Genomic DNA, 144,179 nt, shown 5'->3' on the forward strand with positions numbered 1-144,179 from the left:
CTGCTCTCTATTGGCCGATAAGACAAAACTTTGGGGTTTGTCAGCTACAATGCAATTTTTTCAAATTATTATTTTCTTATTTCGCGAAATACACAAACATTGTAATTACATAATGCAGACAATACAGAGAAGGAAAAGCACAAGGACGCACAAAAAAGCCAAACCATCAAAACGAGCAGGCCTTCTGAAATACAGCATCAGAGTAAGAGAGGTGAGATCTCAGAGGAAGAGAGGTATAAAGGTGGGTAATCCAGATCCAAAAAGTAAAAAGCCTCTCCAGGGTTTTGTTCCAGCTGTTTGACTTCCCTAATTTGCTCAAACCAGCAGCAAAGGTGTTCAGGCAGTTGGAACAAAATCCTGGTGAGGGTTTTTTACTTTTCGGACTTGGATGATTACCCACAGCCATATACACATTATATATATATATATATATATATATAAAAAATAATCTCAAAAAAATAAAGGGAACACTCAAATAACACATCCTAGATCTGAATGAATGAAATACTCATTCAATACTTTGTTCTGTACCAAGTTGAATGTGCTGACAACAAAATCACACAAAAATCATCAATGGAAATCAAATTTATTAACCAATGGAGGCCTGGATTTGTAGTCACACACAAAATTAAAGTGGAAAAACACTACAGGCTGATCCAACTTTGATGTGATGCCCATAAAACAAGTCAAAATGAGGCTCTGTATTGTGTGTGGCCTCCACGTGCCTGTATGACCTCCCTACAAAGCCTGGGCATGCTCCTGATGAGGTGGCGCATGGTCTCCTGAGGGATCTCCTCCTAGACCTGGACTAAAGCATCCGCCAACTCCTGGACAGTCTGTGGTGCAACGTGGCGTTGGTGGATGGAGCGAGACATGATGTCCCAGATGTGCTCAATCGGATTCAGGTCTGGCAAACGGGCGGGCCAGTCCATAGCTCCAATACCTTCATCTTGCAGGAACTGCTGACACTCCAGCCACATGAGGTCTAGCATTGTCCTGCATTAGGAGGAACCCAGGGCCAACTGCACCAGCATATGGTCTCACAAGGGGTCTGAGGATTTCATCTCGGTACTTGATGGCAGTCAGGCTACCTCTGGCGAGCACATGGAGGGCTGTGCGGCCCTCCAAAGAAATGCCACCCCACACCATTACTGACCCACTGCCAAACTGGTCATGCTGAAGGATGTTGCAGGCAGCAGATCGCTCTCCATGGCGTCTCCAGACTCGGTCACGTCTGTCACATGTGCTCAGTGTGAACCTGCTTTCATCTGTGAAGAGCACAGGGCGCAAGTGCCAATCCTGGTGTTCTCTGGCAAATGCCAAGCATCCTGCACGGTGTTGTGCTGTGAACACAACCCCCATCTGTGGACGTCGGGCCCTCATACCGTCCTCATGGAGTCGGTTTCTAACCGTTTGTGCAGACACATGCACATTTGTGGCCTGCTGGAGGTCATTTTGCAGGGCTCTGGCAGTGCTCCTCCTGTTCTGTCCTGCTGCTGGGTTGTTGCCCTCCTACGGCCTCCTCCACGTCTCCTGGTGTACTGGCCTGTCTCCTGGTAGTGCCTCCAGCCTCTGGACACTACGCTGACAGACACAGCAAACCTTCTTGCCACAGCTCGCATTGATGCGCCATCCTGGATGAGCTGCACTACCTGAGCCACTTGTGTGGGTTGTAGAGTCCGTCTCATGCTACCACGAGTGTGAAAGCACCACCAACATTCAAAAGTGACCAAAACATCAGCCAGAAAGCAGAAAGGTACTGAGAAGTGGTCTGTGGTCCCCACCTGTAGAACCACTCCTTTATTGAGTGTGTCTTGCTAATTGCCAATAATTTCCACCTGTTGTCTATTCAATTTGCACAACAGCTGTGAAATTGATTATCAATCAGTGTTGCTTCCTAAGTGGACAGTTTGATTTCACAGTAGTTTGATTTACTTGGAGTTATATTGTGTTGTTTAAGTGTTCCCTTTATTTTTTTGAGCAGTGTATATATATATATATAAACAACAAACAACGTGCTGTATATATAAATAACAAAAACAAAAGAGGAGCCAGACTGGTTTATGTCTTCTGAGAAAGTTTCTGGCTGAGTTGAACCGGTGAATCAATTCAAATGCAGCATTTTTTCTTGCTTTGTTGGTCAGAAGAGACTAAACTGAATTTTCATTCAATCACATTTAGTTTCTACATCTTTCAATGATTGAATATCTAAGATGTAAACAGAGTCAGTCCATGTGGTTTGATGTGAAAGGGTAAGTTGTAGAGAAATGTGTGACTCTTTTTAATGGTGGTGGTAAGAACCTGGAGTCACAATGTCTACAACACAAACACAGCTATTTTATTTACTGTCCAAAACCTCCAGCTTTTAAATGTATTGTTGATAGTGGTACAATAGCAGCAAATAGTGGCCAAAAAAATATTCCTTGAGATGTATTTTGCCTCACAAAGCCCTGCATGAACATGAAAGTATTTGAAATACATTTTAGGCCTAATTCTTGCTTCAAAACTATCATAAAACACTGTCACGAGACACTGTGTTTTTAATTGTTTCTTGCCATAGCTGTCTGTAAGGGAATTAATTGAGGCACAGTTTGGAATTCTGGTTCCTATCACCACCACTGTGATCAATTATGAATCAGAAAGTTTCACTCCAGTGGAGCATTTCACATCAAACACAACTTTATCTACATCTGAACCTTTTAATTATGTAGAAATTTTGGAACATTCCTTTAAATGATGGGTGAAACACGAGTCATGTGAGCTTTGCAGTTATTCCCTATGTAGAGTTTCACATTTGGTTCAAACCAAAGCAAGACTACATTTAGTCTGAGCACAGCTTGTCTTTCAGCCCATGAGGGGCCAAACATTTTCAAATCAAATCAAATCAGATTTATTTGTATAGTGCTTTTTTACAACTGATGTTGTCACAAAGCAGCTTTACCGAAATCCAGTAAAGACAAAGTTTTAAAATTAATGTAAAACCTCCAGGTGAGCAAGCCAGGGATGACAGTGGGAGAAACTCCCTCAGAGCTGAGGAAGAAACCTTGGGAGGAACCAAGGCTCACAAGGGGGGACCCATCCTGCTCTGGTCAAACTACCTACAAAGTTATTATACTACTAATATTAATAGCAGTAGTATTAGTAGTAGTAATAGCTAGGAGTCCATGAAAACTTCAGTGTAGGGTGGGGAGCTAGTCCAAGGTAGGTAGCGGTAGCTGGGGCGTGGGCAGCTGGTCTGAAGTGGGCAGCAGGAGAGCTCAACAGTCAGTGTCTGGCTGGACAGGTGGGCTGTCGTTTACTTGGTGAGCAATGTTGTGGTGGGCATGAGAGCCAGAACAACAAATAAAGCAGGACGGATTACAGTTTGGAAAGGAAAATAAGAATTTAATAAGTTGTGTATAGTTTAAATACATGTTTGTGTGTGGAGTTAGGTTAGCTTTCTAGTGGGCCAGTTCAAGTATTCTCACAGGCCTGCTTTGTCATATAGGCCACACTTTAGGCAGCCCTGCCTAAGCTAACTTGGTAATGAAGGAACTGAGGGAGAACTTTAAATGTGAGGAGAAAAATGTCTGCCAAAATATAGTCAGTCCAGCAGGATGAGAGAGTTTTATATGACTAGAATTACATTCCAGCAGTGGTGGACAGTAACTAAGTAAATGTAATTCGTTACTGTACTTAAGTATTTGTATTCTGGGCGACTTTTTACTTTTCACTCCACTACATTTCAAAGTCTAATATCTGACTTTTTCCTCCGCTACATTTTGAGAAATCTGTCGTTCCTTTTGGTTTCTGTGTGTATAAAAACGTAACATGTCAGAATAAAAGAAGCGCAAAGCAAGAGCACCAATCAGGGCACAGCGGTCACTTTGTTTTGAGCTTGTTTTGACCTGTTGGTCATACCGACCCAGTGCAGCACACGGTTCAACATCAGCGCAGCAGCGTAAAATTTTGGGAGCACATGCGTCACCTAAATGATGAACTAACCTAACTTTGTGTAAATAGACCACAATATAGAAATATGTCCACATATGCAGTCGTGACTGGCGTGTTTCTTTTTTTCTGAATTTATACAAACACCATTTCATTTTATAGTAAATTAGTTTGGGCTGGTTTATGTTTATGAACAGAGACCTACAGATCAACATAGTAAAGGAGCTCATTTGTGATCCTGAGTTTAAAGCCAGTTTTTATTAAACTTGTAACTAATTTACAAAGTAATCTGAAACTGAAACTTTGCTTGTGTGTAAAAAGTGATTTCAGAGCCACTCGGTTCTCCCTGATGGAAACTGTTTACCTTCAGTGTTTTGTGCTTATGATCATTTTAATAGACGTCAGCGTCACTAATTAATGACCTTCTATTAAAAGACTGGTTTACCAAGAGAGACACTGGAGGACTTTCACCTAAAATGAGTTCATGAAGCGAGTCTTGTTATAAAACTGATAACAGGACATCAGAGCCATAATTACTCTTTCAGTACTTTTACTTTTGATACTTCAGTACATTTGAAGACAAATACTTTCGTACTTTTACTCAAGTTGAGGTCTAGAGTAAGGACTTCTGCTTTTACTGGAGTAATATTTTACCTTGGGTGTCTCTACTTTAACTCAAGTACATGATTTGTGTACTTCATCCACCACTGCATTCCAGCTGGTGAACAAACATCTATTACTCACATCTTTACCTGTTTTGGAGTCTGTGCCTCTCAGGTTTGGCAGGTTATCCATGGCCAATATCAATAATATTCACAGTCAAGTCAATACAGATAAGATTTTGCCGATATATAAGCTTTAAATCACTGGCTATTTTTGTCAAACTGTTTCTCACTTTGTGACATAATCTGAAAATGCCTGTTGCTCCTTACGTTGTGTGTAAATTTCATGATGAATGGACCGAATAAAACGTCCTAAAACGACTTGATAAAATTCTGGTACCATTGACTTACATTGAAGGTAAAGTAGGAGATACAAGATTTTCTTCTGACAACAGCGCTATAAAACCAAACATGTAGAAACAAACTTTTGTATTAGCAGCAGCAGTAACAGCAGTAATGATAGTAGTAGTAATAAAGAAGTGTCCTTTAAAGTGACCCACAGATATTACCCAGTGACTGTATTCTTACAAAAGTCATATAAAAAATGATATGAATAAATTCTGGCAAGATTTTTTAAGAGACTCTTTTTAAGAGACTCTGTGTCGCGAGCTCGCTTCACTTCTTTTAGTTTTTTGTTAATTGTGTGTTTGTCTCGTACTACTTTTGCACTAAATGTTGCCAGCACTTTTGTTTACGACAGACAAACACTGTTGAATATATTGGAAATAGTGCAATAATGGTGCATATGAATGTGTATATTGTGTTTATATGTGTATATTTATAGACTAATGTGCATATTTTTTGTATTTGAGTTCTATAACAGGGCTACATTTTTAATTGATTTCTATGGATTTTGGATTCCACAGTGCCTGAAATCAAAACAACAATTATATTCAAATTTAATATACCATACCAGCCCCGTTGGTGACATCCTGTATAAATAAAAATAATGCATGGACGCGACTTAGTAAGGTGTGGGAGTGAGGTGATTAAGTCGTGGCCATGCATTCATATCTTGTTCCCACGCGTTAATAAGGCGTGGCCACGCATTATTTTTATTTATACAGGATGTCATCAGCGGGGCTCCGTGCACCATTTGAAAACAAAAAGGCTGTAAAAACTATTTCTATCCGCAAAACATGCAGCACACAAACATTCATTCAGCGAACGCCACCTCTCCACTCCTCCCGGCGAACAGCTTCTCTCTGTCCTTCTGTCGGCAGGCGGCGCTATAGCACCGCTGAGTCCGCCGTCCGTCAGTGAACTGTGCGAAGAAGACGCCGAGTCCAGTTCCAGGTTGCAGTAGCTGTGTGGAGGTGGAGGTCGCGGTCGGCGGCGCTGTGTGTCTGTAGTGAGTTTAATGGTGAACCCGTGTAAACCGAGTTTCACACGGCTTTGTTTCGAGGACATAGTGCTTGTTTTATGAATTAGTAGAGTCAGCAATGTCGCAAGCGTCTTCGGGTTTTAACCCGACTTCCCATGAGGCACATCGGACCCCGCAGGCAAGTGGCCAGAAACAACAACACCACAAACACCACCAAGAACACCACCACCACCACCAAAAACAACAACAACAACACCAAGAACAACAACAACACCAAAAACACCTGTCCATCTGTCTGTTTATCTTCCTGTCTTTCTGTGTCTATCTGTCTGTCTCTCTGTTTATCTACCTGTCTGTCTACCTGTTTATCTGTCTGTTTATTTACCTTCTGTCTACCTGTCTATCTGTCTGTTTATTTACCTGTCTGTCTACCTGTCTATCTGTTTATCTACCTGTTTATCTGTCTGTCTACCTGTCTGTCTACCTGTCTGCCTACCTGTTTAACTGTCTGTTTATCTGTCTGTTTATCTGTCTGTTTATCTGTCTGTTTATCTGTCTGTCCATCTGTCTGTCCATCTGTCTGTTTATTTACCTGTCTGTTTATTTACCTGTCTGTCTACCTGTCTATCTATATGTCTATCTGTCTGTTTATCTACCTGTCTGTCTGTCTGTCTGTCTGTCTATCTGTTTATCTCTCTGTCCATCTCGCTGTCCATCTCTTGTTTCCAGTATTTCTCATTTTCAAAAGGCAGTAATGAATCCTTGCTGATCACTGTAATGATTCACAGAGCACATTTCTTCACCTCCAGTTCAGCTACCTGCTCTGGTAGAGGCTGGTTTAATCTACCCTGCCTGTGTGTGTGTAGAGTTAATCCAGTTTATTAATGAGCCTTACCCAAAAAACCCTCTAGCTCCCCTGCTTCTCCTCTTAATCCAAACCAAAACATCACATTTGTTTGTACTGAATTTCTGTTTCACACAGAGACTCTGGTTACTAAAGCAGTGTATGTATAGACTTAATAAGTTGAAAGTTACTGTAATTACTGTTACAGTGTGGATTGTGTTCAGCTTTCTGTTGTGTCCTGTTCTGCTATTTTGTATCTAGGGTCCTCTAGGATCAGCCTACATTCCCACTGAGGATGAGAAGCGTGTCTTCAGAGAGTGTAATCGCGAGAGCTTCTACTACCGATGTGAGTTATTTGCAGCTTTAATGGTGATTTACGCTCATTTGTGCTTCACCTTATAATCTGCTGTCTGTTTCACTCTGTAATAATAAGGTCTTTGCATTCTGTTCTAGCGCTGCCATTGTCAGCCATAGCAATCGCAGTCACTCAGGTGATGGTGTCTAGAGGTGAGCGCATGTCCTTTTCTCCAGTTCTCTTGTATTGGTGTGTTACCTTGTGCTGGTCTTATTGCAATAGTTCTTCACTGCTGCTGTCCCTTTTTTAGGAGTGTTATCACCATCTCCGAGATTTGGGTCCCTACCAAAAGTTGCAAGTAAGTAACAAGGGCTGCATTTCACATCAGTGGTTCCTAACCAGTCATGCTTATTTTAGTGCTATGCTCCTCAATCAATAATCAAATATATGCTATTTTCCACTTACCCGAGTAGTAAGTGGTCACTCAGACATTTAGAGTCCAAATTTTACTTCTTTAGTTTAGAACTCGAAGAGTGAGGCTACCAAATCATAGAAAACACCCAAGTAGTGGGTTCTAAATGGTTTCTGTAAAAACAACACCAAAACATTTCAACCTGCTCAGTGTGAACTATAAAAGCTAACTGTTGCTGAACACTGCGAGCAGCCCCTTTAGACAACAGGGTCTTTATTCACAAAGCATCTTAAGATTTCCAGTTCTCATCTAAAATCAGTTTTTGTGACCGTCGCCATCATAAATACAAAGGATCTGATCCAAGACTAGTCCTGTCTTGTGAATACGAGCCTTGGTTTTGTCCGAAATGGCTTTCTATAGTCGTGACGTTTTGCTCATTTGTGTAGTTCAGTCATACTGTGTCCTAAACCACATTTGGGTGTTTGGGTGACTAGTGAGTTCTAGAGTTTGTTAGCAATATTATCCTCTTAGCTCCAGTGGTAAAGTAAGGAAGCAGAATTTGGACACTCAACATGTCTTGGCTGATCCACTACATCTATGTTAAGTGGAATATTGTATAATAATATTTTTTCTGCCACACTATTTCTTTAAGAAATGGCCTGTGCATGAGATTACTACTTGAACCAGGTATTGTCTGTCTAATGTGACATGGCAGTCCGCTGTATGTGCTGTCTGATGTCGATTCTTTTATCCTGTGGGTTTTGAATAATTTTTCAGTTGAGGGTTTTTTTTTTTTGTTTCTAACATTTCAAATTCATGATGTACCACAGTGTTTTGCCTCTTGCTGCAGTAGTTGCACTGTACTGATAGTGTCTGGTGGCAGCTGTTATGATGATCTAAATGTGGAAAACGTTAAATTGAAAAAAGATTTTTGCACAGATTTGTTTGTGTGGATGCTTTTTCACATTTTAGATTCTCATCGCAGCCATGTCTAATAGTGGATAAGTGGAGTTTTCTCCTGTTATGATGAAAACAAGCCTTCCACCTGACCCAAAACATGGGGCAACACTTGATTATGGCACAGATCTACAGTGATGTTTTAAGTATGTTGTAAAACTATATATTTAGAAAATATCAGCGGATAAAAGAACTGAATCTGACCTCAAGGAACCACCGCTTTACACCAAACATGATTTCTTGTTTTCAGTACTAGGTCTACAAGACGTCCTCAGTGTATGTATTTGTGTGCAGTTGCTGGCCTGTTTGGCTATATGGGAGGAAAGGTGTCTTACATGAAGACTTGTCAAGAGAAGTTTAAAAAACTAGAGAACTCTCCACTCGGAGAGGCACTTCGGCAAGGACACCTGCGCCATGTACCCCCTGAGTAAGGACTGCATTCCATTCTTTTTCATATGCCAACAGTAATTTAACTTTTCAATAAATGATTGTGGTCATTTCATTTTGTTAAATCTGGTTATTAGTTTTATATGAGCTCCTCCCATAAAGAACCAAAGCTGACATAGTTATCATAGTACCTCATTTTTGCTTATTCTTCTGGTGAACCAGGCTGAACCAGTCGGAATTTGCAGATCCAAATCAAGCAGCTCCTCAGCAATCGGGGTTTGAGACGGCATTCCAGCCCACAGAGGAGGCCAACTCTCAGCCAAATCCCTACAGCAGTTACTCTAGTGACTATCCCTATAGCAGCCCATCTTCGTCTTATGACCCCGCGCCTTTCAGCTCTGGACTAAGTGAGCCTGCACTGTATAGTTCAAGGGATGATGTCGCCCTTCAAGGTAAAACTACTATTAATTTGCATGTTATTGTGGTGATTTCCCTTAAAATTATAATTTGGCAAGCACTGGCCATGTTGTCAGAAGATTGCGTGTTCTATCCCTACGAATGCCACAGTCATCCGGGAAGTCTAAGAGACCATAATTTGCCTCACGCTCTCTGGATTGGTATGATGTCCCTCCTTCAACCCGTATCACTCAGCATGATGATAGCCAACATGGGCATTTGCTAGGTGACGTAACAGGACTCACACTTGGCATTCTTGTCCAACTGTGTTCAGCTGTGCAGTGATGTCCAATTAACAGCAGTTTGAAATGATAACTAGGAGGAACCACATGCTTCCCAGTCTTGGTATAATCATGCAGTGGGGGAGACAAGCTAGCAATTGGGATTGAACATGCCTGAATTGAGGACAAAACTAGGTAGAAGTCCTATAATAAAAAAAAGTCAGTAGATTTTCCCAATGTATCACTTTTAATCAACAGGACAGTCTTTTGAAAAACCAAAGAAATTATTAAAGGATGTTTATATTATGTCTGTTGCAATTTTCGTTGCTCTTTCCAGAATTTGAAGTTATCTAGCTGATTCAGATTGATATTCAAATTGCTGTTTACATCTGCCGTCCTGTAGGTCCACCTTACCAGGAAGATGATGCTCCTAAGAAAAGAACAGTACTGTACGAGGAGCTGCGCAATAAAAACAGGGAGAACTATGAGGTCACCCTCACGCAGAAGGCTGAAACTCAACTGAAACCACAGGCTGAGGTGACGACACCAAAGGCAGAAGGTGAGCTGGTGTTTAATGGAAATAATCATCAAATTTCTCACTTTTAAAAGATTTTTGGCGTCCGTGTTTGGCTTTGGTTTCAGTCGTGCACCACTTTTCTAGGGAAAGTCACATTCCACAGGTAATGGGAAAACTCTTTGCTACATCAATGCAACTGTTGTGTTTTAGGTGTTTTTCACCTAAACGTAAACTATTTTGTCTGGAGGTTTTTAAAGGTGATCACAGATCAGCACTTCTAAGCCCCATTTTGTTTCTTTCTTTATTTCTTTTTTTTTTTTTTTTTATAAATAAAAACTTGCCCTCGCCCACTTTAACTCGCCACTCATTTGTGCATCACTCCTACATTTGCCCCGGTATGTTCGCCTCAGTGAGCTAAACAGCAAGCCATGCAAACTTTCCAATACAAAACGTTTTTTAAGAAGTTTGAGTACAATGTTCATAACGTGTGTGAGTAATTGATTTGTCTGGCTATAATCTTGGAGTAGAAAAGTGGTGTAAGGCCTTTTTTTTATGTTTTCTGTTGTCTCATCAGTTAAAAAGAACAAGTATGGTGACGCTTGGGAGGAGTAAGTCAGCCACGGAGCTCCAACTTCCCTACAAATCCTGTGGGGTGAGAGCAAGTCAGCGATTTATCCAGTGCAGTACAATGCAGCTGTTTTAGAAGGAAACCCAGAGCAGCATTTGGGGTCTGCTTCTGAAATGAAAATAAATAGCAATATTAATGGGTTTTAAACATTTGGCATTTGGGGTTATGTGTGTGTGTGTGTGTATATATATATATATATATATATATATATATAAATATAAATATAAATATATATATATATATATATATATATATATATATATATATATATATATATATATATATATATATATATATAATATAAGATTTGCTTTATCAAATAGTTTCAGAAGTTAGGATCTTTGTGCTTTTTGTCAGTATGGGGCAGTTTCCTTGGTAAGTGGTGGGCACGATATACATTTCACTACTAGTGGTAATTTTATTGGAAATCATTGTCATGAATTGTTTGCCTGTGGAATTAGCCATAAAAGTATTATCAGGGATTTTCCAGAGTACAAGTGATTATTGTTTTAAGTCTAAATTGGTAGTGTTCAAACAAACTGAAGAAATACACCCAGTGGTTTTCATAGTAGATTTCATGCTCTTTTTACTGAGTAAGGGCAAAATTGAAAGTGTTTTGAACCGAAAGTAATGATTAAAGCTTGAGCCAGAGTGGATGTGCTTTTGGCCTTAAAGCTGTATGAATGATTGTCAATGTAGTCTCTGTACAGTCTTCATAATCGTTATCAGTGTATAATTTTACTTTATGATGGATGACTGCTCCAGCACCAGCAATGTTTCTAAAATTGGGAATGAGTGTGTTTATGAATGGGGAAAGATTTTGAAATACATTGCTCATGTATAACAACCACACACTGATTATTCCAGCAAGCAACATCATTAAACTTCACGGGTTTCTGGAATCTATTGATGGTTTGCTTTCTTTGTTTGAAGTATTTGTATAAGACACAAAAACATTGTCACTGTCATGACAAAAATTGGAAAATGTTACCTGTTCTTGGCAATGTGTGAACATTTCATGATGAATAGACCATAGAAATGGTTTTTAAAAATTATGCAGACTAAAGCTTTGTTACATAAACTTCCATTATAAGTTAAGACCAGTTTTATGGTTTTGTAGGTACGTGGTTTTTGCTTCAAGTGACATGTTATGCACCTGGCCAGGTGACAGAATTTGATGATTTTTGAAGTGAAAAGAAATAACAACCTCTGCAGCAAATGATAAAAATAATTATGGTATATTTCATGTGTACTATTACTCACTTCTACTGCGTACTGAATTATTTAATGCCTGTAGTCTGTCACTAAATCACACTCAATGTCTTTGAATCATTGATTCTTGATGCATCACAACTCTCTTCTGCATCAATGCATATGATGTCATAAACTGACTTTCCCATGAGCTTCTTTAATGTACGAGCATCGTGTGTCTCCCATGTAGGTTACATTCAAATTCATATTAGCTAATGCTGCCTGTGAAGATGGGTGGACATGGAGAAAGATCATAATGCAGGCCACAGAAAGAAACCCTACATGTATAAAGAGTATTTTGTTATATTTGATTTTTGGTCCCCTGAATTGAAAGAAAATCCAGCTGAAAGGTTTCAGATTCCCACCTATAATAATCAGATAATCAGACAAAAGAAAGAAAATGATATTGCTCGTTTTCTGCCGTTTACTTGCCCTAAGCTTGTATTTGATAGAAGCAGGTATGTTGACACAAGTTAATCCCAGTTTGTGTTTCTGTGTCTAAAGAAGAATAAAGCTGACTGTGTGTTTAAACGGGGTTGTTTAGCGCCCCCCAGAGGCGAGTCGAGTTAAACGTCTCTGCCTTCTCAGAGCCGCAGTGAAGAGAAGTTAGTGAAATTTGTGAGAAGCGGCCTCTCCGTTATTACGGGTGAGAGGTTGTCAGTGTGTTTGCTGCCAATGGAAAACTTGTGTGTTTTAATGGGTAAAGAAGAGAAAAGAGCTGCAAGTCTCCCCGTCGGGGAATCGAACCCCGGTCTTCCGCGTGACAGGCGGAGATACTGTCCACTATACTAACGAGGAGGAGGCGGTGAAGAGTCTCCAGAACAGTCCCACAAACTGCTGCTGTCCACCTCAGAGCAGACAGAGCTGAGTGTATAAAGAAAGCACATCCCCAGTCAAACACGAGGACCGCGGGACAATCCTATCCTATAATCCTCACTTTGCGCTGCACTACAATCCCCAGCATGCACTGCAACGCAATGTGCCAGAGACCAGCATCAAACGTGCGGAGCAGCGGTTACAGCTCCACACCAGTCATATCACCGAACACACTAGACTGCATTTCAGCCAATATAAATATACAGTAATAATATAGATAAATAATGTAGTCACGCCAGCGTGTCCTGGGTCTTCCCCGGGGTCTCCTCCCTGGTGGACTTGCCTGTGACACCTCACGAGGGAGGCGTCCAGGAGGCATCCTAACCATATGCCCGAACCACCTCAGCTGGCTCCTCTCGACGGAGAACTGGTGTTGCACGTTAGTTTAAAGTTTATTCTATTTTTGACCAGAGTAGGAAGCCCCGCACTGAAGCAGGGCATCAAAAAATTAGTTGATACTCATGATGTTCCTCCCCACGGAAATCTTTAGTAAAAGGCGAAAGATTTATACGATCTGAAGAGAAACAAGAGTGAACTGAAGCTGAGAGCGGCGGCTCAGCGCCTCACTGACAGCAGCACAGCTCACAGTGACGGCAGACACACGGCAGAGCCCGCCAGCGCACTACACCTCACCCACAACACCGAAATAACTCTATAACCGACAATAACCACATTTAATAAACCAGGTAAACAGATATAACATTGATATAGAGTCAAAATAGTATGCCCGGTGCATTATGGGAGACGTACACTGAGTCTTCCACTTCCTGGTTTCCCACGTGGTTACTCCTGAGCGAGAGAGAGAGAGAGAGAGAGAGAGAGAGAGAGAGAGAGAGAGAGAGAGAGAAACAGGGAAAGGTGGGGGCAGAGAGAGAGAGAGAGAGAGAGGGAAAGAGAAAGAGACGAGGGGGGGGGGGGGCAAAGAGAGAGAGAAAGAGAGAGAGGGAAAGAGACAGGGAGAGAGGGGGGCCAGAGAGAGAGAGAGAGAGAGAGAGAGAGAGAGACCAGCCTGTAATACATACAATCAGACCAAACCAAATGATAACGCTCCAAAAACAAAACTACATAACCCGTTGGAAAACAGAGACACACACAGAGCAGAGTGCAGTGCTGTCTGACCCTAAAACGCCAGTACACTGCAGCAGATTACCTGAACACAGTGACGGATACTAAACACAGAACCTGACAAAGTACAGACTCAGTGACCACAGCCTGGTCAGGCAGACCAGCCGCTATAAGAGATCCTGGCTGCCTAAAGAGCTGAGACTCTGCCAGCAGTGCGACAGTAACACTGCAGAGACGGAGCTGCACTTCCTCACTGAGTGTAACAAATACAACACACTACAGGAAATGTACATTAGTAAATTTGAGAAGATTCACCCCCAATTTAGCCGCCTCAGTGATAACGAGAAGCTGCCCATCCTGCTAGGAGAGAGGAGAGAGAGCTCGGTTTGAGGCACAGAACAGCACGACGGTGAGAAAAATCACACCTCCTCCAAGTGAACAGGTACTGTGTCTGTCCACTGCTGATGTGCGGAGAACTCTACACAGAGTCAACTCATGAAAAGCACCAGAATCCGACAGCATACCAGGCAGAGTGCTCAGAGAATGCGCCGAACAGCTGGCTGATGTTCTCACGGACATATTCAACATCTCTCTGAGCACTGCAGTCGTTCCAACGTGCTTCAAGTCCACCATCATCATCTCTGTGCCGAAGAAGTCTCCAGTGTCCTGCCTCAATGACTACCGTCCCATTGCACTCACTCCCATCATCATGAAGTGCTTCAAGAGGCTTGTCATGAGGCACATTAAAGACTAGCTTCCTCCTTCACTGGACCCAGTGCAATTTGCATATCGCCCCAACCACTCAACAGACGACGCCATCTCCACCTGGCTCTCTCCCACCTGGACAATAAAGACACCTACGTCAGAAGGCTGTTCATAGACTTCAGTTCAGCATTAAACACTATCATTCCTCAGCAGCTTATTGGAAAACTGAGCCTGCTGGGCCTGAACACTTCCCTCAGTTAGTCAGGATAGGAAATAACATCTCCAGCGCCACCACACTGAGCACTGGTGCCCCTCAGTCCACTGCTGTTGACTCTACTGACTCACAAAAGTACTGCAAAGTACAGCTCAAACCACATCATCAAGACTGTGGTGGGTCTGATCAGCAAGAACGACGAGTCAGCATACAGAGAGGAAGTGCAGCGGCTAACAGACTGGTGCAGAGCCAACAACCTGTCTCTGAATGTCGACAAAACTAAGGAGATAGTTGTTGACTTCCAAAGAGTGCGAGGTGACCACCCCCCACTGAACATCACTGGCTCTGCTGTGGAAATCGTCAGGAGCACCAAGTTCCTCTGTGTCCAAGTCACAGAGAACCTCACCTGGACCCTCAACACCAACTCCACAGTCAAGAGAGCCCAGCAGCGCCTCTACTTCCTGCGGAGACTGAAGAAGGCTCATCTCCCCCTCCCATCCTCACCATGTTCTACAGGGGGATTTTGGAGAGCATCCTGAGCAGCTGCATCATCGCCTGGTTTGGGAATTGCACCGAATCAGACCGCAAGACTTTTATAAAAGCAGTAAGCCACTTGAGACTGTGCGTTACTGCATTCTTATCACGGGGAAGGCAGTTTTTGCCACTCGGCTTCATATCATGCCTAAATATACTCTTCCCACAAATCACAGTAACACATGGCCTCAAATAGCTTATTGCTTTAATCTACTATATTAACCCCATTAACAGAAATTAGCTGTGTACAGAAAAATCTTCTGTAACCTTGTAGTTACCCTTAAGTAATATCAAGACCATCAGGGATAGAGCTGCATTCTCTCTCTTCATTTCAGTGTTTGAACTAACACTACCCATTTTTTTTTTTTTTACGAAAGTCAGAGTAGGTCATAAAATGATGATTATCATCAAGTAACTGGAGAATCAACAAAATGTTTTTACTAAACCATAAATGTGAGAACATTGACCTTCCCTTATTGCTAATGTGCTCATTGTTCCAGGAAGACTGATGAGGTGAAAAACTATGTAAACTAATAACCAATCCACCAACTTTCTCAGACGAGAAGATTAGCTATAAGATCACACATACTAGCAGGATTTTGAGGAGGCGTCTAATCCAGCTCATTTTAATAGTTTAGTTGAGTGGGATAATGTCCAGGACAATAATACACCATCTGCTATTCTATTTTTTGGGCACACTCTTCCTTACTTTGTGAGAATTGCTTCTCTAAATGAAACTGAACGTCATTTGTGTTGGTCATCCTCTTATCCTTCATCAGTGGTCACAGGATGCTGTTGGCTGGATGTTTTTGGTTGGTGGACTATTCTCTTAGGGCCTAAATGTAACTAAAGCCCAGAAGCGAGGTCACTGAACTTTTCCCTTCTCTTCTATCACTGAAGACGAGCCGGGTCGCCTACAGAGCAGCGCTAGTAGCTGTTAATGAAGCAATGCTTTATCTGAGGGTCCCATTTCATAGGGCAAGACTCAGTTCCAAAGGGTTAGGGTGACACTTGAAAACAAGGGATAGGGGTAAAAAGAAGAAATGGGATTGGGCCCAAGTGGTTACAGAGTGACAATAACTACTTACCTGTCAGGTTTTTACCTGGTTGCTTGTTAGCTAGCTAGTTAATGTTTCAGTTAGAGGAAAAGAGGACAGGCCATAAAGCACAAGCGTTAGCTACCTGAAAAAATGAAGAACTTCATATATTAATTGTTTTCATAGTTCTATTAAATATTTCAAAACAGTCACACCATTATGAGCTGTATATTGTTCTATTCCTGAATTCTAAACGCTAGTCTAGAGAATTTAGAGGTGGCAGCTCTGTAGAAGGCCAGTCAGACGAGAAGACTTTTGCCAGTTCAAACAAACAAAATCAACTCATTGATACTTGAGTTCTTGTAAATATGAGTTACATAATTAAACCTTACTAAACACAGAAAAGGAGACGGAGGTAAAGAAGCTGAAGGAGACTGACAGAGCTGAAGAAGCATGCCTGATAAAGGTTAGTGATCTAGAAGAAAGTGAGCGAGTGCTGTTTAGGCTTTTGCTTTAAATTAATTGTGTGATGCTGTGCAGAAGACGAGTCAGGAGAGGCCAGAATTGAGAAGATATCATTTTTGTGCTGTCAGATGTTTCGATGACCAAGCCACCTAGGTCATGGGTTCTCAACATTTTCCAGCCCACCTGTGTGTATCTACAAAGCATAGCAGCCCACAGGAAAACAAACAAACAAACAAACAAAAAAACATGGCTGTAGTGATGTCAAAAAGGAGGGAAAAAGAAAAAAAAAGAATAGAAATGTACAAGGTAGATGTGATTTGGAGTCCATCGCGTTTTCACTGAAAATACTTTCCAAAACAGTGACGGTTTGGTTTCTCTAGTTTTGAGGGGTTTTGTGATTCATTTGAAATATTAAGTGAATCATTTTTCCACTTAAGTTTTATGACTTACAGTGATGTTACCGGCCCAAATCACCGCCTCCTTCTGAGTACAGGCCCCTGGACCACTTCAGGATGCTTCATGGTCCACTGGTGGCCTGCAGGTTAAGTAACCCTGACCTAGACTATTAAACATGTTAGTGCAATTACAGGAAACATAGTCACACTTTATCTGGTTGCAGAAACTGAGACTGCACCAATTTGTAGTCTGTGTATTTGAATAACACATGTCCGCTATGAAGAGGCAGATCTTCTGTGAGACAACCTGAGCGAATAGAGGTTTTGTGATCAATTTTCCACCTCACTGAACATACATGTTTGGGCCATTAAAAGTATTTCTCTTCAAGCAACTTAAATGTCCCCAAACCCACTTAGACTTAGCCCCTCTATCCATAAATCTCTAGTGACATCATAACATAATTCATATTAGCTAATGCTGCCTGTGAAGATGGGTGGACATGGAGAAAGATCATAATGCAGGCCACAGAAAGAAACCCTACATGTATAAAGAGTATTTTGTTATATTTGATTTTTGGTCCCCTGAATTGAAAGAAAATCCAGCTGAAAGGTTTCAGATTCCCACCTATAATAATCAGATAATCAGACAAAAGAAAGAAAATGATATTGCTCGTTTTCTGCCGTTTACTTGCCCTGAGCTTGTATTTGATAGAAGCAGGTATGTTGACACAAGTTAATCCCAGTTTGTGTTTCTGTGTCTAAAGAAGAATAAAGCTGACTGTGTGTTTAAACGGGGTTGTTTAGCGCCCCCCAGAGGCGAGTCGAGTTAAACGTCTCTGCCTTCTCAGAGCCGCAGTGAAGAGAAGTTAGTGAAATTTGTGAGAAGCGGCCTCTCCGTTATTACGGGTGAGAGGTTGTCAGTGTGTTTGCTGCCAATGGAAAACTTGTGTGTTTTAATGGGTAAAGAAGAGAAAAGAGCTGCAAGTCTCCCCGTCGGGGAATCGAACCCCGGTCTTCCGCGTGACAGGCGGAGATACTGTCCACTATACTAACGAGGAGGAGGCGGTGAAGAGTCTCCAGAACAGTCCCACAAACTGCTGCTGTCCACCTCAGAGCAGACAGAGCTGAGTGTATAAAGAAAGCACATCCCCAGTCAAACACGAGGACCGCGGGACAATCCTATCCTATAATCCTCACTTTGCGCTGCACTACAATCCCCAGCATGCACAGCAACGCAATGTGCCAGAGACCAGCATCAAACGTGCGGAGCAGCGGTTACAGCTCCACACCAGTCACATCACCGAACACACTAAACTGCATTTCAGCTGCAGTTCAGCCAATATAAACACTTAACGCCAGCTCAGCACCTCAGAAACGAGTGAACTCAAAACAAAAAATAACTCTATATGTCTAGATCAAGTAAATATGTAGGTTTAAAATGTGAATACTTCAAGAATTCATGTAATATTTCAAGGTCTGCTGCTAAGCGTCTATTTTACTGCTGACGTTTTCGCGTATTTTGAATAAACAGTGGCCAGCTCGGGTTTTAATACAACATTGACACGGATTTGGTGAGAATCTTTTAATATGGACCCTTTAATGCTTGAGTTTGACACCCCTGCACCAACAAATAAGACTGTTCACTACTGAACGATCAGGACTGAACGAGCACCCAACACGACGAACCAGCAGCCTGGACTATTCACGACTGTTGATCAGTTCACGACCTACTAACTGACCTCATTAACATGTGACTACGTGTTCACACACACACACACACACACACACACTTAATACACAACTATGCACACACACACAGCAGCTGTAGCTCGTTCTATTTTTGACCAGAGTAGGAAGCCCCGCACTGAAGCAGGGCATCAAAAAATTAGTTGATACTCATGATGTTCCTCCCCACGGAAATCTTTAGTAAAAGGCGAAAGATTTATACGATCTGAAGAGAAACAAGAGTGAACTGAAGCTGAGAGCGGCGGCTCAGCGCCTCACTGACAGCAGCACAGCTCACAGTGACGGCAGACACACGGCAGAGCCCGCCAGCGCACTACACCTCACCCACAACACCGAAATAACTCTATAACCGACAATAACCACATTTAATAAACCAGGTAAACAGATATAACATTGATATAGAGTCAAAATAGTATGCCCGGTGCATTATGGGAGACGTACACTGAGTCTTCCACTTCCTGGTTTCCCACGTGGTTACTCCTGAGCGAGAGAGAGAGAGAGAGAGAGAGAGAGAGAGAGAGAGAGAGAAACAGGGAAATGTGGGGAGAGAGAGAGAGAGAGAGAGAGAGAGAGAGAGAAACAGGGAAAGGTGGGGAGAGAGAGAGAGAGAGAGAGAGAGAGAGAGAGAGAGAGAGAAACAGGGAAAGGTGGGGACAGAGAGAGAGAGAGAGAGAGAATCGCTCCGAATAAGGCCAAATAAACTCACGTAGCTGATGCACTAGCTGATCCCACTATCTACAAAACAGCTTAACAGCAAATGTGGAGGATAAGCCGAGTCTATCCTTTATACAGAGCTGCTATAATCATAGTTTGTCCTTCACACAAACATTCCACCATCTGACAGCGGACGCAGCACACCTTCACTGATTTACTGCTTTAACTCACAGCATCTTTTAATGAAATAAAATCACTCTTCCACTTCCAGTGGTTTTCTCAAAATCATTCATATTTTATTCCTAAATGGAATAAAGGACAGACTGAACAGACTGTTCTTACCTGGAAACTGCATTCTCAAAGGGAATCCCAACATTTAAAAAAATATGTGGTCAAATTCAAAATGGGCACATTAATAATAATAATAAAAATCTCTTTTTTCAACTTCATATTTTGAAAAATTAAGTTGTTGTCTTTGTGCTATTTTCATTTAAATATATGGCTGAAATGATTTGCACATCATTGCATTTTGTTTTTATTTGACATTTTGCACAGCATCCCAGTGTGAGGTTGTATTCACTGAGAACTTCTCATACCTGTGGGACCTCAAAGTGATTTACAGGTCATAAAGCTTAACAGTAATTCAAGAAACTATAAATATTAATTTAGAATCATATAAGGAGTGGTTTATCAGGTATGCGGGTAAACGTTGAGCAAAAACAACCTTTTTTTGGCCATTTTCCAAACAAATGCAAAGGGAAGAAAGGAATGGCAGGTCAATAAAACAATGAACAATGATGCAATGATGAGACATAGGAGCACTGAAATGCGCCACAGAGCACCACAGGAAGTCATTCTTATTTGTAGCCATTACACTCCATAATTTCTCCCTAAATATTCAATAACTCAGAGGTGCAATAATTTAAACTGCTTTATACTGTATGTTTCATATTTATTGTCACAGCCACTGCCACTTAAACCTGTACATATCGCAAATGTCTCTTTTTTGTTTCAAATAATTAAAGTGTTTATTCTTTTACATTAATGGTTGCAACTGTAATAACTGCAATTTCAACAAACATATAAGTAAAAACAATGTTCTAACAAAGTGTGCAGAGAAACAGGTGGACTACAGTCTGTAACTGTAGAACTACAAAGTGCTCCCATATGGTGGAGATGATTAAATAATAGATACAAGGTGGGTGAACTTAATAAAGTGGCTGGCTGGTGTACATTGTTAGGGATGGATATATACAAGATACATACAAGAAATATGAATGCTATATTATGATTAATTCCACCTTTATTAGAGAGATGCTGTTATTCTTTTAAACAAAAACTTTTTCTATTCAAAATGTTTACAAATGGACTTAGAGCATTTTGGAATGAAACTCTTCCATTATTCAACAAATCAGCACAACTTTACTGTGTAGTATTAAGAGTAGGGATTGTATATTTGTACATGTTTGTAATAGAAAGTGTTCAGTATAATGGACAGAGGATGTTACATAGAGTAGAGGAGAATTGAATCAGCAGTTCAAAGTTGCTGGAGATTGCGTGACTAGGCTTTTGGGAAGGGCCTGTTTAACGTGTACCCAAGGAGGGAGGAGCCAAACATGTTTTTAAGGCAGAGTTGAAAAAAGGGGCCCAAGCACGCACTGAAAAAAGGAGTGAACAGAGGAAGTAGGTAAGAGCAGCTGATAGACTGCAGGTTCTGAGAGACCAGGAGAACAATGAGCACACAAGCAACTGAGAATACAGAAGGAGCTCAGGTTAAAGCAAAAGCGGCTTGGGTGGTAAGTTTGAAAAATATGGGTTGAGTTTATGTTTGAGGAAGATAAGCAGTTGGATGATGACTGAACTTTATGGTTCTCATAGGTGGCAAAGCTTACAGAGATGGTGTAGTGCTGGGCAGCTTTAGTATCACAATATTGTCTTAAAATACACTATATGTCCAGAAGTTTGTAGACACCTGCGTGTCCAGCATTTCCTCTGAAATTGAGGGTATTAATAGAATGTTTTTCTTCCTTTGCTGTAGTAATTGCCTCTGCTTGTCTGGGAAGGTTTTACACTAGATGTTGAAACATTGCTTTGAAGATTTGATTGCATTCAATGAGCTTTAGTAAGGCCAGGCACTGATGCTGGATGATTAGTTCTGGGTCACAAAGACCACTCCAAAGGCCGTGGATGAAGATCCGATACTCCAGAGTGCATAGTTTCACTGTTCCACAGCCTAACGCTGGGGGGCTTTATACCTCACTAGCTGACACATGGCATTGGTCATGGTGACCTTAGGCTCATGTCTGGCTGATCCAGAGCATCCTATGTGTAACTGAATGCTTGTCTCAGCACTGGATCCTCCTTAAAATGGCCGAATTCACTCATTGAATTATTCTAATAATTGAATTCACTAACAAAGTTTATATTAACAAAATGAATGAACCCATTCCGTTAGTGTTAATAAAGTAAAGGGGAATTCTACTTATAAAAAAACATAATTCAGTGGTTGAGATGCAAGCAAAGTCATTCAACATGGTTTGATGTAAAATGGCTCACTGCAAAAAAAAAAAAAAGAAAAAAAAAAGTCAACCAGCCATCAATCCTTGTGATAAGAACCGGGAATCACTATATCTACAGCACCATTGTAGCCATTTTTAATTGTTTTTAAATGTAATACGGATAGTGGTAAATTTATCTATCTATATGTTTTCTTTTGGTGCTGTTTTTCTTAGAATGCCCAATATGTATTTTTACATTTTTTTCTCTAGTTTCTCTAGAATGGTGGATTTCATGTTAAAACTCTTTGAATAACTTGTTTACATCTCACGGTTTTAATTACACAGAAACTTTGAAAAAGTACTTTCTGCAAACTGGTGCTCTAAAAGCATGTCTTACACACCTGACACAGTTGGCTTGATTGTATTGTTGTTAATTACTCCGTAGTGCATGTTTTATTACCTGTAAAACGAAAAGTACCATGTGATACTTATTTTACACATACACTGAAAAAAAAAAACAGTGTGGGGAATTTATGTGACTAAAATATGTCAATTAACTACACATGATTAAAATACCTGAGAGAAAAAGACATGTGAGTTTGATGAGCTGTCTTGTAACATGCTGTCCCATATTGACAATAGTGTCCTATTGGAGACAAACATATCCACAGGGAGGATGTGAGGCGGGTCTGGAAAGAATGTCAAGAAGAGAGCTTCTGGTACCGAGGTAGAACACACACACACAAGTCTCATCACGTTGACTCTGACCTCTGAAAATTTTTAAATCTCTGTTGTCTCATAATACGAGAGCGATTAATTTGTTGCCGGATCATTCTCTCTGTGGTCAGATGAAATACTGATTAAAACCTCTGCTTTTGTTGTTTCTTAGTTTTTTGAACACTCCAGTTACCCTTTGCAGTATTCAGACCTTAGATTTACACTATATTTCCAAAAGTATTCGGTCGTATGTCTTCACACACATATGAACTTGTGTGAGACCCCATTCTTAATCCATAGGGTTTAATATGATGTTGGCCCACCCTTTGCAGCTACAACAGCTTCAACTCTACTGGGAAGGCTTTCCACAAGGTTTAGTCCATTCTTCCAGAAGCACATTTGTGAGGTCAGACACTGATGTTGGACGAGAAGGTCTGGCTCACAGTGTCCGCTCTAATTCATCCCAAAGGCATTCTATCAGGTTGAGGTCAGGACTCTGTGCAGGCCAGTCAAGTTCTTCTACACCAAACTCACTCATCCAGGTCTTTATGGACCTTGCTTTGTGCATTGGTACGCAGTCATGTTGGAACAGGAAGGGGCTGTCCCCAAACTGTTCCCACAAAGTTGGGAGCATGAAATTGTACAAAATCTCTTGGTGCTGAAGCATTAAGAGTTCCTTTCACTGGAACTAAGGGGCCGAGCACAACTCCTGAAAAACAACCCCACACCACAGTCCCCCTTCCACCAAACTTTACACTTGGCACCGCCAAACCCAGACTCATCCATCGGATTGCCAGACGGAGAAGCATGAATCGTCATTCCAGAGAACACGTCTCCACTGCTAGTCTAGCGGCGGCGCTTTACACCACTGCATTTGATGCTTTGCATTGTGCTCGGTGATGTAAGGCTTGAATGCAGCTGTTCAGCCATCAAAACCCATTCCATGAAGCTCTCTATGCTGTTCTTGAGCTAATCTGAAGGCCACATGAAGTTTGGAGGTCTGTAGTGATTAACTCTGCAGAAAGTTGTTCGACCTCTGCGCACAATGCGCCTCAGCATCCGCTGACCCCGCTCTGTCATTTTACGTAGCCGACCACTATGTGACCGAGTTGCTGTCGTTCCCAATCGCTTCCACTTTGTTATAATACCACTGACAGTTCACTGTGGAATATTTAGTAGAGAGGAAATTTCACGACTGGACAGGTGACGTCCTATCATTGTACCATGCTGGAATTCACTGAGCTCCTGAGATCGATTCATTCTTTCACTAATGTTTGTAGAAGCAGTCTGCAGTGCTTGGTTTTATACACCTGTGGTCATGTTAGTAATTGAAACACCTGAATTCAATGATTTGGATGGGTGAGTGAATGCTTTTGGGAATATAGTGTATGCAAGGTTTACGCTATGATCTAATGATCTATTTAAACCCAAGGCATTAATTAGATAGTAATGTGCTACATAAACACAAAAATCATTGTTTTTAGGGTACTTTCTGTTAGGAGGTGGCTGTCCCAAACCCTAACCCTTACATTTCAAATTACTTTATTATACACGTTTGTAATTTTATTTTTATCATTTTTAAAAAGTACTTTTGATTTCATTTAAAGTGAAACTGAAATATGTAGATTCATCATAAGTTTCTTTTTTGCTGTAAAAAAACTTAAGTTAAAAAAATGTCAAACTACTGAAAAACAAAGAGTTTTAGTCTGTAGGCACACCTTTTTTTAGCCACACCCCTGCATTTCAGAGCAGGAAATACAACTGCATCCCTGTCCTTCATGTTCACATAGTGAGCTGTTAGTTCATATTTTTAAGTAAATTTTTTGGAGTCTCAAAGTCTGAAAATCAGTGTGTAACATTAGAAATTGTCATCATCAAAATACAGATTTTCTGCAAATAAGTAAGCTTTTTGTGTTTTAATGAAAAATGAAAGATATTATGATTTTATGTGTGTACAACTGTTCAAAGCTGTGTTTGTACTGTAGTCATGTACTGTAAAATTAGTTGACTATTTGGTTTTGTTATTACTGAATCAGTCACTGCCAAAAGGTTTGGTAAAATTACTGTAGTGTTACGATAATTTTGTTAGTGACAAAATTAAATGTTCAATCATTTGTTTTAATAAATCAAAACAACAATAACAATAACAATAATAATAACAATAATAACAATAATAATAAGGCATAGGGACACTCAAAGGAAAAGGATTTTAGCCTAAAGTCCAAGTCAGTCAAAAGTCCAAAATATGTTTTCAACTCTGACTCTGAACCAGTTTAGTATCATGATACACATAACTTGAAAATATAGCCTATAGAATAAATGGACTTATGAAAAAAAGGAAAATGTTTGGGAGGATGACTATGATGGAAGCTTCTCTTCCCTTCTGTCTAGTTTCCTACAAATTCTATCTTCAGGTGGGTGTAACTAGTTACAGTTACTCAATTACGTGTACTTGTACTCTCCTGAGAATTTTCAAATTGTTTAGCTGTTTGTCAGATTCTTACTGTGTGTTTAATTTCATCCTGTTTCGTTGCTGACGACATCAGTACTGCTTTGTAATTGGTCACATCTCTAACTCTGGAGCTTCATTATTTTATTTTAGACCAAAAGTATCCAAAAAAGAGAAAAATAGAGCCAAACAAGACAACATATCAAATGTTGAAACTGAGAAATTTGTATTATTTATTGAAAAATATTTGCCCATTTTGAATTTAATGCTAACAACACGTTCCAAAAAAGTTGGGACGAGGGCAACAAAAGACTGGTAAAGTTGTTTAATGCTAAAAAACACACCTGGTGATTAATTGGCAACTGGTCAGTAACATGATTGGGTATAAAAAGAGCATGTCAGAGAGGCTGAGTCTTTCAGAAGTGAGGATGGTGAGGGGTTCACTCTATGAAAGACTTCACAAGCAAATAGTGCAACAATTCAAGAATAATGTTTCTCAAAGTAAAATAGCAAAGACCTTTTACTTTTCATCATCTACGGTACATAATATCATTAAAAGATTCAGAGAATCTGGAGAAATATCTGTATGAAAGGGACAAGGCCAGAAACCAGTATTTGCTGGCCATGATCATTGGGCCCTCAGGTGGCACTGCATTAAAAACAGACACAATTTTGATATGTTGTCTTTGTACTATTTTCAATGAAATATAGGGTTTGAATAATTTGCACATCATTGCATTTTGTTTTTATTTACATTTCGCACAGCGTCCCAACTTTTTTGGAAATGGAATTATATCTAAAAAGATTTAAATCTGCGCTGTACATAATGCAGCTTGGGTTAGGCTTTGTTTTTAGGTTTTCCAAGCCTAGTAGAGTAAACTTGACCTAATCAGTCAGTAGTGTTTACAACTGGCTTTGGGTGGATTCACTTCCACATTAGCCTTTTGGGTTTCAGCCACATCCCCCTGCTCAGACATGTTGTGTGAGCTTAATGCATGGGAGGAAACTGGCTGCCGGTCCAGATGTCTCAATTTGATTATCCTCAAGTGATGGCTGTCCCTGGTCGCCTGACCTACAATGGTAAACACTGCAGATCTTTACCACTCGCTGCACTTTCTGAACTACAGTGCTTGAGATTTGTCTTGTAAATGTAGTGCAGTGTCATGTCCTCACCTCAGACAAACCTGTAGTGTATTTATGCATTAACACAGAGCAGTTTGCCACTCTAGAATAATTGTTGATGGATTCTTCAGGCTTTGAGCAACTCATATACTTCATAGGGATATACTAGATGCTGGGTATAAAACCACTCATTTATACTGAGTTGTCATATGCAAAAGGAGGATAGAGACCACAGATTATATGGCCTCAGATCCAGGGACAAAATACTGAACTTCAATAGCTCCCCTGTGAAGGTTAAATATTGTTATGTGTTGTCAACATGAATATAAATAATATTCAGTTGTATTGTAATAGATTCTCTATATGTTATTTGTTGCATGTAGTGACAAGTGATGTCCTGACAGTGGTATGCAAATGTTTGAATCCCCCTTTCAAGTTGTTTTATTGATTTTTTTGTTGAAAATGTCCTCACCATTGAACAAACTGTGGTATTATTCCACAAATTTTAAGGCACAATTTCTATTTATTTGAATTGAACATCTTAAAAAATAAAACACATGCCATAACTTATGCACAGGCCATATTTCACGTTTTGATTGTTTTTTCCAATAGTTAGAATAAGAGAATCAATAAATTGTGTCATTTGACTAGGGGTGCACAATCTTTTGCATGCAACTGTAGTGATGTTATGAACCTACTTAATCTTCAAAACAGTATTTCACCCCTTCCAGCTCTGCCTCTCTCTCTCGGGAGCATGGCCGTCACTGGAGGCTTGATCTACAATGGTAAATATCGCAGTTCTTTAGCACTCACTGCACTTTCAAAGCTACAGCATTTGTTTGCCAAGTAGATGTAGTGCAGTATCATGTCCTCATCTGCAAACATTTTGGTGAATGTGTTGAGAGTTGAATCACTCCAAACCTCTGCTTGAATTTGTTTAATACTACCATATACCAGGGAAGTTGCCTCACTCATTATTTTGTAACTTGTGTCCACTGGACAGTAAAATAAACACACTCACCATCTGACTCAAAACAGAACGGAATTCGCTTGCATATGTATCGTTCACATACACAGTAGAAGACAGAGGACACTCACTGGCCACTACACCAGAAACACCAGTCTTGTAGCTCCACCTTGATGGTGTACATTTTGTTTTCATATCCAGAAATGATTCCAGCAGATCCAAACTCTGCAGCATACTGTATGTTTGTTCACAGGTGTTTGGAAACAGTCAAAGAGGTTTGGACCATTCCCTAAACTTGCACGTAAGTCCCTTAATAAACCATGGAGGAAATTATTCATTTATATTTGTCTGCAGCTAATTTGTCAAAATCCAGTTCAATACCAACCTGTTACTTGTCCACCCTGGACTAATATGTTAGAGCAGTAGTTCCCTGGTCAAGTCATAACAAGTTTATTTATACAGCGCTTTTTACAACAGCCATTGTCGAAAGCCCCGCTGAGCCAGCCAAAAGCAAAAGGGGAAAGAAAAAACTCCCAGAGAGCAGGAGGGAAAACCTTGAGAGAAACTAAGACTCAAAGGGGGAACCCATACTCCTCTGGTCAACAATTGATAGAAAAACAATAACACAGCAAGAGCAAAATAAATAGAGAATAGAATTTTACAATTAATATGCAATACTAAATGTAGGGAAAAAGAAAAAAAGACACCAGCCAGAACAGAAGTTCAGGATAGACATATTTAACCAGTCTGATTTAACTAGATTTAACCAGATTAAGCATTTACACAATCTGATTTAATCAGATTATCCAATGATAACTGATGACTACTGTTAGAGGCCTATCAGAGTAACAGTGAGAAAGAAATCTGTGAAAACCAGTCACTTTTAGCAGTGAAAACCAGTGACTACTATTAGAAGCCTGTCATGATGAGCCAGTATGAATGTAAAAAGAGCTGAGTGTATTGTGAGGCAGGTAAAACAGTGTCTGTGATTTAACCCTTGTGTGGTGTGTGTTTATTACTCAGTGGTCTGTTGGACCCACCACATTATTGTTTTTAAATAAATACAGTCATAATAATTTATGTAAAAATATCAGATGTTTAAAATATCACAAGTGCCCAGCATAGGGTTCTCCTTTAGCAGCTGTAGCCAGTCAGCAGCCTGTCCCTGTTGTCCACCCTCACACTTACACACACACACATACACACACACACACTAACAGCAGGCCATGTAGGTTCACCCAACACCACACGTGTAATATAAATGTGTAGGAGGTGAACAGTGTGAAGGCTTGGAAAATGTTGAAATAATAATAAATTGCATCTTTTTTCTTTTGGTAAACATAAAAAATTGTCCCACAGACCCCAAAGTCACACAAGGGTAAATAGTTTTAGTCTGTACAGGCACTGGTATCACCAGAAGGGTGAGCAGCAAAGTGAAGCTTTTTGTACAGCACTGGACAGCAGGACGCTTCATGTTGGTCAACCTGGTCCTGGAGCAGTCCTACCCTTCACATTTTAGTGTATCCCATGCTCTCAACACACCTGATTCAACTGATCTTCACCTTAAAAATGACCCTTCCTGACCTGAAGTGGGTATGGTAGGAGCAGAGCTCCTTTAGTCACTTAATTCTCTCCATACAGTTTTTTGTCCAGATTCGAGGATTCAGACTGAATTATTTTGCAATTGTCAGTGAATAGCATGTAGAGATTGTGACACAGTAATGATGTGTTTTAATGATTACTACATTCACTTTTACCAGTACTCACGTGGTAGTGACCTGTTTGCTCTCTTCTGTACTCCAGTGGCAGGTATTCTGGGTTATGCGATTGGGAAAGCTTCTTACATTGGGACATGTAAGGAAAAGTTTCAGAAGCTGGGACCAGAGTTCAGTAAAGGCTATGGTCCACGCTGGGGACCAGGCTTTGGGCCCCCAGGCTTTAGGGGAGGGCACAGGTAAGCAATTTCAGAAAATATTTTGACAATATTGATTCCATTTCAGGCACGGTAGTGCACTGGGTAACTCTGTTGCCCCACAGCAATAAGGGCAACCAGGGTCCTTTCTGTGTGGAGTTTGCATGTTCTCCCTGTGTCTGCATGGTTTTCCTCCCACAGTCCAAAAACATGCAGGCAGGCCAATTGGAAATGCTAAATTGCCCCTAGGTGTATGTGACTGTCTGTCTGTCTGCCCTGAGATGGACTGGCAACCTGTCCAGGGTGTATCCTGCCTTCTACCTAATGACAGCTGGGATAGGCTCCAGCACCCAGGAGAAGCGGCTTAGGAGATGTATGTGTGATTCCGTTTCATCGCTGTTTCCATTTAAACTTCTCCTATAGCCTTCAAAACTCCTTAGTCAGTTTTTTCCAACCCACAACTGTTTCAGCATTGTCAGCTCTCAAGCATGACAGCAAGTAAATCATATACTAAATTATCAGTTCATCAGAAACAACTGCCTTGTATCTCATTGGCCATTTAATCAGATACATCTACTATATAGATGTGTGTTGTAGATGTACAGCATTGGACTGTAGCCCATTTGTTAGCTCCATTTTAACTGATTCAGCTATGAAAAGAGACCACCACAACAGCACTCTTCACCAGATATTATTTGAGCACTTGACCGATCTCAGCACAGCACTGGAAAGTGCTTGTATAAGTCTATCAGGCACAGTGCTGTTGAGAGTTATTCAGTCAGCAGAGGTCCTGTGGTCAGAAAGGGACACACATTGTGCATTGTAAAAAGATGTACAGAGCTACAGTCTCTAGCTGCAAACCCACAAGGTGCACCAACGAAGCAGATGTATATAATTTAAAAAAAATCCCATCAGCACGGCTGCACCTTATACACTCATACCAGCATAACACACACTAACGCCACTACCACACTGGTGCCAATGCTGTGCTGCGAATGATCCACCAGCGAATATCTGGGACGAATATCAGGTGGTCCTAAAGGTGCACGCATGCCACAGTCTAAACTCACAGGACGCACTTCTGCAATTCTATGTATTCTATGTATCATGATTATGTATGACTAATTTTGATATTGAAATATCCATAACAACGAGCCTGGAAGGAAAATAGGCAAACAAACAGACATTGGCTGATATTTGGGACTTTAGGCTCACCTTTTTAGTTTACAGCACTCAGGTTGCACAAAACAATTAGCAGCAAACAGAGCAAAACATTTAAAAAACTTTCTTTTTTCAAAAATAGCTGAGGAAAGTTGGTAGGTTCTTGCAGGTGAGATAATGAGCTAACAACAATGAACTAGTAAAACACTGGATGCTGATGAGGACTCATCGTCTTCGTACAGGTGGTGTTACCTGCTGACAAATGCAGCTTTGAATTCCATGCTGGCCTAAGCTGGTTTATATATTAGGCCAACTGAGCATTTACAAAGCACCTACAGTGGACCATCCAAGTAACACTTAACTTCACAATAAGTTGCATTTAATGGCTACTTAGTTGAATGTCACTAATATATATATATATATATATATATATATATATATATATTACAATATACTGAACAGTTACAAAAAATCTACAGTGGACCATCCAAATAAAGTTTTATGGAAGTGGTTGGTATAGTGGGTAACACCTCTGCTTTCCATGCTGCAGACTGGGGTTTAATCCCCACCTGGGTAAGCACCCTACACTATGGCCATAAGAGTCCTTGGGCTACACTCCTAACACTACCTTCGCCTACCTGTATAAAATGATCAACTATAAGTCTGTCTGGTTAAGATTATCTGCCAAATGCTGTGCTATGACTCCGTAACAATGTGTTTTTGCCAATGTGCTCATCCTGAGACACTCATAGTTTGGAGTAACATAATACACATACTCACTATCAAATATAAGCAAACTCTCTGCATTTTACAGTATTGAAGAATAAAACCGTAGGCTTGTATATTTGGATTATAGGCCTGTATATTTCCTCTATCTTCCTGTGATGAAGCAGAATGAATAGCCAAATGGTGATTTCAATATTCTAATACTGGCATTTTTAATGGTTGACTGAGTACCCAAGTCCCCGTTTACATCCCTGCTAGCTAACAAGTAATGGAAGGTTACACCTCACCACTATAAAACTGTGCAAACTGCAGGCCTAAATCATGACACTCTTGCACCAAATTATGTAACATTAAACCAACTCGCTTATGTGGTTTCTGACGCTGTTATCCATAAAAATGGCCAAAAGTATGTCACATAAAAACAGCAGTTGTTTTGAAGCCTGAATATTGTGTGTGAGTTTAGATGTCATGACTTTAAATATGTTTCCACTGACAATTTCTTTACATTGTACATTGTTTTTGCAGACACTGCAATCATGAATGTCAGGAGTGTCGGAAACTAGAAAATCAAGAAGCTGGAGCAGCAACTGCAACACCCACTCAAAGCTGAGGTAGAGTCCCCATATAGTCAGCATATCGCTGCTGTCGGAACAAAACCTCGTATCTCCAAAATGGTAACTTAACTGCAGAAGGTAAAAACCTACTTTACTTTTAATGTAAGTCAATGGAACCAGGTGTGTTTCCAATTCATTTTGTGTCGTTTCTTTTGGTCATGAAATTTACACACAATGTAAAAAAACAAGAACAGCAGGAATTTTCACATTTTATCAAAAACTGAAAAACGTCAAAAATGGAGATACGAGGTTTTGTTGCGACAACAGCGACATGCTATATACACATATACTCCTCAGGTGAAAACTAATCTCATATTCATGCTTTAATACTTGTATGTTTCCATTACAGGTCACCAAATATCTACACAGACACTTCTGACCAAAATAAGATTCACCACAAGGGGGAGCCAAACCAGAAAACACAGAAATACAGTGTGATCACAGAGACCCAAATAACACACTCAAAAATGATGGTCCTTCATGGGTACTTTTGTGTAAAAAAAAAGGTTCTATGTATAACCATTTCCATGCTTAAAGGTTCTTTGCATGCATGGTTCTTCAGACTGAATGTTGAATATGGTTCTATAACCTTTTTGAAAATTGCATAAAGCATTAAACAGGGTTCTGCTATTGTTATGATGCCAAGCTTGTAACAACATTTTACATAGAACCATATACAACACACTCCCCATTAATCTGAAGAACCGTTTCACCATGCAAAGAACCATAAAGTATAGAAATGGTTCTATATAGAACTCATGGTTCTAAACAGAGCAATTTACTAAAGAAAAACTAAAGAAAAGGTCCCTTGAGGAACCATATTTTTTACATGTGTACATTAAAAAACGATTAAAAAAACAATAAAAAACATGGGCCAAGGCTGATATGTGTGTTTGTACAGTCCCAAGAAGTGTATGAGAGTAATGGGGAACGATGAATTTACACAGAACGTTTAAGAATCTTGAACATTTTATAAGAAAGAAAGACATTCGACAATTAAAATGAATGACAAATTTGAAATTCTGCATTATTTCTATGTCACTATTCAAACCAAAACTTGTTAAGTTAATGTTTGTTAATGTTAAGGCTTTTGTAGAAAAAGGTCAATAGATTTTTTTTTCTTTTTAGTCTTATTCCTTCCTTTGAAGCACATGTTCCCTTGACTCTCAAGTGGTTTTCATCTACTGATCAGAGGCTTTTTCACACACATGGAATCCATACCTGACAATGCACTGTCATTAAAGCAAAAGGGGAACATTACATTAATATATTAAGTTGAAAGGAATTCTGAAATTCAAGTAATTCATCATAGATTTTAATTGTCGCTCAAATTGTTATGCTGCTATCATATGTAATGAGGAGGACCCTTTTTTGAGTGGTTCTATTTAGATGAAATAAACACTTGACAGACTCTCAGTAATATCAATGACATATCAGTGATGTAACAGCGGTGAATATATTCAGTAGATTATTAGAAAAGAGAATTTTAATTAACTGTGAAAATAAAATGTGTTCTGTTGAATTCAGTTGTGTTTTGTTTGTTCGGACAGTCCAAATGCATATCTGTAGATTTTAACCTTTGAAGTCACTGAACATATAACAGGTGATATAGACCATCTCAGCAAGCTGTTAAAGACATGCTGCTCACACCATTCTGTAACTGGAGCTTAACTGGATTAGGTTTAGGATACGGTTAGTGTTAGGACTAGGGCCAGGGTGAGGGTTAAGATTAGGTTTTGGGTTGATTTTATAGGGCCAGGATTAGGATTAGTTTTTGGGTTTAGGTTAAGGTCAGGGTTAGGATTAGGGCTAGTGTTAGGTTTTAGGTTGAGTTTAAGGTCTAGATGTAGAATTAGGACCAAGGGGAAGGTTAGGTTCTGGGTAAGGTTGGGTTTTGCTTAAAGGAATTGACCTATTAAGTGTCTTCATTTACCATTTCAACAATATTATCTATTTAATGTAAGTAACGAATCAACACTTCATCTACAAGATATTTACTTCAGTGTATAAAGATGCTTCACTACTGCTGCATCACTGATTATTGGTTGAGGTGTTACCAATACTAGCTTATTAATCATCTAAAAAGGACCACTCAAAATAAAGGATCAACAAAATCCGTCCATCCATCCATTTTCCAAACCGCTTCTCCGTCAGGGTCGCGGGGGGGTGCTGGAGCCTATCCCAGCAGTCTTCGGGCGAAAGGCAGGATACACCCTGGACAGGTCGCCAGTCCAAGACAGACAGTCACTCATACATTCACACCTAGGGGCAATTTAGCATGTCCAATTGGCCTGACTGCATGTCTTAGGACTGTGGGAGGAAACCGGAGAAAACCCACGCAGACACAGGGAGAACATGCAAACTCCACACAAAGAGGACCCCGGTCACCCGGCAGGGGAATCGAACCCAGGCCCTCCTTGCTGTGAGGCGACAGCGCTACCCACCACGCCACCGTGCCGCCGGATCAACAAAATGTGTATTAAAATATTAAAAAATGCAAAATAGAAACATTTTCAACAGTCGTCTCAGAGCCCCAGTATGTAGGCCAATATTTCATCGCTGTTTGAACATAACCTTCAAAATAGTACATTTACAGGAGAAAGATTTCGTAATTTTTCTTGTAAGTCAAAATATTTTAGGCAATTTCTTTTGGCCCAGTAATTATGTAGTCTTCACACAATATAAAGGGCAGCGGGCACTCTGTGGCACCTTAGGGCACTCTATGTGCCAAACAACATGACGAGATTTCATAGTCCTTTTATCAGGTAAAACATTAAGTTATTCAGTGTAGCTCTCAAACATTTTTGCTGTTTTTATTTTTGTTGTAGTTTAAAACATAGCATTGAAGATAACCATAAGATAAAAGGAAATCATCATTATCACAGTGCTACTGTCAGACAACCTGGACCCTAAAATCTCTCCATGAGTTCTTCGAAAAACATTTTTTGTTTCTTATGTTAAAGACCCAGCAATCAAAGTGAATCAACAGACAGCTGCTTCACAATAAACACACGACAGCAGTATGATAGGCCTGTATGTGAAACACTGCACAGAAAACAGAAAACAGACAAACACTACAGGAACAGTTCCATTAACAAGACCACTGCTTTAACCATGTAAATAGATTATTTAACTAGTAAGGCTATTTTAGCAAAAAAGGCAATGTTCCAACCCACAAGGCATCCTGAGCCATTTACATTGAAGCTCACAAAGCCCCTTCACAGGGATTGCTGCAGTAAGTGGGATTTAGTTTGGCAGTACAAAACTAACAACACATGGTTTCTACAGTAGATATGGCTCTGTTTTTCCAACCTGTATCCCACAGAAGGTTAAACTTGTACAGGAGTGGTCACCAGACTTCCTGCTGGACATCTACCTTTCTGCCAAGTTCAGCTTCGGCATACCACTCTGAAACCCACAAAAAACATTCCCACCCACCTGATAAAAGTCCTCTAAAAATACAGGTTAATTTGAACAGGTGTAGCTGACAGAGGTTGGAACTAAACCATCACGTTACTGAAAAGTTCTGACACCTGATTCAACTCTTTTTCAGCGCTTTAACTTCAACTTTAATTCATTACAATGTTTATTTGGTGTGTTTGAGCAGAGAAACCACCCCACTGCTTGCCTCTAGCTCTCCAGGCCCAGAACTGATACTGTACAATGCCTCAAATACATTAGTGTTTTATGTGCTATGCCAATACCACAGCACAGATATAAATTAGCAACCTTTAAATAATCTGAGAGGCAGCAACACAAGGAATGGACTTTGAGATACTGTGTTCTCAAACTCCTGGAGAAGATAATGGGAACTGTTTGCACAAGTGGTCTGTGTAATATCTAGCTACATTAAGGTGGAATAGCCTGTGACCAGCTTCAGCTCTGATTCTTCAGTAACTTATCCATACATTTCTGTAGCTGTGTCCATATATTTACTTAGTGGGCTGAAGTGCTGTGCTCAGGGTCCGAATGCTCTGCTGCCATGCTTGGGATATTAATGCCTAGTTAGAAAATGGAGTCTAATGTGGTCCAAACTGAGAAAATCAATTGGTGTTGTGGGCTATAACATACCATCATGTGTATACGTCCACACTGCGAGCACAGAGCCCAAAACACGAAGCTATTGACAACATCTTGTCCATTAATGGTGCATCTTCATGCGTGGCATGTCTAGCCCTGTCCCCTCCCACTGTATAGTTTAGGAATATGGTCACAATCTGGAGATGAAGCAAATAGCCTTCGTTGTCTCTGGCCAGGACGCAGCACCACATTTTGGGGCAGCAATTGACGAACGTTTTTGTGTGAACAGCAAAAGTCCAAGAAGACGATACGAGATCGTAAACAAAGGAAATGAATATTTATGTGATATGTGGACACCTCAGCAGCAGTGGCTGCGGAGAGGAGCTCTGCAGCAACGCTTCTGCTTTTCTCAAAATTATCTCTAGTCAGTGCTGGTTGTTCTTTCGACGTAGTTTGAGCTTGTAAAAAATCACAGGGAGTAAAACGCTCCGTCGTAACTTTCTACAAAAATATCTGAGGAAATGGACGATCACGCCCTACAGTAAACAAAACTGGTCGACTCGACCAATAGGAGTGCGCGATATGCTGAATTTGGTTTGATTGACGTGAGCTCCGACCACTGTTATTTACGCTAAAGGCGGGCTCGGGAAGCACAGTAGCCAATGAGATGTCACCTTGGGGCGGTTTTCTCCTCTGCACGAGGAAACGGTCGTAACGGATTTGTCCGAAGAGAACCGTCGGCCAATGGGCTCGTTCAGGAGGCGGGACTTCACTGGACCGTTGCCCTATCGCATTGCTTCTTGGGAGGGCTTCACGTCTTTGTGTGCACTTGGAGTGATTGACACTCCTCTTAACCAATCACAATGCTCTATAGGCGTGGCTACGAAGCCTGCCGTCCACCTAAATCACTCGGTGGGCAGGGGGAACTGTGACATATCCCGCCCACTGGCCGGTCTGCAGCTGCACACAAATACAGTTGAGTGTTTCATAAAAATGCACTCAGATGCGACAAGTAAGTACAATAGTGTCTTAATAGTGCTTTTTTCCCCAGCGTTGTCGATACAGGCTGCTAACTGCAAACTTGTTGCACGACGAGGCGTTTCGGCTGATTTCACGGAGGCGCCCCGGTAGCGTTTGACGCATTTTGTGATGTTAAACTAGCCGATATCCGAGCGATAATACCAATCAGGGGAGAGACTAAAGCTCGCTGGGCTCTTTGTATTTCTGCCTGCGCTGTGGCGGCTGATCGCAGCGACAAAGGCACTGCTTCAGCTAACCTCCAGCTAACATCGCCTTCGCCCCTTTTCGCTGAAGTGTTTACTCGGAGAGAGAAAGCAGTCCGAGCGAAGGTATCAGATCCTATTCAGACACAATGCACTTGTAGTCTAATGACCCTTAATACCTCAGGGATCTTCTTCGAGCTCCGGTTCGCCTCACAGCTCACTCGGCTGCAGCGAGCACGGTGCAGGAAATTGTGTAACATCACTGTATTAACGGTAAATAGGTCAGTTTTTCGAGAAAACTGCGGAAAATTACAGGGGGTGAAAATTGTGACGCAGTTGTGTAAAAATGTGCAGCGCCTGCGCGCGTCTCGTGCACAAGTGCGAGCGCCGTCTCTGAAAACCTCTCTCATAACAACCGAACGCCGCGATTTAGTCTCCTCCGATTAGAGAACGAGTCGGTTTTTGTAGCATTTGGATTGCATTCATCAGTTGGGGTGAGTGTCAGGAGAGAGGGGTACCGAATAAAATGATCAGACTCGGGAACTCTGGGAAGTGTAGTCCGCCTACCCGGCCGCGAGCGTTCGGAAAAGGCTCGGGCTACGTCATCGGGACTACAGCTCCCAGAAGCGCTTTCGCTCTGAAGATACTTTGTAAACTCGTTGCAAGTTGTGCGTGCGTGTGTGAATGTGTGTGTGCGCTGTTATGCTAGGTATGTGGTCAGTGCGGTGGCGGCGTTCAGCGCGAGTGTTTACAGGGCTCCGTTACGGTGTGAATGATCCACCGTGGGGACGCGCTGTGAGCCCAGCGTCTGGGAAACGTGCGCATACGTGCTGTATGTGGAGCGTTTTTACATCTGCTCCTGTTTCTGGCGACTGCGTCACAGGGTCGCGAGCAAAATGTGTTTGGTTTGCACTTCAATATGAAACCTTACTGGTTCCCTCTGTTTTTTTGTATACGCTGCATATAGTCTGTACCCACAATTTTGATGTTTGCGTTATCGCACACGTCCGGCAGCGTTTCCGTTCTACTGCTTTAACGCCAAAACAGGTCTCATTTCAATGTGCGTTAGTTGGGCCGCCATCATTGTGTTTAGTGATTCACTGCCTCAAACTAAACCTGACATGGGGGTTGTTTCACAACGCTGGATCGCCCAGTTGGCCAGATCACTTCAGCCGAATGTCAAGCCCGTCCAATAGGAGAGGTGACAGGCTGGACAGTCCTCAGTCATTTCGACTGATCCAGTTTACTACCATTTTGCTCTGTGAAATACCATCGTGGTCTCAAATGTTCCTGTTAAACTGCTGACCCGTTTATCTTCATGTGTGTGAGGGGGGGTTTACATTAAGGGGCACTCCAGCCAAAATGAAAAATTCACCCATCACCCCATCCGTTGTAAACATGCCTATTCGCCTTGTTCAGCTGGACTGTAGTTTCTAAAGTGCGATTTCTTGTGTTAAAGAATAGACGAACCCTTTTCTGAGGATGTCTTAAAGGTGGTGTATGCTGGGAACTTTTAGAGAACATTTTTAAAGATGGTTCTGCATAGAACCAAAAAAAGTTATGTTGTTATGATGTCATACTTGTTGCACTAGAAGATCCCTTTTTGGTGCTGCATAGAACCATTTTCAAAAAAGGTTCTATATGGAACACATTCTCCATCAGTCTGGAGAACCATTTTACCATGCAAAGAAGCATTTAAGCATGCATTGATTTTATATAGAACCCATGGTTCTACATGTATAAGAACCATCTTTTTTAAAGTGTGTTCCTTTAACAAAAAAGTTTGATGACCAGTTGATATGTTTATTGGCCTCTACATCAGTGGCTAGCAGGTTTTTAAGTGCTGTGGGGATTTCTAATGATTGTGTGATATATTTGTGTAATGCATGCTGGGTACTGTAGTCAAAGACATGATAGCAAATGTGAATTCTGTCAGTGAGGCTGAAGAGTGAGATGCTGCATAACAACACAAACGCTAGTTCTGGGTCAGAATGGCCTCTTAAGGTGATTCACAGCATGACTTGACTTAGGCAGCACAGAGACTATCAGTGTATTGTTTAACATGTTGTTATGCTTGTCCATAAGCCACTTCAGAAATCTATAGGCATAAATATGTGTGTGTGTGTGTGTGTGTGTGTATGTATGTGTATATATTGCACACAGTAGCCCAGTTTCTGACTCATAGATGATGCCTTTATTCTATTGGCTGGAAGAGGGGCTTCAACCCAGAGGGCAAAGCAAGCGCACTGGAGCAGATGGCTTGCTTCCACACTATGTATGATGTGCTAACGTTTAAAGATGCGCATGCACAGGCCAGCGAGTGCGCACGAGTCGTGACCCACATAAGTTGCTGTCCATATAGATTAATTAGATGTGTATGTGCAGGTGAGTGATAGGCGACTGACGGTTGCGCTGTGGCTGATCTTGCACCTCTCCCTCGCAGATTTTCAGCTGAACTCCCACTTGTCCACACTGGCCAGCATCCACAAGATCTACCACACACTGCACAGGCTGGTAAATACCCATCCTCCTCAACTTCTACATGTCCACCTCACAAGGTCATCTCAATGAGCTACAGGTTTCCAAGTCAGACACACATTCTCTGAACACAGCAGTATTTTAGACTATACTCCAGGTTGTCATAGCCAAGCTGCTTTGTTTTTTTTCTGTGTTTGTAGTAGTTAGATAATTAATCTGACTTGACCGGCTTCTGTCTAGGCCTGAACTGAACTTTGTGCTCCTTTGTAACGACAAGTCAAGCTTCACATTCAGGCCGACCAGCAGAGCCTTGTAGTTTCCTCATAATTGCGGAAAGAACCTGGCAGGCCTATAGTTTTCACTCACTTAGGAACATAAAAAAAAAAGAAAGATGAATTTGCTAGTAGTTTTGGTGGAATAACGTGGTTCTCCCTACTTTTTTATGATGTGGGAGGATGTGAAAGTTCTTTGGTGTAGATGTGGTTGTGTGCATACGATTAGCAGACTCTGATGTTGTGCATCATTCTATAGTCGGCATCTTGCCCATTGTAGGAAATCTGCGCGCCTGAGCAGATTTTCTCTGTCAGAGAAATGAATGACAGTTTGGATTTGTCAGTCTCTGTGGTAAACCAAAATCTTTCACACCTGATCCATTTCATCTAGCCACCTAATTTTTACCGGATCTTCTGCATTTCGAGGTCCATTAGGCCAAAATACAAATAAAGGTATATGCTATGAGCACGATACCACTCTTGAGCACTGAAATAACCTCACTTGGCAAACTCTAGCTCCTCAAACTGTAGCTTGCTATTGCCAGAGCAGTTTACCTGCCACATTTGATAAAGCTGGCTGGTTTGTGTGTGGTATGTTGGTGAGATTGTCAGCCCTCATGTTAGTTCAGTGCATAGCTGTGTTAGCTTGCATATAGCAGTAGCTGTATGATGGCTCCTTGAGGACCGTGTCGCTCAGAGTGTCTAGTGACGTTTAGTGTAAAATTGTCCGTATAGCAAGACATATCGGCTTTGTAGCATTTTGCTTCATTTTTCTGATAGAGAAAAAAGGCTATGGTGTGGGTTTCGTAATACGAGTAGGATTGAAGAGTAGTGACACAACTTCAGTAGACTTATGAAAAAGCATAGAGGACCTGTAATCAAAGATGCAGCTGACTCTGATTAGTCATGTTTGAGTTATTGCTGTCTTTCAGCATGTTTGCTGCATAATATCACAGGCTTTTAAATTCTACTGAAAACATGGTAGAAGGATCAGTTTGGCCATAAATTCTGGCCCAATTCTCTGGTCATAATGTAGTTCAGTGAGAGAAGATGAGAGGAGATGTTTTAGCACTTTAGATCATTGTTTGTTGCATGATTTGCAGTCGCCTCAGGACTATTGCATTTCCTGCCCTTGAGATTCTATTTGATGGGTGGTAGCAAGGAGCATCAGTAAAGGTTAGAGATTGGAGAAAAACAGGGAGGCATCCTCCTACTTTCCTCTCTCTCTCTCTCTCTCTCTCTCACTCAGACACTTCCCTTGCGCGGCAGTATGCTAATTTAGTTCCCAGTCTGCTGCTGTGTTTGTGAGAGAGTGTACAATACTGTTTCTTTCTCCTCTTAGAATCTGACCGAGGACGTTGGGCCAGACACTCACGCCACAGGTAATGACCTAATCATTTGCCCATGTTCACCAACCTTTTCGCTTACTTACTCCAGAGAGGGTTTGTCCAGCAGCCTAAAGAGTCAACTGAGCAAATCTATTCGTTTGTCTTTCTCTCTGGTAGCCTGCTGCTCCCGAGCCATGCCCCCCAGGAAAAAGAGGAGGCCCACTGCAGGAGATGACCTGTCTGCCAAGAAGAGCCGCCAGGACAAGTATACGTCAAAACTCATCCATTCATTTATACTCCACCTGTTCATCCATCAGTTTGCTATTTAGCAGTTTAAGCTAGTGCAAATCAAAATATTTGTTTTTAAACAATATTAATACAATATTTCTATTATATTAATATGTTTGTATTCTATTTAATCTTTAATATATATCATATTTTAGTGAGAAGACTGATTTGCATAATCCAATTTAAAAACTAGGATCTGATATCTGATATATTGGTATCAGCAAAAAAAATCCCACTGATGAAGCACAAATATTTAGTATCTTGTTTTATGTTATAGTTCTGTGCTGATAAGCCAGCCTTTACAGAGATTTCTTAACAGACAGCCACCACCTATTCACTTCTATTGAAGCAATACAGGCTGAACTTGTACATTTGAACATAAAACTTGTCCTAACCTTAGCATGAAGATGATTATTATCATTCGCAATTTACTATTGATAACGTTGACATGCTTGACAGTCATAATGGTTAACTAAAATAGAATCTGATTACTTTTTACCAAATAAAATCAGATCATCTAATATTATTAATTGTTTGAATTTTTAGTTGCTTAGCTAGAAATTGGTATCAGTGACAAGAACCCAAATAAAAGTACTGTTGCAATTATTATGCATATAAGGATGTATCTATCCATAAACCATGGATATCCCCATGGAGGGAGGGGTGTATGCCTGTACATGTATGAATACGGGTCAGTATATGTGCGCTGTGACCTCTCACTGAACGTGTTTGTTGGTTTCAGCGTTTACAGAAAACAGGAGCCGTCACATATTCAGGAGGCCGAGGCTTTTTCCAATAAGAGATGTCTGGAGTGGTTTTATGAGTATGCAGGTAAGTTCTTCTCATGATTTCAGATCCTCTTCTCTTGCTTTCAGTCTATGGATGGGTGATGTGGACATTTTTGCGGTGCTGTGTAAAAGGCTTAAACATATGAGAAAGTGATTTGCCCGTTTACCTGACCAATAAGCATGTATTTGTTAAAAAAAATAACACTGACATTATTAATACAACCCCAATTCCAATGAAGTTGGGACGCTGTGTAAAACATAAATAAAAACAGAATACGATGATTTGCAAATCCTTTTCAACCTATATTCAATTGAATACACTACAAAGACAAGATATTTAATGTTCACACGGATAAACTTTATTGTTTTTTGCAAATATTCACTCATTTTGAATTTGATGCCTGCAACACGTTCCAAAGAAGTTGGGACAGGGGCAACAAAAGACTGGGAAAGTTGAGGAATGTTCAAAAGACACCTGTCTGGAACATTCCACAGGTGAACAGGTTCATTGGATACAGGTGACTGGGTATAAAGGGAGCATCCCTGAAAGGCTCAGTCGTTCACAAGCAAGGATGGGGCGAGGTTCACCACTTTGTGAACAACTGCGTGAGCAAATAGTCCAACAGTTTTTAAGAACAACGTTTCTGAATGTGCAGTTGCAGGGAATTTAGGGATTTCATCACCTACAGTCCATAATATCATCAAAAGATTCAGAGAATCTGGAGAAATCTCTGCAAGTAAGCAGCAAGGCAGAAAACCAACACTGAATGCCCGTGACCTTCGATCCCTCAGGCAGCACTGCATTAAAAACCGACATCATTCTGTAAGGGATGTTACCACATGGGCTCAGGAACACTTCAGAAAACCACTGTCAGTGAACACAGTTTGTCGCTCCATCTACAAGTTCAAGTTAAAACTCTGCCATGCAAAGCGAAAGCCATATATCAACAACACCCAGAAACACCGCCGGCTTCTCTTGGCCCGAGCTCATCTGAGATGGACTGACACAAAGTGGAAAAGTGTCCTGTGGTCTGACGAGTCCACATTTCAACTTGGCTTTGGAAATCATGGATGTCGTGTCCTCCGGGCCAAAGAGGAAAAGGACTGTCCGGATTGTTAGCAGCGCAAAGTTCAAAAGCCAGCATCTCTGATGGTATGGGGGTGTGTTAGTGCCCATGGCATGGGTAACTTGCGCATCTGTGAAGGCACCGTTAATGCTGAAAGGTACATACAGGTTTTGGAGCAACATATGCTGCCATCCAAGCAACGTCTTTTTCAGGGACGTCCTGCTTATTTCAGCAAGACAATGCCAAGCCACATTCTGCACGTGTTGCAACAGTGTGGCTTTGTAGTAAAAGAGTACAGGTACTAGACTGGCCTGCCTGCAGTCCAGACCAGTCTGCCATTGAAAATGTGTGGCGCATTATGAAGCGCAAAATACGACAACGGAGACCCCGGACTGCTGAGCAACTGAAGTTGTACATCAAGCAAGAATGGGAAAGAATTCCACCTACAAAGCTTTAACAAGGATTTGCAAATCACTGTATTATGTTTTTATTTATGTTTTGCACAACGTCCCAACTTCATTGGAATTGGGGTTGTAATACAAATAAATAAACGAGACATTGTGATTTAATGTGTGTCAGTGTGTTAGCTTAACCATTTCCAAAGCTCTCTGTGAGGAAGTGCAGTATTTGCAGTCACTGTCCAGGTCATTTGTTTCAGTCACATGATTTGTTCCTTGTAGAAGCTGTATTAATGACCATGTACTGCTGCGTCTCAGTGGGAGAGCGATGGTGGAGAATGAAAGATAGTGTATCTCAGTTATGAAAAACAGTAATATGTTAAAAAGAAAAAAAGTTTGAAGAACTGATTTTGATATGCAGTAATGAATCATGACTATTAGAGCTGGGCCTTCAGTTCAGGCTAAAAACTCACCTCAGTAATGCAAATTTCTGCTAATGTCCCTATGGGAATTTAGTAATTTGTAAGTGTTAAGCTAATGACAATTCACATAAACTTTTTTGGCCATTCTTGTATAAATGCAGACACATGAAGCTTCTAAGAGATACTTCATGTTTTCCTTGAAACTTGTGATAGACATATTATGATATAATTCAGGTTGTTGCAGTTTCAGTTCAGTAGAGATGCTGGCATAGAGCTACCACTGCTGACGACTGTTTCTTATGCTCCACTGATTATATTCATAGTCAGTGACGTTGTAATTATGATGTCACTTTGTAATTATGGTGATGGTTAATCTAACACGTCAAGACGTCTTGTCAGTCCTAAATAATAGGAGAGCTTACTTGCCAGTATCTACCTGGATACCACAGAGAAAAACAGTTTCTACCAATTCCTCCAATCTACCATTGGCCGTTTCAAGAACTTGAGGTCACACTTTATTTGGATGGTCCACTGTAGATTCTTTGTTAATGCTCAGATGGCCTTCAAGTAACATTTCAAGTAAATGTCCATTAAATTCAACTGAATTTATTAAATGTAACCCTAACCTTAAACCTAATCCTCACCTTAACCTCAAGGTAAAACCTACATTAATAATGTTGTCGATAATCAGCTGAACATCAATAGAAAGTTTGTCCATGATTTAAGTCTCTAGAGCATCTATAGGGTCCATTCAAATAAACTGTGACCGAACCTGGCCCTGTTTTCTTGTAAAACTTACTGAAACGAGTAGTACGGGAGACTGGAGTTTGTTTCCCCGTTCGGACAAGAAGACTTATGATATAGCAATAAAAGTACTTTTGCACAATGTCTCACGCTGTTCACGGACACTGTACTAAAACATTACAGAAAAGAGCATCTGCTAAAACGTAAATGTTACATTTTCAAACATCCACAAAGTTAATAAAGATAGGCTACTGACGCCTGTTACAACGCTGGATGGGCAAGCAGTTGACATTTAGGAAGAAAACTAGCTGTATGTGAATAGGCGACATAAAATGTAATGTTTTATATAAATAAAATAAAAGCTGATGCCCATTGCCTTAGTTTGATAACTTTTATTTGTTAGGCTTAGATGAGCCAGTGAGCTGTGCGGGTTGGCTGCAAGGGTCTGTGTGTGCATCGTGTTGATCAGTTGATTTGTTTTGACAGCCTCTGCATAGCAAATGTTAATACTGATATTACTTGCCGACCACTGAAGTTGTTAAACAGTGTCATTTCAGTTAACTGACATAAAAAGACTAAATAGGAGACTATAGAGTTGAGTTTTTAATTTTCTGATGTCTCACATTAAAATACACACCGATCAGGCATAACATTTGTCCATCTGTCTCTCTGCATAATTTATCCCCCCTTTTACCCTGTTCTTCAGTGGTCAGGACCCCCTTGGACCCTGACAGAGCAGGTACTATTTGGCTGGTGGATAATCCTTAGCACTGCAGGAACACTGATGTGCTGGTGTTTTAGTGTGTGTTGTGCTGGTCTGAGTGGATCAGACACAGCAGTGCTGCTGGAGTTTTTTTTTAAACGCCTCAGTGTCGCTGCTGGTTTAGAATAGTCCACCCATCAAAAATATGATGTGACCACTTATGAAGGACTAGAGGATGATTAGCTCACACGGTAAAGCAAGAGATGAGCTATCGTCTCTGGCTTTACATCTACAGGGTGGACCAGTAACGCAGTCAGTAGAGTGAACAATGAGTAGACACAGTGTTTGAAAACTCCAGCGACACTGCTGTGTCTGATCCATTTATACCAGCACAACACACACTAACACACCACCACCATGTGTTACTGCAGTGCTGAGAATGATCCACCACTACAAAGTGCACCTATATAGTAAGTGGAGCTGATAAAATGGACAATGAATGTAGAAACAAGGAGGTGGTCATAATATTATACCTGATCAGTGGTACATTACACAAAATATATTTGATTTTCTTGGTCATGAAAGTGGTGGTGCGGTCATACAGTGAGACTTCAGCTGATCAATCCTTCATTAAATTAAATCAGGTGTGTTGCTGATGGATTTGAGCAAATCCATACGACGGCTGGAAGCAAACCTGTGTTCTTCTGACCAGTATATGAACTTTTTGAAGACAAATTCTTGTGGTGTATTTACTGTATTTACGTTTATTCTGGTGTTTAATAGGGTTTTGGCATAAACACAAACACAGTTGCCTTAAACAAAAGTAACATGTCAGTGTGGAGATCAGCTTAAAATAAAATGAGTCTATTCCTAGTATAGTATATTGTAATTGAGGTATGCTAAATGGGTATGTGGGTTTGTATTAGATAGAGGGTCATGTATATGATGTGAAATGCAGAGTGATAATTATTATAAGTCTGTATGTTTGTGTTTGCATTGGTCAGGTTGTGATGACGTGGTTGGACCAGAAGGCATGGAGAAATTCTGTGAAGATATCGGAGTAGAACCAGAAAATGTATGACCCTAATCATCTTGCCAGATATTGTATGCAAAATAAAGAACATTTCGGCCTTGGTCTTTAAAGAGCTCATCGCAGGGAAAAACTAATTGGAAAAACAATTTTTTGAAATCAAAGAGTTTAACGTAGTATGTAAACGTTAACATTTCAAAGCATATCATTCGCTTCCCAGTGCACATATAGAAACGAAGCCTGTTTTGAACTCACTGTTTCTGTGATGCCACAAAATACTGACATATTTACATATTCAGCAGGCAGCAGTTTGCCCCCCCCCCTTCCCCTCACATGTTGCTTATGAGGAGTGTCTCAGCCTGGAGTGCTTATTGAATGTGGCACAGCACAGGAATGCCAATCAGAACAGAGGTCATTTACATTAATCAGCCATAAATGCATAGTGTGAAAAACAGCCTGTTTTATTCAAAGGGATTAAAAGAACTTGGAGAATGGTCACATGAAAAGAGTTAGGACTGTTTTTTAACACTTAAAATCACACTAGCGTCATAAATGGACATCTGGGAAGAATGAAGTACAAGGAAAATGTAGGGTATGGGTTGTTTAACAGACTTGTGGACCCTGGAACTAATCCACAATGGAAAAAGCCATGTGCTTGTTTTTACTAAATTAGATTTTTATTTTACTGTGGTCTTTGAGTTGAATTCCAGGGAAAGCCAGGCATTAGCTCCATTGTGCATTGAAAAGCATTGGCAGTCGATCTCACTGAGGTCATCAGGTGATCATTATAAAATTACATGGTTGTGCATTTTGTTGTGTTCTGTTTATATCGCTCTTTGTGTGTGATGTACACTGTAATACATTAATTTACAACATAGGCCCCATTGTAAAAAAAGCATTTAGTGTCCAGTCATGAAATGCATTATGATTTGTTAAATTTAACCATTTGATTTAAAATAAGGGAGGTAAGGACAACAGCTTTTCTGGACCCAAACATCTGTTCTTCTAATCTTAAAAGTCACCTATTCTAGATATAACTAAAGTTGATGTTCAGACGTATTTGTCCCTCTATTTTTCAACAATAAGAAGAAAAATTGGTGATTAACATGGTTATTCAGCATTTCCTCCTGTGTTAGTCAGGTCTTATGAGTAGTGTCACCATACTCCAGTCTGTCAAAGGGTAAATGTTAACCTCACCCTTATTCAGCATCTGTAAACTCTACGCTTGTTCATTATGTATGAGGCCTATAAATCTCGTGAGTGAGACTCAGATTTTGTGTGTGTGTGTATACAGGTGGTGATGCTGGTGTTGGCCTGGAAGCTGAATGCCCAGAGTATGGGCTACTTCACCCTGCAGGAGTGGCTCAAGGGGATGGGCTCATTGCAGTAAGACAAACTTATGCTGTGTTCAGCACCAAGTTGAACTGGGAAGTTTGTGACTTCCATGTAGGAGTTTCTCAAGACAGATTTTTGAGTGTCTTTTTTTTGTGTATGATAGGCTATTTGTGTGATATCTCTAAATGCAGTAGAATACTTAGATAATTGTATGCTATTTTTAAACTTCACGCCACCTAAACAAGTGCTAGAGTGCTGTGAGCATCCCGTTTTTTCCGTCCTTGAACAGCTAAAGTTGGGAAGTTGTAAAGTTTAGATGTCTGAGTTTCCAGGTGACATGAACGCAGCATTCATCCCTTGTGCTTATCGTCTTATATATTTATACCACTTGTTTATTCGCACCACATCTGAAGACGATAAGCTGTAAATACTGTCTTATCCAGTCTGTATGATTATTTGATATGCCAGAAGAAAAAACACTGCAGTTCAGAAGTTTAAAATTGATGTTCAAAAGATTGGAATTACTGTTTTAAATAATATAAAACCGCTTGTAGAAAAGTGTATTAAGTGATTCTAATATGCTGAAAAGTAATAGGACACTAGGGACACTAGGAAGCCATAAATGGTAAGAATTATTAGTAAATTATAATTATTTGCTTATTGTTTATACAACCTTTACAATATTGATTAAAATATCTCCTGTACCTTTTGGCAAATAGCTTGTAATGTTTAAGTCCCAACTTTACAAGTTATTATTGTGTATAAAATCACCATTTTTAATAGGACAGGTGATTCCAAACTTTTGAACAGCAGTGAACATGAGCGTGTTCACTTGCTCCATTATTACCAGATTTAATTGAGTTGTCTCTATGCAAGCACAATCAACACCTAGAAATTGACTATACTGTACTCTTTTCATACCAAGTTCTTTCTGTGTCTCTTAATTGCTCTCTTTCTTTCTCTCGCTCTGCCTTTAGATGTGACTCAACTGAAAAACTCAGGAACTCTCTAGACTACCTGAGGTCTATCCTCAACGATGCCACCAGTTTCAAGCTTATTTACCGATACGCCTTTGACTTTGCCCGGGTGAGTGAATGCTAATCTACCCTAGTTATCTTCGTCTTTGAATCACCTCTTCGTGCTCAGCAGTGGCAAAATGCAGCAGAAACAGATTGTATGTGCATTGTGGACTGATGTGTTCAAGTCTGAGTTACTTGGTTACTGTTTTGCTGTTTAGGCCAGACATTGTTACTTCTACCTTTAATAGACAGGCTACAAAACAAGACTGTGCCAGACTGGTGTTTTATTTTGGGTAACAGGTCTGCATAGAGCTTTGCTGAAATAGACAACATTGGAATAAGAGGAAATACCTGAGAAAGCACAAATGAATAGATTATGATACACATTTTTACAGCCCCTTTGAATGAGGCTTATTGAGAAGTTGGTATGTCACTTAAAACGCACTGTGAACAAAGCCTGACTGTTTACTTCAATTCTGTTAAAAGATTCCATGTTTTGATAAAAGAACTTTGAAGGACATGTACAGCAATAGCATTTACTTTCATTTACAGCCACCATGCGAGTTATGTTCAGGCTCTTCGGTGTTTCATTCAAGGATTTTTCTTCTGACTCTCCAGAACGTGACAGTGACAATTGGAGTATATCAAAGATAACTGAAACTGAGTGTTTAGATATCTGCTGTACACTGTATACACTTATATACTCTATTTATGGTGCATTGTATGTGCAGTAGTACATATACAAAAGTACACGCTTTTCTCAGCTGGGCTTTTATTTGCACACATACAGCTTGTATGACCTCAAACAAAAAGCATTGCAATAGAATGGAACGCTCTGAAGCAGCCGAACATGAACCTAAGGTCAATATGCCCAGTGTCACACATCTGCTACAGGGGTATAAAGACCCCCAGCATTGGACTGTGGAACAGTGAAACTGTGCTCTCTGGACTTCTAGAGCTCCTCCAATACTGTTGGGATGAGCTGAGATAGTGTTCTTGTCCTGAACTTCTCATCCAACATCAGTACCAGACCTGACCTATGCTCTTGTGGCTGAACACAATCAAATCCTTATAGCAATGTTTCAACATCTAGCGTAAAGCCTTTCAGAAAAGTTGAAGCTGTTACTGCAGCAAAGAGGTACAACCACCCTATTAATACTGTTGATTTCAGGTGAAATGTTAAATGAGCAGGTGTCTACTAACTTTTGGACATATAGTACATAACCTCTGACGTCTGACTTCTCTGTCAATGTGCAGGAGAAGGATCAGAGAAGTTTAGACTTAAACACTGCCAAGTGCATGCTGGGACTTCTTCTGGGGAAGATCTGGCCACTGTTTCCTGTGTTTAACCAGTTTCTAGAGGTACAGTATGACATCAGTTTGACCTTATTTACACAAACTTTCCTATTCTCCTGTTCTTCCCATTCTCCACAAGTGATTTCAGACTCTTAAAATGGTTTAGCTAATCAGTAGTGAATTCTGAATATCTCAGTTTCGCACTACTTGGTTCAGAATTTAGTTACATTGAAAAGTACAGATGTTATCTAGATAATGTTTTTTTTAATGGCTGATTTTGATATATTTACATCCACTGGCCAGATTATTTGCCCTTTTTTTTAAAATACCCAAAGCTCACACTATGTGGGGAAAGGTGAATGCATGATATACACCAGCACATTTCCAGTGCTTTCTCTTGGCCAACACTGCAATAGTAATAACATTATTTTCTCTTTAAAAGGCCAAACTGGCATTTCAAAATCTTACGTGAAGCCACATGAAGTGCTACATCAAAATTAAGAGGAAACAGCAGATAATACTGTGTGATTGCACTTGTATTGTAATACCTGTAACTCACATTATTTATTAATGTAATTTATTTAAGATATATTTACAAGGTATTATTATTGAACATTATTTAAAATAAAATTGCAACAGTTTGACCAAAATAAAAATAATAAATTGACTGTGATCATGCACACATAAAGTTAATTTGTTTTTGTCTATTTGTTGTTTAAAATAAATAAATAAATAAATAGAAGACATCCTGTACAGGAGGGAGCCCAGTCCTTATCCTGGAGGTCCTGGAGATTTCAGATCCAACACACTTTGCTCGAATCCTGGAAGTCTTCCTTAAGTGAATCAGGTGTTAGAATAAGGTTGATGCTGAACTCTGCAGGCTGCTTGGTCTCCAGAACAAGGATTTGGTTCCCTGTGATCTACAGAAACCACAGTTTCGCACATTTTAATGCATAGTTACTGTTTATGTGCTGAATTTAACATAAAATAAAACACAAACCATAAAAACCATAAAATGGAGCCTGTGCAAAAGTTTCATATATATTTTTTGTGTATACATTTTTTTGTTTCACCCCCCCTAATTTATTAAAGTGTATTAAAAAAGAAATAGAAATGGGTAAATGTACAATACTGTACATATAATGTAAAGTACTGTAAAAGTCAGTAAAAAGCCAGTAAAATCACAATAAATACAGAAAAAAGTTGATATAAGATATAGTTGGTTCCTGATTTCTCCCCAAAGCCCCCAGCCATCACATGGATTTGATCAATTGCATCACCAGCATATTTGAATTAACATAAAGAAGTATTAAATGGCCAAACCAGGTGTTGGATTATAATGACAAATAATACAGCACAGCAAGGAAGGGAGGTTTCAAAATGGTTAAACAAATACACTAACATATGTAAAATTACTGGTTATTATATTAATGTTATTTCTGTTTCTTGTAATATTAGTGTTCTTGTAGTATTAGTGAGCAAATAAATGGATAAAAAAATACTTGTACTGTTTCTTAGACTGGAAGTTCTCAGCCTTTTCTTCCTGAAAGGCCCACCTGTTTGTCATTAGAAAGCATGAAGGCTCACAGAAAAACAAAACATTTTTGGTTCAAAAAAATATTTTGGGTCATTTTTTAAACACAGATATTTGAGTGCATACTCAACAGATTACAGTATCATTAGCTTGTTGTATACCAAAAATCAGGATCAAGGTTAGGTAATTGGCTCGAATGCATATCTCATATGCAGTGCAGTTTACACCAGTTGCTTGTGAGACGGATGAGTGAAAGTCAGAGACAGTATATTTGGTTTCTAGAGAATTAATATTATTCATAAAAAAACCCCAAAAGTTTTTAATTGATTTTATTACAAAGTGCAGTCGACAGCTCACTGCGAACCCCTTGCTCACCTTAACTACAGGCCCAGTGACCAAAAGATGGCCCACTTGTGGTCTGTGGCCCAGTGGTTAACAAACCTTGTTGTGTACTACACAGTTGGCTATTCTTCAACAGTTTCATATGTGACCACAACTTAGATTTGTCTCTTTCTTTTTCAGCAATCCAAGTATAAAGTAGTAAATAAAGACCAGTGGTGCAATGTTCTAGAATTCAGTAGGACCATCAACTTAGATCTCAGTAACTATGACGAGGATGGAGCCTGTAAGTAGACACACACACATATATTCACTGATGTATCGCTGTTGTCCGAAGAAAACCTTGTATCTCCATTTTTGTCATTTTTTTAGTTTTTGACATAATTTGAAAGTACCTGTGACCCTTTACATTGTGTGTAAATTTCATGAAGAAAGGACCAAGAGAAATTGCCCAAAATGACTTGGAAAATTGTCTGGTTCCGTTGACTTACATTAAAAGTAAAGCGGGTTTTTTTCCTTCTCCTGTAAAGTGACCATTTTGGAGATACGAGGTTTTTTTTCCGACAACAGATCGTTTGTGTATAAAAACACATCTTAAACATTAGGTTATTCTTACTTTCCCTCTATTACTCTGTCTTTGTAGGGCCAGTGTTGTTGGATGAATTTGTGGAATGGTACAAAGACAGAGAAATGTCATAGCGACAGCTTCTTTGCCTCGACCACCGACAACTAGAAATTAATCGACAACAAGCACCATGGCGGCAAAGACAGAAATGGCTTAGAAACAACGGTCCACAAAGAAACAAAGCATAACAAACCTGAACCGGCTGGGGCGATTTGTAGGTGTCCTGCCAGTGAAGAGCGTATGTGCGTGTTTGTGAATGAGCGAGCGAGCGAGTGTTCTGTAATGCACCAGTTCACATGTTGCCCTTCTCACCATTCTTATGTGAGGGTCACCACTGGTGATATGTAGGAGAAACGGCACCTCGGCCCTAAATCCCCACCTGATGTCCTCCCCAACATGCAGCGCATCATGGGAAAGCACACAGCCAACCTCAGTGCCGCTCCCTCCCACCCTACTGTGACGTGTCATCTTACTGTGAATGTTTTAATGGGTGTCAAAGAGGGTTCAGATACCCAACATGCTTGGCTAACTCGAAACTTATTCCTCTTTTTTTTTCTTAGTGATCAATCATAATAGTGCTCTGTTGTACTCAGGGCCTCATTTATCAAATACAGTCCAGTAAGGACGGATATGTGGATAGGAAAGTCTCATTCAGAAGCAGCTTTCATCAAGAGAGTCTGTTGCTGATGAATTTCCCCTGTAGACACGGTGGTCAAACATTAGACTAGTTTCTCCTGTTTATTATATTCTGTGGTAAAACTTTAGTAGTTTCAGGAGACGAGAACATACAGGCCTGCAAGAGAAATAATTAAAAAAAAAAAAATCTTCAAGTTACATAAATCTCAGACATATATGTAATAAATGGAAAATGTTGGGTGGTTTTTCATAGTTCTTATTAGTTGGAGCACATTATAATTGCCAATAGCCATAAAATATCCACATTATTTAAATGAATTGAATTTAAAATTGACTCTGTGTGTCATTTTTTGCTGTTTTCACAAGAGGAAAAGGGGACAAGCAAAACTTTGTGATGTTTGGTCATCATATAAACTATTGCTTTAGGATAAACTTGATCTTGCACACATTTGATAAATGAGGCCCACACTGAAGAGGACAGGATATACAGTACTCTGCAAAACTCCGAGACGATCCTCCATTTATTTAGATCTCAGTCAAAATGGCCATTAAATTAGTGTGCATGTATCATGTACACAGTAGCTTGAACAACTACATAGATCACATTTTTCAGGATTCAGTGCATCCCACTTAGGCCTTTATTACAATGTCCACTCTTTTCAGGACGCTTGTTTTTTTATTTTTATTTATTTTTATTTTATTTTTAAAAAGAAATCTGCAAGGATATGTTTCCATGCCTCCAAAGTTCAGTCTTCGAGGTTGGTTGCATTTTTTTGTTTCTCACATTTTGAGTACTCCTAGGCACATTCGGTGATGTTGAGGTTCTGAGAACACCAGCAGCTTTTTTATTTGGGTCAAAAGTTTCTTCTTGGTCCATTTCGTCGACAGCTACACATCCTTTCAGACCCGAAGTGTTGAGTTGTTAATCACAGTGGAAGGATGGATGAAAAACACATGAAGTGAGGGTGGAGCTTGATTTTTCTCTTCTCTCTCTCGAAGATAAAACCTTTGAGTGCTGTTTATGTGATGGGGTCTGTTGTTTTCTCCATATCTTTTGAACTCCCAATTTCAGAATACCCATTTTTTTTTCACTTATCATCCTTTGACTTTCCTCTTCCTTATATAATGGGATTATCTTATATCCTGACAGACTCAGAAATATTTCTTGAACAATGAAGGACTTTCATGGCCATTTTGACAAGAAGTGAAATAAACGAAGGGTGGTCTCTGACTTCAGAATACTACTTGTATGTGTCTGTGCATTGAGTTGGTTTGACGTGACACACTTCTCCTTCCCTTCATTGCTGAATGACACATAGTTTACCTATGTGTTTTCGCTGGCTGTCATGCTTCCAGCATTGCCTGTGGTGGTCTCCATACTGGAGGAAGGATGCCAGAGCAAATTAGCATAGCTACATTGTGTACAGTGTCTCGCTGTGTTTGGGACAGCCCACGTGCAAGTGAGAGTCCAAGGACTCCCTCTCTCTGTACACCAGATAGCTTTTGTACCTCTTTAGCACCTGGCATTAGGCAGGAACCTGCCTTTAAAGATTAGACGCTAAAGACGTTTTGTGTCCTTTGCTTGTTTTTATAGTTGAATTCATTGGATAAGGTGATGCTGTTCATCATACCAAAACCAGTAATGACTCGAAAAGATGACAAAGCAAAATGAATTTCAGATGATCATCCATCAGAGATCTGATCAAGTGCCAACAAAGAGAAAATGGTTGTTATTAAATAACAATCAAGTTAATTATGATGCCACTTTTCATCTATTTGTAGGCCTGCTCCATGTTCTAGCTCTTGTGTTTTCTCTCTACTGTGGCTGGTGATTTGAGACAGCATGGTGAAAAGGAGTAAAACTGCTGACGGTACATAAGCAAAGTTAACAGTTAAAAACAGGAAAGACTTGCCAAATGTAGGTCTTGGATCCTGCTCCCAGCATACTCTTCTCTGGCCACCTTGGGACTCTCTAGCCACAGATCATAAGCGTTAAATTTCGTTTTTCGCTTACTCTTCATGCTGCTTTCACTTTGGGGAGTCTCTGAGACTCAGATGTGTTATTGTCCCTAATCGAAGGACATTTTCATAGAATTTTGTGTGATTAGTGACTTTGATTGGAGACACTACTGCACCCATAGACTTGATTTAATGCCCTCTGGTGGCACCTGTGTGGGTGCAGCATCCAGTTGAGGCCAAAGTCCAACAGAGCTCCCTAAAATTGATGGCCGCAAGCAAATATTCTCCATTTTCCATTTTCTCCTCCCTTTGTTCCAAACAAGTGTTCCTTGAACGGTTACTCATGGATCACGTTAGGTAAAAAGAGACTCTTGAAATGTAATAAGCTTCCACAGCAAAGACTTTAAACCCATAGTGACTGTTGCATAGCAACCACTTAACACTCTAGTTACATTTGTAAAATGTTCTGTTGTCTCTGGCTGTGGTGTGAAGCTAACTTGTCATTAGAGTGAAACTATGTGTGCATGCATGCTCCCATCAGAGCTGTCTGTGAATGAATGAGTTTTTTTTTTCCCCTTTATTTTTTGTTTGTATTTTTTTTTTTTTTTTTTTTTTTTTTTTTTTTTTTTTTTTGTACAGGTATTTGTGAACTTGTGCTTATTTTTTCCACAGTCATGCAGTCTTAATGCTTTATGAAAATCATGGTTGTGTGATGGTATTTAGAGCTTAAACACACTTGTAACCTCATCTGCTGAGATGTTCCTCTTTGCATTACTTTACTCTCCCACCATTTTCACCAAGTGCTGAACTCCTAGACGTCATTGTGGCATTTTCAGTTTCAAGTGCTGCTCATGTCACAACCATAATGACAGATGAATTGTTTTTGGTTTTTGTCTGTTTGCTTTCTGACAGATACACAATTTAAAAATGTTTTCCGACATTATGTGTAGTTCCTCCCTTTAGTTTCTACATCATTTCTTTTTATTTTTTTCCTATTTTTTATTAATTTGTTTTAATATTCATGGTCGCCATGTCAGTCAGAAATACAGTAAGGCAATAAATGCAGAAAAATATGATGCAAATATGTAGACAACCACAAGTATTTATTTATTTATTTTTTTAAATTACTGATAGTAATGAGCCTTCCTTGCAGTACAGTGAAATGAGAACAGAACCAGACATCTGTTTTTTGTCTTTTTTTTTTCGGAATTGCAGTTACTACACTACATGATTGCAATTGGAAAATCAGACTGGGGAAAAATGTGATGCGATGGTCAGAAGTTCATAATTATGCCTCTACTTGACCAGAACACCTTTCTATGTTTTTCTTTTCGTATATTAAACTGTACATGTATTGAAGTGCTGAACAACTTGTATAACCTCTTCACCCCTCTAGAGGTACAACATTCTTGGGTTTATGGTATTGGTTGTTGATGCTTACAACATTTGTTCCTTTTACAGAGTGCACCAGGACTGAGGGATATCAGGTGGCGACCCCAAATTTGTGAACAGTTAAGGAAAGGTTAAATGTTTATGCTAGATTTAGGTACATATTACCAAATTTTACGTGAAATGGCAACAAACTCACTGTGATGTGCATGCTAGTTAGAGACCATACAGTCTAACATTGCCATAGACACTTTTTGTAGGTTCTTTCATATAGCTGTCTGTGCCTCTGAACGAAGAAGTGTCTGCTTTGATAGCATGGTGGTTTGAAAAGAACAAGTGGATTTCTTTCTTATGACTGTTGTTTTTGGTGGGAACGTTGGCTAATGCAGGGGGCTGAACAATCTCATCTGACTGTATATATGTATGGATGTGTGTAAATGTGTTTGTTTTCACTGTAACCTATCTACATTCAGTATATAAAGGGGTTTATTAACGAGTTGTCGTGCCATTTTGATCTGTTATACATTTTGTCAGTAATTTGTAGGGATGTCATAATGCATCCCAATATTGCAATCCAAAAATGTGCATCATACAGAATGATTGTTAATTGTTGCATTTGCAAACCACCAGCACTAGTCAATAGCCCACACCAGTATGTTCACTAGTAAGCTGTGCAAGAACAAGGATAGAACAAATTTTAGGTTTGTGGTATAGTGTAGTGGGTAACACCTCTACCTTCCATGCTGTAGACTGGGGTTCAATTCTTGCCTGGGTAAGCACCCTACACTATACCAGTAGTAGTCCTTGGGCAAGACTCCTAACACTACCTTCGATAAGAGTGTCTGACAAATGCCTTAAATGTAAATGTAGTTTTGATCAAAATATTAGAACATTAAATTGTGAATCTAGTATTGAGAACTGAAATGCATCAAATTGCTGTATCTTTACACCCCTAGTCATTTGGATTGCATTGTCTTTATGATGGCATATGCATTGTGCTGTGTAAGTGCTGCTATGAGAGACGCTAATATTCCCCTCAAAGTTCTAGATATTGTTAAGATAACAGCAATGTTAGTTATCTTTGGATTTATTTTATGACTGGCATCAACATATGTCAATTTCATTGGTAACATTTATTCCTTCTTATTGTTTTCTTTAATGAGGAGGTCTTCTGACCAACTTCAAATTATGGGAAAAAGAATTAAATAAATACTTGAAATTGATTTACATAATTAAAAAAACATCACTGTTCAGTATAAGTGTATACTTTGAGTATCATAAGTAAAGGGAAAGCAGTCTGCTTTCTTAACTCTTCTGAGTAGTCTTGGTATGCTAAAAAAATAACATTTTAGTGGTCTGTTGTGAACTGCTTGCACAATTGCATAATAGCAGATTACATTATATAATTTTACAAATGTACATAGCACATGAAATGTTTAAAAATCTATACACATACATATTAAATGTTTAAAAATCAAACCACTTTTAATCATCACTACGACTTTTATAAGTTCCTTCATGCAGGGCTGATTTGTATTTTAGGGATGAGATGCGCTTGGCACTTAACCCCTTGAATCCTGAGCCTTTTGCATCCATGTGGCTTGCAGAGCTTGCAGGTACTGTAGGAACACCTTGGAGAGAGTGATCTGCGTGGGGCCGGACTGTGCCTTCATAATGATCTGATGGGCCTCCTTGCTTATCCCGTTCTTGTGATGTGGAAGAAGGAGAGGTCAAACTGAACCCATCCATGGCTCTCCTTTTCTGCTGAAACAGTAATCTCCTCCGTTCCTGCCTTAGACGAGCTTGAGAGCTGTCTCTAAGATACTCTCTGGCGCCATCCTTTCCTGAGGAGGTTGTGGGTGTTTTGTTTTCATCCTGAAGTGGAGTGTCTGTCCCTAGACTCGTTCTCAGTTTGGGAACTTGGTCTAAGTCAGTGACTTGCTCAGACAGTTCTTCTGAGGTGGGGAATTGCAGGGATCTTGTGGGAATGGGTAAGTTGTGAGGGGAGAAGTCACTGCTTTCAGTGCTGAGGGGGGCACCCAAACTTGACAACCTTGATTCTATTGTCTCAAACTCTGATGTTGCTAATTCTGTTTGTGTAAGTGGTTGGTGAGATTGCCTGTAAGGATCTGAATTGGAGAAATAGAGTGTCCTTTTAGGCCTTGGAAGTTGTTCTAACCTACTTTTTTCTGTGCTTACTTTCACATTAAATGATGAATCATGTATCAGTGAAAGAGCTTGTATCTGATTTTGATTCTGTGGATCAGAAGTTGTAAAAATGAGAGAGCGTTTTGGCCTTTGTAGAGTACTGAAAGACGCGGGTATTTGCCAGAAGAAATCTTCATCTTTTACACTGACATTTACCTCAGAATCCATTGATTCTACTCTTCTATCTTTTGGTGTGCATATCGGAATTTGAGTGTGAGGGTGTGGTGACAGGGTTTGGGGTTCAGATTGTGTGAAGTGAATGTATGTCTTTACCTTTGGAACTTCATGAAGAGATGTATGTATTTGCAAGAAACTGTTTTCTGTGGTAGTGGTACTGAACTCTTTCTCAGATAAGGAATCAGATTCTCTGGCCTTTTCTGTACTTGGGTATTTAGTATTTGGAAGGCAATCTTCAGATTGTGAAAACCGAATGTATCTGTTCACCTTTGGTACTCCGTCAAAAGACGTATTCAACTGATCAAATAAGCTGTCTTGGTTGTTTGGCCTGATGTCTCTGTCAGCTGAATAATTGGAACTAACTGGTTCTCTTTTTGTCACAAACTCAGTAGTAATTCTTTCTTTGTTTAAAGAAGGAGAAAATAACTGATTTTCAAGTTTTGGATGAGATTGTGTGAACTGAAGAGATCTCTTTACTTCTGGTATATGATCAGGAGATATATATATTCCTTCAAAGAAATTATCTTTGTTGCTGCTTGGCTTTGCTTCATTATCAGAGGTGTAGTCTGAAGAATGAGATTCACATTGGGTGAACTGAATATATCTTTTTACTTTTGTAATTCCATAAAGAGGAGTGTCCGTGTTCCCAAACAAACTGTCTTTGTTAATTGGTTTGATATAGTCAGGTGTAGAACTGGTTTGCAGTAATTCTGTTTTTGTCAAAAGCTCTGGTGTAGCTATTTGTGTGTCCAAAAACTGGGATGAAGGCTGAGTCAAATGTTGTGTGAACTGAAGGTATCTTTTTACTTTTGGTATTCCATCAAGGGATGTGTCAATTTGCCCAAAGAAGCTGTCAGCATCTGCTTTGACACCATCTTCAGATGATGAATTAATGTTTATTACCATGCCTGCATGGATTTTTGGTTCATTTGAAGGAGTTTGAGAAATAGGCTCAGATTGTGTGAACTGAATGTATCTCTTCAGTTTTGGTACTCCATCAATTTGCCCAAAGAAACTGTCTCCATTGGAGGGTGTAGTGAGCCTGACCTCAGATGGAGGATCAGATCTCACAGACTGTATTTTAGTTGCAAATGTTGGTGTGACCCTTTCTGAATGTGAAGATGTTGGTGTTTCAGCTGAAGATTCAGTTTGTGTGAACTGAATGTATCTCTTCACCTTTGGCACTTCATTGAGTGATGTACCTATTTGCCCAAAGAAATTCCCTTCCTTTCTGGGTGAGCTGAGCTCATTCTCAGATGGCAAATTATATCTCCCAGACTGTACTTTCGTGATTCTTTCTGTTTTCATAAATGATGGTAGCAGATCTGAAGGTTGAGGCTCAGATTGTGTGAACTGAATGTATCTCTTCACTTTAGGTACTCCATCAAAAGATGTACCTATTTGCCCAAAGAAATTGTCTCCATTAGAGGTTGGACTGAGCTTATCCTTAGATGAAAATTCAGACCTCACAGAGTGTGGTTTAGACTCTAACACTGGTATGAAACTTTCTGCCTTTAAGGATGTTGACGGGGACTTGACTGAAGATTGAGGTTCAGATTGAGTGAACTGAATATATCTGTTCACTTTTGGCACTTCATCAAGAGATGCATCTATTTGCCCAAAGAAATTGTCTCCAGTAGAGGTTAGACTGAGCTTATCCTCAGCTGTAGATTCAGACCTCACAGATTGTGGTTTAGTCCCTAACACTGATATGAAACTTTCTGCCTTTAAAGATGTTGATGGGAACTGAGCTGAAGGTTGAGCTTCAGATTGAGTGAACTGAATGTATCTGTTCACTTTTGGCACTTCATCAAGAGATGCACCTATTTGCCCAAAGAAATTGTCTCCACTACAGTTTGGACTGAGCTTATCCTCAGCTATAGATTCAGATCTCACAGAGTGTGGTTTAGACTCTAACACTGGTATGAAACTTTCTGCCTTTAAGGATGTTGACGGGGACTTGACTGAAGATTGAGGTTCAGATTGAGTGAACTGAATATATCTGTTCACTTTTGGCACTTCATCAAGAGATGCATCTATTTGCCCAAAGAAATTGTCTCCAGTAGAGTTTAGACTGAGCTTATCCTCAGCTGTAGATTCAGACCTCACAGATTGTGATTTTGTCCCTAACACTGGTATGACACTTTCTGCCTTTAAAGATGTTGATGGGGACTTGACTGAAGGCTGAGCTTCAGATTGAGTTAACTGAATGTATCTTTTAACCTTTACAACTTCATCAAGAGATGTACCTATTTGCCCAAAGAAATTGTCTCCAGTAGAGGTTGGACTGAGCTTATCCATAGAAGTACATTCAGACCTCACAGATTGTAGTTTTGTCCCTAACACACTTTCTGCCTTTAAAGATGTTGATGGGGACTCGACTGAAGGTTGAGGTTCAGAACGAGTGAACTGAATGTATCTGTTCACTTTTGGCACTTCATCAAGAGATGCACCTATTTGCCCAAAGAAATTGTCTCCAGTAGAGGTTGGACTGACCTTATCCTCAGATGTAGATTCAGATCTCACAGACTGTGTTTTAGTTCCTAACCCTGGTATGAAACTTTCTGCCTTTAAAGATGTTGGTGGGGACTGCGTTGAAAGCTGAGGTTCAGATTGAGTGAACTGAATGTATCTCTCAACCTTTGGCAGTTCATCAAGGGTTGCACCTATTTGCCCAAAGAAATGGTCTCCAGTAGTGGTTGGACTGAGCTTATCCTCAGATGTAGATTCAGATCTTACAGACTGTGTTTTAGTTCCTAACACTCGTATGAAACTTTCTGCCTTTGAAGATGTTGGTGGGGACTGCGTTGAAAGCTGAGGTTCAGATTGAGTGAACTGAATGTATCTCTCAACCTTTGGCAGTTCATCAAGGGTTGCACCTATTTGCCCAAAGAAATTGTCTCCAGTAGTGGTTGGACTGAGCTTATCCTCAGATGTAGATTCAGATCTCACAGATTGTGGTTTTGTCCCTAACACTGGTATGAAACTTTCTGCCTTTAAAGATGTTGATGGGGACTCGACTGAAGGTTGAGGTTCAGATTGAGTGAACTGAATATATCTGTTCACTTTTGGCACTTCATCAAGAGATGCACCTATTTGCCCAAAGAAATGGTCTCCAGTACAGGTTGCACTGAGCTTATCCTTAGAAGTAGATTCAGACCTCACAGATTGTAGTTTTGTCCCTAACACACTTTCTGCCTTTAAAGATGTTGATGGGGACTTGACTGAAGATTGAGGTTCAGATTGAGTGAACTGAATGTATCTGTTCACTTTTGGCACTTCATCTAGAGATGCACCTATTTGCCCAAAGAAATTGTCTCCAGTACAGGTTGCACTGAGCTTATCCTTAGAAGTAGATTCAGACCTCACAGATTGTAGTTTTGTCCCTAACACTGGTATGAAACTTTCTGACTTTAAGGATGTTGACGGGGACTTGACTGAAGACTGAGGTTCAGATTGAGTGAACTGAATGTACCTCTGAACCTTGGGCACTTCATTAAGAGATGCACCTATTTGCTCAAAGAAACTGTCTCCAGTAGAGGTTGGACTGTTGTCATCTTCAGATGAAGAATCCGATTTCACAGATTGTGGTTTAGTCCCTAACACTGTTATGAAACTTTCTGCCTTTACAGATGTTGATGGGGACTTGGCTGAAGGTTGAGGTTCAGATTGAGAGAATTGAATGTATCTCTTAACCTTTGGCACTTCGTTAAGAGATGCACTTATTTTCCCAAAGAAACTGTCTTCAGTAGAGGTTGGATTGACCTTATCCTCAGATGTAGATTCAGATCTCACAGACTGTGTTTTAGTTCCTAACACTGGTATGAAACTTTCTGCCTTTAAAGATGTTGGTGGGGACTGCGTTGAAAGCTGAGGTTCAGATTGAGTGAACTGAATGTATCTCTCAACCTTTGGCAGTTCATCAAGGGTTGCACCTATTTGCCCAAAGAAATTGTCTCCAGTAGTGGTTGGACTGAGCTTATCCTCAGATGTAGATTCAGATCTCACAGACTGTGTTTTAGTTCCTAACACTGGTATGAAACTTTCTGCCTTTGAAGATGTTGGCGGGGACTGCGTTGAAAGTTGAGGTTCAGATTGAGTGAACTGAATGTATCTGTTCATTTTTGGCACTCCATCAAGAGATGCACCTATTTGCCCAAAGAAATTGTCTCCAGTAGAGGACGGACTGATGTCATCTTCAGATGAAGAATCAGATTTCACAGATTGTGGTTTTGTCCCTAACACTGGTATGAAACTTTCTGTCTTTAAAGACGTTGACGGGGACTTGGCTGAAGGTTGAGGTTCAGATTGAGTGAACTGAATGTATCTGTTCACTTTTGGCACTTCATCAAGAGATGCACCTATTTGCCCAAAGAAATGGTCTCTAGTAGAGGTTGGACTGATGTCATCTTCAGAAGAAGAATCAGATTTCACAGATCGTGGTTTAGACCCTAACACTGGTATGAAACTTTCTGTCTTTAAAGACGTTGACGGAGACTTGGCTGAAGGTTGAGGTTCAGATTGAGTGAACTGAATGTATCTCTTAACCATGGGCACTTCATCAAGAGATGCACCTATTTGCCCAAAGAAACTGTCTTCAGTAGAATTTGGGCTGAGCTTATCCTCAAGTGTAGATTCAGATCTCACAGATTGTGTTTCAGTCTTTAACTCTGGTGTGGCTCTTTCTGTCTGTATAAATGATGGTATCAGATCTGAAGGCTCAGGATGTGAGAACAGGAGATATCTCTTTATTTTTGGTACTGGATCCAAAGGAACATCAATCTTTCCAATGAAACTCTCTTCTAAGGAGAAGTTCAGTTGGGATATCTTTGAGTCATATCCTGCCTCTACAACAGGTGCACTCCTATGTTGAATTGAAGATTCAGGTTGAGAGACTGAGAACAGAAGAGATCTTTTAAGTTTTGGTAGCTGGCCAAAGGCTTGTTCTATTGCTCCAAAGAAACTTTCTTTATTTGTGTTTGGATTATCATTGTCCTCGGGTACCACTGTCTGTTTGTTGAAGGACAAACCCAAGATACCCCCAATTTTCCAGCTGTCTTTATTTGTTGTTTTGGATGGGGTTTGAGCAACCTTCTTATCTGTTTCAGCCCCATTTCTGTTAAACAGCAGTGAACTCAGTCCACTCAGTCGTTTAAAGCTCTTTCTCTCTCCCTCCTTATCGGTCTTCTCCTCTATATCTGTGCTGCTTGAGGAATTGTCAAAGTTGATACTGAATATGTTGTTTGGGTTTTTGACTGGAATGACACCCTCACTATTAACCTCTGGTTCTGTTTTTATCTCAAGCCTCCTAGGGTAGTAAGCATTTTCAGCTTGTTCCTCTTCATCTTCACTGGAGCTACAGGCACCTGATCTATCTTTTCCCAAATGGTTGGTTGTTTTTCGACCCGTCCTATAAACAGGATGCACATGGTATTGTGCAGGTTCTTCATTAATATGTACAATGTTTGAAGAATCTGAGCTCTCATTCTGGTCTGTAAATGGCCAATCATCAAAACTATCCTCTCGAGTACAGGTCAAATGTACATCTGATGGGTCCAGCGTAATAGTATCTTGTCTGAAACGTGCACCTGTGCTTGGCTCATCAGTTAAAGCATCTTGCTCCGGAGTCGAGAGCTTGTTTCCATTAAGGTCTTCATTTCCTGAGTGTGGATAGGTTTCTGATTCTTCATCTTCCTCTGGGTTTACAGTGTATTCTGCTTGTTCTTCTTCAGACTTATCCACAGACATTTCCTTTTCAAAAAGTGGATAATCAAGAACAGCAAGTTGTGTAACTCTGCTGCTTGACCTTGGAGATTCATCAGTGAATGAAAAACTGTCCCCACTATCATTCCATAAATCTGGGTCCAGGTCATCCACATTCTGTTCCTTCAGATCAAACAGTGGGTCAGTTGTAAATCCTGGTATTGTTGCCTCCTGGCCTGTGTTGCCTTCTTTATCTTCATGTACAGTGACTACAGGGGGATCTACACTTTGCTCAAATGACTCTTTTACTTCATAGGACTCTAGTTCTTGTGGCAATTCTGATTGAGATGATACTGGTGAAATACTTGTCTCTTCTAACTCTGTGGTGTCCTCTTGGTCTGGAATGGGCTCAAACTCCATGATTTTGGTAGATTCAGCGTTTGGGTACCCACAGGCTGGTTTCGGTTCTGATGTTTTTGTGTTCTCTTTTCTCAAAAGTACTTCTTTGCTGACTTGTAGTGAGCTGCTGGGATGGCTGCCTTCTCTGCTCTTTAGATCTTCCATCTCAACACAATGGTTTTCAACATTTTCAGTGAATGATTCATTCCCCTGTGTTTTCTCATATGATATGTCAACATCTGTATTATTCTCAGAAGAGCTGTCTGACTTGGCGTCTTCTACAGTGACATAATAAGGAATATTTCCCCCACAGTCATTTACTTCTGTGACCCCACCAAATGTCACTCTTGATCCCACTCGCACTTCTTGCACACCTTCATCTGCATCAGAATATCCTTCATTCACATATGGCCTTTGTCGAGTGGAGGAAGTCTGTGAGTTTATAGACGATGATGCAGTATCTCTCTTTGATCGAATTTTCTTGCATAATTTATCCAGAAGTGGCCTTACCAGAACACCAATGACAAAGGCCACGATAAATGTAATGGAGACAGAAAGGCAGACAGCTAATACAAAGTCTTGCTGAGACACAGTTCGCACATTTCTCTGTATGTTCAGGTTTGCTTCTTTGGTAAGGTCATCCAAAATATTCTGGGCTTCTCGTCGCAGCCTTGTGTCATGAACTCTTTTATGAACATGTAGATTAAATATTGACACATGCTCTTCCTGAAATCCTGAGACACAGACATAGAGTCCTGCATGCTGCTCTGTGACATTGCTGATAAGAAGTACTTGTTGATTTTCAGAGACTTGGCCATGAGGTGTCCACCAATGAGCCTGCATGAAGTCTGAGGAAAAGGCCAACAGAAATATGTCATTTTCTTAAGAAAGTATTTTCCATAACAGCTGTGATGGCTTAAAGAAAAGATTTGGGGAAAAAAGTGATTTACACAATTTTCCACTTACCAAGATGTAGTTAATCATGCTAAACATGTTTGGCATCCAAATGTTCATTCTTTTTTAGTGCAGGGGCTATGAGGCTAGCATTGTTAATAAACACTTTAAGTTAATAGTCACCCAAATCTTTCTGTAAAATACTTGTCAAAATAACAAACAAGTGATGTCTAAAGTGGCTGCTAGCAGTATTCAGCTACATAGTGAAGATTTGTTTATTTTTATAGCTCAAACTGTGTCAAACGGTGTGTCAAACTGTGCATTAAACCACATTGACAAGTATGTGTGACTTTAATGAAGACCTGGATGTGGGTTGAGAGAACTTTTAGACATGAATTTACAGAAAAGATTTAGGTGAATTTTGACTTCTAGTGTTTGGTAACAATAATTGTCTTGTAGCTGCAGCACTAAGCTAAAGAAACAAAATTTGGACACTAAACATGTCTCAGCTGAATGACTACATCTTGGATAACTAGAAAAAATTGTGTAAATTACATTGTTTGCTAAACCAGTTCTTTTGTTTTTTCAGTATACTCAGAAAATTTTTTCAATACTATATAGCCCAATTTATTAATTAATATTAAAGACAAACATTTACATGATAATCAGTACCTTGGGTTGCACAGGAAAGCAATAATTCTGTGCTCTCATCTACAGTCACCTCCTTAACGAGGCCTGGTGTGCTATATACAGGTGGTGGACAGGTAAGATCAGATTCCTTCAGATGTAGCAGATCCTTTCCAGCATTATGAGGCGGAGAGAAACACACCACTTTCCATCCTGGATTACCCACTTCATTGTCGAAGCTTAGCCATCTCCTTATTGTCTTTAAGTTACAATCACACCTCCATCTATTTCCAGAAATGGCCACCAACGTATTCAAGTTCCGTAGAGACAAGTAAGCTGGCAGAGGTATGATGGTCAGCAGGTTATAGCTCAGGTCAAGGACCTAGGTGGTACAATGGAAACATCAAGTTTTAATGTGCTTCAATTTGAAATAACTTTAATTCAGTTTTCGATTTAGCGATCCTTTCATCAGTTTTTGCCTATTTTTTTCTGCATGATTTGAACGCAACTGCTACTCTTAACATTCTCTGAACATTTAATAATGAATTGGCCAAAATCACTTAGCATAAAATCTCTTTGTCTTAGCTTACATTAAAAGTTAAGGATGTTTTGCCTTCTCCTGGAAAGTTATGCTTTTGGATATGCATGTTTTTCTTTGAACAGCAACAGTATTATACATACTACACTTGGGGTGACATTTGATAAACAAAAGGTACAGATCATTTGAAGCACTATGTTTTCAGTGTATACTCTTTCCTGAGGTTTGTTACCTGTAAACTGGGCAGGTCCTTAAAGGCCTGTGGGTGGACAGTGTTGATGAGGTTATGCTGGAGGTGAACCTCTTTCAGGTCAGTACACCCAAACAAGTCAGTAGGACCAAGTTCAGAGATTCTGTTATGGGAGAGCTGAAGCACCTGCAATGACTTTATACTGCAGAGTCCTGTGGAGGACAGAGACGACAAAGATGTTACATTAGACTGTGTACAGCGTGGATTTATTGATTCTGGATGCAAAAGACAGGAATGCCCTCTTAATTGGAGCAACCACACTGTGGAAAAAAATATATTGGCAAGTGAATTCACCTTCATTCTCATGGATATATTAAATTTCTCATTGTGAGATTGTATATCAAAATAGGTTATTTAACATCAGTGTGTCAACACATGTAGTATATCTAATTTGTATTTTAATGAGTGCCCTAGGCGGCTGCCTTCTTTTGCAAATACCGCCTGGGCTGTTCAATAGACATCTGTTTTGTCATGGATCATTCAGCTCACCACCTTTACACACTGTCAGGTGGGTAGTAGTGCTGTGGTCAGAAAACCATCACAAAAAAATACTACGCATTTGACTTAATGGATGCTGCCATTGCACCCCATATCTAGGTCACAGGTTCACAACCCTGGTTCTGGAGCAGGCCCTCTCCTGCACATTGTGGTTTTCCATTCTTTAAAACACTCACTTCAATTCAGAAAGGGCTTCTTCATTAGCTGAATATTTGGATCAGGTATGAAGGGAAGCTGGAAAAACACTCAAATTTGCAGGGCAGAAGTTTTCCAGGACCAGGGCTGGGAGCCACTGATTTAGCTAACGATCCCTAGTTCATTAATGTTAGTCGTCAAAAGTAAATTTGTGCAGACAGAAGAGATTAGGAACATTCCATTTACTTACATGTTAAAATGACTCATGGGCCAGACTACAACCACCCCCTCTCCTGATTACATCTTGAAGTTGGAGGAACTTTTGAAAAACAAAGGCTTTTGGGTGGATTTTGGGCAGACTGTTTGACATGTGTTTTCAAGCTGCTTAGCTTAAACCAAGGGCAGCACAAATGTGTATATGTACACATGGCCTGCCAGCACTTCCTGTATAGCCCCCAAAACAGGTTCCACTCACCCTCAAAATACATCCTCATCATCATCAGTTTATTCTCCTGTTTGGACTGGAGTCGCCCTTTAAGTTGTATGTTAATGCTGGCTTTTTCAGCTGTCTGGTCAATTTAACTTAATAAATGAGCTGTGTGGCTACCTCTCAGTGATGTAACAGGATTAATGCAGCATTCAATTGATAATAGCTTGCTACAAATTGCTGTAAAATAGAAGAAAAGTGGAAATGAAACTTTATTGAAAGCGAGTTGAAAATCAGTTATTGTTGGAATAATAAGAATCAGTTATAATGTATGGCTGAGTTACAGTTTTTCCACACTAAAGGGCTCATATCCTGAATTATTCTTTATTCAGTAGTATATGATCATTTTCCAACTTCCCTTTATTACTTAGAATTAAACAGACTGCTTTTGATGCGGTGCTTTTAAGACTAATACATGTATATGAGCTCTGTTATGACCTGCCCTGTCTGTTTGGCTGCCCTGTAAAGCATTTTGGGCTGAACGTCTCCACATAATTTCCCCACGAATGGGTGGAGCAAAACTGCTGTAGGCTGAATAGGCGGATAATATGTGTATGTGATAATACGTACATATGTAAATGTGTTGGGATTTGTGACATCATAAAAACAATTCAAAATGGGCTGTTTGCAGCTTATCTTCCATCCGTGGACTATGGAGTTACAGTACATTTTAAAACTTTAATAGTGTTTTCACACTGTATCAAATTTTTTAGCAATAAAATTAGGAAAATTGTCCCTTTAAACTGTTTTCCATTTTGACCAGAATAGCTCTGAGGGCATAGTAGTTATGGTTACGCTGGTTCATAATACATATAGCATGTGTATTAGCTGCCTCCCCATTTTCTGTATATGTTTGCACTATTAGCTTGTTGCTGATACAGCAGTGATCAGACATGGATACTAATGGTCTGGCTGTCAGTGCATGAGAAAGAGAGAGAGAGAGAAATGGAGAAGTCTGCCTCCTCTATTTTGAGTGCTGTATTGACTGCTGAGCAGTACTGAGGGCCTGCTGGTAAGGGATTTGTTGGAGAAGAAAGGCTGTGCACTGACTCACAAACAGCTGAGAGATGCTGTCATCTGTGTGGGGCCGGGTCCTACTTTAATAGCCCTCATTTGAGAAACTCGCATGGACTTGAGTGTCATTTCATTCCACTTAGAAAGCAATCGGTGGACCACACTGTGATAAAAAAAGAATCTCCCTTCAGTTCTAAGCAGGATGTGTTAAGATCTGCTGGCTCTCACAGCTTTAGCACACTGCCTTAGGAAACAGAAGCATTATGCGTCAGGCTTCTTACGAGGGTCAGTCTGGGACCTTGGCAGATTTTCACTGATATTTCTTTTAGTGATTTTTGACATCTCTTTTGAGGAAACAGACCCTGGACCCTAAGCTTGTAATGGCTACGACTGGGATGCGAATGCTGATCCTGGTCATGCCAAGCAGCCAAAACCCCTCACCATTAATTAACACCACTGTGAAAAAACACAGAGGTCTCAACAGAGGCACTTGAAAAACAGTGAAACTTTCACAGGAAATAGAAGCTGCTATGTCCTAGGGCAAGTACTGACCTAGTTACTGTTTGTAAGGGAAAACTGATTTGAGTATTGCATCTCTGACATAAAGCCCCATATATAACTGTAAACATGGAAGTATACTGACTGAGCATCACAGGCATAACATGGCTTGATCAAATACCCCATAAATGTATCATTACTCAATTATATTTTTATACCTCAAAGAATAAAATGTAAAAGAAAATACCATTGTTTTCACTGTTAATGGCTGAATTAATACACACTCTGGCCCTCCTAATTCAGTACTGTTTTAGTCACACTTATTGTATCTGGCTTATATGTACAAAGAAGTAAGTAGTCATGCAATCTCCATAGACAAACACTGCCATTAGAATCAGTCATACTGAAGTGTTTAGTGACCTTAAATGTCACAGGATACCACTTCTGCCACAAGTCAGTTCACAAAATTTCTGCCCTGTTAGAACTGCCCCAGTCAACTGTAAGTGCTGTTATTGTGAATTGGAAGCATCTAGGAGGAGGAGGGTCGAATTGCAGCACCATTTGAGGGCGTTTCTGTGATGCAGACACGCCCCCCCCCCAAGAACACGCCTCATATGACATGGTGGGCTTTGGAGTAAAAGCCACAGTAACGTTGCTGAGTAAACAGAACTATAATTATAAACATAAAAATATTAGACTTTGAGAATAAAGTCGTAATATTTAGAGATTAAAGACGGATAATTATGAGAGTAAAATTGCGATATTTCAAGGATTAAGTGCTAACTTTAGGGGGGCTGCCATAGGGTCTCGGTTGCTGTACTGGTGAAGGTGAAGACGGCGAGCATGCAGAATTTCCTAAACACCCCTGCGTCCTTAATGCCCTCTTTGAATGGTGTGGAGATGTAGCCCCAATAGCCGTGTAGACGACCCTGTCTGATTCTCCTTCAATAACACAGACAGACAGTTTCCTCTGAGTTCGTCTGGCTCTTTATTCTGAATAAACAGTTTCCTGCTCAGCCATTTCTTATACTAATAACAGACTAGTGTTGATGTGCAGGAGAGACAGAGAGACTGAGTGTTTATTTATGGGTGAAACCGACATGAAAGACATGAAACTCCACCAACTCAATTCCCCTCATTTAACATGAGGAGGTGCTGTCTTCCCTTTGCAAAGCCTTTGGCCAAAATACTGCATACCTTTTCTGGTAATATGCTACTTTAATGTTGTAATTATTATCATAATACATTATCATTAAAATATTATGACTTTTTCTCAAAATATTACACTTTTATTCTAAAAAAGCAACTTCTGTCTTGAAATATTACAACTTTATTCTCAAAGTCTAGAGTTATATTGTGCAAGCTGGCAGCAACATGATAATCCCTGCTGAATACAGACCACTAGGATTTAAAAAAATGTTTTTTGCCACCTAATGGCTACCATTAGAGACCACTAGTTTCAAGTAGAAATAGAAATGTATTTGGAATCAGTGACTAGGTCACCTGCTAAATCATTCCTTTACATCATCAACCCATCAAGAAAAGCCAAAACACATTACAATCCCCCAAGAACCAACAGAAACTCAATGGTTTCTATTTTTTCACTAGGGGCGTTAACTTTATAATCCATTATTACACAATAATTTAAATAATGGCTGGTATGGAGCAGATTGCGTAGTACTGCTGAAAACACTGCTGATTGCTACCGTTATGATTCAGACCACAAGTTCAAGTTAGGGATCACAAAACTGCCGACAGAACTCACAACTCACCAGAAGCTGTAGATTTACGCATATTTGTTTTTAAATGCCAAATGCTCATTATGTAAATATTTAGAAACAATATTAATTTAGTATTAGTAATATCTTTACAAATATTGATATATTTTCCCCGCTGAGTCTTATCCACTGATGAGAGAAGCCATTTTGCAGACATATCGGCCAATGAATGATAAGTGGGCATTCCTGATGTGGGTATTCTTGTTTTATGGAAACACCTTTCAATGCAATTTTACTCTATTGTCTAGGAGCAACAACAGCTTAGCCACAAAGCAGTAGACTATTCAAACTCAAAGAATGGGGCTGCCAAGCGCTAAAGCCAAATTACATAAAATTGCCTGTCCCCTGTCCTCATCACTTACAACAGTGTTCCAAATTCTGGAAGCAACATTAGCCGAAGAGCTGGGCATCGGGAGCTTCATGAAATGGGCATCCATGGCTGAGCAGCCACACACAAGCCAAAAACCACCATGCACAAAGCTAAGTGTTGGCTGGAGTTGTTTAAAGCATGCTGCCACAGGACTTTGGATCAGTGGAAGTATGTTCTCTGAAGTGTTTTTTTAATTTGAGTTTGGCAGATACCAGGAGAACACTACCTACTGGGATGCACAGTGCCAACAGTAAAGTTGGGTAGAGGAGGAATAATGATCTGGAGCTGTTTTTCAGGGTTTGGGCTGAGCCCTTTAATTACAGTGCAGGCTAATGTTAATGTGCACAACACATTTTAGCCATAAGCTTTCTTTACTTTGTGGCAACAATTTGTGGAAGGCCTTTTCCTGTTCCAGCACTCCATAAAGACAACTTTTAATGAGTTTGGTGTGGAGGAACTTCAGTGGCCAGCACAGACTCTGGACCCCAACTCCACTGAACATTTTTGTAATGAATTGGACCATTGATGGTGAGCCATGCCTTCTTGTCAAACCTCAGTGCCTGACTTTTCAAATGTCCTTTTCACTTAATGCACACAAAAGCCTTAACAGAAGAGTCAACTCCATGTTAATGCCCAAAGTTTTTGAAAAGGATTTCTGACAAGCTCATAGACGTGTGATGCCAGGTGTCCACAAACTTTTGTCCATATAGTGTAGCTTTGGGCAATTTTTTAGAGAATTCAGAGATCTTCTGAAAAATAAGTGGGACAAGTAAATAATGTAGGTGTGGTGTCAATCAGATGACATCATAGCTACTGATGTCCTACTAACTAGCTGCATGAAGAATGAGTGTGTTTACAGAAACACTAATAATGAGCAGTATCTGATTTCGGTAGCTTCCAAGAAGTTGGAAGCGCAGCAGGATTTTACTCCACGAATCATGCCATTCAACGCATGTATAGCTTCAAGCTATTTTCTTTTTTTATTCCAACTGCGCAAAAGCATAAACATAACTGAGTACAGAAGAGCTGGCCTTGAAGCAGTAAACCCATAAAACTATATTCAACTATACATCTACATAAACACATGAACTGGACAGCGTTTTCAGCCATCACCACCTTTTCAAAATATTCTGCCTAACGCTGATGGTCTACCATCTGATCATGTAATAACAAATATAATATGTGAAATGATTTCTTTCACATGATGTGAGGGCTGTGGGGTCTATTTCTGCAGAGCCTGAAAACTCAGTGTTCCCTTTTCTAAAAAAAACATTTCACAAGAAAAATGTGAGCAGTCATAATCTTAGAATCTATATTACGTCTTTAAATGTTGACACCCATTTAAATTGCTGTCACGATAACTGTGACCACAATAACTGTAATAACTCAGGAATGTGTTGAGATCTTTAGACCGAACCATGCCTTCTTTTACAGCCCCTAATAATGCACTGGAATGTCTATGCCCAGCCATTTTACTCTATAGGTGAGCCATCTGATTGGCTAAAAGACACTAGTGATTCAGGTCAATGATAAATCAAAGGTCTGGTGAATTCCACGTTAACAAGTGACTGACCACAGAATGGTATATGTGACAACCGCATGCATTGTATCAATCATTATTATCAGAATGATTTGATTGTAGCTGCCGTTCTAAAACCTGTCCACTGGGATACAACGACTATCACTGTGGATTAATTTCACTCTTGTGCTATTCCGGACTTTTTGTGCATATAAGATAATGAATGTCCCCTGAACTGTCTTTGTATGTGTGTGAGCGAATGAGACATGTTCTGACCTCCTGGTATTCGTTTTAGCTGGTTTCTCTCAGCAGATAGAAGCTGAAGATCAGGTGCCCACGTCAGACAGCGCTCTCTCCTTCCTGTTAGGGTCTTAGTTGCCTTCAAACCTTTCCCCAAACACAGTGACAGAGTTTCCAGAGCATTATCTCCCACCCAGAGATGCTGAAGCCCTCTCAAACGACCAGAACCAAGAGGAACCAGAGACTGTAGAGCATTATGGGATAGGTCCAGGGCTGTGGCAGTTACTGGGATCTGTGATGGAGCCTCAGATAAGCCAGATGAGGAGCAGTTTAGGAGTGGAGTCTTGTGGCATAAACAGTGGTTGATACATGGTGGTGTAGGGGGCAGTGTGTGTGCCCCCCAAAGTTGGAGGAGCAGAACCACAAGACAGAGCACTAAGCTGGACACTGACATCCCAGCGGGCCCTATACAGTGTAAAGACATGACATAAACAATGGAAATTTAATGGACAAAACAGAAATGCCACACAATAATTTATTCATTGTTGTTTTTAGATTTTTAGATGTTTTAGGAACTCTAGAGTGGTATTTACTGCCCTTTTCAGTACAGCTAAATAACAATTCTATGGATTCACCTCTACAATTTGGAATGATTTAACATTCATGTTCATTTTTGCTGTTGTGAAACCATTTTTCAATAATAAAATTTGATTTCATCTTTAGTTAAGCTTAAATTACTACAATTCAAGACTTTTAAGAATATGTTGACATTATAAATATCTTGCAGCAAATTACATAATGATAGGATGATATACTAGTCTTATTAAGTCTTTGAATCGTTACAATATAAACATGGTAAATCTGATCACACTCACAGTTGTAGATGGACGCTGACACTGAACACTCTTCAATAACTTGTTCATGCCTCAAAGCTGAGATTTATCTTCTATAACAGTGGGTCAAAATTTCAGCAAAGGTAAAAAGCTTTTTACTTACCTCACACGGTTTACAGCTGTCAGTTCAGAGAGAATTCTATGGTACCTCCTCAGTTATTATCATCAAAACACTGAGGGATGAGTGAAGAAATCTTTGACTTTGACTGGAACTCACCTAAGATCAAAGTCTGCACAGCACTGCTGCAGCTGAAACACACATGATGACACACACACACACACAACTATGAACAGCTCTCTATAATCTCTCACATATCTGAGTTAATATCTTACCGTGGGTTCCTTCCTCCTCAGCACTTCTATGAAAACAGGCATCACAAAGAAGGGTAAAAATTAGTCAAGACCATTAGAGGCAAGTATGAGTCAAGACCAAGACCTGGACCACTTTAATATTTTTTTCAAAATATACAAACAGAAAAACAAAAAGGGGAAAAAAATGTAAATCATCTGTAGTTCATTATTAATTTAAACTCAATAAATGTCATATATTGAGTAATATTTTACAATATATTTTGTAAAATATATTACATAATACATAGCCTAAACCACAATTAATTACTACTATAGTCTTGGAGCAACTTTTTAAGCATTGTAACGTTTGGAAACAAATGATCTTGAGATTATTCTCGGCCCCTTCTTTTCTAAAGACCTTTTAAGTGAAAACATAGTAATAATAACATTCTGATCTGCTCAGATGTTTGGATTTTGGAAACAATGAGGAGAAAAAACTTTTAGGTTTTTACTTTTAGGTTTTGCTAATATTCAGTAATGAAAGAAAAAAGACCAACTGCAGCCCTGAGCACTTTCTCACTAACTGCATTCAACTACTGATTAATACTGAACACTGTTCACTTATCTATTATGCATAGTATAGTAGGTATGATAGGCATAGTAGAACAGTATATCACGGTTGTCGGAACAAAACCTTGCATCTCCATTATTCATGTTTTTCAGTTCTTGACATCATTTAAAAGTACCTGTTGTCTTTTATTTACATTTCATGATGAATGGACTAAATGAAATAACCCAGAATGACTTGGAAAAAAGTCTGGTTCCATTGACTTACATTAAAAGTAAAGTAGGTTTTCTCTTTCTCCTGTAAAGCTACGATTTTGGACATACAAGGTTTTGTTTCGACAACAGCGATATATTACAGTATAGTATGCTTTTGCACATTCTTCACTTTATATAGATTACACAGAATGTGAAGCTGCTACACTGCCTATTACTTTATGGTCATTGTTTACTGACTGCATGTCACTTGTGTACTGCAATGTCCCAGCAATGGTGCTCCATCCTGAACCAAAAATGGCCATTAAGTACAGGTTATTCATTTTTCAGTGTCAGGGAATCAACAGTATTTTGAATATGTGTTTAGGTAGCTGATTGTGTAAATGTTGGTCTCTCCTTGAAGGGGAACATGATGTCTGACTCCTTTGGGGACAGTTTTTGTTGGAGGGGACACAGCACTGGTTAAACCAACTGTAACTGGCTGGTTTTAAGACTGGCAGGATGCAGGTGTTAAAGTGGCATTGTGGTGCACAACTGAAATACTTATATATTTGTTATTATATTCAGGTCTTTGTGTAATTTCAGTGGCCTTTGCCTTGACTGCACAGAACTGTGTTATTAAATGATTAAATGAACGCCAAATCCTTCTCAACTGTGGTGTAGTTTTACAAAAACAACCAAAAAAAAAAAAACAAAGGCTACACATGCCATTTAAAATTAATCCAACATTTATTTATTCTTTACAGTTATTTATTTATTTGTATCCAATGCAAACATTGTCATGAAAAATGTAATTGTTTTTTCCGTTTAAAAATGGAGCTGCACAATTGCCTGTCTGTGCACATACACATACAACACCAAACCAATAGACCAAACTTCTCCATTTCAGATGAAGATAAAACGACAAACATGATGCAGAGTTAATGGCCATTAGTAAAAATGCAGTACGGTCATCTGAACTCTTTGCAGCTGAACAAAACAAACAGAAACATGTATATCAAATAAATACCACACATGAACACTGAGACCCAAACATATGAATAAGCTTTATATTGCACAAAATATCAAGCAAATTAAATATAGATGCTTTCTAGTCATCTTATCAAAAGATATTATTCAAATCACAACACACGTCCGCATCAGCTGAAAAAATAACTTCATTAAGTTGTAGTGCATTCATGCCTGTTTTTGCAGCACAAACGTAAAATATTTTAAGAATCGTATGGCACTCTGAAAAACGTACATGTAACTGGGCACTTTCAATGCAAGACACTTCAGTTGAACCTGTAACATCAGTTTTTATATATATCTGTATGTATGTACTATAGACTTCAAATTTGGTGCAAAACAGGTGTAGGACGGAGATGCTCAACAAGTTATGTGGCACAGGCAAGAAAGGAAGCCATGACAAAGCACATAGGTTTGTGAAGAACATTGTCAAAACAATAACACAGCATTATATGAAATGTTAAATAGTGGTAACAAGATGATTTAAAATACTATAACCCAATTCAGAATACTATCATAATTGCTTCCACAGTTTCATTCTTGCATATTGTAGAAGACTTACGTGATATTGCAAATACCCCATTCTTCCTAACACCAGACAAAGTCTGCCTACACATTATGCCAACACATCTCAGCACCGTTAAGCAGCTCCTTGAGAAAATGAGCTGAAATTTGTTCAGTCTGCAAAACCGATGCACTGAATTTACTTGATCAAATCATTTCCACACTGACAAAATACTACATCAACATATTTGCTTATTTTTGGCAATAACTGTGATTATGTAATATATCTCATTCTCTCATTAATGCATCGCTTCTTTCAGCTGCCAACAAGTCTTGAATTCAGAAGATATAATTTTGCCTGGATTCATGTAGCCACTGCAATGGAATCAGCCCTCTAATTTTTTTCTAGCCAATCACAGCCATGAAGAGCATGTTCAAAAGTACCTTCAAATTCATGCTCTTCAACCCTCATGTGGTGGAGTCTATAGGACCCATTTTCAAATGTTTACCAAAATAAGAAATTGTGATTTATTATTATTTTAACCTCAGATTCCTTGGCCTTTGCTCGTTTTCTGTGAAGAACATATAAAATAACCCATGTTCACCCCCACACATTTATATTAAACATGTGGTGTTGGGGTGAGCCCGTGGGGAACGTGTCCATGTGTATGAGGGTGGACAACATGCACAGGCTGCTGACTGGCTACAGCTGCTAAAGGAGAACCCTACGTTGGCCACTCATTTTTACATAAATTGTTATGGCTGTATTGATTTGACAAAACAATAATGCAGTGGGTGACCAGACCACTGAGTAAGAAACACATCAACATCACACATGGGTTACAATCCATTTCAGAGCTGAGAAACTTTGCAAGCTAGCAAACTATACATCTAAGAAGCTCCTTGGACAGTTGCACGAGCAGGGCAATCTTCAGAGTGGTATGTGATTGGAATGGCTGGGAACTCAATCAGAATCCATTCTATTCAGGTGCAAATTTACCCAAGGCATCTGTTACCAGGACTAGCTGCCTACATACATCTATGTGAATACATTAAAAACAGTGGAACAGATCCTATAAAGCAGTGGTTCCCAACCCAGCCCTCAGGGGCTCCCAGATTGGCCCACATTCTTGTATCATTCCTATGTGCTGCAAATTGTGTTAGAGCAAAAATGTGGACTACATGGGTGGTCCTGAGGATCAGCCTGGGAACCACTGCTATAAATAGATGTAAGACCTGGTGCAGCACAGGCTCTAGCTCAACAAAATATGAAAATTTCACTGAGGAAGACCCAAGTGGATTGACTCTTAGTGATGGTGTTCATTATGAATGCGGTGAAATTGCTAGACAAAGTAAATCTTGTTACTGTTCACCTCTTATTTGACCAAACAAGAAGAACGACAGCCTTGGATTTAGGAGGAGGGCTGATTCCTGTTAGATGAAGTATAAAGTCTTGAAGGTTCTATATTGGAGAAACTGTTATTTTCATGTTATAATGTCAGTCACTCCACAAAGGCTTGGTAAACACTTCTATAATACTGCCCAGGCTGCTTATAAATACATCCAGCAGAAATCTTCATAAATCCTTCATTAAAAACAAAACAAAAACAAAGTGATGCTAAAGGGCAGGAAGCTCAAAGTCTGTAAAATGGCAGAGGTGAATTAAAGTCAATCTGACATCAAAAATGACCTTTTTACCTTGTAAGTTTGTTATTCAGCATAATTCATGGCACTTTTAAAAACAAAATTCTTGTTTTCATATCTTCCATCAACATGGAAGGTGGACTTTTGCTCACCTCCAAAACATCTAAAGACCTTCCCTGATAACGCATTCCACAAAAAAAAAGCAATATATATTCCTACGGATGTTGGCTTTAGTGATAAAAGTCAGAGTGTTCTTTGGCCAAATCATTATAATAAAAGAGGGAGTGTTTAAATGATAAGGTTTATGGTTATGAATATTATATGAATGTGTGCGAGTGTATGTGCCAATTGTGTGAGGTGAACACACGTCATAAGTTGATGAGGTATGCTAGTAGGTACGGTTCCATGTAAGCATAGCTGTGTATATGAATCTATTAATACACAGCTGTCTCCTGCAGGGCTGTCACGATTACCCATCTAACCTCAGTTATCAAAAAAATCTTTTATTTAAATTGACCTTCTTTTTAGCTGGCAAGTTGCAAGATTGTGTTTATATATACACACTGTTGTAAATAAAACAATAAAAAAAATGTTTTGTCAAGTGATTTCAACCCTTTTAACATAAGGTTATCTGCCTTGAAATTTAATCATCATTTTTCTTAATATAATGAACTAATTTGATTCTTTATTCTTGATGTTGACAACTTTGTTATTTTAGAACTTCTACAGTTCCATTCATCATTCCAGACACATCTAAGGTGTCTTAATTTCTATTTATAGTTTTGTACTACCTATTTCAATTCTGAGGAGCTGCACAAGACTAGCATATTAGAACAATTTCTTTTTTTATCTGAAACCAAACTGGAATTATATTATCACAAACCTTTAGAGAGCGGTTCCAAACTTCTGGATAGCAGTGTATTTTTAAGGATGTCCTAGTTTGTCTATTTCCAAATGCAATGTTTTGGAATTTTGGAAAGTCATGAATGGTTTGTTATTGTTCATGTGATCCAGTTACACCATTTCCCATTATTTGTAAAATTAATCAGTAGATTATTCAATTATGGATGTAGTTAGCGATAGATGGATAGATCCTGACAGCCCAAATCTCTGTAACTGTTATTTATAGATATTTTCTATAATATAGACAGATGTGTGTATGTTTGTGTGTCTGTGTGTGAGTGTGAGCATTTCCAGTGGCGTCTCCCTTCTCTCAGTGTGGTGCCGCTCCACAGGGGTTGTCCGAGGTTTGGCAGCCCATGTTGTGGTATTTGACCTGAACCCTGAACAGAGTCCCGTCTGCACACATACACAGCTTGTACCGCTCCAGCCCCTCATCGAAGTACAGCTCACTCCCTGAAGAGGTGTTTGGAATACGGGACGGACTGAACATCACTGAGCCGTTCAGGACAATGCTGTTCTCCTGCACAAAAAGGGGTAAACATGGACTGAGGTAGAATCTTGGGGCTTCTTTAAAAGGAGCTGCTTTTATAATAAATACTATTTGTATAAGGAAATACACAAAACAATCTAATTTACTAGATACATCATTTGAGCACAGGAGCTGTCCTTTACATTGTGTGAACAGGTCATAATGAATAGACCAAGAGAAATCCTCCGAAATTACTTGGAATAAAATCTGTCTACAGTAACTTATGCTAAAAGTTAAGAATGTTTTTCCTTGTATACTCTTGCAAATTTTTCTTTGGATAGTAATGATGCGCTGTAAGTAATTGTACAGTAACACAGTTCTTTGTCGTCTTATGATTGTCAGATTACTGATGGACTTCATCCATCAGTTGTGAAAAACTGTTTTTCTAATTCTTACTTAAAGCAGTAGACAACAGCATATAAACTGCAGTTATACAACCCCAATTCCAATGAAGTTGGGACGTTGTGTAAAACATAAATAAAAACAGAACACGATGATTTGCAAATCCTTTTCAATCTATATTCAATTGAAAGACAAGATATTTAATGTTCAAACAGATAAACTTTATTGTTTTTTGCAAATATTCACTGATTTTAAATTTGATGCCAGCAACACATTCCAAAGAAGTTGGGACAGGGGCAACAAAAGACTGGGAAAGGTGAGGAATGCTCAAAAAACACCTGTTTGGAACATTCCACAGGTGAACAGGTTAATTGGAAACAGTGTCATGATTGGGTATAAAGGGAGCATCCCTGAAAGGCTCAGTCGATCACAAGCAAGGATGGGGGGAGGTTCACCACTTTGTGAACAACTGCGTGAGCAAATAATCCAACAGTTTAAGAACAACGTTTCTCAACATGCAATTGCAAGGAATTTAGGGATTTCATCATCTACAGTCCATAATATCATCAAAAGATTCAGAGAATCTGGAGAAATCTCTGCAAGTAAGCAGCAAGACAGAAAACCAACAGTGAATGCCCATGACCTTCGATCCCTTGGACCGACATCATTCTGTAACGGATATTACCACATGGGCTCAGGAACACTTCAGAAAACCACTGTCAGTGAACACAGTTCGTCGCTCCATCTACAAGTGCAAGTTAAAACTCTGCCATGCAAAGCGAAAGCCATAAATCAACAACACCCAGAAACGCCGCCGGCTTCTCTTGGCCCGAGCTCATCTGAGATGGACTGACGCAAAGTGGAAAAGTGTCCTGTGGTCTGACGAGTCCACATTTCAGATTTTTGGAAATCATGGACGTCGTGTCCTCCGGGCCGAAGAGGAAAAGGACGGTCTGGATTGTTATCAGTGCAAAGTTCAAAAGCCAGCATCTCTGATGGTTTGGGGGTGTGTTAGTGGTACATTGCATGGGTAACTTGCACATCTGCGAAGGCACCATTAATGCTGAAAAGTACATACAGGATTTGGAGCAACATATGCTGCCATCCAAGCAGCGTCTTTTTCAGGGATGTCCCTGCTTATTTCAGCAAGACAGTGCCAAGCCACATTCTGCACGTGTTACAACAGCAAGGCTTTGTAGTAAAAGAGTGTGGGTACTAGACTGGCCTGCCTGCAGTCCAGACCTGTCTCCCATTGAAAATGTGTGGAGCATTATACAGCGCAAAATACGACAACGGAGACCCCGGACTGTTGAGCAACTGAAATTGTACATCAAGCAAGAATGGGAAAAGCTTCAACAATTAGTGTCCTCAGTTCCGAAACGCCACAGTGGTAAATACGCTCCTTTGGAACGTGTTGCAGGCATCAAATTCAAAATGAGTATTTGCAAAAAACAATAAAGTTTATCCGTTTGAACATTAAATGTCTTTGTAGTGTATTCAATTGAATATAGGTTGGAAAGGATTTGCAAATCCTCATATTCTGTTTTTATTTGTTTTACACAGCGTCCCAACTTCATTGGAATTGGGGTTGTACTAAATAGCAATAGTTGAATTAAGTCCCACTGTCAGTGCTGAAAATCCCTGGAACTCCAGTAGTAATCTATGCCCTGGGAATCTTCTACGTAACTAAGGACAATACTCACAGCTCTGAGCTCAATATCACCGCCCATTCTGAACTCGACAGTCTTGCCCATAATGAAGACACCCTCATTGCCTCGGATGATTGCCTTGCCATCACCTTTGATCATGAGGTCAGAGGATGCGTTGCTAGTGATCTGTAAAAGCACAAAATTTATGTATGTGTTAAAACTTCCTTCATGTCACTAAAGATGTTGACTGACAAAAGTATTGCTTTCAAGTTAACATTTACTTACAGTATTTATGGGACATTCTTAAAGCCTGATGGAAAATTTGGAATAAATACACCCTAATAATCAAACAGATTTAGCATGTAATCAATAATCAGATACTTAAGCATTGACTAAAAGGGAATATTAATTTCTCACTAAGAGGTAACATAGGAAAATCATTAGGCCATAGCGTGTGTGCATTCCAGCTTTAGTGAACTCTCTGAACTTACATGCAGGTGTTTAAATGAACCTTGTGAAACTTATATGATATCATGAGAATATCCTTTTAGGATGGGATGGACTAGTATGAACTGGATGAAACCAGCTTTTTAAAAAGAAATGTATGGAAAAAAGGGGAGCTAAATAATGAATGTGTTTTGTATCTAATAGAAACGAATGGCACATCAAGTTTGATAAGAACAATGAGGTCACATCATAGCACCCCATATAATAGTATAAAAGGCATTGTCCGAACATTGTATTTGCCAGCTGGGTCTCTCGAGACCTTGTGCCACCTGATGCTCAAATAAAGAAGCAGCCTTTTGACCTCTTTCCGCAAACTCAGCGTCTGAAGTCTTTTTTCCTTCTTGATATTTTTTGAGAACTTTGGATTAAAACAGTGTTTACTGAGCATTAAAGATTTTAATATTATGTTCGAAGCATCAGGTTGAAGGGGACAGCACTCGGTGCTGACAAGCCCCAAGGACGCCCCATGATTTCTTAGGAATGAATTCATGAATTAGGTCTAACCTAGTCTTACTGGCACATAATATACACTATATGTCCAAATTGTATACTGTAGACATATGATCATCCACCCCTTCTTCCATAATAGTGCTATAAGAAAGCAGAATATGTGTTCAGACCTATAGTTTCTTTTCTGGGTGTGATGGTATAACTAGAACAAACTCCAGTGCAATAACTCTGTTAGTGTGGTTCATGAGAACAAGCGAGAATGCTGCCAATCAAAGCCTGGTGGACACCACACTAACTAACCCACTTCCAAACTAATTCTTGAGCAGGTTTTTTGAAGAAAAGACACAATATGGATGAAAGATGGTTCTGTTGAACAAACACAGAACATACTATTGTCTCCACTGTCTGAAACAGATGAAACCCTGACGGATGCATTTGAGCTCTGAATTTGTCATTAAAGAAAGGATTTAATATTAATTGTCAAGTTATCTACCACAAGATCTGACTGCATTCTGGAAGTTACATTTACTATAAATTATTCTCAATGCTAAGCCACTTTACACTCATTTTAGAGTCCAATTCCATTTATAATTCTGGAAATATCGAATATTCTTTTTTTTTCAGCTTTCCAGTTTTCTGCTGCTTAACTAAAGGTTATGAAATTGCAAAGGATGATCATGTTGCATTACTTTTAGGCATCTATCGAAAACCAAATCACTGACCAAATTCTCTCTAATCACTGACTTTTTATTCATATGATTTTTCTTTACATATCTTGATTTGATGTTCAATATGTTATTGTGATGTAGAACTAAAATTCACTAAACATTAAAACCCACCCTACTGTCACCAACCTGTGACAAACACCACACTTCTAAGTTACAACACTTTACAGCCTTATAGATCAGCATTTATATTATTTTCTTTAGCATTACAAATTTACATTAACATTATGTACCTGTTAACATTCTTGTACATTAGAAGAAGTATGCAACAGTGAAAAAGGCATGCAGGTGTGTTTAGGTTTTACAGGTTTGTATACGCTGTACAGATGCTCACCCTTTCTGTGGAGGCTTTCTTCACATTGAGGACCTTGACCTGTTTGGGCAGGTGGAACTCATGGTTGTCGAAGTCTGTGCTGAAGAATGTAGTTTGAGTGCGTGGGTCTGTGAATGAAACGCCTAAATCACTGGTGATAGATGTTTTGTCTTTCTCGACGCTGAGCCTGGTGTCGCCCTGCTGGAACACTACCTACACAATATACATACACACACACACACATTTTACATGATTATTTATAAAGCTCTCTTTATTGCTAACAATTAAACAGACAGTTTCTGTAACTGTGCTTTTTAAGACAGATGTAAGATGAATGAGCTCTGTTCTCTAGCTGTTCTTTATTGGGCCTCATTCAAAAAGCACTCCAGGCTCAAACACTCCCTATAACTTCAATATGAATAGGCAAGGCTAAACTGCTGCAGGCTGAGTAAGTGGATATGTAAATTATTCAGTTCATGTGACATGAATGGTACATGTTAAAACTTTTACATTGGTCACACAGTACTTCAACTCCTTTATGTGAAATAGTGAAGGACATTTGTTTTTGTTCTGTAATATGGGCCCATTTTAAGGCCTTTAAACACTTGTTTGGATGTCAGTAAATTAATTTGAGTGTAACTTTTTTTTAACATAAAATGTAGGAAAAAAGTACCCAGCCCAAGACTAAACATATATCCTCCATACTCACCGGATTGTTGTTACCAGTGATGACGAGATCCTGGTCCTTCCTCCCTCCCACAGTGCTCTTATGTAGAGGATGGACGATGCCCATATCAGCCTTCTGTTTGAAACGCAGCAGACCACTCTCATGGAACTCCATGCTGTCGCAGCCATTGGGACCTATTCGAATTACTGTCCAGATAACCAGAGTTATCTGATACAGAGAAGGCAAGAATGAGTACGAGGGGAGACGTTAAGGTAAGTCTATGAAACATCCACATAAAAAGAGAACACTGATCCTCAGAGGCAATAACATGGCCTTTACCATGCATGACTGAACACAAATCCCACTTTCACTGTTAAAGCACTGCAGCTCCACTCACAATGAGATTAATGAGAGCGAGCAGGAAGAGCAGGACGATGAAGCACACAGCAAAGTTGCCCTTTCGACCTCTCAGCCCTGTCTTGTGCAGTCTCTCCTCCTCTATGGGGACATATCCAGCCTTGAAGTTACTGTTGTGTTCTTTATTAGCAGTCCTTCGCTCAATGGCCTTCTCCCGCATAGACCTCTTCACTGGCCCATTCGAGCTTTCCTACAGATAGGACATATTAAATATAAGGGCACTTCAACACCTTTCTGACTTTCTGTCAATACCAACAAAAAAAATTCTGATGTGACTGGATTTCTGTTTAAGTCCTGAGTATATAGATCATTATAATTACTCGTAGCATTATGCAACATCATGGACCCAATTTAGCAATGCCTCTATAACCAATACTACTGAAGCACTGTGCCAGTATCACACACATCTCTACTAACCCATTCATGTGGGTTGACAACTGATAAGAAAAACTGCCACAGAACTGATTCTGACTGGTTTACACTGATGATATGTTGTATAACTATACTTTGAAGGGGGGGGGGGTTGTCGGGCTGGAGGTTAGGGAACTGGCCCTGTGACCAGAAGGTTGCTGTTTTGATCCCCAGAGCCAACAGTACACTGAATGAGGTGTCCTTGAGCAAGACACCTAATCCCCAACTGCTCCCTGGGCGCTGCGGATAGGGCTGCCCACCTCTCTGGGCAAGTGTGCCCACTGCCCCTAGTGTGTGTGTGGTGTTTCACTTCATGGATGGGTTCATTGCGGAGATGAAATTTCCCCGTTGTGGGACTAATAAGGGTCACTTGACTTAATCTAATAATAACTGTCAAGCGTATAGATCTGCTACACACATAATGGTAAGGTGCTCTGACTAATCAGGTCGACCTGAAACCATGCAGGTTAAGTAAATTCAAAGCTCTAAATAAACATGGGATAAATAGAAGAGGGTCATTCAACCTGAAGACGCGTTTAAGTTAAAGCTAGTTAACTACTTTTATTATGATATGATTCCCTTTCACAAAAGCAAACGCCTTCGGAAGCCAATGTATAAATACTATAAATACATGTAAAAAAGGTCAGTGTGCCTGTAAGTCATGAGGACCCATTTTATGCCTAAAGGAGACACATAGGGGCGCCTTGTCTCTCTCAGTAGCGCGCGACTCCAGCCTGTCTGTCTGAGAGCGTGAGTAGGGGTAATAGGGCAGTTAATACGGGTAACGGACTAAAAATAAACAGCACGCTCCCGTTCTTACAGTCGGGGGCTAAATAATAAATAACACTACAGCACTCGTCCCTTACACTCAATAAAAGTATGTACTGAAGTACCAGCCAAAGCAAAAGGACAACAGAGTCCAAAACAGTTTCCCGTTAAGTCATTTTTTCCATAAACGGTTTGGACACGAACCGCGCATAAAACCACAAATCCAACAAAGACGACTCATTCACTGAACACGGCTATTCTGACAAAAATCCCGCAAACAGCAGATGCATTCCTGTCAATAAGCAGCGTGTTTAAAGGAAGATAACTAATGCAAAAAGGGATCTGGAGCTAAAAACAGACCTGCTCGGACGCCATGTTGACCCTCCCTCCCTGCGCGGTGTTCAGTGAGCAGCGCTGAGCTGAGCGCTCGCTGGACTGTACCACTCACACACTCTCACACACTCACACACACACAGACACGACACTGATACATCACACACTCTCACACACCAGGGATTACACCGAGCACTGAGTTTACAGTCGGGCGAATATAAACTACCGTAACGACGGTACAGAGGATGTTCCTAAAGGAAACGGATAAATATCCAGATATCCCGCCATATTCCAGATGGTTCGGTCTGTGCCATAGGATGCCAGCAGTTATAATGCGCTCTCCCAAAATAGGGGAGCCCAAATAAAGGAACAGTCATTCTTCCAGAGATAGAAACGGAAACAGAAATATATATAACACACATACCAGTCTTCTTGTTTATTCGCTCATTGTCCATTTTATCAGCTCCACTTACTGTATAGGTGCACTTTGTAGTTCTACAGTTACAGACTGTAGTCCATCAGTTTCTCTGATACTTTGTTTGCCCCCTTTTACCCTGTTCTTCAGTGGTCAGGACCCCCATGGACCCTCAGAGAGCAGGTACTGTTCCTAATAAAGTGCTCAGTGAGTGTACACACACACACACACACACACACACACACACACACACACACACACACGTTTTAAGTGAAAATAAGTACACGTCCTCTACAGAGAACACAGTTCTGCACAGTTTAATGCACAATTACTGTTTATTTTCTAAATTTTATGTAAAATACACACTCACCGGCCACGTTATTAGGTGTTAGTAAAAGGTTGGACCCCCTTTTGCCTTCAGAACTGCCTTAATTCTTCATGGCATACTTTCAACAAGGTGTTGGAAACATTCCTCAGAGATTTTGGTTGGTTATTTGAGTGACTGTCGCCTTTCTATCATCTCGAGCCAGTCTGCCCATTCTCCTCTGACCTCTCACATCAACAAGGCGTTTTCCTCCACACAACTGCCGCTCACTGGATATTTTCTCTTTTTCTGACCATTCTCTGTAAACCCTAGAGATGGTTGTGCGTGAAAATCCCAGTAGATCAGCAGTTTCTGAAATACTCAGACCAGCCCGTCTGGCACCAACAACCACGTCACGTTCAAAGTCACTTAAATCCCCTTTCTTCCCCCATTCTGATGCTCGGTCTGCACTTCAGCAAGTTGTCTTGACCACCTCTACATGCTTAAATGCATTGAGTTGCGGCCATGTGATTGGCTGATTAGCTATTTGTGTTAACAAGCAACTGAACTGTACCTAATAAAGTGGCCAGTGAGTGTAATATCTAGATATATCTAATAGCAGTTCAGTTCAGCAGTTCAGCAGTTCTAAGTTCAGTTGTTGTTGTTTTTTTAAATCATCAAATTTAGCATGGCAATGCAAAAATCCACAAACACAGTTCTAATCTTGGTCTAATTTGAGACCAAAATTTGTCTCAAGTTAAACCAAGATCATATCACTTTAGATTGATCAAAAGTGTTGAAAATTTTAGATTTTTCGTGTTTCTCTTAGAAAGCAGTAGCTCCTTCTGATCAAAACAGTGGAATTAATGTGTTAATTTAAGTGAAAAGTTCACTTTGCATGCATTTCAGGTTTGACCCGTCTGTTTTCTGTGACATCGTATTCACATACAGTTATTGCATTTCACTGAAACACATCACTTTATATAATACATATCTGACTACTTCATTGTGTACATTTTATTCCGTGACTTCTCTGCATTTTACTTAATTGAACAATACCGGCTGCTACAATACCGTATTAACCAAATGTTGTTTTCCATGTCTGGTCTGGTCGCTGCCTCAGGGACTGCTGTGCTCATGTATATTAGACTACCTGCTTATCTGATAATATGTCATGGTATGTAACATCCTACTTTGCACAATGTACACATTCTCAGTACCACGTACTGGCTTTGTTTTTGTATTGATTGTAAGTCTTCTGTATTTATTGCACTGTATTGTCTGCGCTGTGTGTATTGTATTGTTTCAGCCTGTGTTGCAACATGATCCAGGAGGAATGTCGTTTTGTTTCACTGTGCACTTGTATAGAGCTGAAATGACAGCAAAGCCTCTTGAGCCTTGGACCAATTAAAAAAGTGTGTGCTCAGCCAAGTTCAGGGATTATATGGAGCAAAGAAAATGTAAAATTTCAGATTTGGACAGTAATAGGTTGCGTGCATTTGTGGATTGAAGTGTAACATACAGACTAGAGTGTGTTTATATGGGAAAGGAGGCTAATTGACCAATACACTTCACTGAATGTATGTAAATAAACTCCATCCTCCGCTGACATTTACACTAAAGTGTGTGTGTGTGTGTGTGTGTATGTATGTGTGTGTGTGTGTATGTATCTGTGTGTGTGTCTGTGAGTGTGTGTGTGTCTGTGAGTGTGTGTGTGTGTGTCTGTGAGTGTGTGTGTATATATGTATCTGTGTGTGTGTGTGTGTGTGTATATGTATCTGTGTGTGTGTATATGTATCTGTGTGTGTGTGTGTGTGCGCGTGTGTATATGTATCTGTGTGTGTGTGTGTGTCTGTGAGTGTGTGTGTGTGTGCGTGTGTGTATATATGTATGTGTGTGTGTGTGTGTATATATGTATGTGTGTGTGTGTATATGTATCTGTGTGTGTGTGTGTGTGTGTGTGTGTGCGCGTGTGTATATGTATTTGTGTGTGTGTGTCTGGGAGTGTGTGTGTGTGTGTGTGTGTGTGCATATATGTATGTGTGTGTGTGTATATGTATGTGTGTGTGCATATATGTATCTGTGTGTGTGTGTATATATGTATCTGTGTGTGTGTGTGTGTATCTGTGTGTGTGTGTATATGTATCTGTGTGTGTGTGTGAGTGCGCGTGTGTATATGTATCTGTGTGTGTGTATGTGTGTCTGTGAGTGTGTGTGTGTGTATATATATGTGTGTGTGTGTGTATGTGTGTGTGTGCGTGTGTGTATATATGTATGTGTGTGTGTGTGTGTATCTATGTATCTGTGTGTGTGTGAGTGTGTGTGTGTGTGTGAGAGAGAGAGAGAGAGAGAGAGAGAGAGATGACAGTGTGACATTTCAGCATCTTATTACATTACAAAAACCGTGACGGCTCACGCGCGTCACAGAGGGAACGGGCACGCGCCCCGGTCCAGCTCTTCAATGAGGAGTAAACTCGGAGAGGAGGAGAGCAGTTCCGTTTACTCTGAGCCTGAATGCAGGAAAAACAGCTCCGTTGCTACAACTAAAGCGCGTCCGTAGCATCCGGTGTCAAGGGCAGTAACTGTGTGTGTGTCCGCTGGTCTCTTTCACAAAGCGGGTATAAATACGGAGCGCACTCGCGCCAGATTAAGTGCCCCGGTCGCTCTGGGACGTCCTAGCAGGATTAAGGGTGCAGGCTAAGTGCAGACATGGCAGACACGTTGCGGCGGCTGGTCAACACATCATCATACAGCGTTCTGCAGCAAAAACTGGAGGCCTGGTACAAAGACTATCATGTAAGTCCCCCGTAATTCACGGCTGGTGGAGCCCTGTTGCCTCTTCCACCCACTGCTGGAGTCTCCGCGCTGCCGAGCGCAGTAGCTGTAGGAGCTAACTTAGTTCACCACGTTAACTCGTAGCCTACTGTTAACGAGGCTTGGACGGCGGCTTCTGTTACACCACACAGCGGGGACGTTTCATAAAGCAGCACTTCTCAGTGAGCAGGACAAATCACACGAAACAGAGAGTGAGAGTTGTTCTTTTTCTCCTCTATCGGACGAAAGACAGTGGGCTGTTATCTTGAATTATTCGGCTGACGGAAAGATCCTGCTTTATGAAGCATGTAACCCTAACGTTATTTGGTCGTGAGCAAATCGTTTAGATTTATTTATTTATCCTAATAACGTTACCTATTAGCTAGATAATTTAGTAGAAATTAATAATAGACAATGTTTCCACGGCTGTAGTGTTCACAGAGTGAATAACAGCAGTTTGTAGTTTAACCGCGGTTGGTCAGAAAGCCCACAGTGTTCAATTGAATGTTTGTTTTTGCTGCAAAGATTCCGCGGCAAAGTTTGGTTACTATGGACGCCAGTTGCCTGGACAACGGTGGAGCCATTCCTGAGCTTCCTTGTGGCGTCAGCCCGAACGCGCTCGCGCCCCACTGGCCTGGTAATGAAGACTGAATAAGCTGCAGCCATAAAATCACTGCCTGCTGCGGCCATAGTCCTGCAGCGCAGCAGGCTAAAACAGGGCATGATAGGAGAACATACACTATATTCCCAGTAGCATCCACTCACCCATCCACATCATTGAATTCAAGTGTTCCAACCACTTAAATGGCCACAGGTGTATTAAACCAAACACCTAGGTCTGCAGACTGTTTCTACAAACATTAGTGAAAGAATGGGTGGCTCTCAAGAGCTCACTGAACTCCAGCATGGTATCGTGATAGGATGCCACCTGTGCAACGGGTCCAGTCATGAAATTTCCTCGCTACTAAATATTCTATAATCAACTATCAGTGGTATTATAACAAACTGGAAGCGATTAGGAACAACAGCAACTCAGCCACGAAGTGGTCGGCCACGTAAAATGACAGAGCGGGGTCAGCGGATGCTGAGGTGCATAGTGCGCAGAGGTTGCCAACTTTCTGCAGAGCCAATCGCTACAGACCTCCAAACTTCATGTGGACTTCAGATTAGCTCAAGAACAGCATAGAGAGCTTCATGGAATGGGTTTCCATGGCCAACCAGCTGCATTCAAGCCTTACATCACCAAGTGCAAAGCAAAGCATGGAATGCAGTGGTGTACAGCATCGCCACTGGACTCTAGAGCAGTGGAGACGTGTTCTCTGGAGTGACGAATCACGCTTCTCCGTCTGGCAATCCGATGGATGAGTCTGGGTTTGGCGGTTGCCAGGAGAACAGTACTTGTCTGACTGCATTGTGCCAAGTGTAAAGTTTGGTGGAGGGGGATTATGGTGTGGGGTTGGTTTTCAGGGCTTGGGCTTGGCCCCTTAGTTCCGGTGAAAGGAAATACTTCTGGAAGTATAATGTAGCTTATTTGGGAACTGTGCCACTTTTCCCTACTTGTAGTCCAGTCAGGTGGTCATCAAGTCCAACTTTGTTGAGTCCAGGAAATTTCAAGACTTTGCTCCAGATAGTAAGCATGTATTGGTCCACTGGCTTGATAAGGTCAGCACCCCACTGACTGTAGGACACTGCTGGTCCACCCTCGGACCATGCATGTTATATTCCTGCACATAAGGTTTAACTAGCTTTTTCTATTTTGGGAAAAACTATGACAATTATTATAAACAATGATTAGGCCTAATTGAAAATAATTTGACTCTGTTTCTGACTATAATGACTATAATAACGCTGACTCTGTGCTAGATAGGTTACAGCTGTACAATCATCTTTATTTGTGATTTTAGTTTTTAAATTATTTCCTATTTTAGTTTTTAAATTCTATTTCCTATAGAACTATTTTACAAAGAATAAGGAAGAACAATATGAAAGAAAAATAAATAAACTGGACTGTGAACTGCAAAATGAGGGAAGAAAAGTGGCATTTTGTTTAACTCTTCTTGTCCACTGGTGAGCTGCCTGGAAAACAATGAGAAAAAACCAAGTTGTCAAGTTTCAAGACTGGCTCAAGTCTGAGTTTAAATGAAAGCAAGACAGGGTCAAGATCAAGACCTCCTCCCCATTTGTTTCAAGGTCAGGAACTGACACAAGCATGTGACAAAAAACGGTAAAGGATGTGTTTTTAAACAAACCTGCTTTCATGACAATAAAATCAAATTCAAATGGTATGATGTCTTCTCTTCCACTTGCAAACGTGGTATGGATCAAAAGCTTACAATATGGCTCCAACAATCCAGTGCTAAATTTATTCAGAGGTGGGAAATTTCAGAAAGTTTTTCAGAAAGCAATAGTGCATTAGTGGTGTCTGCTCTGTTTGGTGCCAATGGCAGTGCCAGTTGAATAAATCAAACATAAGCAAGTGCAGTGATCAGCTTTTATGATGCCGTAGTAAAAATTAGTGCACGTTGTTGACAGTCAGGGGAAAAAACAAAACAAAAAAAAAACACCTCAAGTCCAAGACCAGACTTAAGTACTACGTTAGCCTCCTATGAACGTAACTGAAAAGTGGAACACATCCCGGATGCACTCTGGTTCATGTTGGTGATCTCATGTGACTGCAGGTCATCTCGTGTGACCAGAACCTGAACCGCTGCTGCGAGCTGGTGGAGCTCACCTCTAAAATCCAAGGGCAGCTGTTCACTATTCTCAACCTCACTGCACAAGAAGGTACAAATCCACACATAACACATTCTTCCTGACACCATAATGGGTTATCCGTCCTGTCTACTCCACCCCTTTTACCTATTTTAATCTTTCATCTTCTTTTTCTCATTTTCACCCCCTCCATTTCTCCTCGCTTTAAGGCCTAAAACTATGTATAATGTCTTTAGCTTTCCATTTCTAAGAGAAACAAGTCCTGATTCTGATGTTCTTTTTTTTGGGCCTCATTCATGTTTTACTCTCTTCTTCAATCACCCCTCCTCCTTTTTTATTAATGGTGGCTAGAGAATGTACATCTTACTCACCTCTTGTTCAACTCTTGTGGTGGTCTACAGAAATGTTTTGTTTTGGCTGTCTGGCTTTGAGATTCCTCTCTTCTCCAGGTGGTCACTATGCTGGAGTGGACACCCTTAAATCTCGCCTGTTGCCATGGCTGGGTACCTGCTTTACCATGGCAACCTCATCTGTCTCCCCAGACACTAGTCTCAATCTCATTCAGGTCACTTTACTTCTTAAATATCCAAAATATATTTTGTTGCATTGTTTTTGAATGATCATAAAACTATTCTGAAATTTAAAACGTAATGTTGGGTGGGTTTTATTGAAATATGTCACGTCTTCACAATAAATCTACTGAGAATGTAAAGTGTTGCTGTGTTGCTTCTGTTGTCTGTATTTCATTACTCTATAAACTGTTTATAGAAACATTTTTGTATTGAGTGTATTTTTAGAAAATAATTCTGAATTATACCAAAATAGTCATGTTGATTTGAACTGTCCTGTTGCATTGAATAATTTCCCAAAGAACAGTGATTAAATTGAAACATCTTGAGGTCAGTGTAGATTTATAACCCCTGCTGTTTGTGTGGACCTTAGAAGGTTCACTAAAACTCAGAATTGCAACTAGCTTTTGATGCTCAGTGTTAACTGACATCACCGGCTGGATAAAATCATGGTTTCATTGTGCTAGTGTGTTGTTTAGGACAACGTGGAGAAGGAGCGGAAGATCCGAGAGCTGTCATTGTCTCATGAGAGCGACATGCAGAAGATGGAGGATCAGCTGTGCTCCACTCGTATACAGCTGGATTCTGTCAAACAGGAGTCAGTACCAGTTTGGTTACAAAGCACACAGAGCCACACTTTATCTGTCAGTACTGACCAAGAAATGTTGGTCAGTGTTAGACTGCAATACAGTGGCAATACAAGACATATTTGGTTATTTGGGCCATACTTAAAAATGTATCAAGTTCATTGTGTTAGTAAACAAAACACCAAACCAAGTGGCATTTATATATTTAGTACTGTCTGTGCTTCATAGGACTTTTAGTGCAGTCTGGTTAGAGTAGAGTTCTTTTTCAGGCTTCCTTCATGCAAAGAGACTCCCATCAGTTCTCTGAAGTCTCTGAAACAAATATCATTTTCTTCAACATTTTGTTCAATAACCTAAAGAGCCTTAAAGTGTATTGGGGTAAATAGGTATAGTGTCCAAATACTTTTTCTAAGCATTTGCTATTGATGTGTTCCCAGGCTAGCTGATGCTAAGAGTGACCTGGACTGCACCAAAAACAAATCAGCAACTACCCTTCTTGCCACAGAAGATGAGATACTGCACCTCAAAACAGAGTGAGTTTCCAGGCTTCTGTAGATCTGAGAATGAGAAATGACACTTCCCAGGCCTCACATTGCCAGAGCTGAGATGCTTTAAAGGAAAGTGTGTTGGTGCAGGTTGCGGGCGGCCTATGAGCAGATGGATGTGTATAAGAGGAAGCTGGACATGCTGGAGGACTACGAGAGGCAGGTCAGGTTACTCAGAGATGAGGTCACCTTTCTAACTGCGGAGAAAACCATGCTACAGGAAAGGTGAGTTACACACACACACACACACAATAAGGTGCCCATCCCTGTTTGTGGAGATCTAGGACTCTACACAGTGACATTCTAACCTAAAAGGAAATGTGCTTACCCAAAACATTGTCAATACAGTCAAAAAGCCTCATTCACCAACCGTTCTTAAAAATAAATTTCTTCTTAAACCCACTTTTAAACCCACTTTTCACAAAGACTCTGACATTCTCCAGTGTTTTCTTTTTTGGGGTAAGAACAGAATTTGTCATAAACCTTTTCTTAGGACCTTTCTCAAGAACACTTTTAAGAAGAAACTTAGGAAGATATTGGTGAATGAGGCCCAATGTTTGGTGTCTGAAGGTGTACTTCATTAGTTTTGCAGTGGAGCCAGAATGTAGATATCTAGTAATGGAAGCTTATACCAAAATATTTTCTATTACACAAAGTGCATGTCTAAATTATCACACTTGCATCAAACTGGGCTGGGTTGTTAAGTAATCTCATGGTGTCTGATGCTGTGTTACATACTGTTAAGTATAAAAATGGACAAAGGTGTGTCAAGTAGCTGCCCAGCTGACAGTGTTATTGATCCAATGTTTATCTTTTGTGGCTTTAGAGACTTCATGATGATTTGCTTAAAATTCCTAAGGAAAATTGCGTTAGACAAAAAAAAAAAGATATTTTTTAATCTGGCCCAGATAAAAAAACACAACAGTTACTCACAACATCAAAACTGACAAGGCTTTTAGTCTTGGATGATAAACAGGAGAGATTCCTGTCTTTAGTTTAGTTTGCAGATAAAAATGAGTGTTATTATCTTGGCAAATCTGCTGACAGTGTGCGGCTTCTCTGCTAAAGCTCAAGAGGAGATATGAAATCACTGGGCTCTTATCTGGAGAAATATCTGAGCAGCAGGAGATGAATGCAAAAGTCGGCTTTGTCTTTCCCTCAGAACTCATTATTGACTATGAGAAACTGCAGCGATATTAAGGAGATTTTTCTTTCCATTTAATTTTGTCAGGGTCCACATAATAAAGTCTATTTGAGATTACTTAACAACTCAGTGCAGTTTTGAGGGAGTGTGTGAGGATTTAGGCATGCAGTTTACACAGTAATAAATGTGAGATATAATTGTTGCCTCATAGCCCCAGTGTAAGCCTAAAGAAGTAAACTTCAGGCACTGAATGTTTCTTGCCTGATTGACTACATTTGGCGTAAGAAGAAAATCCTTAAACAATACTTAAAAACATCTCAGCTCAGATGCTTAAACTGGTCAAGGCAGTAGCTGAGGAACTTCTCTCTCTGTCTCTGAAGGCTGGTGCGAAGTCGTTCCCCCAGTCCTCTCCCGCCACGGAGGAGTCGCACCAGCAGCCCTGTGAGGAGTGAGTCTCCCACTCGAGCCCAACTAACCAACTCGTCCCGCCACGCTCGCCTTGTGTCGCGCTTTTCTGACCTATATGCCACTGAGAGGCTAGAGGCCCAGAGCCTGCTGCGCCGCTACATTGATGACTTGGAAACAGTGCAGAGGATCATCTTCATTGCCGCTGTGGTATGAGGCACTTAGCAATGCTTACATCAACTACTAGGGCTTGATGAGCAATTTAGACTATAATCCTTTTTACTGTGAATGACCCTGTACCTTAGTTATGCTTATTGTATTAAACAAATCATTGGCCATTTCATTTTGCCACTAACGAATCACAACACTACCAAAACTTTACCAAATGTTTCAGTAGTGACGGTTGTAACAACTGTAGCTGATGTTGGGCACAACTCAAGCCAGTATACGACTAGGAAACACAGCTTTGAACAGGTGTACAGATGTCGAATCATATTTTCTTTAAAACACAAAAAGGTTTACTTAACTTCATATAAAACTTGCATTCCCCACTGATTTTCAGACTTTGGGACACATTTAACTGAAAACAACAGGATCTCTTTAATACATGTGCGCGGCTAAAACACTCTTTCAATGCAATCACAGACATCAGAGTCATCTGCTTGTGGGGGTCTGAGGTATGATCTCTGTTACAAAATGCTCTTTGTTGCTTGCAATTACACGTTTCCACTTGAGAGATCTCCAAATGGCCAATCTTACATAGTGCACCTTCAATAAAGTTTTTTTAATTCCAAATTTAAACACATGATGAATCAAAATCTTTCAGGTTCTTCAAAATAAACAACATATAAAAATGCAAGAATTGTTTTCACAAATTGAGATTTAGGGGTTTGGGTTTGGGATAGACACTGCGAGTAGAAAGTGCTGTATAAATAATGGCTTTATATATATTTAGCTTATTACTATCACAGTTAATGCCTTGTAAACATCCTTGTAAATATCTAATGTCTGAATACGGAATTGTTTTCAATTTTTAAAACTTTTTTTTGGTAGAATGGTCCAGATTATTGCGCCAGATCCACTTGTTTCCTCTTTTATTCTTTTACCTATACTGTGTCATGATGCACTGCTGCACATATGAAAATGAAAACCCTTCATCTTATTCATCTAATGTGTCAAACAGGAATCTTTCCAGGCTGCCAAGCTGGCCTATCGCCAATTTAAGCTGCGTGTGAGGAAGACTCTCTCCCCTACGCACGTGGGTCCTGAGAGTCTGGAAGACGCAGTAGTGGATTACATCGTCCGAAACCTTGACCTCTATGACGTCCAGACAAGCGTCAATGTATGTTCTCTACCTTGGCCTTTGCAACTTACATATAAAGTTTTACTTTGTACATATACAGTCATATGCAAATGTTTGGGTCCTCAAACGTTGGGCACATATTGGAAGAATAAAACATAAAATGTGGCTAGTGAAAATGTTATGGCACATTTTATGATTTAAGTTTACTTCTCTTCTAATATGTTAAACTCAGCAAATAAATAGAAATTGCACTCTAAAGTGCCTTATTTATGTTTCCTGTAGAGAATGTGTTTCCTTACTTTCAATTACAAAATCAACATATACTTTAACTGGGGGTGTTCAAGCCTGTGTTGTAAGGCTGGTTAGAGAAAGATGTGCTCCATCTGTTGGTGTAGTTAATTATGGATCCATCCATTAATTGCGATTAACCATATTTGACTTTTTACATTTTTTTATTACTGTCCATAGCAGTTCATATTACTGTGCTGCAAAGGGCACTCATAATGATGACACTTTTTTATTATTATTATTTGCATTGTCAAGTGTAGGTGCAAGTCAGGGGCAACAGCCACTTTAGAAGGACAATAAATTCACCAGCTACTTAACCAAAACAGATAAAAGGACAACAAAAACCCACCCTCATCTGTAAAAATATTAACTACCATATTATTAAAAATATTACCCACTCATACTATTCACAGTGCATCCTATGTGGAAATTCTGCATAGAAAGGCAGGAGGTTTAAGACCCCATTTACATTTGGATGAAAAACGACCTACCAATGTAATTTTACAGTACTGCTAAAATAGGTTGCAATCATTAATCAATAGTTTGCAATAACTGTTGTAATAATATTAAAATAATTCATTGAAGGTACAAGTATAAAATTGTTCTATTATGATGCTATTACTTTATAGCCTTACATCGCTGTGAAAAAAGAAGAAAGTTTAGATTTTAGTGTGTAGAATGATGAACAGAACTGTAGATGATTCTATAATAATAATAATAATAAAATCCATCCATCCATCCATCCATTATCTTCCGCTTCTCCGGGGTTCGGGTCGCGGGGGCAGCATCCTAAGCAATGAAGCCCAGACCTCCCTTTCCCCAGCCACTTCCACAAGCTGTCCAAGGGGGATTCCGAGGCGCTCCCAGGCCAGCTGGGCGATATAGTCGCGCCAGCGTGTCCTGGGTCTTCCCCGGGGTCTCCTCCCAGGTGGACTCGCCTGTGACACCTCCCGAGGGAGGCGTCCAGGAGGCATCCTAACCAGATGCCCGAACCACCTCAGCTGGCTCCTCTCGACGTGAAGAAGCAGCGGCTCTACTCCGAGTCCCTCCCGGATGACTGAACTTCTCACCCTATCTCTCAGGGAGAGTCCAGACACCCTGCGGAGGAAACTCATTTCAGCCGCTTGTATTCGCGATCTTATTCTTTCGGTCATTACCCAAAGCTCATGACCATAGGTGAGGGTGGGAACGTAGATCGACCGGTAAATCGAGAGCCTTGCCTTATGGCTCAGCTCTTTCTTTACCACAACAGACCGGTAAAGAGCCCGCATCACTGCTGACCCAGCACCAATCCGCCTGTCAATCTCCCGCTCCCTTGTACCATTACTCGTGAACAAGACCCCGAGATACTTGAACTCCTCCACTTGAGGCAAGAGCCTATCCCCGACCCAGAGAGGGCTCTCCACCCTTTTCCGCCTGAGAACCATGGTCTCGGATTTAGAGGTACTGATTCTCATCCCAGCCGCTTCACACTCGGCTGCAAACCGATCCAGCGAAAGTTGAAGTTCGCGGCCTGATGTCCCCAATAGGACCACATCATCTGCAAACAGCAGCGATGTGACCCTGAGGTCACCAAACCGGACACCCTCCATCCCTTGACTGCGCCTAGAAATTCTATCCATAAAAATTATGAATAGAATCGGTGACAAAGGGCAGCCCTGACGGAGTCCAACTCTCACTGGGAACGAGTCTGACTTACTGCCGGCCATGCGAACCAAACTCCTGCTTTGTTTGTACAGGGCCTGAATGGCTCGTAGCAAAGAGCCATGTACCCCGTACTCCCGAAGCACCTCCCACAGAATACCCCGGGGAACACAGTCGAATGCCTTCTCCAGATCCACAAAGCACATGTGGACTGGTTGGGCAAACTCCCATGAACCCTCCAGAATCCTGGAGAGGGTGAAGAGTTGGTCCAGTGTTCCACGACCAGGGCGGAACCCGCACTGTTCCTCCTGGATCCGAGGTTCGACTATAAGCCGGACTCTCTTCTCCAGTACCCCTGCATAGACCTTGCCAGGGAGGCTGAGGAGTGTGATTCCCCTGTAGTTGGAACACACCCTCCGGTCCCCTTTTTTAAAAAGAGGCACCACCACCCCAGTCTGCCAATCCAGTGGCACCGCCCCCGATGTCCACGCAATGTTGAAAAGGCGTGTCAGCCAAGACAGCCCCACAACATCCAGAGCCTTGAGGAACTCAGGGCGGATCTCATCCACCCCTGGAGCCTTGCCACCAAGGAGCTTCTTAACTACCTTAGCGACTTCGGCCTCAGTAATGGACAAGCCTATTCCCATGTCCCCAGACTCAGCCTCCTCACTGGAGAACATGGTGGGATTGAGAAGGTCCTCAAAGTACTCCTTCCACCGCCCAATGACGTCTTCAGTCGAAGTCAGCAGCACACCATCTCCACTATATACAGTGCTAGTGGCACACTGCTTTCCCCTTCTGAGTCGCCTGACGGTTTGCCAGAATCTTTTCGGAGCCGACTTAAAGTCACTTTCCAAGGCCTCACCAAACTCCTCCCATACACGGGTTTTTGCCTTGGCGACAACTGAAGCCGCAGATCGCTTGGCCTGTCGATACCTGCCAGATGCCTCTGGTGTCCCACAGGCCAACCATGCCCGGTAGGACTCCTTCTTCAGCTTGATGGCATCTCTCACCTGGGGTGTCCACCACCGGGTTCGAGGATTACCGCCCCGACAGGCACCAACTACCTTACGGCCACAGCTACAGTCAGCCGCTTCAGCAATGGAGGAACGGAACATGGCCCATTCTGAGTCAATGTCCCCCACCTCCCCCGATATCTGGTCAAAGTTCTGACGGAGGTGTGAGTTGAAGATCAATCTGACAGGTTCTTCTGCTAGACGTTCCCAGCAAACCCTCACTATACGTTTGGGCTTGCCTGGTCTGACCGGCATCTTCCCCCACCACCTGATCCAACTCACCACCAGGTGGTGATCAGTTGACAGCTCAGCTCCTCTCTTTACCCGAGTGTCCAAAACACATGGCCGCAAGTCCGATGACACGACTACAAAGTCAATCATTGAACTGCGGCCTAGGGTGTCCTGGTGCCATGTGCACTTATGGACATCCTTGTGTTCAAACATGGTGTTCGTGATGGACAAACTGTGGTTTGCGCAGAAGTCCAAAAACTGAACACCACTCGGGTTCAGATCAGAGAGGCCATTCCTCCCAATCACACCCCTCCAGGTCTCACTGTCATTGCCCACGTGAGCATTGAAGTCCCCCAGTAGGACAATAGAGTCTCCAGGAGGAGCACCTTCAAGCACCCTTCCCAAGGACTCTAAGAAGGCTGGGTACTCTGAACTGCTGTTCGGTGCATAAGCACAGACAACAGTCAGGACCCGTTCCCCAACCCGAAGGCGTAGGGAAGCTACCCTCTCGTCCACCGGAGAAAACCCCAACATACAGGCACCGAGTCGAGGGGCTATGAGAAAGCCCACACCTGCCCGCCGCCTCTCACCATGGGCAACTCCAGAAAAGAATAAAGTCCAGCCCCTCTCAAGGAGATTGGACCCAGATCCCAAGCTGTGTGTTGAGGTGAGCCCGACTATATCTAGCCGGTATCTCTCAACCTCGCGCACCAACTCAGGCTCTTTCCCCGCCAGTGAGGTAACGTTCCAAGTTCCAAAAGCCAATTTCAGCAACCGAGGATCAGAACGCCAAGGCCCACGCCTTTGGACACTGCCCGATCCACAACGCACCGAACCCCTACTACTGCCCCTCCCATTGGTGGTGGGTCGATGGGAGGGGGGACTCATGTAACTCCTTCGGGCTGGGCCCGGCCGGGCACCATGAGTAAATGCCCGGCCACCAGACGCTCGCTGGCGAGCCCCTCCCCCAGGCCTGGCTCCAGGGTGGGGCCCTGGTAACCCTGTTCCGGGCAGGGTACACAAGTCCTGCTTTTGTGTCTTCATAGGGGTTATTATGGATCACACTTTGTCTGACCTGTCACCTAGGACCAGTTTGCCATGGGAGACCCTAGCAGGAGCTTTTGCTCCAGACAACATAGCTCCTAAGATCATTCAAGCACGCAAACCCCTCCACCACGATAAGGTGGTGATCCAAGGAGAGGAATAATAAAATATAGTTGTAAAAAAGTTAAATATAGCTGTAAATCAATGTATTTACTATAATGTAGTAAGAGGTTAGTATTCCAAACAAGTGAAATATTGAAAATTATACAACTGAATCAAACCATCTGATAATACAATGTCTAGCTTATTGTAATTCAGTCTTCATTATATAAGATGTTATGAATTAAATATTCCAAATTTTTGCACACAGCTGCAAATGAAAATAGGCCATCTGGCTAAAACTGGCACATTGACATTATGAAATAATTATGTTGCTTATGATATGTTGTCCATATTAAATAAGCAAACAAAATAAAGAATTAAATACATTGAACATCTGAATGTTCATAAAACCACTTAGCGACCTCAAACCGAAGAATATGCAGGTTGGAAGTCAGTTAATATAGTCAGTAATTTTGGCTAATTTTGTCTCAATACAGGACGTCATCAACTCAATGAATGTGAACCCACGTATCTCCTTCCCCCCGGAAGTGGACTTTGTGCTCATCAGCAGCTTCATCAGAGAGATGTGTAGAATTGCTTTCTCCATGCAGACGCTGGATCCCCCTCTAGACCTTGCCTTCAGCTCCGATGGGGAGCTCTACAGTGATGTCAAGTGAGTGGATGCACATTCTTATATGCATTTTGCATACAAACACACTGACACACTGTAATGTAAAGGTTCTGGATAGATCAAAATAGTTTTCCACAGATAGGTACACAGTGTAAACACACAAAAACACATTTAAACACTAAGAGATATCAGAACCATAGGTCAAAATACACCCATCAGGCATAACATTATGACCACCTCCTTGTTTCTATGCTTACTGTCCATTTTATCAAGTCCACTTACTGTATAGGAGCACTTTGTAGTTCTACAGTTACAGACTGTAGTCCATCTGTTTCTCTGATACTTTGTTAGCCCCCTTTTACCCTGTTCTTCAGTGGTCAGGACCCCCATGGACCCTCACAGAGCAGGTATTACTTGGGTGGTGGATCATTCTCAGCTCTGCAGTAACACTCATGTGTTGCTGGTGTGTTAGTGTGTGTTGCGCTGGTCTGAGTGGATTAAACACCTCAGTGTCATTTCTGGACTGAGAATAGTCCACGAACCAAAAATATCCAGCCAACAGCTGGAGTTTTTAAACACTGTGTCCACTCACTGTCCACTCTATTAGACACTACTACCTTGTCAGTCCACCTTGTAGATGTAAAGTCAGAGACGATAGCTCATCTGCTGCTGCACAGTTTGCGTTGGTCATCTCTAGTCCTTCATTAGTGGTCACAGGACGCTGTTGGCTTGACATTTTTGGTTGGCAGACTATTCTTAGTCCAGCAGTGACACTGAGGTGTTCAAAAACTCCAGCAGCACTGCTGTGTCTGATCCACTCAGACCAGCACAACACACATTAAAACACCACTACCACATCAGTGTTACTGCAGTGCTGAGAATGAGCCACCACCCAAATAGTACCTGCTCTGTGAGGGTCCATGCGGGTCCTGACCACTGAAGAACAGGGTAAAAGGGGGCTAACAAAGTATCAGAGAAACAGATGGACTACAGTCTGTAACTGTAGAACTACAAAGTGCAGCTATATAGTAAGTGGAGCTGATAAAATGGTCATTGAGCATAGAAACAAGGAGGTGGTCATAGTGTTATGCCTGATCGGTGTAAGTCAAACAATAGAAAGCAAATACAGCTCATAAATACAGAAAAACTATCACATAAGACTTTTAAAACTGAATGTCAGACAATATATCACTGCTGTCAGAAGAAAAACTTGTATCTCCAAAATGGTAACTTTACAGGAGAAAGAAAAAACATGCTTTACTTTGAATGTAAGTCAATGTAACCAGACTTTTTCAGTCATTTTGGGCTGTTTTGTTCTTTCCGTTTATTGTGAAATTTATACTCAATGTTAAGAGCAACAGGCATTTTCAAATTATGTCAAAAACTCTAAAACAACAAAAACGAAGATATGAGCTTTTGTTCCGACAGCAGCGAAGTGTTATGTTTAAATTGGTCTCCTGATTACATTTCTCTGCAAGCACTACATAGAAAACGATTTTAGGGAACAGAATTCATGGTCAAGTTAATGATTTTGTACACCACCAGTGTCTCTGCAACAGTAGCCACATTCCATTGCACACACAGAGAACAGAGTGCATTATGGGCATTCCATGTCCACTTGAGTACATGCACTGGATACATTTCAGACACCACTATGTAATGGCAGGCATCCAAAATAGCACAATTTGAATAGGGCATAGTTTTGGACATAGCCATAGGCCAGTCCAGAGGTGTCTAATCTTATCCATGGTAGGGCTGTGGGTGTTCATTCCCATAAAGCAGGAGAACACATGATCAGTCATTGAAGACTAAGACTAACTAATTCAACAAGTGGAAACAGGTGAGCTCCAGCTTGTTTGGAATGAAAACCTGCAACCACAGGATAAGACTGAACACCACTGGACTAGACAATCAGTAAACAAACAGAAACAGATGAGCAAAGTCAACCACAGAGTTTCTTAGCAACATTGACCTCTAGAGGATGAAGAGAAAAAAGCACAAAATTAAAAGTATTATCACACACTAACAGTTTCTTTTGGACTCAACTAACATTAGAGATGCATTTGAATCATTTGTCTTGATTTGTGAATGGTAGCTGCACTTTACACTGTGTGAACATTTCATGAAGAATGCACCAACATAAATGGCTCAAAATCTCATTACAGTAACACATATTACCCCTACTCCACTTTGGAGTGTCACCCTGCCCCTTGCCCCTTGGAAGTGAGTTACAACAGGTAGTGGTTTAAACCGTCCTCTATGAAATAGGTCCCTCAAACAAAGACAAACATTGCTTCATTAACAGGCTGCTGGTGCTGCTCTGTAGGCGACCCTGCCAGTCTGCAGTGATAAAGAGTAAAGTTCAGCAACCTCACTGCAGGGCTTTAGTTAAAGTTACGGCATCATATGTCTTCAAAGGGGTTGGGGGATTTATTAATGCCCATCGGGGAGATTTATTATTGCCCACCCCTAATTCTTTGATGATATGCTATCCACCAGCTTGATTTTTGAATTTCTCATTTCACCTTAAATGGAGCAGCAGTTACATTCTGGTGCTTTAGGCATCAGAACTGCTGGACTATTTAAGGTGGGACAGGCAATTTAGCTAGCTAGCTACCGAGACATAAGCATACTGTTAGAGATTTTTGTCATTTGTGACAGGGATGATATTCCACATTCACAAAAGCTTTCTGAAGCTCATTTTGTCCACCTATGGTTTTCTCTCAGGTACAGGCGGAGTTATGACTCGGAGTTCACTGCTCCGCTGGTGGTGTATCATGTGTGGCCTGCACTGATGGAGGGAGACAGTGTGATAGTGAAGGGAGAGGCTGTCACCAGGAGGGGGGCTCTGGTATGTTCACAGGAGTAGCCGTAGTCTGATGAGCGACTTGGAATTAATTAGTCCAGATGTACATTGTTTATTTCACACTTTTGTGCTCTGTGTGTTGCTCTTTGGTTTAGTGGTAGTATTTAATTGTGCTTTGTATAGGCTTGTGCTTAAATGTAGGTGCCTGTGGTCAAATGATGTTTTGTTGATTTTGTTAAAGTGAAAATAAATTGAACATAAAATGGCCTGTAAAAAGGTTATGGTGCATTTTGTATTTGATGTTTTATTTTTTTTGTTGTTAAACTCAACAAAGAGTAGAAATTGTGCACTAAAATATGCAGAAAATTCTATATTTAATTCTGTTCCCTGTAGAGGATGTGCTAACTTATTTTCGCTTAGAACATCAACAAAACATGCAATTTGAACTGACATTTTCATACAGTTTGTAAGTGTTTATAGACTTTGGCCACATGCCTTGTAGATCCACTTTGCTGTCGGACACTGTACCTCTCAAACCTTTCATCAATAGTCAGTTGAACACTGTTGTAGTCAGCTGACCACAGAACCGATTTTACCTAGAGGTTTTTCACTCATATCAGCATCACACACATTACCATGTCACTGTGCTGGGAAAGATCCGCCACCCTAATCTGGTCAACAGACTAACTAACCAATGATGAACTGTGGATCAAATGATGAATTGTGGATAAATCATAGATGGGAACAGATGTGCTACTATGTATAACTGTATACTTGTTAAATGGATCTACGAGATAGTTAGAGCTCATAAAGTGAACACTGGTTGGAAGCATTAATGCTGATGTTTTGAGTAAAGTGGCCAGTGAATGTCTTTTAACAGTAGCTTTGTGCTCTGTGTGCTTTAGTGGAGAAGCAGAAGCCGCAGCTCCAGTCCAGTCCGCTCTCGCTCTGGAAGCCCCACTCGCACACTTGTAAGTTTCTGTGATGACTGATGACCCACCAGTGATTCTGCCAGTCACAGTCAATGGTGCTTTCACACTCTTTTCTGGAATGCTGGATTTTAATGCATTTTGTAAAGATGCATGTTTGTTTGAATGTTATGCTTTATATATTCCTTTTGCACATGCTTTCTTGGTCTGAGGGTGAGTACAGAGCTATACTTCAGTTTTTTACTGATTATTTAGATAGCCCTCTGTCTCTCATTCCCTCTCTCTCTCTCTCTCTCTCTCTCTCTCTCTCTCTCTCTCTCTCTCTCTCTCTCTCTCTCTCTTGCTCTCTCAGATGTCCAGTCGTAGTCGGAGTCCATCCCCTGGACGTCTCTCGACCAGTCGACTATAAATTTCATTCTGTCGACTATAGCTTTAATTCTAAAACCTCTAGAATTTCATCATCATTACCACTAATAATCATCTCTTTTTATCTTCTTCATTTGTTTTGGAGTGAATAGCGAATTTTACAAATGACATGTTAACTCTGCATTGTATGATGTTGCCTCAGGGCAACAAACTCATTTTCCTCACTTTACAGTAACATTATACATATTAATATACATTATACATAGGGTTAGCAATAAAGGGAGGAGTTTGAGTGAGTCAATAAAAAGCTTTAACCCCTTAACATATGGACTGAAACTTTTCTACTCATGACACCTTTCTTTACACATAGCCAAAGGCCAAGGCATCAGATCAATACCAGGAATATGCATTAAAATGCATTCAGTCAGGAGTATGGCAGTATCGCAGGGCTTGGTGCTAATACATTACAGCAGCCTCAGACGACTATGTCACTGCTTTGCCCCTATAAGGGAAAAAGCTCAGTCTATATCACTAAGGTAAAGGTGCTTTGTCTGTCTAGTAAAGAACTGGGCAAACCTTTAAAGGTGCTACAATTTCAGTCTTTCCTACATGTGTGTTTTTGTGCACTGTGTTTTTTAAATTTCAGTGTTTAAAGTCATTTGGACTTATTGTGTTTTACAGTAGGGTAGTTTCTCTATAGTCTACCACTCTTAATACCTGCACAGTAGCACTTTTCTTTCTTTCAGGTGTGAAAAGTGTGCAAAAATGTAGGAATCTTTTCCCCCCTCCATTTCAGTCTTTATATATTTTTAACATTTTTAATCTCAAAACTAGTGCTAGCCTTATTAGACTGACAAAGATTTAAGTAGTTTAATCTCTGTATAATCATTTCTACTTCATTCCAAAATTACAAAAAACCTGAAGTGAATGCAAAATGCATTTAATTGATTATTTGTTTTTGGTATAGTTGACAGTGTGACAAACACTGATCAGGCATAACATTATTTTTTTTACATTATCCTTGTTTCTACACTCATTGTCCATTTTATCAGCACCACTTACTATATAGGTGCACTTTGTAGTTCTACAGTTACAGACTGTAGTCCATCTGTTTCTCTGATACTTTGTTAGCCCCCTTGTACCCTTTTCTTCAGTGGTCAGGACCCCCATGGAGCCTAATCAGTGTACATAAATAACATTGTTTTTAACCTTAAACCTTAACTCCAGTTTGGCCGATGTCTCATGATCTTTGATGATCCTTCAGCCTCAACATGACTGGTTAAACCACTTTTTCCAGATTTTCCCCAGGGTGCTCGTGTGAGTAGAGTGGAATGTGTATGGTTAATACATTATTGTATTTTCTGCATGCTTTGCCACTTTATACTTCTGACCATTATGTCAGTCACTGTTTTCACTGGTGCTAAAAACTGAGTTTACTTCTTCTCAAAGGCACTTGATCTTCACCATTGTGGTCAAAACAGATTCCAGTTTTTTACTTTTTGTTTTTGTTTTGTTAATGTGCTTGACCTTCATTTTTGATGGTTGCATTTTATTTGTTTGCTCTATGATTTTAATGATTTGGTGAAACACTGTGCTGTATCCTCAAAGTTGTTAACACTGAAGCGCAACAGTAAAACTGAATAGTAGTGTTACTTGAAAAATGATGTAAGTAGACCAATGACTAATAAATCAAACCTGAGTTTAACTTTGTTATTTTGTTATTATTTTGCTCTCAGTTTTTTGGAGAAATTTGCAGGGATATTTTAGTTGGTTGCATTTTCTGCCTCTGATAATCCCAAAGTCATTTAGTGATACTGGTCTGTGCAATTTGCCCATTTGCTTTTCTCAGTAAGAGCTTCTTGGCAGCTACACATCCTCTTAGACCCATAGCTTTGAGTCGTCTTCTCACAGTGGAAGGATGGACAGAAACTCATGTGGATGTTTTCAGATCTGAACCAGCTTGATTTTCTCCTCTCTCTCAAAGATGAAAGCTTTAAGTGCTGTTTATCTGATGGCGACACTTGGTGTCTGCCAGGTCTTTCAAGGTTGTCAGGAGTCCCATTTTCTCTGTAGCTTTGAAAACATTAGAGTCTTTATATTTAACTTATTTTTCTTCCCCTTTAGCTTTCCTTAAGCAAGTTGATTATTTTATAATCTCAGAAATATACCATTAAAATAAAACAACTTGCATTTAATGGCCATTTGGACTGGAAATGAAATGAATGAAGTGTGGTCTCTGACTTTTGCACAGTACTGTAAATATGCATATAGCTTTCCAATGCATTATAGGTTGAATGGAGACAAGTGCTAATGTTACAAACACACTATTATACAATCTGAATGGGTGGTCCTTTTACTTAAAGCAGTTTGCTCTTATTTTCATATCTAGTATGATTGATCCCTTAAAAAGATATTTAGCTTTCTCCACTAGGGGTCACCCACACTCTTCTGCATTCCCTACATCCACCCACCTGTAGCTCCTCATGAACAACATAAGCAGTAGGTTTTAAAAAAGACTGTAATGGCTTCTAGCCTATTAGTTCACAGAGGGGATGTGATCAGAAATATTTTTGGGAGAATTATAAGCAACAGTCGCTAAAGAAATCACACTTGGCATGTTAATTGAAGGTGGTCTACTGTTATTTTTTCCTGCCTATAGATGACTTCAGGTTGATTAGGTAGCTGTATAATAGTCAGTTTTAGGCAGAATACTTTGAAAAAGTAATGATGGCTGAATACTGAACACACTGTCCTAAATGTATTCATTAATGTATTCCATCACATTACATAAAAAGTGACATATAAAGAATACATTTATAATACATATTGAAAAGGCACATGGGGAAAAATCCTGCTGCTGTAATTTGTATTAATTCATACTGTTCCTTGCTGTTACTAGTTACCAGTTTTCTCCATGTAATTCTTCACTTAATGTGTTTCATCTCACTTAATGAAGTCACAAAATTCTGAACATTGTTTTGGCTCTCTTTGCTTGTGTCAGTCCACTGCTGCCCCTATAATCCTGCTGTTATCTTAGAAATTAACCAAACAATTCATTATGTCCCAATAAAAAACATCATGCAAATTTGAGTCTACAGTGGGTGATTTTCAGTGAAAGACATGGATGTAACTTGCCACAAAATTCATGCACAAGTCCAATAAAACAGATTTATCGCATGCCTGCTGCTGGAGACTGTTCCTTTCCATCATCCCTCAAAAGTCTTTAGTAATCCTGAGGTTTAACTGACACTACATGAACAAAAGTATTGGGACACATTACACCCGCAGGAACTTTTATGACATCCCATTCTAAATCCGTAGGCATTCATACGTAGTTGCTGCCCCCTTTGCATCTATAACAGCTTCCACTCTTCTAGGAAGCTTTCTACAAGATTTTGGAGAGTGCCTGTGTGAATTTTTGCTCATTTATCCAGAAGAGCATTTGTGAGGTCAGACACTGATGTTGGGAGAGAGGGCCTTTGTGTGGTTAGTCAACTCACCCAGTCATGCCTTTATGGACCTCGCTTTGTGCACTGGGGCTCAGTCATGCTGGAACAGAAAAGGATCTTCCCCAAACTGTTCCCGCAAAGTTGGAAGTGTACAATTGTCCAAAATGCCTTGGTCTGCTCAAGCATTAAGATTTCCCTGCACTGGAACTATGGGCACTTGGCCACAGAAAAACAACCCCATAACATCATCCCTCCTCCACCAAACTTTATAGCTGGCACAATGCAGTCAGATGGGTAGTGTTCTGCTGGTATTCACCAAATCCCGACTTGTCCATCAGGCTGCCAGATAGAGAAGTGTGATTCATCACTCCACAGAATATGTTTTTACTGCTGCAGAGTCCAGTGGTGGCCGCTTTACACCACTCCTTACACCACTTGGCTTTGTACATTATGATATTAGGTTTGTGTGTGGCTGCTCAGCCATGGAAACCTGGTTGGTGAAGCTCTAATGCACAGTTCTAGATATAGATAGATAGATACTTTATTGATCCTGAAGGAAATTTAGCAGCCATTAGCAGACACACAACACTGCACAGTAATAGTAATAAGGGCGCAGACAATATAACAGGAAGAATAAATATAAAAGATCCTATCTACAGGCATATATACAAATAGATAATCTATATACAAATAAATATCTATAACCTGAGATGAAAGACACAGTGCAAAATGACTGTACAATGAGATACAGGTAACAGCATATAATGACCATACTGAATGAATAAATATGTGTAGATATTGGTACCAAATAAAGTGTCTAGTGTGGAGTGTCCAAATGTGCAAGATGCGCAATAAGGTAGGCAGTGCAATATGTGCAGCACGGTGTCCATATGTGCAGATGGATAAAGAAACATAAGATTAAGCTTGAGATGTAAGACCTATGATTCGTGATTTAACATGAGACTCAGATTCAGTCCTCATCTCTCGTCTTCCCTCTTGTCTCTTCTCTTCTGGTCCCCCTGGGAAGAGCTGAAGAGCCTGATGCCTCTGAGGACAAAGGATCTCCTGAATCTGTTGGTTGAGCAGCTCTGTGACAGCAACCTGCCACTAAACATGCTCCTCCTGTCCATGATGATGGTGTGCAGTGGGTGGCCATCATCCTCCATAATGGAGAGCAGTTTGTGTAATGTCCTTCTCTCAGCCACCTTGACCACAGAGTCCAGTTCCACACCGACCACTGACCCCGCTCGCCTGACCAGCTTGTCCAGTTGTATCCCTCTTTTTTATGCTTCCTCCCCAGCACACCACAGAATAAAAAAGACAGCTGGCAACCATGGTTTGATAGAACATCTGCAGGAGCTTCCTACAGATGTTAAAGGACCTCAGCCTCCTCAGGAAGTAGAGCCGGCTTTTCCCTTCCTGTACAGGACGTCTGTGTTGGCTGACCAGTCCAACCTATCATCCAGTTGCAAACCGAGATACCTGTAGGTCATTACCCTCTCCATTTCAACACCCTCAATAGAGATTGGCTGTGTGGGTGGCCTATGCCTACGAAAGTCCTCCACCATCTCCTTGGTCTTGTCAGTGCTCAGAAGCAGGTTGTTCCCATAGCACCACTCCAAAGAGTGCTCCTCATCCTGAACTGCCCTTTCACAAGCCACAATGGCAGTGTCATCCAAAAACTGTATGTGGCAAATCACAGAGTTGTACTGAAAGTCTGAGGTGTACAATGTGAAGAGAAAGGGGGATAGTACAGTCCCTTGTGGTGCTCCTGTGCTGCTGACTACAGTCTCTGATATACAGTCCTTCAACCAGACATACTGAGGTCTGCCAGTGAGGTAGTCAGTAATCCACGAGACCAGGTGCAGAACGACTTGCATCCTAACCAGCTTATCTTTCAGTTGGAGGAACTGAATGGTATTAAAGGCATTGGAAAAATCAAAGAACATGACATTTACAGCACAACCACCCTCATCCAGATAAGAGTTGGCTTGATGGAGCAGGTAGAGCATGGCATCCTCCACTCCCACTTTCTCCCTGTAAGTGAACTGCAGTTCGTTGGTGTCAAACCTGGGGTCTGAGAAGGTGTTGAAGAAGGCGCTCCATTGTCTTCATGACGTGATGTTAGAGCAACAGGCCTGAAGTCATTGAGTTCACAGGGTCACCCCCTCTTGGGTACTGGAATGAGGCATGATGTGTTCCACAGTGTGGGAACCCTCCTCAAGGTCAGACTCAGATTAAAGATGTGCTGTAGGGGTGCCCCCAGCTCAGCAGCACAGGAGCACAGGAGTCTAGGACATACTTTGTCCGGACCAGTTGCTTTCCTTGTGTGGAGTTTCCTCAGCTCACCTCTAACTTGATCTGCAGTGAAGATGTGCAGAGGGGGTGGGTGGTGGAGGGGGGGGTTTGCAGTGGTGCTGCAGATCAGATCTGATGCGTTAATGTGTGAAGAGGGGGGAGAGGGGGCTGTGATGTCTGTGCTGTCAGCCTTTCAGAGGATGGCATGAATATCAATATGAGAAGATGAGGTGTTGATGTCCAGGCAGACAGAGACTGAAGTGCCAGGAGCTGAGAAAAGGGAGGGTGTGGAGGTGACTGCTGGACATACAAGTCCTGTGGAGATCTCAACAGGGCAGTCAAACTGGTTATAGAAGATGTTGAACTCATTGGCTCTCTCTGCGTCACCATCTAACGCACTGTCCATCCTCTGCTTACAGCCTGTAATGGTCTTCATACCATTCCATACCTCCTTCATGTTATTCTCCCTCTGTATGCTCCTAATCTCTTCCTGGTTGTTGTCTTTAAAGGCTCTCTTCTGTTGCTGATGTTACTTTCAGAAGCAATTTGGAAAAAAGCCCCACTGAGTTGATGTGGTCTATCGCTACATGCATCTACAACCCCAATTCCAATGAAGTTGGGACGTTGTGTAAAACATAAATAAAAACAGAATTTGATGATTTGCAAATCCTTTTCAACCTATACTCAATTGAATACACTACAAAGACATGATATTTAATGTTCAAATGGATAAACTTTATTGTTTTTTGCAAATATTCACTCATTTTGAATTTGATGCCTGCAACACATTCCAAAGAAGTTGGGACAGGGACATGTTTACCACTGTGTTACATCACCTTTCCTTTTAACAACACACAATAAGGGTTTGGGAACTGAGGACACTAATTGTTGAAGCTTTGTAGCTGGAATTCTTTCCCATTCTTGCTTGATGTACAACTTCATTTGCACAAGGGGTCTCTGTTGTTGTATTTTGCGCTTCATAATGTGCCATACATTTTCAATGGGAGACAGGTCTGGACTGCAGGCAGACCAGTCTAGTACCCTCACTCTTTTACTACGAAGCCTTGCTGTTGTAACATGTGCAGAATGTGGCTTGGCATTGTCTTACTGAAATAAGCAGGAAGAAAAAGACGTTGCTTGGATGGCAGCATATGTTGCTCCAAAACCTGTATGTACCTTTCAGCATTAATGGTGCCTTCACAGATGTGCAAGTTACCCATGCCATGGGCACTAACACACCCCCAAACCATCAGAGATGCTGGCTTTTGAACTTTGTGCTGATAACAATCTGGACAGTCCTTTTCCTCTTTGGCCCAGAGGACACGACATCCATGATTTCCAAAAACAATTTGAAATGTGGACTCGTCAGACCACAGGACACTTTTCCACTTTGGGTCAGTTCATCTCAGATGAGCTTGGGCCCAGAGGAAGGTAAACACAAGCACATGGAAAAGACTGGGAGGGGCCAATCGTGACACTACTCAGGCTTTAGCAGGAACTTCAGTGCTCATAACAAAGCCATTTTTCAAGTTCTTCTTTAGAGTACATCCTCATATTTCATGTGCTGATTTAGTTGATTAGCATTGATGGTGTTTCTTTTACAGACGGCATGTAGATTTTAAAATTTAGTATAATAGAGGTGTTCTCCTAAAAGATTAAAGGTTAACTGTCTTCTAAATACTGCCCTTACAAAATGTAGCTTGTATCTCCAAAATGGTAACTTTACAGGAGCACAAAACTTACTTTACTTTTAATGTAAGTCAGTGGAACCAGACTTTTATCCAAGTATCCAAAGTCATTTCTTTTAGTCCATGCATCATGAAATTTACATACAATGTAGAGTAAATGTTATTTTGAAATTATGTCAAAAACTGAAAAATGTCAAAAATGGAGATACAAGGTTTTCTTCCATCAGCAGCAAAATACAGATACTTTATGTATTCTGAATATGTACTCTGAATATTTGTATCCCATTACATCCCAACACTGATAACAGCATCAAGCATTGTTTCATCCACGTTATGCCTACTTTTTCAGGAATTAGAGAGTAACTAATTGTGTTGTTTCTTATTGGCATTTGCTTGCTTCACACAATCATCATACAAATACTGCCAGATGCAACAAGGAGGCAAATCGTGCCAGATATGAGTCGAATATGAACCCATGAGAAACACCAGTAATATGTTCCACTGTGAAGTACATCAAATAAACAGCCTAGGCTATTCAGGGCCTGTGCATAATTACAAGAGAGTGACCTCAGTGTTATCATATAATCACTTCGTCTCCAGAGCACACACGAACACGCCGAAACAAACAGTGGCCGCTGAGACAGAGACACACCGCTAGAGAAACATCCCTGTCCAAAAGAAAGCAAATAAAGCTACCACTTAATGGTTGCCACAGCATCACACAACCTCCTGCTGCCAAAGGGGGAGGATGATGGGAGACTGCAATGTAATTGTGGAACAGCTCAAGGCCAAATCAGGCCAGCAAATTATAAAGCACAGGCTGGTAACACGGCACACACAGCATGAACTCACACAGAGGCTTTTCAAATTTTTTTAAAAAGAAATAATTTTCTGAAATGAATGGACAGCTGTATTTTGTCCAGAGCCCTTGAAATACCCTGGCTAGAGGTTATTTTTAGACCTGTTGCTGCCTGAACTCTTTCTTTTCTGTTTGTGCTCTCTCCTCTCCAAGACCTCCAGCTGGTTAGGGTGAGTTGGAGACAACGGTCAGAATGCCTGTGAAGCCTGCGCAGCCCTGCGCTAATTATCAGGGGTGCATGTTCTGAAAGCAACCAAAGCTTTTAGGGAGTGTTCATGAACTGTACCAAGTGATACTAACTCTGTCCAGCTTATGATCATCAGCACATGTTCCAGTCAGAAACTATTTTTGTGCTTATTTTCTTCTGAAGCTGAAATGCTCTATATACAAACATTGTAAGAAAGTAAGTCTGGCCTGAGATCAGCAGAGAAAGCATGATCAGGCAGGTCAGGAAAGACTGGAAGAAACATATATTCCCAAAAATAAAGTTGCTAAAAAGCAAGGACAATAAAGAACCGCTTTTACCTGCCTAAAGAATCTTTCAGTGGATGGTTCTTTAAGGAACCATTGTTGTAAATAAGACACGCAAGTATATAGAATCCTTTTAAAGTTTATTCTCCACATAATAAAAGGCAGAGGGCATCAGTTCCAGTTCTTGGAGGGCCACTGTTCAGCACAGTTTTCCTGCTTCAACACACTTGACTCAATCTACTGCTAGCAGATGTAGTAGATGTATTTGAGTAGGGAAAGAGAAAAAATGGTAAACCATATCTGTGTAGGGGTTTAGCAGATACAAGATGATGCATAAGCCTATGCACAGCTGGAACAGCACTCAATTTTGTTTTTATAACACAAGAAAGAAAATCTTTAAAAGGGGCATCTTGCCTCAAGTATTTTTTTTTTAAATTGTGTTATTGACCAAAGAATAAAACTAAAAATATTATATTTTAAAATAAAAAAATGGGGCCTCTGTCAATTTACGTCCTAATCATTCCACTTAGTTGTAATAAGCCTTCACAAAAGATAAATGACACATGTCCAATAAAATGTGCGTTCAATTGATTAATTTAATAGCTATTGTAATTATAATTATAATGAACAATATAATGATACTGTGTAATGTCATTAATTTAATGACATTATTTTTTATGATAATGAGTAGTAGGAGTTGTAATAGTCATAGTATGGCATCAATAATATCAAAAACAATTTATACAAAACAATATCATTCAAAGCAACATACACTTGCTAATGCTAATGCTAGATAGACAGCAACTTTGGGACTTTTTAAAGAAGTAATATTTTCGGAGCAGTATTTAAAAGGGAGGGGAGCTCTTGGCCCTTGTTTGGTGTTACTCGTTGTCGCAAAAGTCTATTTTTACCCCAAAAGAAACAAGAAACAACATATTTTTCCTCTCACAACCAAATGCACTGCTCTCCATGATGTATTTTAACAACTTTTTTGTACTTAATATAAAAGCACAGAGAACTATTACGCAATGATAACTTTGACCAACTGACTCAATAGTCATCCAGTGTGTGTGTATGCGTGTGTGTGTGTGTGTGTGTGTGTGTGTGATTACATTTGGCCCCATCATTTGATCAGGAGAGAAAATAACATGGGTTGAGAGGATTTGGATTACCCTCATGAACATCTTCCCTCAAGCTATCCTACTTACTCAACTGTGCTGGACACTGATGACCCTTAATTTTTAGTAAACCTGGATCCACAGAATGGAAGACAATAGAGATAAACAAGGGTAAACCTCTAAACGAAAGAGAACTTTCCGGGGGAAGAGATGAGACCTGGCACTGGAATAAAGTGTCACTGGTCTCTTTTGATGTCGACTGCAGTGCAGCATTTAGGGTCAATTTTGGTTTTGGCAGGTTTGAATCTGGTTTCTGGTTTGGGGGAGTTCCCATAATTCACTGTGTCGAATCAGATACAGCCACTGGGTGGCACTCTTGCTCTACTGGACAGAGGGTAGTGGGCAGGATAGGTCAAAGCAATTAGGTCTACTTATGCTGAAAATAAATATATGAGCTTAGATGTCACAAATAACAGGGTGTGTACTTAAAGGCAGGAGAAAAGGGAACGAGAGGACATGGACAGGAAGTTTGAGGCTTGTCTTTGAGCTGTCAAAAGTCAGAATGCATCAGTTTCCTACAGCAGCCTTTGCGAGCTGTGCAATTTAAATTAACAGCCTATTCTCAGTCAGGCCCACAGAAGATGAGGAGTGAGAAAGTTAGATAGTTATAGAGAGAGAAAGACAGAGAGTGAGATAGAATGCCAGTGGTGCAACTATGACCATATGAGCCCCAGGGCAAAAAACTGAATAGTCACTTTTCATATGAAAATAACATTCAATTAATACAAATGTACTATGTAATTTCTCATAATCTCTCAAACAATGTGATGCTCTCACGACACCCAGTAGCATTATGAATTTGAGAAAGATAAAGAGACGTCAGGACTGTCTGTGCAGTATTGATGGAAGCGGAAACACTTCACTGAAGGGCTGCACCAACATAAGCCTTTCATCACAACTGTTATGATTCTACATAGACATTTATTGCATTTAGCAGACGCTCTTATAGAATTCAGAACAATTGGCCAAATGTGTGCAGTGAAACACCCTCATACATGCACACTGGTGAGCACACACTAGGGGCAGTGAGTACACCTACCCAGAGTGGTGGGCAGCCCTATCCACAGCGCCTAAGGAGCAGTTGGGGGTTGGGTGCCTTGCTCAAGGGCACTTCAGTCATGTCCTGTTGACTCAGGTGATCGAGCTGATGACCTTCCAGTTACAAGACTGGTTCCCTAACCTCCAGCCCACAACTACTCCCTACAGAGGGACTTAGAAAAGTGCTTTGCTGTCCACTTAGAGAATGTGTCCAAGCTTTTAAAAATAGATTAGAATCTAAACTATCCTTGAGCCACTGCCAGAAACAAGAGTCAGTGCTGAGACCTAGAAAGAAATAAACAGAATACAGAAATAAGACACAGGACAAGTGTAATACAGTCATTTCAAATGCTAGATTAGTGTTCGTTTAAAAGCACCAAAAAATTATGGGTCTCCAGTTGATGTCTCAAAAACGGTGAGAGAGTCTTCTGTTTGGACAGCCAATTAAAGTCCATTTCACCACCTGGTGGCAGGACAGAGCAGAGCCTTGATGCTTGACTTCCATGTGCGTTGAAGGATTGCAGGCGAGGCCGAGCCATACCTGAAGCTCAAGGGGCTTAAGGTACGGATCAAACTTTGACCATTGCCATCTGGTAGGAAGCGGCTGGTTCATTTTTTGGCTTTGTGTGGTTTTAAATATGATGCGAGTAGCATCAGGACCCCAGTGAAGTGAAGGCAGCAATGGAATGACATGAGTGAACTTAGGAAGACTGAAGACAAGTCGTGTTGCTGTATTCTGGTTCAGTGTAAAGAGCTTGTTGGCCCAGCTGTGTCAAGACCCCCGCATTGCCACTGGCTTATTCCAACATGTGTCAGTTGTCATTACACTTTCTGTAGTGAAATCACATCAAAGTTGTTTAACAATTTAACAGAACTGTCGCTAGTTGGAATAAGCCATTATAGATGTTTATGTAGGTTCATGTGTAAATGATGGGCATGTTGTTAAGAAATTAGATCTTTTTGTGAGTCATGGGTGTACAGTTGTGTTAGTGTCTGTATGAGGGGTCAAGATTGTCGTCACTGGCCCCCTTGTGCAATTGCTCCACCCCCAACCCCTCATTAGTCACATTACTGGTTAAGGCTGCAGAAAGGAAATGTATCCAAAACACCCAAAGGAGGGTATTTAATAGGCCTACATGAATGATGATCAAATTAGCTAGTGCGATTTTAAGGGTGTGTATGTATTCTGTGGGCAAACATTGTTTACACACTTCCCTGAACTCATTAAAACCCTGCTGGTGAAGCCAGCATCAGTCGAAATGCAGCAATCGCCACTGCTAATCAACACCAGCTCATTAATGCATGCTAGTGAACAGAATACAGCCAAAATGGACTAATTAAAAATGAACTAATTAGCTCCCCTCAGCAAGATGGCCCAAAGTCTCGCTGTTAGCATGCCTGGTCATAGAGCAAGAAAGGGAGCGAGATGGGCAGAAGGAAAAAGGAGGCGGCAGGAAGAGTGAGCAATGGAGAAATCATAGAGAAGGAGAGATCATGTTAAGGGCATCCAATTAATTCAACTGCCTGAACACACAAAAGTTTAGTTCATACTGCTATTGCTAGGCAAGGGTCGGCACATGCTATTGACTGTTCACGCACCAGAGAATAAACAGGCAACAGCCAACAGAGATGTCTTGTTATAGAATGTGCTGAGAAAGGACATCTCATCAAGCTACAGGAAATCCAAGGATGACTCGATTTGATCTAGCCTAAAATATGCACCGTTTGGTGCATTAGTCATCATCCTTTTCATATTTATCATGACTAAGAGAGCTGTATGAAAAAGACGTTTGGTAAAATACGGCTGTGGTTACAGAGCAAGCCTTTAAAACTCTTAAAGTTCCACTGTTAGACACAGACGTTTATTTATGTCTTCTTTCATGGGAGTTTATGCATGATGAAGCAACCAAAGGAGAGAACTCTTGCTCTGTTTAGGACTTAAGAAGCTTTTAATACAGGGATGTCCTGGTCTGGTCAAGGGGAGCAGCAGCAATACAGAGGTTGTGAGATTTCTCACTGTTTGAGCTCACAAACCCATTCAGCCAAAGCAGGGCCAGATATTAGCTGGCAAAAAAGATGTATACTTCAGTACATCAACAGAGTAGTGGAAGTATATAGAGAATAGGTACTTTTTAATTTTATGTATGCAATTTGTGGATTTACATTTAAAATATACTTTTCTGTTGTCTTTATTTATATTTAAGGTAACACATTTTAAATTGTACTTGTAACATATAGCTTTATTAACATATCGAAGCATACTTAAATGTATATTTAATTGTTATTAACTTAAGTGTCCTGTTTAGAAATATATTTTAAAGCAATGGCAAGTAATGCAATGAAAGTATGCTTTAGTACATTTTAGATGTGATTTATTTCACATATCTAACTAGCAATCACAGTAAAGTTAAGTTTTCTGCAACATAAGTTGTTCCAATTTACAAAAGAAAAGCACTTGTGAGCATATAAAGTATTTCTTCAATACTTATAAAATATAGTTTAAGTATAAGTTGTGTTTAGTTATTCCTAATAAAATAATTAAGAGTAGACTTCTGTCTGCAAATGACTAACTTAAATATACTTGTGAAACTTAAGTGCTACTTAAGATGTTTGAAAAAAAAAAAGCTTAGTCTGAAATTGTTTTAAATGCTTTGTCTATTTGGGCTGAATGTCTTTGTTAGCTCAAAAGACAGAAAGTTTGGACATGCAGGAGTATGGAGATCCTCAACATGCAGGATTATAGAGATCATCCACTTGAGGAAGAAGTACAGAGGTCATCCGCATGCAGGAGTGTGGAGATCATCCACGCCTAGAAGTATGGAGATCTTATACATTCAGACGTATGGAGATCCTACACATGCAGAAGTACAGAGATCCTACACATGCAGAAGTATGCAGATCCTACACATGCAGAAGTATGGAGATCCTGCACATTCAGAAGTATGGAGATCCTACACATGCAGAAGTATGCAGATCCTACACATGCAGAAGTATGGAGATCCTGCACATGCAGAAGTATGGAGATCCTGCACATGCAGAAGTATGGAGATTCTACACATGCAGAAGTATGGAGATCCTGCACATTCAGAAGTATGGAGATCCTACACATGCAGAAGTATGGAGGTTTTACACATGCAGAAGTATGTAGATCCTACACATGCAGAAGTATGGAGATCCTACACATGCAGAAGTATGGAGATTTTACACATGCAGAAGTATGTAGATCCTACACATGCAGAAGTATGGAGATCCTACACATGCAGAAGTATGGAGATTTTACACATGCAGAAGTAAGGAGAGCCCACTGCAGGAGTATGGCGATCCTCCACATGCAGAAGTATGTAGCTTTTCCAAATTAAAAAGGATGAGCTGCTTCACAGAAGATGAATGAGATTCTCCACTGTAAACACCACCTTCCTCCATCAAATTTATCTCTTCAAATTGTTTGCTGCTCAGGTAAGTGGAATCCCTTACATGTAGGAAGCTAGTTTCCATCTCATTAGCAGTGATATCGAAACACTCCTTTGTAACCCCTCTGTTTGTGCTCCTGCTAATTCCATGGGGGCGCATATGGAAAAAAGTGTTTTGCCAGGAAGAGCTTTCTGGGCTCCCGGTGATGGAAACAGCAGGATGGAATATTCCCACAGCCTTCCCCACACCCGACTGTGGCTTTGGTCTGGGCAGAGTGAGATCCCAGGCTCTGGGGTCAGGCGCTAAAACTTAATGTGGTTGAGTTTGGGTCAACAGGGCCTGGCCAGAACTGACCAGGTCAAACAGAGGCTGTGACTCTTAGCCCTACCAGAGGAATATTTACCCAGGTGTAGTGTGGTTGGAGCTGGGGAGGGACCTCCTTCTAGTTCTCTGGAGAACATCACCATGAGGGACTGAACTCGCCATACATCACTTTGCCCATCCATCCAGTCCAACACACTGCTTCTACTGATCCTTCCCTTCCCTTGGATCTTGGGTTTGCCTGTGACAGCTCAGAGGCACCTAGCTGTCACAGCTTTTAAAGCAATGTACCAGCCATTAGTTGAGCTGTTGAAACACTTTACTTACCCAACTTTGAATGAATACTGGGGGGAAGAGAGAGAAGTAGGAGATGAATGGAGGAGAGAATGATCCTTGGTGAAATAATGAGATCCACTCTGTGAAAGACATAAAATTCAGTGGTGAACTTTGACAGGAAATAGTTTTAAAGAAATCCCAACAGCACAGGGTGGACCTGCAAGTAACAGCTTTGATTGGTCGCCTATGATCAGAGCTTTTACTTACCTGCAGAGATTTGATCTATTGTCACTGTTAGAGGTCAGTACAATTTACCACTGTAGTATCGGGTCACCTGTGATGTATTGTCTCAGGGACAGGTATATGCTATGAAAACTGGTTGAGGATTGAAGTTCTGAGTTCAAGTATTCTTTTTCCCAGCTCTCTAGTGATTCTGCATGTGATAAACCCATTCAGAGCTGTGTCCTGCTTTGGCATTAGAACCATCAAAGTGTCAAAGATCTGCTGGAACTTTATAGCTCTTCAGGTCCAAGCCTAATGGACTAAATAGTCACACTTCCTGCCTTTAAAGTGGTCTCTATATTACCAGGAGAACTTTTTACCAGAGCACAGACATAACAAGGGCCCACAACATTTATTATGCTATTTATTGTGTTATGCATTATTATGTAATGCAGCATTACATCCATCAGCCTCACCAGTTTGACAGAATTCACATTATTATATTGTTGTCATGTTTACTTCAGTGTTCTTTTACAACAATACTCAACATGCTTTACACAAATACATGTATGAGCATTGGGAAATCCCTGTGGTGTCAACCAATCCCGATTACTGGCCTAAAAAAATTTTAAATGATGGTTCTTCAAGAGTTCTTTAGTAAAGAAGATGGTTCTATTTAAAACCATTAGCCCTTTGCATGATTAAAGCATTTTTTGCATTATGATATGATTCTTCAGGCTAATGGAGAATGTGCTGTATTTGGTTCTAGATAACAACTTGGTTGTATATAGCACAAAAAAGGGTTCTTCTATCATTATAAGCTTGACATTGTAACAGTAGAAGAACCCTTTTTGGAGCTAGATAGAACACAAAAAGGGACACAGCTGGGGCACAGCACATTCTACCTCATGTCTGATTTATCTCTATCTTCCTCTCACAGCCTGTCCAAAGACAGGTCCTGCTTACTCATTCTCCTTCTCTTTATCTGTCTTGTTCTTCATCTACATTTCTCTCTCTCTCACTTCCCCCTCCCACTGATAGGGTAACTTTGATGCATCCTCATTGTGTGGAGGAGCTGAGTTCTCCTCTGGCTGGATTAGAGTGGTTCCCCCCTCCAGACGAGATCCAGAGACCTGGCCCAAATCCTGCGGTCCATCCTTAGCGTTCTACTAAATCACCCACCACGATGACATGGTTACAGGCGACTGCAGTGCACCGCATAAATCAACCATGATATGAAAACGAAGGGAGGGTAGGAGAGAGGTTAGGAAGACAGTGAGGAGGAAGAAAGGGACGTAGAAAGAAGCAAATACTGCCTGTGCACTCGACTAGAAAAGTTCATAGACTTTCAACTTGTATGCACTATAAATTTGGAAGAATGGAGCAAAGTTAAGTAAAAGGAAGAAGACAAAGGAAAATGCTAATGTGGCCAACAATACATGAATACTAATATTGTTAACCAACATTATGCAAATAGGCTCAAGCTACTGCCCACTTTCATGCAATGCCAGTTTCCATTGTTAGCCATGTTACATTTTTGGTCAAAATATTCATTTATAACAAGTGTGTATTAACTAAAGGCTGTTTTCAAATTCAAGGACTTTTGTGACTGACCAGCCATGCACACTTACTTCAGTGGTAGTGGATGTCAGCAGCTACAAAGCGACAGGATAAATAAATGTGTTTCTAAGGAGGCAAAACAAACTTTGCTGAACAAACAAAACTATTAGGAATGGCTGCAAAAAGAGCATTAAAAATGACAACATATCAAGCATGGCTGATTATATGATATGATTACATGCATATTAATATAATATATAACATAATATATTATATTATGATAATTATAATCTTCAATCAAAAAATGTCTTTACATTACACCATGCACTAGCAGTTATGGAAAACTAATATTAAGCAATAATAACATGTTTCACCTCCCCCTCCAACCACCCCACTGTTATTGAGCAGAAATGCTCCGCTAAATCAGAAATAATTCCTAACAGGCAGCTTCTTATACGTCTCTATCTCTCTCTCTCTCTCTCTCTCTCTCTGTGACTATTGGGCTGCACGCCCGCACACTTCTTAAATGTGAACCCCAATTTCCCACCATATTTACAAGTTGTTTAATTGTCAATTCTCTTTCAGTTCTTTTCCCAAAATGGTAATTATCACCATCCAGTTCCTTCCACACCCATCACTGACAATATTCATCACCCAGGCTTAGTCTGAAGCACAACCCATGTTACAAAATGTTCTTCCCTGTACAGTTACACATTTCTTTTTCCAAAAGCCCAAATCTTACATAGTTCAGGTTTAAATATACCACATTAGTTAATTTTTAATTCTTACAAAAAGAAAAAATGATGCAGTTTATTATTTCAACCCCAGATTTCATGGCCTTTGCTTATTTACTGTGAAGGTCATATAAAATCTTCCCACTGTTCACCCCCCACACATTTAGATTACACATATCGCGGGGAATAAAAGTGTGGAGGTGCTGTGACCCTTCACTCTGTTCTCCTTCTACATGGCCTGCTGTGTGTGTGTGTGTGTATGTGTGTATTTGAAGGTGGACAACATGGACAGGCTGCTGACTGGCTACAGCTGCTAAATGAAACACCAGACCACTGAGTAACAAAAACATCAACTCCACACAAGGGTTAAGACATATTTAAAATTCACTTGAACAGTAAGATCATCATATATTGTATATTTACAGTTGTTATTTGTGAGCGTTCTGTCCTCTTCTCCTCTTTCCTCTGTGACATCACAAGTCAGCCAATTCATGCTGCATTACAAATATTGATGTATATCAAGCTCATCATCCAACTTTGAAGTGTGCCTCATGTGATACCTCCTGGTGGAAAAGTCATTTTTCTGATAATACCTATAGCTGTAATGCAGTTAATGCAGTTCCTCACTGGGGCTTTAAGGTCCAGGTGTGAGCGATATTTCTCACTGGCCTACAGTGTTATAAGTACTTCATTGCACTTGGACACTGTGATTCTGCTCATGGAACATTGAGGATCTGCATGTACGCTGTATATGACAGTGGCGACAGTAACAAATCTAAAGGTGAATTACATTTAACAAGTTTAAGACAAACAGGCAGCTGCACTGATATTAATGAGTTCACAGCATGTGTACTCCTTCTCGCTGACACAGGCCTAAAAACACACACACATGCAACATGAGCACTGGCTCATGTGACAACAGTAAGGCTGGTGTTTATGGGTGGACAGAGGCTTCTGGGTGTGGTAACTGTCTGGGCCCACACTACCCTTTACTGAGGTAATGCCTAACCGGACAGATGCTAATGCCAAATGGCTCTCTATTGGACGTACAGTACATTATTTGGAAGTAGACGCCATTATTTCATGGCTTATGTAGCGCACTATGTAAGGAGCAGGGAGTCATCTGAGATTCAGACTCAGTCTCGCACACACATACACACAGCCATCTCCCTCTCTCAGGGCCAGTTAAACACATCTGGAGCAGAAAGTTGTAGAGTGACCATTCAGTTAGACTTTATAATGCCTAGGAGACAGGCTAAAAGAGAGAGAGACCGAGAGACAGAGGTAAAGTGAGAGTTATGGTTTGGATGCATGAAAAGAGAAAGAAAAGGAAGAGAAAAAGTGAGCCCTCGAGAAACAGACACGGGTTCTGCAGATAAATTACACAGAGTTTCAGTATGTTTCACCAGCACTTTCACCTCTAACCTTGTTTCAGCCTCTTTTCCTGTTGTGAAATAAAGAACATTTATGGATATTTGGGGACCCGAGGCAACGTCCTACTATGAACCTCCACCCACCCCATGTTATTTTGTATACAAGCATGAGGAAGAAATAGTACTTCTTGAGATTAGATTTGATTAATTCATTTTGATTAGAAAAAAAAGAATCAACTTTGAAATAAATATATAATTTATTAAAGGTACAGAGCTGTGCACAATAATGGTTGACAAATACTATGTCCTCTTTACTGCTCTAGCACATTTACAGGCACATTTTTATACAGTAATACTCCAAATGGCCACATATGGTAAACGACCCCCCTTTAAATCTGCGGTGTGTAAGATATTTTTGGTAAAGCTGAAAGAATTTGCCTTACTGAGTCAGGAGAAAAAAATATGGACTGCATGTGCTGCTGCATGAAGTCTTAAATAGTCATTAAAAAATCAGAGGTGTCAGAGGTCACGTCACATGTCCTTCGTATTAATGTCACGTACACAGGCTCAAAAAGAAGGTCAGCCTCGATGTTTAGGCCTCAAATGAAAAATCAATATCATACTGATGAGGATATGATGACAACAGTAATCATTCATGTCCATCCTCAAAAGGCATGTCCTTCACCAAATTTTGACAGTTCTCTCTGAATCCTGTGTCAATCCGCTTGCAATCTTCAGATTCATCTGCTTGGGGAAGGGATCCAAAGCACGACCAATGTTACAAAATGATTACACATTTCTACCAGGGTTAACCCCAAATCATATGTATGCATGGTTTATGTGAATCTGTGCCCATCTGTACATCTGGTTGAAAAATTTGACTTCCAGACACAACGTCTGACAGTCAAAGTGCAAACACACATATTTCACTGTTTAACTAAACAGTAATTGTTTAACCATTGCTAGTTGCTAAAAACCAAACCAAACTTGCCCAAAAATCATTGTTACCTGAGGCAGTTCCTTTTTCAAACCTTAACAAAATGCTTTATATTTCAAAACCATAACATTTGATTTGCTGGCCTTAAATTTTGAAATTTAGACAGAATTTGTGCTGAATTCCAACTCTAAATCAAATGTGCTACAGCTGCGCTCTGCCCAATATGTCGCAAGATATATGGCTTCTCCACTGGTGCATCATATAGTTAATTTGGTAAAATAATCACCATAACAACCAAGAGCAAGCTATAGTCTGTCATTTGATCCAGTGGCCTAGGCAGAAATCGAATAGTGGATAGGCCTCTGAAAAAGTGGGTAGGCCAGCTTGGTAGATACAGACCCAAAATCAGACACATGAGATGTGCAAAGAAAAGAAAAAAAATGCAGCAAACTAAAATACCTGAGCCTAATCATTGGAGGCAAAGCTGCCATAGTCAATAGGAAATGTGTTTATGGTCCATTCCGGTCTTAACTTTGATGCACTGAAGTAATGTTAGATCTTCACTTTGACAGTTTCACAAAGCCCATTTGAGGTTTTGTGGTAAAAAAGTATTGTAAGTACCAAATTAGCAGAAAACTGAACATGATGGCAGTAGAAATTACTCTACGGGATGGAATCTCATTCACCTACACATCTTTTACTCACAGGGTGACACATATCTGAGTTGTGAGTTGAAGTTGGCGAGGGCATTTTTAAAAAACGTATTTAAACCAGGCCAAAAGGGCAACTATCTGAACCATGAGCTCCCTGTACTTTTTCAACAAAAACCTAACACAAAATCAGCCCCTGGTGGTTCAGAGGGCTCATTCGCCTGCTTATACCATCTAAGCATCAGCTCCAGGTGAAATACTTGCAGAAGCTGTACTGCTTGCCTCTTAGCGCACCCGTGAGGACATATCTACTTCCAGCCAACAAACCACTGGCCTCACATGCATGATTAACTATCCTGCAGAAGGCCCCATGAGAAGAAATATGCCATTAGCCATGACACAACAACTCTCCAGTTGGTCACAACCTAGAGTCCCCCTCGAGAGACTCAAACTCAGCTCTGTCCATCCTTTGGCTGACAGTCAGAATCTGTCATAAAAACGGTTCATCTGCTCGGTCTCTTCACTTGAGATTTCACTGCGGGTCTTAACATCACTGTTCCGCCATTTTACCTCAGGTTATTCGCTAGTTATGCTAACTCCGCTAATTTAGAGCATTTCACCAGAAAAAGGAGAGCCAGAACAGCTATTAATAGAGTGAAAACTGTTTCCGCTTGTGAGCTTGGCCACTGAAAAGGTCACTCTGATGTGATATTTCTGAAATATTTCCACTTTCCATTTGACAGACTTCAGCAAGTTACTCCCCAATAATGGAGACGTTAGGATTGACTTAGCCTGTAACTTGTGTGTGGCTGGACAATTCAAAAATGGCCAGTTCTGCAATAAAACATTGTCATTTAGAAATTTCTTTTTTTTTGTGGAGAGGAAAGTGGCCAAGACTTAAATGTTTGTGGTTGTCAAAATGAGCTCAAAGTAATGGCAGCATGAGGCACAAGGTGATGGTGCCTTACTTCATAGGTTGTGTTGTAAAAAATGAAAAAGAAAGATTGACAAAACAGTAACTACTAGGTAAGAAATCCAATATGTCATATATACAGTTGACTGAAGAAGCTCAAGTGAGTTGTTTATTCTCATGCTTTCGGTCAATGATGAAGGTCACTGGGTTTGCCTTCAGTTCTATTCACCCAGAGAACTTCACAGCCGGGCTGTATGGTTTCAACAAAGGAAAAAAGCCGTAAAGTGTATATGAATGAAAAGCAGAGAGAAGGTAAAAGAAGGAGGAGAAGAATAACAAAAAGAGTTGAGCTTGAAGACACAGAGAGAACAAGTTGAGGCCATGACAAACCAAGACACCTTGACGGAGGTCCCATTAAATGATTTGAGACTGATAACTGGTGAGCACTCCTTTTAAATATAAGTAATAAGCGCTCGTCATGGGTGCCTATGTGAGCTCCTTATAAGAAACACATGGTCAATTAAGAGTAATGGGAAAAGCAGCAGTGTATTATTACGTGATTTGAGGCTCAGGAGTGGGAGTGGGCTGGCTGTCCAGGTGTGAGTTTCTCTCTGCCTCACAACACCCCTGAGAGTGGCTATTAAACAGGCTGATTCAATCCTTGCACGGAAAGTGGAGACTGGAAACCGAATATTATTCAAAATAGAACACCATCAGCCAAATCCAGCCTGCCCTCTCAGTTTGACCAAGGAAGAACAGAGGAGGAAAGAAGAGAGGAGAAATTTGTGGGCAGTGAATGTAGGCAGACTAAAGGGAGAGTTGCAACAGAATAAGCTCTGGGAGGAGGGGTACAGTCCTAACGGGCCTTGTCACATTTAATAAATACAGTGTCTCCCAAAGCTGTGCCCTAATCTTGCCCTCCCAGGGTGCATAGCTAGACTTCCAACTGGAGGAGTTTATAGAGCAGCTGCAAAAGCACTCATACTGAATCAAACAGGCACACACACTAGCTGGTATTACTGTGTTAGTGAGTACTTCCATTGACTCGTAGAGCTGGATAATTTTATATATCTAACCAGAAACCTAACCTCAGTAACTAAAGACAATCTTATGGCTTATTTAGCTATTCAAAGTACAGAAAACTGTATTTGTGTAGAAAGAGCAGTTCTTTTGCAAGGACAAGTGTAATGCCCTCACTCATTTAGAGCATATATATATATATTTTTTATCTTTCCAATGTTTTACCAGTGAGAAATTATCAGTTCCTTCCAGGCCTTCATAGATGGTCTAGTGAATTCTGCAAAATTAAAACATTACACATCTATAAATGTTCATTTATTACTGTTGCAAGTATTGTAGCAATCCTCATATTTCACTGTTAAGTTTTGCTTAAAAACAAAAGGGTTAAATTCTTTAAACACTCAATGGAAATGGATCTAATCATGTCATGTCCATGTAGATTCAGCCAAGTCAGTTCTTTCTTTCATTTGTTAGGCCTTCAGGAGCTGAACTCAGGACCTAATGTGCCAGATTGACCAATAGCATGATTAGGAATTGACAACAGAATCGCACACACACACACACACACACACACACACACACACACACACACACACACACACACACACACACACACACACACACACACACACACACACACACACACACACACACACACACACACTTTCTAAGTCGCTTCGCTTATCCTTCTGGGTCATGGGAGGTGCTGTAGCCTATCCCATCAGTCATTGAGTGGAAGGCAGGATATACCCTGGACAGGTTGCCAGTCCATCCAAGGCAGACAACAAATCAACCAATCATAATTTGATTTATAATGGGAGGGACCAATTCTGTGAGAAAAAAGGTCGCTGACTGTGGTTATGAGGTAGCCTGACCATGTATTTCAATAAAAAAATTTAGAAATGAAAAGTGGCAGCTCTGTTTCAGAGCTCTTTACTGAAGGAGTGTCTGTTAAACTGCTACAACTAAATCACATGCTCATATGTTTATTATAGGCTTCATAAAACATAGAATGTCTTTTACATGCTTCTGTGTTTAATCTATGTACTATATGTTGCTGTTAGCTTAGCACCAATAGATTAATAATAAATAAATAAATAATTTTAATAAATAATATTAGAATCACAAAGGTGGGCTAGCAGATTTTTTTTAACATTTATGGCCTAAACTGAAGGGCTAGCTCCAATACCCATGATTGAGTTTTACATATCTTTGTGTAAATTACTTTGGAATTTTTACATTTATAAATGTATTATTATTATTATTAGTAGTAGTAATAGTAGTAGTAGTAGAATTACTTGCCAAAATCGTCATGTTTTACAAGACATGATCATCCCTGCTCCTCAAAAAGTGATTACACACACACACACACACACACACACACACACACACACACACACACACACACACACACACACACACACACACACACACACACACACAGATGCATCTTCCTCTCCCTATACACTCCTCCTCATCTCAGGGTAAAACATGCCTTTATATAACCCAACAAACTTGGAACCTACTCTTCTTTCCTAAAGCCTTCCATGTGTGTCTACTTCAAAATATTTCATACTGTTTTTCATGGTCAGGCCTTTTGCTGGTGACCTAGGGCAGCATATAAAAGCACTGAGAGTACATCTTTGAATTTCTTAGCTGCTGCAACCATAAACGCACTCCCAAAATACCACTGATTCAGCAGAGGAACATATAAAACCTACTAAACCTTATAAAACCTTCAATTCTAAAGCCCAAGATAACAAGGGTGCCAAGTTTATCACAACACAGACCCATTTCTTTCAGAAACACTGATGTCTTACAGTGCTTTTCTGGCTAAACACTGACACTGCATGTTTAGTTTATACCTAATTGAACCTCACAGGTCAGAAATCCCTCAAATTAACTTGAAATGATCTATTATAGCAGTTGCTGCATAGCTCGGCTCTTAGAAAGTGAGCATGGGAGCCAAAGCTAAAACAGTTGCAACATGATGGAATAAAAGAGCAGAGGGATTAAATGACAAGCTAGCTAGGAAAAACACTGCAGAAATAACGAAGGACTTTATAATCTCACAATGGAAAAGTCATTGTAAAAATACATAGTGTAACCAGCACTTAATCAGCTGTCATAAAATGCAAAGAAAAAGAATGCTGTGAAGTGGCTGCTTTGGCTAAGAACCCGTTTTGTGGCATCTCTGTTTCTTGCCCCTGGTTTTGTTTTGACATCCACATGAAACCCTTCATGATAACATTATTGCACCGATCTCAGCAAAGCTCACATGGATCTGTTTCATTTGTTGCTGGAAATGACAGATTCAAACACTTGAAAGTTTCATGGCTAAACAATAAAAGGCCCTTCTAAAGCAGAGCTGTGAGCTCAGTGTTGTGGTGGAGGAGACTAATTTTAGGGGCTGTGGTAGGCCCAACAGTCCCGGCTCTGGATTTTTCCCAGCACTGCATCCTGAGAATAAAACCCATTGTGCTGGTTCTGCGTCTGTTGCTGGATAAGGGCTGTTCACATAGAGCTGCAGATACAGTTTTCTGATGCTAAAGGCATTTCCTCACAGCAGAGCTGGGATCCCATCTGTGTGGTTATTTATGTTCCACAGTGGAGTGTTGGGGGAGCGTTTGGGGAGCACAAGCAGGACGTTACGGATATGTTTCCTCTCTCTGGGTCTGGAGAGAACACTGGTCATCTGTTGCACATTGAAGGCTCACTAAAGGCTGTGGGTGCGGTTCCACTTATCAACTCTTGATGGCAGACTTACTCCATGACACAGAACACACCTCACATCACTCAGAAACTCAGAACTGGGAGTAGAAGGCGTACACTTAAGTCAGTACACAAAGAAATTGCTGTATGATGTCCGATTCACATTAAAACAGATTATTTAGCTTCTACTACAAATGATTCAGTAGCTACTATGAAACTGCAGGGATGTGAATGGATGTTTTGAGCAGAGCAGGTGAAAGTAAAGTTACAATTGTTGCAGCACTAATTAAAATATTGCAGCATATGAAAAAGCACATAAACGTGTGCATTCAGAGAGTATTAATCGCAGTAAGTGAAACAATTTGTTATTTTAACGGAAGGAAAAAAAGCACCATGTAAAAGTTTTTGAACTGAATTTTAATATTAATTTAATGAAATGTACAGATAATCTATTTTCTCCTCAGTAATTCAGATTCCTTACGAGGCACTGCTAGCATTTTTGTGCATCACCAAGAGAGGAGACCCACACCAGCGGGAGCACACAAAAGCATTTAGGCCTATGGTTACATTAAATTTTTTAAAAAAGGAAGCATAACAGTTTATTATGTAAAGGTAAGGCTCAGAGTAGTTTAATATATGATTTTCAATTTAATTTTTAAAAAGGTTATAGGACATATAAAGTATATAAAGCCTTAGCTTCTGAATCCAGATACTGTTTTCAGCAGACAAATAATAAAATCCCAAATCGTTGCTGGCTTTACAAATGGCATTACAATCTCAAATGTAAATACTTTACATTTTGTTTCTTGTTTACAAACATTTGGATTCATTCTATAGTCCTTAAAATGATGGACTTCAACCACATTATGAGAAGAGTTTCCAAATGGATACCCACAAACAATGGTTGACCAGCATACCAGCATCCAAAACACAACATATGCTGGTTTTCCTGCTAAAGAGGCTGTGCTGATCAAGCCGATTTCCATGAGCATTAAGACTTGACAAACACAAAGACATTTTTGCCTGATTTACAAATAAAAGTTGACAAAAGCACCTTTCCTTTTGTCAAAAATGTAAATATGTCCACAGCCAAATGTCGTCACAACAGTCATGTTTTCCTCATTTCAAACACATGGCCACACGTACACACATTAAAAATGTTCATTTAATGGTTCTTCTCTCCTTCCTCTGATGTCCTTGCTACTCCTGTCAGCTCTCTCAGAAAGCACTTCAGCCATCTGCAGCAGAAAAGCACTTCATTACTCTATTCCACAAACTCTCGTATTCAATTATACATCTAAACACACCCACACTTGGTGCAAACACACCAGGCTCAGCAGGCAACCGGATGTTTATCATGTCGTTGCATGAGAAGAGAGCTTTCAAACACATTTGGATGTTCTCCCGTCTCTTTTACCTTTTGAGCTATTGAATGATGCTAACGTCTTAGCGAGTGGTGCCTGAGGAGCACTTTCCTGATGTCATTTCCTGGCAAGCACAATAACAGCACCTGACTAAACTTGGGAGCTAGTTTCCTGAGCCAAAGACTCACATTGATTGCAGACTGTGTTTACTTTATTAGTTGCATGGTCTTATCATAGCCAGTGACGATGAAGTCTCCCTGACGTCAAGCTGTAAACAAGGGATTTTGCACTTACGCCACCTGTGCAGGCCCACAAGTCTGTACTGAATGATATGCCAGTCACATCTTGGCGTGTATCAACCATTTCTGTCCTGTGTTGGGAATGCCGCAGAGGACACATTTGTGTCGATGTTGATCTCCTTTTGCTTCACTGATTGTATAACTTATTTGCATTTGTATAATATTAGCCCTTCAGTATTCATTAACTGTCAGCACCACTAGCATTTTTTAAAATCACCTTTCTTGTTCCTGTGTTTTCTCCTGTTTTCCAAACTTATTGAAGGTCTATGAACTATTCTAATGTAGAACACTCAGTATGAGGGGAGTGTTCAGGGTTGATACATCCACAAAATTGTGGTCAATGTACAATAGTTGCAAAACTGATTGTCAAAAGTGTAAAAACCTATTTCAGCCAAGGCAAAACATGACAGGTCATGCAGGTAGGGGTGGGGGCAGTGAAGGAGGTGTCCAGCAAGCATCCAATATGTCCTATGATGTCCCCATATGTCCTATGTTGTGTCCATGCTGGTCTAAGTTGTTTTCTGTTGGTTTACACAGGTCCAATGCTGGTTTAGCTGGTTTCCTAGCATGGTCATGCTGGGTAACCAGCACACCAGCATCCAAAAGGTTTTACTGATGACAACCTATTATGTTTTTTCTTGCAGGGTGATAATTGTCTTTGGTGTTGTTTTTTTGTTTTACTATTTTTTTTTGACTAGACTAGACAGTTTATTTAAGTTATCCGCTAATTTAAAGTGGTAGTTAATTTAAGGTGGCAGTGCATTTAAGACATCAGTAAATTTAAGGTGGCAGTAAATTAAAGTGGCAGTGAATATCTGTCTAGTCTACTGTTTGTTCTGGCATTGTATAACACGAAACCATTAGAAATTAAAGCGTTTTTTCAGCAAAGGCAATAAACTGTGTTCAAAATGAACTGGTGGCATAATTATTTAATGTGCCATTTAGCACAGCTTCTGTGATTTGAGACACTGCTCGGATGATTTGATTGCTGGAATATACACCAGCGATGCAGAAAAGCACAATGACAAGGCTAGAACAGCAGTGTATTGTGTTAACACATAGGATGCATTTCGAGACTTGACCTAACAGTTTAGCGTCCAGTGGACAGTACCAACCATTTCTTTGTCTTTTAGGAGGTCAAGTGCGCCACCTGATCTTCAAAGTTTCTCCAAACCAGCTTCAAAGGCAATTGTATGCCTGCTGTCTGTATGCAGAGAGAACATATAACAATCAGTGCAGTATTTTTCATTATACTAATGCTGGTCATATTAGTGTGGTGGCCTTGAGTTATGAGGTTTGCAGAATAGATGAAATATTGAAACGTTTATTGAAACCTGGATATAAGCTACACATGCACATATAGTCATGTAGGCACGTACACACTTCACATCTGTGGTCCTGAGTCCAGCAGGACAGGGGCCATAAATCCTGTCCTGGTGTGTGCTCTTTTTTAGCATCCCCAAGGGTACAGCAGCCCAGAGCACGTTGATTCCCCTCCCTCTGCTAAATTAATTTCAGTGCTCAGACTGCTAGCAGGATACTGAACACAGCTGCTACAAGACTCCCGAAATATTAATGCCTGCAGAGGCTAGCACCTCTAACCTCCCCCAACCACACTCATAAACCTGTCCCTTTGATCTCCACACACTCTGCAGTTCTCCAAGTTTGGGCTGAATGGCTTTGAAGCACTGATCTGAGATCAGATTTTGTCTGTTTCGTGACTGCAGCTAACATTCGGAAAATGGAAAACGGTTGCAGCTCAGTGAAGTTTCTGCACCCCTTTTTTCCAGGCGTCCAGAAAGTCAGCAAGTTTCCCATGCAGCCAGCACTGTACCAGACCACAGCCATAAATATGGCCCGCAGCTCGACAAATCTACTCTATAGCTGAATATATAACATTATATGGACGCTGTCAAAGCAGCATAGTTTTTTCACCATTTCTGTGACAGTTTAATGAATAATCTGTGTTTGTGAGCGAGGTAATGGCTGTTGTCTATAGCACTATGCCACAGTGGGGAGTTTTTTCTGGCACATGATATGTAGAATACCGTAGGCTAACACAAGGTTGCCAGTAAAAACTAATTGGGTAAATATGAACATTTATTGAGAAAACAGCATGTCAAAATACAGAATAGAGTACATGCAAAATAATATATTCTATTTGTATGTTAAAAGTTACATATCGCTGCTGTCAGAACAAAACCTTGTATCTCAATTTTTTATGCGTTTCACTTTTAAAAAGTCCTTAATATTGTGTATACATTTCATGAAGAACGGACCAAAAGAAATGCCCTAAAATGACTACTTCCATTGGTTTACATTCAAAGTAAAGTAGTTTTTTTCCTTTTTCTGTAAAGTTCTCATTTTAGAGATATGACGTTATGGTATGACGTTTTGTTGCAACAAAGCTTGACATCCAGCTGGACTAGACGAAAACATACCCTATACTGGGCAAACAGCTGGTATTTTTTTCATTTGAGTTTGGTGGTTTAGCTGGTCTGCCAGCATGACTAACTTGACCAAGCTGGTCAACCATCTCAATCATGGTTGATTAAATTGGTCATGCTGGTCCTGCTGGTCGACCATCTTGGTCAAGTTGGTCATGGTGGTTGTTTAGTCTAGATGGCTGACTAAAAATCAAAACACACCATATGTTAGTCAACCAACTAAGTTGCTTTACCAACCTGAATTGGTCAAGATGTACAGAAAAGCACACAACAAATTTCATATTCATAGGATTGAGGCCTGCTGTACTTAGTTGACCTAACATGATGGTCATGAACACAAACAAAAACTTGCAGCCAGCATCTGTCACATAAACAATTGAAGACCCTGAAATGACACATGCAAAGCTCCAGAACTTGCTCAGTGTAGCATATCAGTGCACTCCCTTGTAGGTCAGCCAATGGCTCCCTTGGCCAGCGTGAGGAGAGTTTCTGCATGACATCCTGTGACCCAGACAGCCCCCGCATTCAGCAGTCATGGTCAGTAGACAAGGTCAGTGTTTGCAGCCTTGGTCCATGTCAAAGAACTCTGTGATTGGAAGCCTGTGGCTAGCTTGTTGCTTGTACTGGTGAGGGAGGATTGAGTTTACCAGATGGAGGGCTGGGAGGATTCAAGCATGCAGGTGGGTTGGGATAGAGTCCGTGGGAAACTGTAGAATTTTGCGGTTGTTTGTGTGTTTTTGGGTGTTTATGTCACGCATTGTCCATGTGTACATGGGTATTTTTAAAATTGGCCCTTTGTCCACTTTCACACTGCATTTTAGGTAATTGAAAATTGACCTTTTGCAAAACTCCTTCCAGGCTGAAGATATTCCAAAACTCCATTTTCAGTGTTGGGAAAACAAAGTACTTGGCTTGTAACATCAAGAATGTGTTCTGTTATCTCCTTTGTGAGATGTCAGAGTGTGTGCCATTATCACCTTTGAGACAATTCTCTGCAAGGGTGGCTGTAGCCAAAATAGTGCTGGTTTTAACATCACTAACAGGACTTGTTCCATGTTTACATGTAAATGTACAGTAACTCTTACACTATACTGAAGAACAGAGGCTTCAAAATGCACTACGGAGGTCACGGCTATATCCAGCACTCCCTCCACACGGACCACATAACCAACACTACCATTTTTGGATGAGACCCGCTCTGACCTCTAGTTAGTGAGTCTAAGAGGACTGAAGTGACCCACCCATGCTCCGCCCACAATTGTGTTCTTTCATACTTTTTGCCATATTCGTAGCCATATTTTACAAGCTATGCAGAAATTCCAATAACCTGTGGTGCACAATTTATTTTTTTACTAAAATATCTAAAGCTAAAGTGTATTATTAATTTCAAATTATATTGATTTTGTGTGGTCACTCTGTTAGGATAGATCAAGCTAACCTGATGCCTTTTTATTTCCCAGCAGGTTTAAGTGGAATCTCAACATTGTGTGGTGATCTTAATAAACATTTTAGTGGTGTAATGTAATACGTGTTTTGACAAAAACTGAACTAAGGTTAATGGCAGTTAATCTTGCAACAAGAATATATATATGAACAACCCCAATTCCAATGAAGTTGGGACGTTGTGTAAAACATAAATAAAAACAGAATTCGATGATTTGCAAATCCTTTTCAACCTATATTCAATTGAATACACTACAAAGACAAGATATTTAATGTTCAAATGGATAAACTTTATTGTTTTTTGCAAATATTCACTCATTTTGAATTTGATGCCTGCAACACATTCCAAAGAAGTTGGGACAGGGGCGTGTTTACCACTGTGTTACATCACCTTTCCTTTTAACAACACTCAATAAGTGTTTGGGAACTGAGGACACTAATTGCTGAAGCTTTGTAGGTGGAATTCTTTCCCATTCTTGCTTGATGTGCAACTTCAGTTGCTCAACAGTCCGGGGTCGTATTTTGCGCTGTATAATGCTCCACACATTTTCAATGGGAGACAGGTCTGGACTGCAGGCAGGCCAGTCTAGTACCTGCACTCTTTTACTACGAAGCCACGCTGTTGTAACACGTGCAGAATGTGGCTTGACATTGTCTTGCTGAATTCAGCAGGACGTCCCTGAAAAAGACGTTGCTTGGATGGCAGCATATGTTGCTCTAAAACCTGTATGTACCTTTCAGCATTAATGGTGCCTTCACAGATGTGCAAGTTACCCATGCCATGGGCACTAACACACCCCCAGACCATCAGAGATGCTGGCTTTTGAACTTTGCACTGATAACAATCTGGACAGTCCTTTTCCTCTTTGGCCCAGAGGACATGACGTCCATGATTTCCAAAAACAATCTGAAATGTGGACTCGTCAGACCACAGGACACTTTTCCACTTTGTGTCGGTCCATCTCAGATGAGCTCGGGCCAAGAGAAGCCGGCGGTGTTTCTGGGTGTTGTTGATATGCGGCTTTCGCTTTGGATGGCAGAGTTTTAACTTGCACTTGTAGATGGAGCGACGAACTGTGTTCACTGACAGTGGTTTTCTGAAGTGTTCCTGAGCCCATGTGGTAACATCCCTTACAGAATGATGTCGGTTTTTAATGCAGTGCCACCTGAGGGATCGAAGGTCACGGGCATTCAATGTTGGTTTTCTACCTTGCCGCTTACTTGCAGAGATTTCTCCAGATTCTTTGAATCTTTTGATGATATTATGGACTGTAGATGATGAAATCCCTGAATTCCTTGCAATTTTATGTTGAGAAACGTTGTTCTTAAACTGTTGGACTATTTGCTCATGCAGTTGTTCACAAAGTGGTGAACCTCTCCCCATCCTTGCTTGTGAACGACTGAGCCTTTCAGGGATGCTCCCTTTATACCCAATCATGACACTCGCCTGTTTCCAATTAATCTGTTCACCTGTGGAATGTTCCATACAGGTGTTTTTTGAGAATTCCTCAACTTTCCCAGTCTTTTGTTGCCCCTGTCCCAACTTCTTTGGAACGTGTTACAGGCATCAAATTCAAAATGCGTGAATATTTGCAAAAAACAATAAAGTTTATCCATTTGAACATTAAATATCTTGTCTTTGTAGTGTATTCAAATGAATATAGGTTGAAAAGGATTTGCAAATAATTGTATTCTGGTTTTATTTATGTTTTACACAACGTCCCAACTTCATTGGAATTTGAGTTGTCTATATAAAATTTACCCATCGAATTCACGTGTTGTAATCACTTCCATGGCCACCAAGCACCTAGGCCTGCAGACTGCTTCTATAAACATTTGTCATGATATTTCCTTGCTACTAAATATTCTACAGTCAACTGTCAGTGGTGTTATTACAAAGTGGAAGTGATTGGGAGCGACAGCAACTCAGTCACAAAATGGTAGGCCATGTAAAATGACAGAACGGGTCCAGAGGATGCTGAGGCGCATAGTGCACAGAGGTCACAAACTTTCTGAAGAGTCAATTGCTACAGACCTCTAAACTTCATATGGCCTTCAGATTAGCTCAAGAACAGCATAGAGAGCTTCATGGAATGCAATGCAAAGCGTTGAATGCAGTGGTGTAAAGCGCTGCCACTGGACTCTAGAGCAGTGGAGATATGTTCTCTGGAGTGATGAATCACGGTTCTCCGTCTGCCAATCTGATGGATGACTCTGGGTTTGGCTGTTGCCAGGTGAACGGTACTTGTCTGACTGCATTGTGCCAAGTGTAATGTTTAGTGGAGGGGGGATTATGGTGTGGTGTTGTTTTTCAGGCCTTGGGCTTGGCCTCTTAGTTCCAGTGAAAGGAACTCTTAATGCTTCAGCAGACCAAGAGATTTTGGACAATTTCATGCTTCCAACTTTGTGGGAACAGTTTGGGGATGGCCCCTTCCTGTTCCAACATGACTGTGCACCAGTGCACAAAGCAAGGTTCATAAAGACATGGATGAGCAAGTATGGTGTGGAAGAATTTGACTGGCTTGCACTCAACTGATCTCAACCCGATAGAACACCTTCGGGATGAATTAGAGTGGAGACTGTGAGACAGTCCTTCTTGTCCAAAATCAGTGTCTGACCTCATAAATGTGCTTCTGGAAGAATGGAGAAAAATTCCCATAAACACACTCCTAAACCTTGTAGAAAGCTTTCCCAGAAGAGTTGAAGCTGTTATAGGTGCAAAGGGTGGGCTGACATCATATTAAACTCTGTGGATTAGGAATGGGATGTCACTCAATTTCGTATGTGTGTGAAGGCAGACAACCAAATACTTTTGGAAATATACTGTATACACAATATATAGACTCAAAAAGTATGTACATACACATACACAGTACACACTAGATCTAGCACTATTTCCAATGTACAGCTGCACAGTAATAAGTTCTGAAAAAAACTGAATGCAATAAAACCATGAGGTAGATAATAAATGAGATGCAGGTGCACAAGGAATAGAAAATTGATATAGAAATTTTCCAGATTATACAAGATATGGATAGAAAATGTAAAAGATGTCAATCTATATGCGTATGTGTAGATTTGCCAGATTGAAAGTGCAGTAAGTCTGCTGAGATGTGGATGAGGTGTGGATTGTCCATGGAGATCATCATCATGATGACTCAGAGGTGCAGTGACAGGCCTGTAGACTGATGCACCAGCATTACTGTCTGTTCAGCAGCCTGATGGCCCGGGGAAGAAACTGTCGCAGAACCTGCTGGTTCTGGACTTTATACTTCTTTATCTTCTTTATTGCACATTTGAAATAATTCTGCACGGAACACTGGGCACAGATTATGGTAGACAGTTATAGAAAACACCAACATAAAGTTGTTTCTGCCAAATTGGGCAATACCAGTTACTGAAGCAAAGGGTGTACTTACTTTTTCAGCAGGTGTTTTTTGTTCTATTATATAACAATTATCTAACAATACTGATGGTTAAATACTAAAACAAGAAACACTTCATGGTGTGTACTTATTTTTTTCACATGATTATATATACAGTATATATAGAAAGAGCACATTGTATGCAGTAAGAAGAAGAAGCATGAGACCAGCTGAGTGTAATGCCTCAAAAAAATCTAGAAAAATGTATATATATATATATCCATCCATCCATCCATCCATTATCTAAGCCGCTTCTCCGTCAGGGTCGCGGGGGGGTGCTGGAGCCTATCCCAGCAGTCTTCGGGCGGAAGGCAGGATACACCCTGGACAGGTCGCCAGTCCATCGCAGGGCAGACAGACAGACACAGACAGTCACTCACACCTAGGGGCAATTTAGCATGTCCAATTGGCCTGACTGCATGTCTTTGGACTGCGGGAGGAAACCCATGCAGACACGGGGAGAACATGCAAACTCCACACAGAGAGGACCGCCCGGCCGGGGAATCGAACCCAGGCCCTCCTTACTGTGAGGCGACAGCGCTACCCACCATGCCACCGTGCCGCCCTATATCTATCTATCTATCTATATATATATATCCCTGAAACTGAGACTGGGTCCAAATAAGGCTGAGACAGTGGTGAGACAGAGATTGCTCGTTTATGGTCTTGAGACTGGACTCCAGCACTATAACACTAACAACAATAACACAAGAAAAACAACCTAGCTAGTGAAATGCTATCCTTAGCTAGTGGAACAGCTTTGCTCTTGTAATGCTTCTTTTTACTGCATACAATGTGCTTTTTGCACATGCCATACAAATCTTCATGATTAATTTGAGTTTCTAGGGGAGCATTTGGGCCATGCTAGTTTCCATCTATCCAAATGATCATAAATGCAGTTTGCTGTTGAATTGTAGAGCTGTCTGAATTGATGCCCTTGCCTGGATTTGGGGTACCAAATGGAGCTAGTCAGGTTTATTATATTCATTCATCCTAAAGAATGCACACATGTGAAAACACTGAGGAACTTTTGAGAATTCAGACTGAGAGAGACATGTTGGCGTAGCTGCTGAGGAGACGTGTGTGTTTGTACATGCATGTGTCAGCAAGATGAATCACTTGTCCAGCAGGAATATGTGTTCAGCTGTGTAACATGTTTCCATGTGTGTTTTGTGCATGTGTCCATATATGTTTGTCTATGTACGAATGCCTGCTGATATCCACACAGACACCAACATATGGCTTTTTTAAAAAAGGCTTTTAATTTGTGTGTTTACATCATATGTCTCTCCACATGGCTGTTTAACTGCAAAAATATGTGTCTGGTTACATTATTTTGCTTTTGCAAGAGTATGGGGATCATGTGTGTGTAACTGTACTGGGGTAATTACTCAAAAAAAAATCTGATACAGATTAATAATTACTTCTATGAAAATATAATGAGACCAGGGACCTCACTTACCAATATCTTCCTTAGGTTTTTTCTTGAATTGAAAAAGTCTACATCATGATGTCCACCATAAATATGTATATATATTTATGTTTTGGTCACTTATATATATTTAATTTATTTTTACTTAATTTACTTAATATATTTAGTTTTGGTCACTTTTGAATGTTGGTGGTGCTTTCACACTCGTGGTAGCATGAGACGGACTCTACAACCCACACAAGTGGCTCAGGTAGTGCAACTCATCCAGGATGGCACATCAATGCAAGCTGTGGCAAGAAGGTTTGCTGTCAGCGTAGTGTCCAGAGGCTGGAGGCGCTACCAGGAGACAGGCCAGTACACCAGGAGACGTGGAGGAGGCCGTAGGAGGGCAACAAACCAGCAGCAGGACCGCTACCTCCACCTTTGTGCAACGAGGAACAGGAGGAGCACTGCCAGAGCCCTGCAAAATGACCTCCAGCAGGCCTTAAATGTGCATGTGTCTGCACAAACGATTAGAAACCGACTCCATGAGGATGATTTGAGGGCCTGATGTCCACAGATGGGGGTTGTGCTTACAGCCCAACACCGTGCAGGACGCTTGGCATTTGCCAGAGAACACCAGGATTGGCAAATTCGCCACTGGCGCCCTGTGCTCTTCACAGATGAAAGCAGGTTCACACTGAGCACATGTGACAGACATGACAGAGTCTGGAGACGCCGTGGAGAGCGATCTGCTGCCTGCAACATCCTTCAGCATGACCAACTTGGCAGTGGGTCAGTAATGGTGTGGGGTGGCATTTCTTTGGAGGGCCGCACAGCCCTCCATGTGCTCGCCAGAGGTAGCCTGACTGCCATTAGGTACCGAGATGAAATCCTCCGACCCCTTGTGAGACTGGTGCGGTTGGCCCTGGGTTCCTCCTAATGCAGAACAATGCTAGACCTCATGTGGCTGGAGTGTGTCAGCAGTTCCTGCAAGATGAAGGCATTGAAGCTATGGACTGGCCCGCCCGTTCCCCAGACCTGAATCCAATTGAGCACATCAGGGACATCATGGTTTGATGTCCCAAAAATGGTCATAACTCCTTCTTACATCAACATTTCCCATTTCTGTTCATCCATTAGAATTAACCAGGCTGTTTTTGTCACTGTGCCTACAAAAGCGACATGTATAAATAAACCTCTATTCTGATTGGCAGCCCTGTATTGTGCCTTATTAAAGAAACACTGGAACTCTCCTTGTAACTTCCCTGTTAATGGGCAGAACGAGAGTGCTGTGGGCTGAAAAAACAGATATTGTTAATGAGTGGTTTCTCGTGACATCAGAAAAACAATGAATTTAAATGGGCTGGGTCTTTGCAGCTTAATTTAAATATGTGGGCTGTATGGACTGGGGAGTGAGCGGTCAGTTTTGAAAAGCTTTAACAGTGTCTACATACTACATCAAACTCTTTTATCACAAAACATTGAGTTTTCCGATCATTTGGGCCCTTTGAAGAACTGTGCACTGACAGGTTCTTTAGGCAACCAAAAGTGGTTCTTCTATGGCCTTGCTCCAAGGACCCCTTTTTGGCAGAAGCTTTTTTTCAATTAACCTCCAAAGCAAATAAATGAAGTACATCTTAAATGACATTGTTGTATACTTGTTTTGCAGATTTGACAAACAGAGATAAAAAAGGGACATTATTAGAGGAGCATTCCAGC

The 144,179-nt window shown here is 40.5% G+C and overlaps 6 protein-coding genes and 4 non-coding genes across 13 annotated transcripts; 4 read left to right on the forward strand and 6 right to left on the reverse strand.

Moving 5' to 3' along the window:
* The first annotated feature begins 5,871 nt into the window (after positions 1-5,871).
* ociad1 (OCIA domain containing 1) lies at positions 5,872-10,780 on the forward strand. Its single transcript, XM_017687533.2, has 8 exons — positions 5,872-6,094; positions 7,022-7,106; positions 7,214-7,267; positions 7,366-7,413; positions 8,719-8,851; positions 9,034-9,263; positions 9,892-10,047; positions 10,580-10,780. Exons 1-8 carry the CDS (start codon positions 6,035-6,037, stop codon positions 10,615-10,617), a joined length of 804 nt encoding a protein of 267 aa, XP_017543022.1. The 5' UTR covers positions 5,872-6,034; the 3' UTR covers positions 10,618-10,780.
* A 1,830-nt stretch (positions 10,781-12,610) lies between these two features.
* Positions 12,611-12,682, reverse strand: trnad-guc. The gene has a single exon. It is a non-coding gene; the product is annotated as a tRNA-Asp (tRNA).
* Positions 12,683-13,178: 496 nt separating this feature from the next.
* LOC119263331 lies at positions 13,179-13,294 on the reverse strand. Its single transcript, XR_005130247.1, has one exon. It is a non-coding gene; the product is annotated as a U5 spliceosomal RNA (small nuclear RNA).
* A 4,867-nt stretch (positions 13,295-18,161) lies between these two features.
* trnad-guc lies at positions 18,162-18,233 on the reverse strand. Its single transcript has one exon. It is a non-coding gene; the product is annotated as a tRNA-Asp (tRNA).
* Positions 18,234-19,030: 797 nt separating this feature from the next.
* On the reverse strand, positions 19,031-19,146 carry LOC119263332. Its single transcript, XR_005130248.1, has one exon. It is a non-coding gene; the product is annotated as a U5 spliceosomal RNA (small nuclear RNA).
* A 2,074-nt stretch (positions 19,147-21,220) lies between these two features.
* Positions 21,221-32,356, forward strand: ociad2 (OCIA domain containing 2). 2 transcript variants are annotated; one of them, XM_017687543.2, is made up of 7 exons: positions 21,221-21,371; positions 22,716-22,800; positions 27,093-27,146; positions 27,582-27,629; positions 29,132-29,282; positions 31,653-31,738; positions 32,091-32,356. In XM_017687543.2, exons 1-6 carry the CDS (start codon positions 21,309-21,311, stop codon positions 31,735-31,737), a joined length of 486 nt encoding a protein of 161 aa, XP_017543032.1. In that variant the 5' UTR covers positions 21,221-21,308; the 3' UTR covers position 31,738; positions 32,091-32,356. The 2 variants fall into 2 exon arrangements, with proteins under 2 accessions (XP_017543032.1, XP_037393598.1); XM_037537701.1 differs by lacking the exon at positions 21,221-21,371 and having other exon boundaries at positions 22,734-22,800; positions 27,076-27,146.
* Positions 32,357-36,835: 4,479 nt separating this feature from the next.
* dcun1d4 (DCN1, defective in cullin neddylation 1, domain containing 4 (S. cerevisiae)) lies at positions 36,836-53,548 on the forward strand. The gene is made up of 11 exons (XM_017687915.2): positions 36,836-37,110; positions 39,428-39,498; positions 41,077-41,116; positions 41,240-41,327; positions 42,093-42,181; positions 46,477-46,547; positions 47,797-47,888; positions 48,815-48,923; positions 50,114-50,218; positions 52,209-52,311; positions 52,669-53,548. Exons 4-11 carry the CDS (start codon positions 41,257-41,259, stop codon positions 52,722-52,724), a joined length of 696 nt encoding a protein of 231 aa, XP_017543404.1. The 5' UTR covers positions 36,836-37,110; positions 39,428-39,498; positions 41,077-41,116; positions 41,240-41,256; the 3' UTR covers positions 52,725-53,548.
* Positions 53,549-56,820: 3,272 nt separating this feature from the next.
* LOC108414988 lies at positions 56,821-75,091 on the reverse strand. 2 transcript variants are annotated; one of them, XM_017687938.2, is made up of 6 exons: positions 74,966-75,091; positions 74,006-74,434; positions 67,413-67,582; positions 66,688-67,024; positions 62,365-65,969; positions 56,821-62,160 (listed from the first exon to the last, which is right to left on the reverse strand). In XM_017687938.2, the coding sequence occupies exons 2-6, from the start codon at positions 74,421-74,423 to the stop codon at positions 58,120-58,122; spliced, it is 8,571 nt and encodes a 2,856-aa protein (XP_017543427.1). In that variant the 5' UTR covers positions 74,424-74,434; positions 74,966-75,091; the 3' UTR covers positions 56,821-58,119. The 2 variants fall into 2 exon arrangements, with proteins under 2 accessions (XP_017543427.1, XP_017543423.1); XM_017687934.2 differs by having other exon boundaries at positions 56,821-65,969.
* Positions 75,092-76,665: 1,574 nt separating this feature from the next.
* On the reverse strand, positions 76,666-87,337 carry sgcb (sarcoglycan, beta (dystrophin-associated glycoprotein)). Its single transcript, XM_017687948.2, has 6 exons — positions 87,131-87,337; positions 85,572-85,781; positions 85,217-85,402; positions 84,529-84,720; positions 82,567-82,698; positions 76,666-80,512 (listed from the first exon to the last, which is right to left on the reverse strand). Exons 1-6 carry the CDS (start codon positions 87,143-87,145, stop codon positions 80,303-80,305), a joined length of 945 nt encoding a protein of 314 aa, XP_017543437.1. The 5' UTR covers positions 87,146-87,337; the 3' UTR covers positions 76,666-80,302.
* Positions 87,338-90,531: 3,194 nt separating this feature from the next.
* On the forward strand, positions 90,532-108,668 carry spata18 (spermatogenesis associated 18). 2 transcript variants are annotated; one of them, XM_017687555.2, is made up of 12 exons: positions 90,532-90,618; positions 93,315-93,420; positions 93,798-93,913; positions 94,397-94,515; positions 94,942-95,037; positions 95,140-95,274; positions 96,574-96,808; positions 97,782-97,940; positions 102,724-102,899; positions 105,585-105,708; positions 106,569-106,634; positions 106,945-108,668. In XM_017687555.2, exons 1-12 carry the CDS (start codon positions 90,532-90,534, stop codon positions 106,999-107,001), a joined length of 1,476 nt encoding a protein of 491 aa, XP_017543044.1. In that variant the 3' UTR covers positions 107,002-108,668. The 2 variants fall into 2 exon arrangements, with proteins under 2 accessions (XP_017543044.1, XP_037393538.1); XM_037537641.1 differs by lacking the exons at positions 90,532-90,618; positions 93,315-93,420 and having other exon boundaries at positions 93,805-93,913; positions 94,385-94,515.
* Positions 108,669-144,179: the final 35,511 nt, after the last annotated feature.

The sequence above is a fragment of the Pygocentrus nattereri genome, chromosome 4, assembly GCF_015220715.1.
Source record: "Pygocentrus nattereri isolate fPygNat1 chromosome 4, fPygNat1.pri, whole genome shotgun sequence".
NCBI lineage: Eukaryota > Metazoa > Chordata > Actinopteri > Characiformes > Serrasalmidae > Pygocentrus > Pygocentrus nattereri.

Excerpts from the sequence above, each read along its gene's own strand:
- ociad1 (XM_017687533.2), top strand. The coding sequence starts at position 6,035 with ATGTCGCAAGCGTCTTCGGGTTTTAACCCGACTTCCCATGAGGCACAT. Across the intron at positions 6,095-7,021 it reads AGGCACATCGGACCCCGCAG|GGTCCTCTAGGATCAGCCTA; the intron begins GCAAGTGGCCAG and ends TTTTGTATCTAG. Across the intron at positions 7,414-8,718 it reads GTCCCTACCAAAAGTTGCAA|TTGCTGGCCTGTTTGGCTAT; the intron begins GTAAGTAACAAG and ends ATTTGTGTGCAG.
- spata18 (XM_017687555.2), top strand. The coding sequence starts at position 90,532 with ATGGCAGACACGTTGCGGCGGCTGGTCAACACATCATCATACAGCGTT. Across the intron at positions 93,914-94,396 it reads CTAGTCTCAATCTCATTCAG|GACAACGTGGAGAAGGAGCG; the intron begins GTCACTTTACTT and ends TGTGTTGTTTAG. Across the intron at positions 95,038-95,139 it reads ATACTGCACCTCAAAACAGA|GTTGCGGGCGGCCTATGAGC; the intron begins GTGAGTTTCCAG and ends GTGTTGGTGCAG.
- dcun1d4 (XM_017687915.2), top strand. The coding sequence starts at position 41,257 with ATGCCCCCCAGGAAAAAGAGGAGGCCCACTGCAGGAGATGACCTGTCT. Across the intron at positions 42,182-46,476 it reads GTGGTTTTATGAGTATGCAG|GTTGTGATGACGTGGTTGGA; the intron begins GTAAGTTCTTCT and ends TGCATTGGTCAG. Across the intron at positions 50,219-52,208 it reads TGTTTAACCAGTTTCTAGAG|CAATCCAAGTATAAAGTAGT; the intron begins GTACAGTATGAC and ends TTTCTTTTTCAG.
- ociad2 (XM_017687543.2), top strand. The coding sequence starts at position 21,309 with ATGAGCACACAAGCAACTGAGAATACAGAAGGAGCTCAGGTTAAAGCA. Across the intron at positions 21,372-22,715 it reads AAGCAAAAGCGGCTTGGGTG|TGTCCTATTGGAGACAAACA; the intron begins GTAAGTTTGAAA and ends TATTGACAATAG. Across the intron at positions 27,147-27,581 it reads TGGAGGCTTGATCTACAATG|GTGTTTGGAAACAGTCAAAG; the intron begins GTAAATATCGCA and ends GTTTGTTCACAG.
- LOC108414988 (XM_017687934.2), bottom strand. The coding sequence starts at position 74,423 with ATGTCAGTGTCCAGCTTAGTGCTCTGTCTTGTGGTTCTGCTCCTCCAA. Across the intron at positions 67,583-74,005 it reads GCTAAAACGAATACCAGGAG|GACTCTGCAGTATAAAGTCA; the intron begins GTCAGAACATGT and ends TGTCCTCCACAG. Across the intron at positions 67,025-67,412 it reads AGGACCTGCCCAGTTTACAG|GTCCTTGACCTGAGCTATAA; the intron begins GTAACAAACCTC and ends TGTACCACCTAG.
- sgcb (XM_017687948.2), bottom strand. Across the intron at positions 85,403-85,571 it reads TCGCTCTCATTAATCTCATT|ATAACTCTGGTTATCTGGAC; the intron begins GTGAGTGGAGCT and ends TCTCTGTATCAG. Across the intron at positions 82,699-84,528 it reads AGAAAGCCTCCACAGAAAGG|ATCACTAGCAACGCATCCTC; the intron begins GTGAGCATCTGT and ends GTGCTTTTACAG.